This window comes from Pholis gunnellus (assembly GCF_910591455.1).
Source record: "Pholis gunnellus genome assembly, chromosome: 18".
NCBI lineage: Eukaryota > Metazoa > Chordata > Actinopteri > Perciformes > Pholidae > Pholis > Pholis gunnellus.
In genome coordinates this window covers 14,034,858-14,179,036 of record NC_136545.1, presented here as the reverse complement: position 1 = coordinate 14,179,036, position 144,179 = coordinate 14,034,858, and the positions used below count along the sequence as shown (strand labels likewise).

The 144,179-nt window shown below is 40.1% G+C and overlaps 1 protein-coding gene across 1 annotated transcript; it reads left to right on the top strand.

Annotated features, from left to right (window-relative positions):
* Positions 1-69,187: 69,187 nt before the first annotated feature.
* On the top strand, positions 69,188-143,689 carry brinp1 (bone morphogenetic protein/retinoic acid inducible neural-specific 1; the record flags this gene model as incomplete). Its single annotated transcript, XM_079179459.1, has 7 exons — positions 69,188-69,405; positions 92,728-92,918; positions 101,601-101,770; positions 117,542-117,647; positions 131,453-131,689; positions 135,767-135,989; positions 142,549-143,689. 7 exons carry the CDS (start codon positions 69,188-69,190, stop codon positions 143,687-143,689), a joined length of 2,286 nt encoding a protein of 761 aa, XP_079035585.1.
* Between the last annotated feature and the right edge of the window lie 490 nt (positions 143,690-144,179).

The following is a 144,179-nucleotide window of genomic DNA, read 5'->3' as shown; positions in this document are numbered from 1 at the left end:
CGAGGCCTCACAGTTTCTACTTGTGTCGACGTGGGTTTTCTCCGGGTGCTCCGGTTTCTTCCTACACTCCCAAATATGAACAACATGTTGAATTTAATTTTTTTATGTCTGAGAAACTTTTTGAATTAGAGTTATGAGGAAGACAATGTTGATTAGCTGACCTCGACACAGGACACAAGTCAGACCAGCCTACCTTCAGTAAAAAATTAAAATTAATATGCATATTGTAAAAAAATTGGTAAAATCTATTATAATATATATATATATATATATTTATATAATATATATTATGCAAGATAAGAATTTGTGTTGTTTTAGTAAATTGACATTTTGAATGAAAATATCTTCCTCGAGGGGACCAGCATGTATATATTTAACCTTTTGCTTTTTGTTATTTTATGATCTTGACTGAAAATGTTTTTGTTGCTAAAAATACATATATATCAAGTAATATACCTTATTATTAGTGCTGGGCAAGTTAACGCGTTCTTATCGCGTTAACACATTCATTAATTAACGCCGACAATCATTTTATCGCGCGTTAACGCAGGTTTTTTTAAATTATTATTTTGAAAGTCCGTTGCTCACTGTGGAGGAAGTCTTCGGCAGACTATGTTGGATGCAGCGTGTGGGAGACGTATAGATAAACAAACGCAAGACAAGCTAACAAATGGCATCGCAAAGTGGATAGCTACAAACTACAGATTAGTGTTGCGGAAGATGTCGGTCTGAGGAATGTTCTCAAGGTGCGTTCGCGTCGAGTTTGGTGTGAACGTACCTTTAGGATCAGAACGAATGACGCCACGTATGAGCCTCCCTCAAGACGCACCATCACAAGAAGAATACTTGAGTTGTATGAAAAGGAGAAAACTACAAAAGCGACGGCGTTACAACGTGCACCAGCTGTTGCTCTCACTGGAGACTACTGGACATCGCTGGGTAACCATCATCACCTCGGCGTTACAGTCTATTATATTGATGAACAGTAGAGCTGCATTCACATGCTCTGACTGTCAGGAAAACAGAAGACAGACATTTTGCTGAAACGTGGTGAAACATTTTATTCATGTTGCACAGCAGTGGAACGTTTCAAATAAAGTCAGCACACTGAGCACAGATAGTGAAGAGATAGAACTGCTACTGTGTAAAGGGAATACGGCTGTTACAAAGAACCTTATTTGTGTGTTTGCAAAACAAACATTATTGCACTTTTGTTCATATAGCAGTACTTTTAAAATATAAGTGCGCAATGCACTATCTTTGAATTCATTATTGAACTTTGCGCATAACAATGCGATTAATCGCAAAAAAATCATGCAATTAATAGCGAATACAAATTGTAATCGTTGCCCAGCACTACTTATTATATGTTATCATTTAGGATCATATTGGGTGCCCCAATCCAAATAAATCTTAATATGTCAATTTCACAATATAACAAAAAAATAATGGCTCGTTTCTATTAGTAGCAATGGTCACCATCACTCAAAAAACTTTTAATCTTTTATTTTATTTTTTATTTAATTCATTTGAGACAAGTAAACGCTTAACAGAAAGAAATAGATCCAGGTCTATCCTTCATATTTAAAGGGTGTCTACTGTCTAGTATCTGAGAAATGTCCTGCTGGTTTCCCAGAATGGAAATTCAGGCTACAGCCTGTCAGGAGCTTCAAACAGGAGCAAAGACAGAAACAGTACGGCTAGTGGCACCCATGATATCTCCTCTGAACACAGCAGAAGTACAACAAATTAGACACTCTTGGGCAAATGCTTTGCTCTTCAGTGGGGAGCTGGGGTGTTAGATAACACTTCACTTTTCACACAGGTACAAAACAGATGAGCCATTGTTAAGACCTGTCACTAACTTGTTTTTGTCAGCAGAAAAAAAGGCAATGTGGGAATAGCTAACACATTTGACTGTCTTAAAATATGAAGGGTGAATTTATTCATTCTCCTTTAAGCACTGCTTGGGGATTAGGCAATATTTGATAATGGCATAGCTGGAGTGCTTATCAAGATATGTAATCAATTCTGAGTTTTCATCCTAGGGTTATGTTGACCCATATTTGTGCATAATTGTTTGGCGTATAGCAAAATGCAGTTTTTCGAAAATTCCCCTCGGCAGGGAGGGAGAAGAAAAAGGAAAGGAGATGATAACGATTTAGAAAGAAACAAAAGCATGAACTCACACAATGAATTGTAGCTTCAACAATAAGGCTTTTTCTGCAGACAGTAATTATGCTTTTCCGGAACTGGAAAAAGTACTAACAGTCACCTTTAAAACCCATTGTAAAAAGAAGGCTTTGAAAGAAACACTGATTTCCTTCCTTGCCTTTAGCCTGCTTGGCCTCCTCACATGGTTGAGGGGGCATAAGGAGGAGGAGGAGAAGAGAGGGCATCTGACTGGGCGCTGTTGCAGTCCATCGACTGTTTTCTTCAGAGAGAAAGGTCAAAGGATACTGTACGGTGGGACACCTGCTGAAGGTAATCATTAATACGCCTGCTGTCCTGTCAGCAGCCCCCTGGCTTTACCAGATGTGTACTACTGAAAAGAGGCAAATGTGGCATGAGGGTCCGTCCACACCTCATTATGATGCTGGCTGTCTCAAGCATACATGTAGCAATGCTGATGTGTGATTTAGGACACAGGAAACAAGACTGACTGTGCTAACTGGAATATTCCGACTGCTGTTGGATACATGTGTGACCCGTTTGACTGAGAAACTGGATGCCACAGAGCTTCTTCTCCACCCAGTCATGCCTCTAAATTAAAGGTTACCAAGACAACCCTCTCTGATACAGTAGACGACTACCAAGGACAACGCTAATGGTTGAAACCAGCTTGTTGCTGTTCTAGCAGTATGGCAGGCAGCTGCAATTCTAAAGAAGTGATACTGTCATGCTGTGTGGGTTATTATATGTTCACAGTTTGTACCTTACAAACCTTGAAACTCAAATGAGGTTTTTTTCTGTTTGATGAATGCATGTGTGTGTGTGTGTGTGTGTGTATATAAAAATGGAGATTGTCAGGAAAAGATCCACGATCCTGTTTCTGGCTTTGGTGGTCCCGACCTCTTCTCCCTTGTCCTCCTGTCTCTACTCGCAAAACTTCAATTGCAACTTCATGCAAATAAGTCTCCTGTCCTGCAGAGGAGAAAAGGTGGGAAACCAAATTGGATCGAATGTAATTCAGTTCACCAAGCAGGGAATGAATCGATAATGCTGAGGAATGACTTTCGAAGGACTGAGTGCCCACCTTAGTGGTAAGAGGTTTCTTCTGTTTACAGCACAACCTGGGCCTGCATGCTTATGTATTTTACGACAGGTTAATCAAGAATCACAGTATCCACTGCTTCTTTCCTGGCGTCTCTTCTTGTGATGTTCACCGTGCAGCACTTCAGAGAATGTCCTGCCCGGTTACATTCTCAATGTGATAGGCCTGCTTGAATGGTTTTCCATTTTACTGTATGTTTGCATTCTCATCGTTCTGTAATGTATGGTATTCACAAAATATAGCTGAGCTGACAAATTGGTATAGTTTGTATTTGCTCTCTGGTCCATCAAGCTACTTACAAGGTACAGTGTTTGTATACACATACAGACATAGCTTATACAGTATCCTGCACATGCACTCAAAAGGAGCATTTCCTGAAGCAGTTGTTTCTTTCTTGCCAGTGTGACACACACGTACTTACAAATGGCATAGAGACCACAATACATACAAATTATTACACTCATACACTGAATGACTTTATCCTTTCTCTTTATTTGTTCGCAATTAAACACTGACAAATAACTGGGTAATGCTTCATTTTCATATTACCAGATAATTAGGAATACATATTTAAGCTGTTTTTTCAAACCATTACTAGTATTTTCAATTAATTTAGTTGCAATTATGCAGTATTTGTTAGTGCAAAAATGTAATTACCCATGTTGCAACAATGAAAGGCACTCTAGGACACCAGTGATCTGGAGGGGCCATGGAGTCAAGCGATTGCTGAGCCAGAAAAGGTTGTTTGGGTATACGATGCTGAGGAAAAAAATCAAGAATTTCAGGCTCTAGCAAGTGTAAGGACACTGCGGAAAAGCAACTGCTGGTATGACTAAGGGCACTTAGAGATTCCATTGAAGGGGTTGAAAAAGGAACATACAGAAAAAGCATGAAGTACCCAAGACTTTATTAAGGTGGTGTCCTAGTAAAGGGGTTTGCCGGCATCTTCGCCAGTAGAAACCCTGGGGAAACAGTGAAAATTGTCTGTCTTTTTATTTATTATCTCACCTGAAAGAATAAGCTAGAGGAATGCTAGTGAGAAGTAAAAAATGCCTGAAACAGCCATACCAAACTTGCTATAACTATTTTGCATATAATTGCCCCCAAAGGGATGGATAAAGTTGAAATGAACCGAAAATCTCTGTCTGTTTTCAGAAGTTTTGATTGGTATTCAAGATAATTTGCAGTGCTACCCCTCCACCAATGAAGTGCTGAACTCTGCTCTGCTCTGCAGCAAATGAGCAGAACAGTTTTTTTCATTTACTGCCATCAAACACTGGAATATTTTTCAAGATGAGCTTAAAACTTGCACAGACTTTCATTATTTTCCCATGGTGCAAGAACAAATATGACGGTGATTCAGGTTTTTAACGAATTGTTATTTTATAGTTGCACTACATTATTGTGCTGGTATTTCTATGCTGATGTGTACATGTAGTCGAGTCTGTATAGTTGTTAGTTTGATAGACTATGTAATGGGTGTTTGATGATTGTTCTGTGTAGCCTACCTTCCCGGGGACTGCAGATGAAAATTAGCTAATAGATAATCTTGCATAATTCATCTCTTCTCATCTGAGGTTGATGCTTTTTAGTGCATGGTGCTTGTTTAATAAACACCCTAGTAAGACACTGTATGTCTTATTTCTTTTTCTTTGCCTAGTGAAAAGAGAAATATGTGAAAATCCCCAAACCAACTGTTTCTGCCATATCCGTTACAACTATTCTAAGAGCACATGGCTTGTGTGATCTAATGTTTTGTTCAATAACGGCATCATTCACTCTGAATAAAGCATGTGTGCTTAGTTAGGTGGCTATGAGTGCTGGGTCTCATTGCATAGTGTAAACTTTTGTGCAGGCTCTTTAGTTTGCCATGCCAGCTACCAGGCAAAGCTTTGGAAAGCACGGATCCATTAGCAGTCCATTAGCATTTTGTTTGAACAGTTCCTGGCTGTGTCTCTCTCTGCTTGATTTATGAGGGCAGAGAGAGCAGAAGAGAGAAAGGCAGTCAAATAGACAGGGTGATGTACTGAGTGAGGGGAGAGAGAGAGAAAGAGGAGGGGGGGACACACAAAAATTAGCTTTTCATCTCATGACAGCCACATCTCAAAGAGAAAGAGGGGGGGCAAAGCCAAGGGAAAGGGAGAGCTGAAAGATGCAAAGTGAGGGTTACAAAGACGTGGAATATTGCTGAAGGGATCAAGAGAGAGAGGTAGTGGAAGGTGGGCTGCAAAAAAGTGAAGGGAAGCAGGGAAGGAGGCAGAAAGACAGAAAGACATCGAGGTACAGGAACAGAAGGAGAGGGAGGTAGCTACAACCTGATACAGATTAAGAATGATTGGTGGAGGAGAGGTGTAATTAAAGTTCCATTAAGCGATATTAACATTAAATAAATGTCTCTGTAATTAAACTTTCTCTAATGTGGAAAGGTTGCTTGTGGGCGACTGACAAACCCACAGAGTATCAACACATAGCACCTTGTAGCTAATTGTCTGGGTTCAGACTGCATTGGTTGTTCCCTATTGGCTTCTATCGACCCTCTATATACTGGCACCCATATCCAGCAAACAAGCTCAGACAAGCTGGGTTTATGCTACCTGCCCGTTATGAAATGAAAGAGAGATAAAGTAAAACACCCATACATTTTTTTTTCATGAGTTGGTGGACCAAACCAGAACTTAATTAAAGTTAAGTGGAAAAGACTACAGTGATGCCCATATTGCTGTTTATTTTGAATGTTTTATATTTTTTTTGTTCTGAGCCATATGACCTTGAAAAGCCTGAACTATACTGGGGCAAAGTTTGCTGTGACAGTAGTTTGAAGTCTTTCCCACCTCAAAAATAAATAGAAATACAATGAGCAGAAAAAAAGTCACACCCAAGATTCCTTTTTTTTTTGACTGCACCATTATATGAAATGAAAAATTCAAATGCTTGAGCATAATTCATATACAATTACCTTATAATTTTGCCCCAGGCTTGATTTTTTTTAGAACTACATGACCTTGACTGAATAAGTTATGTGGGTCTGAACAATGCTTGGCTACTCAATGTGCATTTGTAATGTTGAATTGAATGCCGTTTAAGACGTACACTTGATAAATCTGCCAATGTAGCCAAGGACAGCTCTATGCACTTGGACGCATTCATAACAGACGTAAAGACAGATGTACCAAGTGACTCATGTCACGACACCCAGGGACGGATGTGTTGCCCAGAGCTACACTGTCTGCTGTATCTTCTCTTCGTCCATTGAGAGGCATCCATGACAAACAAGCATGTCCTACTCCGCGGCTGGGACTGGCTAGTCGCCCTGCTTTCATGTATCCAAGCTCAAAGCTGAGGCGAAAAAGGGATGAAGAAGAAGTTGGACAGAAAGCAAGGGAGAGAAAGACACATAGGGTGAAGGGTAGAAAACAAACAACAATCAAGTTCACTGGGCTACAGTGCTCACAATACAATGGATTGGAAATTAATGGGTTGGTCATCCACTTAATCTGAAGCAATTGGCAGCGGCCACTAGAGAGTCTGAGCACAATTAGAACTGGTTTTGGGGCACTGGTTTTCTGATAGATGGATACTTAGAAGCCCTATACCTCCTGAATAAGAAACCCGGGGCAGTGTCTGGGGATGTTACATCAATGCTACTCACGTAACATGCAGAAAATAGAGGGGGTGACTGGCAGTAGGGGGGAGCCGAGCTATTTGGAGTAAATCCACTGATGTACAATGCACTGAGTGCACATAAGCAGCAGGGGCAAAAAGGAAGGCACACAAAGAATGCAGACACAATACAAATGCAGGTACATAGCTGTAGGAAGTGTATATATTTATTTTGAGAAAAGTTTGCTCACCTTGGACAATTGTTGATTTTGTAGATTTTCTTAGAGGAACAAAGTTAATTAACCTCTGCAGGAAACAGCACAACATCCCAGCAGCCTTGTAAGTTCCTGTAGATACCTATCCCTTTTTGCTTCAGGGTTTTTTCACCACATTTCCCTGCAGAACATATATTGTTCAGAAATATGCAGGTCATTTTTAAGCACTGCACCTTTGCGATATAACCACAGATATTCAGCAGCTAATATTCAAGTCTGGAGACTGTGAAGGCTAATGCAAGACCTCAATATCTTGCATCTGTAACTAGTTCATGGTTCATTCTTATGTGGATATTTAACTGTACAATTCAACCTTTTTTCACATAGTGATCTTCTTCACAGACTTTGGAACAACATGTTTGCTGGATCTGTTGATACATAAAGACTTTTTCCTTCCCTTTCTGTTGCTAGGGCAACAGATTTGCTCAAAGTTTACTTCCTGTCAGCTCCCAAACATTGCAACAAGAATCACAAAGGGCCCATTTAGAATATTTATGTCGTCAAGTTGGAACAGGTCTAGAGGTCGGTCTCCTCGTGACACAATTTCAGATGTTTGGTCACCTACACAAATCACAGAAGTGATGGATGGAACTGGAAAATGTTGGGCATTGTATTCAGCTACTCTTTTAAACACATACATTTACGGTATTACCAGTCATCAAGAAAGGTGCTTGGTTTCAAACTTAAGAACATAAAAAGAAAGAACTCAAACGTGTCTCCTCTTCCTTTGTCAGATAAAGCAGATGTAGTCAAAGGATGGATTTTTTTTTATGTTGTGGAGCTTTGGCCACAACAGCTGTCTCTCGCACTAAGATCAATGCTTTGCTGACCGCTGCGTGTCAGGATGTCTTAGAGTTTCAGTGTGTGATTGGTGACAGCTCGTAATTCAGGTCTGATAGAGGTGGCAGACTCATGACTTTGAAAGGGAAGCACATGACTGTTTTATTAGTTTTCAGGAACAAAAATCACAAACGCATGACTTGATTCTCGGATGTTCCCCAGAAGGTGATAAATACATTTCCTTAGATAATTATACCCAGTGTTGTTACAGTTTTATACGTGTGAAATTTGCCTACGCAGGCATATATTATAACTTTTTGCACCAGAGATCTGGCATATGTCTAGTGCATATTTTGCTGCCAAATGGCAGGAATTTCATAATTGCTACTGCCCACTACTGGGATAGGGAGTAAAATTAAATAAACTAAATAAAATGCTTGAATAGTATTGGTTGCTATCAATCCATCTGCATCTTGCACCATCAAGATAAAGATAAAGTTTTGCTTAAAAATGTAAAAAAACTAAAAAAAGGTTCCACATATCTTTCATGAAGCTAAGGAAGCTCCCTCCTACACTGTATACTCCCAATTATTTCCACACTCCAAATCTCTGTGGCCTACGAGTGGTGTGTACAAAAGCACCAAAGTGACCAGTCAAGTCAGTAAAGAATGGGTTTTGGATTATTGACACTGCTTGTGCCCTTCAGATTGGTGCAACAGAAGGCTGCATTTCTCAGCCAAAAGTGGAGCCTTTGGATAGCCTTGTTGACTCGTTACATATGATGTGTGATGTGCTCTAGAAATATAGACTTTGAAAGAGGCAGTCCCTGAATTAAGATACAACATTAAGTTGTCTTGTGAAATATTGCTTGGCCTCCCCTGTGAAGAGTATTCTTCAGTCAGTTCACCACACCGCATCATTGATTTAGCAGTTTCTCTAGGTGACATCTGGTGTTCAGTGTAGTCCAAGGCATGTTGGCAATCATAATAACTCAACATTCTTAGCATATTGGCTCTTGATTGCTTTCCCTGGTGTAAAAAAATGGTTGGTGAAAATGAATGTGTAGCACTGTCGCAACCTTGTTGAAGCGTTGTCTGTTGCATGCTCTTCCCTTTATCAAACTGATGATAATACATTAGGATGATTCATAGTTTTTATAATCTAATTACTAAAATAAACTGAATCTTATTTCTAAGCAACACATAATTGCTGAGCATGTTCTCCTTGATATGGGTATTGCTATGGTCCTTTATCTTTGTGCAGTTACTTTAAGACATGAAAAATATTACATTGGAACAATAAGTTTATTTTAGGCACCATTACCTGCTAGTAAAGAAAACGTGTTTAATGGTTTCATTTATAAGACATTCACATTCATTCAATGAGTGCTATGGTTGTGGATTCAAATTGCATTTCCCGTGGCCCCTTGTGTCACATAAGGACTTCCACGGCAAATGAGTAATTCAAACAACCGTGTCGTAAGCTGTCACCCTTTCAAAGAGCAGCCAGATGGTGAATATCTGAGCCAGGAAGTGTTTTCTTCTTTACCAAAATGACTCAAACGAGGACACAGCATGAACTGTAAGAACCAACAAAAAAAATCAGTCTCGTTTCAATTGAAATAACAAAGATCTAGGCCCCTCAATTTAATGAGAAATGCTGTAAAAACACTAGAATTATATAATTAGAATGACAACAGCGCAGGACAGTGTAAAAGAGAAGGCCAGGGTTGTGACCACTGGGGTTCACCATTAATAGAGGTTTGCAATCTCAAAAAGGTCATTCCATTGTGTCCTGGCAAGGCAGGGGCTCTTTGAAGGGAGCAATTATAGCATTCACTGCTGCCAGGGCCCTGACGTATTTCTCTTCAGAGAGTGCGCTATACACATAGTCCATTTTGCTTTTGCCCTATTTACCATCATTCTGTCTTCACATGCTGTTTTGAGCTTATGTTACGACTGCTGTGGCTTCAAAAAAGACATAATTACAGTAATGGCAAGGGATAAGCAGATAAACTACAAGCAGATGAACTGCTGGCCACGAAGAGAGTTTGATAAACCTCCCACGCTGCTTATATACAGTGAAATATATCTCAACCAGCCAGTTAGCTAGTCAGGAAGATCAACGAAAGGGTACACCACACCAGATAACAAGTAAGCATTGATATGTTACTTGCTCCGCATAATTATTCAGTAGATGTCCAGTAGTCTCATATAACATGCCATTGAAAGTAAATGAAATTACATGTCAAATATATTTTTGAATTAAAATGAACATCTGCTTGAGTGTGTATGTGAGGTGTGAATATATTCAAAGCATGTGCAGCGAGAGTACCTCCAGGGAAGATAGCAGAATAGGGAATGGGTGACTAATGAGAACTTCTTTCACCACCGTTGCCTCGACTCTCTGGGCCCAGCACTTAATCGTGACTATGCATCGTGTCTGTCGTTTAACCACGGGACCCCGTCTCCACCATGAAGGGCTTGATGCAGGTGGAGATCTAGGAATGTGTTGTTGTCCTTGATACTGCATAGTCCAGGATTATTGATTCAAGGAAAAGCACTCAATCATGACTGTGTGCCTTCAGCAGAGCCAGCAAAAAATTCCTTGCCTTAAAATGTCCCAAGGAGCAGCCCCCACCAGGTTTTCAAACGCGCGTTTCTTCAAAAATTACACATAGAAATGTGTGTTTGGTTGCATGAATTTATAGCAATACATTCATTTTAAACATAAAATAGATTGTTTGCATGTCATGTGTATGCATTTTCTCCTTGCAAATGTGAAAAGGTGAAAAGAGCTGCACCAGATACACATGAACATATTCATGAACTGTCTGAACAGATGATTTAAAAGATGTTTCAGCCCAACTGATGTTTCTTTATATACATCCACAGAACATTTAAGGGCACAATACAATAATGTGAATGTGAGCTGCATCTGTGTGAGCAACAGAGACGTAGTAGAAGTAAATGAGAACCGTGTGAATGTGTTGTCTATATGTCTTGGCCCTGTGATACACCGGTGACTTGTCCAGACCTGTCCAAAGCACCCAGGCATATAGAACAACAATTAAAGTGTAATAAGACATTTCTGGGCTACATACTTAAGTAACAGTATGGTTTGAAAATAGTCAGTCACGGAGTAAGAAATACTTGTGTAATTTTGTGTGCGCTCCCAAGTTAAATATGTCTGAGTCAAAGTTCTCCGTCTCAAGTGCAAAAGAAAGAGAATAAAGAACAAGGACGATAGTAAGAGGAGAGAGGCAATGAAGTGAATTATTGAAAAGCAGAAAAGTACAAAGAAAGATTCTGATCTGCAGAACGTGAATGATCAACGCCAAGTTAAGATAAATATGACCGAGCAACTGAACAGAGTACCTCCCGGTGTGGGTGAGATGAGGAGCGAGGGAAAGAAGAACGTGCCTGACTTGGGTTGACTGATGATATCAGTAGGGACAGGCTATGTGCCGGATCTAGCACAATGAACAAGCCACAACACTGGTAACCTTTTAAAATTAGACAGCTTTAAATATAAATAACAAAACAGGGTCTTGAAATTGTTATTGATTTGCAATAGTTTTCCAGTAAGATATCTTTTCTGTGACAGGCTACTGTGCCTATAATATATCGTTTCAATCAGAGTTATATCACCAATATATAAGCAAAGGTAACATTGATAAACAATTAATAAGACAATTGTAAGGGGCAATTGTTTTATTACTGACTCTGTCACCCAATGTCACATTTTGATTCTGCGTATTCAACAGCTGGAGTGAATCCGAGGAGTGCAATTTGGACTATATTTGGTTACATTTGCACGTACAGGTGAACATATGGAGAGAGTCCTTTCTTCATCCCTAAATTAATTAACTTAATGGACTGACATGAGCAGAATTTTGATAACATGACTAACAAATAAACTGTGTCCTTCACAGCAATAGAGCGAAAGAGGAAAATGCCGCGAAGATTTTTTTTGACTATATTCTTATAAAAATATGCATAAATGTTGAATTTTATTCAGCACAACCAGGAGTCCAGCCCAGTGGATGTTACTCGTGACGAGACCCTGACATGCTTCAATTCCTCATTTTGGGCAAAAACCTAAATCCATCTGGGCAAGCCTCCTTTCTCCTGGCAGAGTACTGTGCCATCAGACTTGACACTGCTGACTATAAACCACCCCGGGACGAAACGTAGAACACACACAACGTAGTACCAGGAATGTGGATATGACTCTTTCTTACCTTTGGTTCAACAAGAACAGCATGATAACAACAATAAAGTCAGTGAGTTTGAACAGAAAATTGTCTCTTTGCCAAATGCTGAAACTGATCAATTATTTAGTCTATAAAATGTGAGAATGCTGAGAAAAATCCTCGTCACAGAGCCGAGGTGACATCTTCAAATTGATTCTTTTGTCTCAACAGACTGAAACCCAAAGGATATTCAATGAACAACAATATGAAGCAGAGAAAAGCAGCAAATCCCCACATTTGGGAAATCGCAACCTAAAGATGGCCGACACGATGAATTAATTCATCAAACTTGGTGTCCATTCGCTGTCGACTAACCATCTGATTAATCGCCTAATCCTTTTAAGCACTAATTGAATTCAATGAATGCTAATTGTTCCTTCCTTCCCTCCTTTTATTCCTTTTTCATTTCCTTTGCAAAACTAAACACTATAGGACACAATCAGGGACAACTGCCATTGTCACTCTCATCACTAGCACGTAAGCCCTTGTCCGACCCCAAGGACGAGTGCACTCAATAACTGTCCCTGTCCAGACGCGGTAAGCCTGTGCCACAATCCCTTAAACCCCTGAACTCTGACATGCTTCAATAAGGTACATGAAGCCTCCTCCTTTGGGAGATTAAATTGAAACCGTTTCCCACTAAACTCACGATTAATTGGAATGTTTTTAAAACTCTGCTAATCTGCAGTGTTGTGTATTGTCCTCAAGCTGTGGGAAGTGATAACATCGGGGCATAATGATGAGACGTGACCATGCTCTAGATCAGGATTTCCCAGACAGAGAAATGATATGATGACAAAGGCCTTGGATATGTCTCTCAAGCAAACTGCTCTGCCTGATGAGATTTCTGCGTCACCTTCATTCCTCACATTAAAAACTAATCAGAGGTTTGAAAATGGAATGTTTGCCTCCGTTGTGCACAAAGTTGTGGACCCTTGTCTGAAACGTATTTCCTTTCAGCCACTACTTTTGTTTATTTATGAATTTGAGATAAATGTGTCAACTCGGTTGCTTTTGCAAGGCGATTATCTGTCATTTCTTCCTATCTGCCGCCTGTGTCCTACATACAGTTTTGTATTTACCCTTCACAATTTCTTTATTTTGTGTTCAGTTTCAGATATCAAATTGAAGTCTCAGACAGCCTGTTACGCATAGATTTATATAGGACTTTTATCATTTGTTTTAGTTGCTTACTCTGTCACATACAAACTCCAACATTAATCAATGTTATGACAGCGTAACTGGCTACAGAAATACGCGCAATGTTGTCCATCTACCTACCTACTGTCCTTCTTTCCTTTCTTCCTGTCTGTCTGTCTGTCTGTCTGTCAGGGATCTAAGATGCTACATTGCACTTGTTTACTTTAACTGCACACTATTGTAATCCCTGAGGTGAGCCGAGATGCTAGACACATTTCTCTCTGAAGTGGGGAACTAGAAATAAGAAAACTCTTGAGTACGTGTGTTTTTGTGTATATATTTGGAGCCTTTGCTCAGATCGTGCAGCTCTACAGTGAGCGGTGCAGTCACATACCGTGCTGAAGATTGGTTCCACTTTTGGGTTTCCAGCAGAGTAATTGAATCTCAGGCTCAGCTGACCTTTACCATCACTGCACTGACTATATATGTTACTTGTATCCTGAATTGATACTTTCCCTCATCTTTTTAAATGTTTATAATTGAACTTTAAAATGATATCTTAACAATTGCATCATCAGTCATCGGCTGTCATGGCTGAATATACTGTTTACCTTTTATGTTATAAAGACTTGCTGTACACCACAGTGGCAAATATTATACGTTGTCATTATATACACCTCCCTATGCAACAAAGCCTAGAGTTATAATGACGACTGTTACAGAGCGCACCTTTCGTATATGGTTCAGCACCCCAGTATTGGTCCTCAAGTGTCATTTAGCCACAACTGGGAACGGAGCTCAGATCACAAATCTCTGATTCCTCAGAGAACTTTGCTCAGTGTAATTTGGCTTCATAATCTAACCTCTTATCTTAGCCTCTTTGATACTCTTTGTATCTTTGTACCTTTGTGTATGTCTCTGAGAAAAGATATCTTTCGTGCCTCTTTTGCATAAAAATCCCATTAATTTCTCCAGCCTGTTATCACCGGATAAGTTTTGCAGGCATGGGATCTGAGCCACGTTCATCACATAATAAGCATATTTGCATTATCTGTCTATTGGTGTGCAGGGCAAATTGTGCCCGAAAGTGAGTGGGAAAAAAAGGTGAAATGGTAAATGATTTTTTTCAGAAATGTTCTGATTTCATTAAAATATGTAGAATTGGAGGATATTGCCTGCAGATATGTTGGTAGATCTTTCTAACCTCAGTTGCCAGTTAAGAGATTACAGCTACATCTAATACATAGGCATTCAATAAAGGCATGAAATCTTAGAAGATAATTAGACTCAATATATACCGTTGTTACAAGTATATACTACTGTGTAAAGTGTCTGGAAGGACAGCCGCAGTGTAGTCTAAAAACATTGATGTTTTAATTTTTTTAATAATGCGTCAAGTTATGTTTTAGAGGCCCCAATTGTTCATTTAATTGACCAAGATTAACAGGGAAAAAAACATCAATATGTTGATATGCAACAATATTAATGGATAATGAGCATTATCCTACAGTAAGACTAAGATAAGGTATTACTGACATTAAAGCAGTCACGTTGGAAGCACTGTCTGGGAGGCGTTCATTTTACAAAGGTGTCAGTATCAAGGAAGCATCAATGTTGAAAAGCCCCAAAGCTACTCAATATGGGGGAGAAGTCATTACCACAAGTTCTCACTTCACCTTCAGAAAGAAATAAAGTGCATTCCCATGGCAGGAAGACCCACTTCCTTAAATCCAACTTTAACAATCTATTTGTGTAAGAAACTATCACATTTGACGGTACAGTTGATTCGAAACTATTAGTTAATAATAAGACTATTGTCTCGTTAACGACACACTGGTATTCTACAGTCACCTGGTCACTGGATAGGTCTCAACCAATCACAACAACAGATTATCCACTTCCTTTAGTTACACATGTATGACACATTTATGCATAGTTCTGAAGTAAGCACGTGGCATATTGTTATTTTCAGGATATTTATTATTTTATTTTGGAAGATTTGAGTGTGGGTACTAGCCTACATTTTCCATCATGCTTTGGGGATACAAACAGGAAGTTATCTGTGGGCTACACATGTGGCTACACCATGCAAAGCCTCCCTTTAGAAGCCTATATTAATTCATTTTGATCCCCAAAAATGTCGATTTTGAAACAAGATTTTAAGTTGAAAGGAGTTATTTTTTAATTATAATTTTGAAGTGGATTTATGAATGGTTGCATCGGAGTAAGTTGTGCCAATTCCAGTAGTATGTGTATGGTGTGTGTACGTTCTGGTTTGACTGAGTTAGGACTCAGAAAATGTAATGTTTGATGCGAAATAGCTTACAATTGAGTGTGATGCAGTTAGCTCGCCACAGTCGTTTCAAAACAAAACCAAGCTCAATGCAGAAAGATTGTTTTGCGTTAGATTGTGTCCTTGACACGTTCATACAACTACACAGCCACATGTGCTGGTACTTTGTCCACAGGTACGGTGTGCTGGTGAGACTGATCGTAGTGAGGAGGCTGCGTGTCCATCATATTCTGCACACTTGTCTTCTCCCATCAGGTCGGATGACACAACCTGGCTACGCACCGACTGCTGCTAACAGATGTGCAGGTAAGAACAAAGCCAGCCGCAAAGATTCTTCTCGGTTAATTAAATAAAAGAAATCCTTTAATCATTTTTTGTTTATGGAAATCATGGAGTGTAGTGCTGGTTTGGTTTAGCATAAAACTCTTGTGTGGGTGAGCTGAGCAGACTCAAGTGCTGTGTGGAAATGATATTCCCTGTTTTCAGTTGTTTCATAGTTTAACTAACTGCTGTAAAATCTCATTTGTGTGATATGTTGTGGATTGCTGTGGTATGCAGTATATTGAATATTTGCAAGTTGTGTTGGTTGGATGAAATGTTGACTTCAAGATTGAAGTTTATGAATCCCTTGTATGGATTTGACTGTGCCGTTAACAGATGTGTCTCAGACCGACTTTGAATTCTGACTTTTCAAACGCTGAGCAGCTTGGCCTGAATGGCTTACTGACCCAGGCTTAGGCATATCTAGTGATACAGGTGAATGCTTGTATTGGCCAGCATAAAAGAGTGTGTCTCATTAGTGTTTTCAAAATGTTTTATTCATATCATGTTTCTGCACACCCAGACCAGCTTACCCAAGACAACATTGACGGTGAATGCTTTGCAGTAAAAAAAGAAAAGAAAAAGGAAAGCCAAAGCAAATTAGTTGTATATGTACATACATAGTTTTTAAAAGACAAGGTTGCCTCCATTTCAGGATGTCGTATTATGTCATAGAAGCCAAAAGGGACAAAAAGACAGGGAAATCAGACACTTTGACTAATTGGATAATCAAAGAAAGCAGGAACAAATGAAGGAGCTTGGGGGGAAGCTAGGAGGGAGTTGATAATAAAAGAGACGAAGATGAGTAAGAGCGTGCACACCGTTAGCTCCAAAGGAAATGAGAACATGTAATCCAGCCGGAGCACGTAAATTGGGGGAGGAATAAAGTCGATGAAAGGAACCCATTCCTCACCAAGGCATAATAAGTCTCCACTACTAGTCCAGAGTGTCACGGTGTGGGGGCCTCAGACCCCTGAATATGCCTGGCACGCTCGACATGTCAACAAAAAGTACGTGGTAATGACCAACATGGCCACGCAAGGACTTGCTTCAGAAGAAGTCAATATCTGTCAGCAGTAAGCATCAGCAGCCTGGAGTTCAGGTTTGGCCCCCTACAGCAGACCTGTCAGTACGCCTCAGGCATTGCATCATTAGTATAGCCCCATGGCAGCACTCCCTCATGTTGTAGCCCAATACCCGCTGTTTTGTTCACCGAAAGTACGAATGTGCAAATCCATATCTTTATGTACCTGCATGTGAAAGATTGGACTTGAAAGTCCAAACTCGCGTTGTGTAATATGCAAAAGAGGCAGACACGTCCAATGGCATCAATATGTTCTGATCAATTGGTCTGCGAGCAGGCTGTAGTCATGGTCCAGCTAAACTAGACTTGCGTGGGTATGTAAAAACTGGAAATCCACCAAAATGACAAAATTAGACACTAAAATATTCTAGCAATAATGTCTAAAGTTGCAGAAAAGGTTGTTGCTAGACATAAGAGTGATCTAAATACCAACATATGCATCATGTTGTGTCTTTATAGTAAACAATATATGTACTATCTACCAAAAATGGGGATGTTATTCAGATCTTAAATATTAATAATAGTACAAGTAACTGTTGGCTGACCGTTTGGTATTCTCAATACAATAAAATCCACTTTCAAAGCTCAATAAAGACAGATTTTCTGTGATCCAAATGTACAAATAACAACTATTTAAATCCCAAAAAATGGACAAACAATTATCAGAGTAATGGAGATAAGGTTGTATAACTGCATCTAATTAAAGTGTTGTTACAAAAAAATCTGTTCATATGTATTTAAATAGGATAAGGCTGGTTTGTTTTCTCCTGAATTAGCTTTGTAATCAGACTTTCACATGGAGGACCACACAGCAAACAGCAATAAGATTTTATTGATGCCTTGTCTTTATTTTGGCTTTGTAGATTTATCTTTCTTCCCCAAATCATACATCCTCCGCAGTCGCACTTTATGACTCATCTGGAACATATCCAATAAAATCCGTAGGGGCTGCAGCACTTTTAATGATGGGGACACTGATTTGACAGTTTTTGTCTTGGCAGTATTGAGGTTGTTGGGGCTGAGGTTCCCTAAATGAATCAAATGAAAACAAAAATCAAGATCTTGAATAAGCAAAGCAAAAGGACAAGCGCTGGGGAAGCTACAGGCCTTCTAAAAGCTCATGCATGGTGTCTGTCTACCTCCAGTATATTACAAACTCAGAATGGCTTGCATTGCATGAGTGTCAAGATGAGAGACTGAGGAACTCCAGTCATTTATTATCCATGATACATGCTCGGGCTGAAGCCTAGGATACAAATGTGTCCTCCGGGGAGTCTCTAAACTTCTTTCTCTATCATTACCGCGAGGGAGGATGTATGGCCATAGTCACTGATGTCAGATTCAATGCTTGTTAGAGCACAGTAATGAAAGAACACCAACCGTTCACGGCATACATTTATAGTTCAAACACTGAACAAGTCTCAGGATGCTAATACATTATCGACTGAGGACTGTGTTGTTTTTTCCCTCTGTATTGTTGTAATAGCAATTTAACATCTGATTTAACTTGTTCCTCCTGGTGGAAATGGTCAGCCCACAATAGTACAATAGTCAAGTTCAAACTTTGTTACAGTGACATAGATACAATTAGACTGGCTGACAGAAAGTAAGGTTTAAGTTGTGAAGAAGCGCTCTGCATCAGTTAAGCTGAAGGCTGTGTTGCTGGGCATTGAATCTATCTTCATCAAAATAGCCATTCATCTTTTAACTTGTGCTCGAGTGCCTTTTATTTTATTTTTTAAAGGCAGGCTGAAATAGATGGGCTCTGTGTTTCTGAGCAACATGTGATGCGGCGCCTGGAGCCAAATGCTTTTAAGAGTTTCAAATGAGTTCTCATGTGTTTCAGTGGAAGATGACGGTGAAAGCTGTGAGTGCAGTTGGTATGGCCTGAAGTGCACAGTGGTATATACACTGAGATAGTTGGCTGCAGTCAGTTTTCCATCTTAAAAGGGAAACTCTATCCATCATCGTTTTTTTCACTAAAATGTTAATGTAAAAACAACATCATCTTTAGATTTAAAGAGTTCATTGCCAGGCTGTCCTGGTAGAGAGATTGACTTTGATGGATCCTCAGTCTTTCTGCAGCCTCCGGGTTTGATGCAGCCGCCCGCTTCATCGATAATATAAAATACTTTCATGAGTTCCGATTTTTCAACTGTGACACCCTGTCTGCTTAATAAACTACAAATCCTGAAACAGATTTACCGTGCATGCATCTCCTGCCTTGACAGCAGCTTACACCTGCCTGGGCATCTGCAGGGGAATCTAGAGACGACCCAGAGTGGAGTCAGCTTCTCAATGCATTGCAACAACTCCAGTGAACAAATCCATATTTCTTGTTTTGTGGTTGTCTGTTGGACATGCTAAACCCTTATTCCTTGACGTGCTTTAGGGTGTTAGCCTATTAGTGGATAGCCTCAAATGTAGGGCCTGTTTTGTCATCTTGTAAGGCAAGTGTCTATAAAAACAGGTTTTAGGAGGCTGTTTTGTTTTATTTTTATAATGTTCAATGCACTCTAATACAAACCCTGAGTTACAAGCAGAGTATAAACTTGCAGTGCATTGTGAATGGATTTTTCTAGTGAAAAGCCGCAGTGGTAACCGTGGGGACTGTATCACCCACCAGCCTGACAATGAAGCCTGCCACCACTTATGTAAAGTCTTTATTCATCAGTTCGCAGACACTACTAAAACATTTTTCTCTGAATGACATTTGCAGTTAGGCAGGCAAATGACAAAGCCTTCTCCGCTGTGTGTCATGGAGTGTTTTAACTTGAAGGCAGACTGAATCATTATCTGTGCAATTATGCAACTTAATGACGACGGCTAGGGGCGAGCCCTGCGTCTCTACTGTCCATCTGTCAGACATCCTTGAACTCCTTCCATCTTTTTTTGTCCCTTTTCTTTGGTTTTATATCCAAGGATGAACTCAGGATTTGAAGACAGCTGGGGGCTGTCATCTGTCTGCCGTTTCTTTATCCTGATATTTCGGTGACATTGCTTGTCTTGTTTTTTTGAGCGAATGATGTTCACTTTGAGCAATAGCTGTTTTCAAAGTTGAGATATTGTTCTTTGCTAAGGACGTATGGAACCTCTGCCACTTTGAAATGCTTTCAATCTTTATCCGGGGCCCGGTGGTGACAGACGCCGGTGTTTGAAGGAAAAATAGGGAGTTCTTCCTCGGGTACTGCTGACATTTGACAAGCCATGTCTTGAATGAGTGCAGCGCTGTCTTTGGCTGGTGAAATAAAGTGGGACCTAACGGGTACAATGTTGAGAATCCTCCTCTGTAGCCATGAGTTGTTGCTAAAATCGCTTGTCTTTGGTAGGGCTGCACAATTAATGGAATATTAATCACCATCTTTCGGATTCCCACAATTTAATGAACATGATCGACTGTGATTTTGACGTTACGTAATATACTGTGGAAGAAGAACCTTTTAAGTCTTATTTTGATGCAAACGCAGGAATGTAGCACAACATGAAAGTGAAAGCAGCAGTCTGTTGATTTATTTTTGGGTAAAGAGTTCTGGTTTTATTTTGCCTCGGAGATGCACTGTGAATAAAGACCAATCTTATTTTGATGCAAAGATTTGTATGTTAGCAGGAATGTAGAACAACGTGGAAGTGAAAGCAGTGCTCTGTTTGATTAAATAGTAATAAACAATTGTGATCTCAATATTGCTAAAAATAATTTGGTTTATCAAATCATTTGATATCATTATGGCCGTTATCTTGCAGCCTTAGTCCTTGGTTATTAGGGCAAATGTGTCTATCAATGAAACATTGATCATGAGAGTATTAAAAAAATGAATGTGCCGCGAGACAACATTTTAAGCAAGCTGTCGGTGTATGTTGTCTTATTTAGCGCTAACACAGTGTTTGGAATCGTTCTCGCATTTTAAAGGCTAAATATTTATTTGATTGATTGAAAAAAAAATGTGACAAATTAATAAATAATGAAAATATTTCTTACTGGCAGCTCTAGTTTACATTAAAATAAATTACATTACATTTCTTTTAATGTAAACTACAAAAAATATTTTCAATAAGATGTCAGAAAATAGTGAAACCAGTTTCCTAAAGTGCCAGGTGACAAAAAAGATAAATGATCATACAACTTGTATGATCATTTATCTTTTTTGTCACCTGGCACCTGGCACAATAAATTTTCTGTCCGTCGACTAATCGAGCAAGTTGTTTCAGCTCTAGTACCAGCTTTGTTCTTTGTTGCCCTGGCAGGTCTTCTCATTTATGTGCTTGGCCCGTATTTAAGCTGGATCACAGGGATAATTCTATTCGACTAGATGTTATTTGATAAGCATTGTTTCCATCCAGTGAGAAACAGATATTTGCCAGTTGTATTATTAAGTTATTGTTGACTCCCAACTGTCCCAAAACGACTCAGACTCTTCAATTAAAATTCAATTCAAAATGCACATTTTTAGTAGTTTTACTGCCCCATTACTCTTACATGAGCATGAGTAAAGGCAATTCAAATTGTTGGCAGTCTCAGTGCTCAAGTGCACGCTTGATAATTTCGATATTAGTTTGATGCACAGTTTAACAAAATATACATGGCCTTTGGTGCAGTGAATTGATTCGGCTTAATTGATTAATTTTGATTTACAATGAACGGAGTTTGCCGAAGCTGCACTGCAGTCCAAGACTGTGGGACATCAAATAGATGCATACACGCTGACATTATTCATGAAGCTGAGAAATAAAACCATGATGAATGGCTGGACTGCTCATATATGCAAACACACACACACAAACACACACACACACACACCTACACACACTCACTCATACATAAAAAGAAACGCATTCGAGCACACACACACACACACCAGCAGAAGACACACACAGACACACACACACGCATACACCCTGCACACACAGGCTGCTTTGAAGCCAGTTCAGTGAGTCAGAGTCAGAGTGGCTCTGTCAGTCTAATCAGCAGTCAACACAAGCTCAAGACCCATCAAGAGTGAGACAAGAGATCAGTCATTTTTACCTACTTTTAATTTGCTGGGTTTATTCTCACTCTCCTTTGGGTGTTTTTGACTTATCCTTCACAACAGACAACATATTAATGTCATGAAATATTGCCACGGTAATAAAGTGAGAGAAAGCACTAAGAGGTTTATTATCAGTTCAGCTCTATTCTAGTCCTCGGCCCTTACTGCAGTGTGGCTCGCAGCGCTTTAGACAGAGCAGAAATAGAGGGAGGGTAAAATAAATTAAAGCGAGGATAAACAATAGGTTTGGGGCCACAGGATGGTAAGTTAATTTCGACTGTAATGATCCGGCCTAGGGCTGGATGGTGGTGGTGAAAATGTTCTTGTCCATTTGCTCAAGTCAGGCATCTTGCCAGCACACAAACTTGAACAAGGCGATATGTGTGTGCGTCTGTGCGAGCAAATGTGTGTGGGGTTTCATGTTGAAGGGCAGTTTGTGTCCCTGTGAGTGAGTGTGTGTGTGTGTGTGTGTGTGTGTGTGTGTGTGTGTATATAGGTGCATGAGCACTTGTGTGTGTCACTGCCATGTGTTTACCCAGTGTTATGAGCTACAACCTTGGCACTGTTTTCATACTCCAGACATGCTCTTCCACCCACACAGTTCTGCTAGTGAGGAGATCTGGAATGAACCACCCACCTAGCAGCCTTCTAACAAGTAGTTTGTGAGGAGAGTGTGTGTGTGTGTGTGTTGAAATGCAGCAATCAAAAATCTATTTGTCGATCTGCCCAAATTGTCGGCCCAGCACGTGAAGCAATAACATGTTTTTTTTCCCACTGTTGCAGCCCTCTACCCCAAAAAGTTAAAGCCCAGTTGGAATTGCTGCAGTTTTATTCAGTGTTTCTGTGTCTCAACTTTGCCCTCTGGCTTCACACTGTTGCAGCTGCTGACTGGCTCACCTTCTTTTTACAGCGCCTTTAACTAAAAGTCTATGTGGATTTCTTTTATTTTGGCCATTAGTACATGAAAAGTGCATGTAATATGTTAACACTACATCTAATATGCACATTATATGACAGGTATGTCAGAGAAATGAAAAAACTAGGTCTCAAAATGTAAAACGAACCCAAAAAATGCAGTAATAATGAAGCAGTACTTATATGTACTACATGTAGGTCCTTACTGTCATCAGTCTGGCACACATACAATTTAACTTTACTTTTGCAGTTTCACACCATTATATCCATTGTATCCATTCCTAACACCATGTGTGTTATATAGAGATATATAAAACATCAACCATATGTTCCGGATGTAGGTGAGGTCTTTAAAAAAAACGCATTTGCTTTGTTTTATGCACTCAAACTATTTCTGTTTCTGTCTCTCACTGTTGCTAGGTTGCCCCTCAGTCCTACTTAAAATGCATGAATTTAATTCCAGTCAAAAAAAAAAAAAGAAGAAAAATCCACGATGCTTTAGCGTATCATAGCTGTGACTGCAGTTAACATGGAAGCTGTCTAAATTGTCAAAATATATCAAGATTACCGGGACCTGTGTGACCTCCAGGCCTCAGAGCTATTGCTGACCATGTGGCTTCTGTATCTGCCACTGCTGATGATCAGCAAGAGCACATTTCAGCAACAGAATACTGACTGCTGTTTAAGGTTATGAGCATGTGTTGTTCATGCTCCTCTGTCAAATTATATGTTAAATGATGTGGGTTTTTTTGGCAGTTTGAAATTGCACTTTCCCAGACATGTAATAACCTGATGAAATATGACGAAAAGCATGAGCCTTCAGTCATCTGTGAATCTCAACATTAAATTTGTATTCATTTTTAATAAGAACAGGGTATTTCAAGACATGGTTGTCCTAATGGGTGTCAGGATATGAAGTGTATAGATTTTTCTTCAATTCCTTCCCATTTGCAAGTCCCTCGCTCACGTACCCGAAGGCACGGGTCCTCATGTTGAATACGAATTCAAAGGGTTTGCTACAATATTTGCTGATAAACAACTCGGTCTCTGTCTGTTCCCTACAAGGACTGAACTAGTGAGCTGCACATGGATAGATGAATGTTGTCCCTTAGCAAACAAATCAATAAAACTAATTTCCTTTTGGTCAATTGTTAAGTAAATGCCAGTTTTTCCTAAATTAAAAACTGACTGAAGTGCAGTGTATGGCGTATAATCATATTTTTCCTCTGCACCCCCGTGGGCAATCGCAAATACCTAGGGATGATTGCTAATGCAAAATCATTTTCTGATTTCTATCTGCAAATTGCTGCTGCCCTTGTGGTATCATCAAAGCTGGGTAAGCTTTATCAGCCCCCTCACCTGGTAAATGATTTTAATGTTGATGGGTAAGATTACCCACAGAGCAAGGCTTGCCAGTATGCTAAAGGTCATTCAGTATTATCTAAAGGTTATCCCTGACAATTATGCAGAATAGGAATGTGGTCTTAAACCCAAGCATAAGGTATATGTATTTAAAATACACCAGCCATGCTCCTCTATCACGAGTGTTTTCAATACTGTGCTATTTCTCAAAGGGGATAATGAAATGTCACGTAGGATCCACGACTTACAATTACTGTTCGGTTTCTAAAATCTTCTATCTTTCATGAAGTGCAAGGTCATCTTTTTAAGAAGCTGTTGTGCTGTTATGATGCTCTATATTACTTGAAACTGATGTCTGACCAACCAAAACCCCCTTGTCGCTGACCTTAAGAGTAATGCATTCGATACAGGCCTTGGTGCAGTCGCCATCAACCAGGATCATCCATGATTGGAGGGGCAGGTGTGGAGGGAAGGGGAGGGGGAAATGGACTGGGAGCAGAGAGGGGGGACGAATGACCGTGGATCAAGCCGCGGCGCAGAGATGTTGCTCAATGGGCCGCAGTAGCAGTGAGATATAAAGCTTATGACAGATGCTTCTCTTGAAAATGCATTACTGCGCCAAGCTTGGAATCATCCAGGTTTCTCTTGAGTGTTGAAGGGAATGCTTCATCAGAATACCCAAAGCTTTCACAATTGTCAACATGCATTCTTTCCTGCTGCCAGCACCCACATGTTGACACGTGCCTGTCTGACAGACGTGCTCTGACAGACGTGCTCCCGTATCCTCGTTGTCATGCATCCACCCACATTTGCACATGCAATGAAAACCAGGAGATCCCCCCCCCCCCCCCCCCCCCCCCCCCCCCCGCCCACACACACACACACCCTCCCCTGTAAGCATTCATATTCTCAAAAAAGTTGTAGTCACAAATATCACTGTTTCTCTGTTGCCAAGCACGCCTGAAGCAGAGTCTGCAGGACGGATTTGCTATGCACTGTCTAACACCCGGACTATTTGCATTTTTTTTTCCCGCTTTTCATTTGTTCCATTTTTACCCAGACAGCCGTGTATATTTATGTAGGTTCCAAATGTGCCCATAACAAAACACAGAACATGCATTTTAATGGAGCAGCTAAACACATTAATACTGGGCAGTGAAATGCACATGCTACCACTTAGTTATTGCAATTTTTAGAAAATGTAAGACCAGTATTGTGAAAGAAACAAATAATTTAGGCACCTAATGGGCTTATGGAACATATTTGAATAGTCTCTCAATATCAGGGTAATGCAGTGTCAGTAAGTGTTTCAGACATACTAATATGCTGAGGGGAAAGGCTTCATTGTCTTTTAATACAACAGGCAGTCTATCCTTAAGTCGTCCCAGCAAATTAATCTGTATGAGAGTGGAAGAATTAATCAGAGGCTGTAGTTAAACAGAGGTTAAGGTTAGCTTTGGGATTCTAGAACTGGTTCAGCCAAACCCCTGCACTCAGTGTTGCTTAGTTTAACGTGATTGATCAGTAAAAACACACGCAGTAAATGTGTGTCCGCCTGAGTGAGACTGTCCTCACCAGAAAGATAATAACATATATCTGGTTGTTCCTTCAAACACTTCAAACCGACTGTAAAGAAGAGTGTGACGTTGTTGCAGTGCAGTAAAACCTCTTTGTGGTCGTCCGGACTGACAACTGCCCTGTGTTAAAGCCCATTTTCCAATAATATTTAATACTAAATACGGAACTATAGAAGATTTAATTTGGGAGGAAAAAACATCCTTAGTTTTTTTTCAACTAAGGACTGTGTAGGTATGTTTTTTTCTCATAAATGGCTCATAAATGTCATCGCATTTGATTCAGATGTTGCTAAATCCGTGTTGCACAGTGCACACAGTGCAACGCATTATCTTTATTCCAGTGGAGCCCGAACTACTTCAAACCAGTGAGAAGAATAAAGAAACAGAACTCTGGCTTGCAAAACAAGGCAGACAACTTTGTGGTCATGAAGGATCACCCAATCACGCAAAAGCTGAACATAAAAAAACAACTAAAAATGATAAACATACAGCAAAACAATGCGGAGTGTTTTATGATATTAGGAACAAAGCTTGGACTGCTCTGGAAATCGTGGCGATTGCGTGGTAAACAGTAGAAATATGACAAATTATTACCTAGTGTCAAAGATGACGTCATTAAAGTTACCTGTAAATATCTCAATAAAGAGGTGAGTTTCATTATATTTACATCATCTTAATTCTATTAAATGTTATACTATACCTAAACACAACAATGTTATTAGTTGTTGTGTAAACTGTTGGTGTTAAAAAAAAATTCTGTGACTGTAAAGTTACCTAATTTACATGCAGTGTAGTTCTATCTGCACTACAATTGAAATTTTCATTTTACAAAGGAAATGATGGCTGAGCTACGGTCCTCTGTGAAAATTGTCAACCCCGGAAACATGATTTATTTTTTTTTTCCATCATCCAATCATCAGTCACACTGTCCTATCCCCCCCTGAAAAGGACAGCCTGAGTGTGGTCTTGTCAAACCCCGGAACCACCGCCGCAGTTCTGGAAATCGTAGACGGATGCCAGGGATTCATGCTGGTCGTCCATAATGTTCGGCAGCCTGTCCTCTGCTGTGGAGATGGCGAGAGCGTGGAGCACATGGTCCACTGTTTCCTTGCCAGATGCAACGGTGCAACTCCTGTTCTGCATTTGGAGCGGCTTGTGGGTGCTCTAGTTGTGTTCCAGGGGGAAATTATCCGCCACCAGGAAAACAGAGAAATGATTATTACCCCCAAACAGTGGCACTCATTGCTCGGGATAGATTGAGAAATCACTGGGAATTAGAGCCTTTGCAAGAACTCACACAGGATATTTCACGTAAAATTCAATCAACATTAACATTCAACAATATAGAACTTCATTCATAACCCCAAACCCTAACCCTACACAGGAATTACACCATGTTAAACTATGATAAATGATGTGGCTGTATGCTCTATCTAGTTTTGCATTATGATCAACGGGCCCGGAATTCATTTATCATTATTCGTCCCTCTCAAGTTTCTAACAGTAAGTTGAGTACCAAGTATAATGCTACACTGCACATTGAAACAGATGAATGAACAGCTGAATATCCTCTTGAGGATATATTGGAGGACATTAGACAAATAGCAGGGCTGTCGGCCATTAAAAAGTAGGGTAGGGGGGTATATGCTGCCAGACATGGAGGATATCAGAGCTACCGCTCTGAAAACTGGAGGACCAAGGAAGGTTTTTCAATTGAATGTGAGATGATTGAAATGGAGATTCAACATATAATTTAATTAATGGAGCAACAATTATGTTGTCTCATAAATCACCTCTGTAATTTTCCCATTTCAAATAGAGGAGCGTTCATGGTGCAGTGCTGCAGCAATTTCAACCGAGGTTGTCGGTTTTCATCTGTCACGCACAAACCCAGAACATGCATTTCTGGATGATGAAGACTGGTTCTGCTGCAAGGCATGGATCATACAAATCGATTGCTACTGCCACTAAAGTCAAGGGGAGGCAACGGGTCCTGTGTGCACTCCTCAGACAGCTGCAGATGATTTGAGGGGCACCGTGTTGAGTGAACGAGACAGCAGAAAAGGTCGCCATTAGACACCGCGAGCTGTTAAGTCTTTCACTGCATCTTAGATTATAACTTCAGCTTGGGAATTTGCCCCGTATAGATCAGTGATTCCCTTACTTAATTTCACATATATGTAAAAGAGAAGCAAGGAATGTGGATAAATAAATAAATAAAAATGTATATCAAATTGAAAGTAAAATGTGTGTGTTTACCACGGAACAGTACTGCTGCTTCTTGTTGCAGAAGATAAGGAACAGGGCCAAAATTGTCATTGGAGAACGATTCTGTCACCTGGCCAGACATCACGCTGTGTGGGAGGACGATGATGATGACAGAGTTCTCGGAAATGATCCTCAAGTGTTTTTGGGAAAAACGCAAACTCCTACACCATCAAATTTCGAGTGGTTAGATTTGTGAACCCAGCCTTCATTCATTGAAATCATCATTTAAAAGATGTCTCCCCTAAGTAACAGTAACACTTGTCTTGTAATTTATAATAGACGTATTTAACCATGAAAATGACAAATATAAAATGAATGTGCTCATGTATAGGAATTGGAAATTTCTGACTTTGGCAACTCCAAATGGTAGTATCAAGGAGCTCCAGCAGCAAAGCAAGTCGCCACCCCCTGCCAAATTGAATCAATCAAACAGGGAAGCTCCACTGACTGCGAATGGCCAAAATGTACATACGAAAGAACCAAGAAGTCGAAGCTAGAAGAAAAATTCACTTTGCATCTACATGCAGTTGGCTTATTATTTTGGAAGGGCGCTTCAAAACAAGCACCACGGATGTGTTGCTTCAGATCACATAGCCAACTGATAAGTTCATATTCAGTTCATATTACAGTCCATTTTTCAGAATCAAGATTTTATATTGCAAAATGGCAAACCGTAATATTTCAGTACTACCTATTTATTTACTTACTTACTGCCCTGTATGCCCACAGGCATGTAGTTCAGTAACAAAGGATCTCCACTGCTCTCCGTCTTTGGTGAACTTTTGGATGGCATCCCTGGTCTGCTTCAGGGCTTTAATGTTCTCTCTCCACTGATGTGTCCAGTCCATCTCCACTGCCTTCTCATGAGTTGAGTGTCTATGCAAAGTGATAGGCCAGGAGATACTCAGTTTTTACTCAGGCTCCTTGGGTAGAATGTTGACAGCTTGGAGAGGTTGCTCTCTGTCGTTCTGTAGCATTCTGAGCTGTAAAGCAGCGTAATACAGAGCAAAGCTCCGGTAATGTGAGCTCGGTGTTGCTGCTGTCTGTGGGGGACTTTGGCCTATTGTTCAGCATTCTGAAGGTTTTTCTGGTCAGGCTGGGTTGGCGCAGCGCACACATGGACAAACGCAGTAATTGTCTTAGTACCAGCCCTCGGTCCTGACAATAGTGCTCATATATTGGTGGTTTGGACTAATAAATAGCCAAATCATTTAGTTTGAAATATAAGTTCAGTCAAATCCTCTCGCGACAGCTTCGAGGGCTCGTTCTATTTTCGGAAATCATGTGAATATGGTGCACGCTGGTCGGTTTTGAGTCGTTGTCATAAGATATAAGATAATTAGGTTGAATAATTTACTGCAAATTGCTTTTTTAATTTATAATTAATTTAAGCTATAGGACAGTAGAGATTTAGTTTAGTTTTTTTTCACCCATTGACCAATCAATGGGTGAAAGAGTAGGTAGAATTTCAGTCGACAAAGATTTTCTTTGGTTGACTAAAGCCCGACTGCTGTCACTGCCTGCTCTTCCCTTTTATCTAACAGTGATTCCGTGACATACACTCTTCTGTTGTGGGGAGGTTTGCTCCATCTATCTGTATCGGTAGCGGGTTTTGTGCACTCAAGGTCATCACTTCCGTTTCCTTTAGGCTGATTTATAGTCCTATTTGCTGTGCAAAGGTGCTGAGATGGAATGTTTTCATTTCTATTTATTTTTTTCAGTTCAGCCCTAGTAAACTGTGAGTAGTCACTGACTTATATATTAAGCAGTTTATCAACCTTTGCATAGAATTCATACTCAAATATAATGATGAGCAAAGTCGCAGTCCTCAATATAGTCTTAACCCTTTATTGTTAAATATATATTCTAAAATTGCAGTCAGTTATTGCAATTTTTTTTTTTAAACTCGTCAATCAATAATACAATATATGGTCAATAGTCTCTCACACAGACAATCAAAGTGACCAACTTGCAGAGATTCCTAATGAATTTGGGAAAGACTTGCATGAAATATTTGCCAAGGCTTGAGCTGAGTATTTCCTGTCCCCAGCCTCATCGCACAGTTCCAATTCTGCACACGTTAAGGCAGTACTTGCAAAGTTTGTGAAACAGTATGGAAATGATGGGATGTTTGCCTTCCTACCAGACAGGTAGCACAAAGGCTTTGAGGGATTTAGATTTTTACTGCGGGGAGGATGAGGAATAAAGATAAAACACTGGTGGGATCTGAACATTGGATTAGAGAGGAATGACATTTAAACTAGACAAAATGTTAGTAAAGTAATGTTTTTTATATTCCAGAAATTGTACGTGGTTAATCGTCACAAATGTATGGAGTCAGAGATACCGTAATTGTATGTATATTTTATTATGATTGAGATTATATTTAAATTAGGATCAAGTCTCTTTCTCTGTCAACATAGAAAATCATGAAATTCTTAATGTGTGAGTTAAAAAAATGCCCTGACTTGTGGACGCACAACTTTCTAACTCTGTTATTATTACTGTTTTGTCCGGCTGCCTCCCCCTCTTTCATCCTCATGGCCCTGGATTGGTTAAGTGCTTGGGCTGACTAAGCGTCTTCCCATGAAATACTTCCAGAAGATGGAGAATTATCCACTTGTAATGGCACGCACATTATTTGTGCAGAATTGAAATGATTTGTCTCATATGTGACTATTCAACATTCACAATCTCAGTCTTTTGATGCCGACAGTGTTGGCATCCTTGAGTGTTACCTTTCAAAAACGCGAAATGGCTAAAGACATGCTTCTGCAATTTCCTCTTTTCAAAACTGCAAAAGCAGGAATTCATGGAGAGGCAAATGTTTTTCAGTCCCCAGTGTAATTTATGCTTGTTAGTGGTGTAAATTGTACGCAGTGCCCCGAGGAACGTCACAGAAAATAAAAAAGGTGTTTACTTCAAGAAAGGATCCAAATTGGATTTGAAGAAAAAATGTACAGACTCAATAACTCCAAAGTAAGAGATCGTGACACACTTTGACTCCTCTGCAGGATAATTTAAAGGGACAGTGTGTAACATTTAGGGGGGTTTATTGACAGATATTGAATATAATATTCATAACTATGTCTCAACCAGCTGAAAGCTTTTATTCTTAAACTTGTCTGCCGGCTGAGACAAAGCAACTATCTCTCAGAAATGTTATTTATTCTATTGACATTTTATTTTATTTGTTTCCAGTGAGATATTAAGGACTTTATATACTGTTTTTGTCATTGTAAACATAACTTTTGCTTCTCTAGAAACAATATTTAGCTTTATCTAAATTATAAATAACTTCTAATTCTGAATTTATTTGTTTTTAAAATCTTACACATCTTTTTAAAAACAATTATTCAGTCATGTAGAAGATCTGAGTATAGATAAGAGTAGTACTAAAATCCTAAAAATACCTATCGCTACCCGAAGGCCCCTGTAGTTCTCCGACACGCTTGTAAAAGGAGGGATGAGCTGAGGGGTAATTAGTTAGTTGCAGCCTGCCACAAGCCACTAGAGGCCACTAAAACATACAATTATACCAGACATGCCAGCTTCATTAGAGTAGAGACAAAGCAGTGCACACAGATCTTACATTTCAGTCATTCTTTCTTGACAGGTTTGCTTAAATTGCATCAGATCACGTTCAAAATCCCAATCCCAAAATCCTAATCCCAGCGTGAATATAGATAAGTAAATATCTAGCATCTATAGAAAATAAATGGTATTAATACAAAGATCACACAAATGCTAATCATGTATTGTTGCTTGCGTTAGATTGAAGGATAAACACTTTTACCAGCTTAATCCTGCATAGCATTATTTCTGAAGGGATATAATTGTGCTATCTTTCTTGGGGGATCATTTTGAGTTCATCCCTCACACACTGTTTACCCTCCAACGTTACTGCTGGCTATCTGTGCAACTGCACAGTCAGGTTTACCCACCCCAGTCAAATTAATCCTCAGGAACAGCTTTGAATTTACCGTATCACGGCTGGATTTGGCACGTGCACATAAGAAAAACGTCATTCAGAGGGAAATCGCACACTTCTGTTGGCAGTAGTTAGGAGACAACAGATACATCAGCTACCCATATGGTTTCCCTTTCATCCCCCAAAGTGCCTATCCTATTCATATGGTTTTACATGGTGTACACGACTGTGAAGTACAGACTTCTCAGTAGACTTGTCTGCCTAACAATACTGTATGAGGCCTGATTCATATTCAATACCTCTAATGCCACTTGATTTAGTTTTGAGTCAGTCTCCCATCCTTATGCGAGTGGTGCAAAGCTGAGCGAGTCTATTGTATGATCATTTACTTCATTATATACCTTCATATAACTTGCTTTGCTCATTGAATTAAACATCCCTTTACATTCCATCTCAATTCCACCATTACACCCAGGTAACTTACCAGCCTGTGTGTGTGTGTGTGTGTGTGTGTGTGTGTGTGTGTGTGTGTGGATGCATGCAATTTTAACCTCACTTCAATGGGAAGTGAGCTGAGCACATTTTCAGCCACTTTGTTAATGACAATGACTTTCTTGTCACATCGTTCAGACTACAGCGGCCTTAGCTTACTGATGCTCGTTCTATCTAATTACATTTATCAAACAACAAAAGGCCAGAGCAAGCAGAGGAGATCCACACTAATTACATTAGAGCTGGAGGAAGATTGGCACATGTGATGAAGTGATTTGGCCACTCGCAGCCCTGCCCACCGTGCTCAATAACTCCAAGCCCATCCGGGTTGTTTATGAGAGTGAGCTGTCACTCGGACATTACTCACTTACGATGCTGTCTAAGTCCCTATGTTAGAGACCCTTACCAACACGAGTGGTGCAATGGGCAGGCAGCAGGAGATGAGTAAGGATGTTATCGAGTGAGTCAATGAAAACGGACAACTAGTAAATACGTCATAAGGCCATACATGTCTGTGAATTGAAGTGAAATGTAATGTCTCAACACATTTTCACATAGCGAACGCGCAGTGTACAAAACCAATGACCATTTTGTCATTGCATTATGCAAATTAAACTCCCCCCCCCCCCCCATGCTATTTAAGGAGCCTTACAACATTCTCATCATCATGCACATACCGTTCCGTTTGTATTCTGCATTGTATTTTGCTCCAGATGCTTGGCACGGTGAGCTGCCGGAGTACTAGGCAGCTCAAACGGGCCCCAGAAAGCAAATCCAGCATCTCTTTGTGACAGTCAGTTTTCCCCCCAGAAGACAGAGTGTTGCTCTTACTACTGTACAAGCTTTCAACACAGCTCAGAATCTTCTGTTGACACAAAAGGGTGTTTGTGTGTCTGTGTGTGTGTGTCTGTGAGAGTCTGCGTGTTTGCTGAGGGGGGTACAGACAGGAACTTAGGAGTTTGCAGCTGTCACAATGAGATGTCAATATTTATGACACGTTGTTTGCTATCTGGTACGTCTGAACTCTTTCTCCTTCAGACATCTGTTTCAGATATTTGCACATTCGCACACTTGAGCATTATTACTACAAACTCAAAAGCCAGTAAAATCAAATTACAATTATTTTAATGTCAGCGTGCCCTGTACAGGGAAGCAATTTCCACCGTATTTTTTCTTCTTCTTTTATTCATGTAGGGAAGGTTCCCTGAGAGCTTTGGAAAACAGGTTCAACTCTCACTGTACACACATTCACATCTGGAAGCTTCCCAGTACAACCGCAGTAGCTGTTTGCCACTGGAGCGGTTGGAGATTAACTATTCAAGGTAAAGAAGGAAGGTCAACTGCTGGTCGGGATTTCCACCAGAGAATTTGTTAGAAGTATCTTTTGACAGCGGCCGGCGGCCAAGTGTCCTTTTTTGATGAGGCGCAGGCCAGTGACAGACTGATGGCTGCCTTAAGGCAGGGCCTAGGCTTATAGGCGGTATTACGGTATTACAGTATTAAGGTATACCATCTAGAAATCCAGACAGTATGATTTTCAGTGCCGTCATAAATATCGGTCTCGCGCTTTCCGTAGTTCTGTATTAAAGTTAAATATTTTACTGCACGGCAAGCGCCACATATCAGTGCAGCGTGTGTACAGTGTATGCTACTTGTCGGTCAATCACAGCTTCAGTACAACTCCTCTATCTCTCAGACGGACTCAAGGACTTGAGAATTTGAAAAAGCTATAACCAGCGTTGGGCAATTTACTTTACTTATCGCGAGGTATCAAAAGTAGTCCGTTACTTCACTCGCTATATTACGTTCGCTAAACCCAAACCCCCTTCCAACAGAAAATAAGCTTTAATCTGGTTAAAGCCGGAAAGTCAGTAAATCAGTCTGCATTGATCTATGAATGAATGTGGTATCTGTTGCTCACAGCTGCTTTATATTGTATGAAAAGCATCTCCTTAAGTTCATGAAATCCCTGCAGCATCTGAAGGTAGCAGGACGGATGAATCCGCAGCCTCCGAGTCAACTTGACGAGATGCAAAGATGCATATTCCTGCCACACGTTCACGTTATCGTAACGTAAACTTGGCACAAAAAACAAAAAGTTTTGGTATCACAGCATTAGTAAGATTACAAACTGTAATATACATACTGTATATATATTCTATTTGGGAAATTGTAATCCCTTACGCTCCCACTAGTTTAAAATACATCTTAAAAATACATTTTAAAAATCCCCAATGCTTAGGCCCACTTGGAACAACTTCGGCCCGTAAGGCCACCGGGCTTGCAATACAGTGCCGGAAACCCCGCTACTGTTTCACATTCCCCAGATCTTCCCTGGCGGTCGGTTGATTGAACCTTCCAGTTACAAGCTGCTCTTGCCATAAGCCAGAGGTCAAAACATTATGGATTGACTTGGGTTTTTTTTTTTTTTTCAAACGAGGGAGAGACTCAAAGATGTAGCAGTGTATCATGATTCGCTGCTGCAATAAAAGTTTACAGCTGCAGGTTTATTACAGGTTTATTAATGTCAGGGGTCAATTCCATCTCCAAGCCCCATTCAAATACCTCTATGCTCAACTGACAGACCCGTAGTCCACACAGTGAGCACACTACGATGCAAAGCATATGGCTCGTTTTGTTGTTGAACAGACCACGAGGGAGATGGCTTTGCCTTGATGCCTCACTAGAGCTTGTGTTGTATCCCTCTGCAGCCTTAACACTGCACCTGTTACAACCCGTCCATGTGGTTAGGCAGGCTTCCCGTGCTGCGGCGCACACCAGCGCCTTCTTCAATTAAACCCCCTCCTCCACCTGCCATAGATTCAATTAAAGTGTGCCAAAAGGCTTAATATAGGCTTACATTGTACAACTATGCCATGGAATGTTGTTTTGCCATTCATTTTATCTGTGCATGTATGCAATATGGCATAGAATCACATGCCCAATTCCATCTACAGTTTTGCCTTTATGTCCCCCTGTTGTTCAGGCACAATGCCACTAACAATGCTTTGGTTAATTGTAAAGAGTTCTTTCAACTTCCAAGCTTGCTTTGTGTTTTCCAGTCTGTATTTTGCAATCAGACGGTGTTGTCTTTATCTTGTTAAAAGTACACAACTTTGAACTTAAAGAATCCAAAGTCTCACTGACCGTCTGTCGTTCTGCAATTTATTTCATCAGAGATCCCAGAACTCAATCCTCCAAACAATATTGCTTTTCTTCTGCCTATTTCATTCACAGAGGTTTCAGCCTCCCATTCAGTAATGTGGTATTTCTTCTGTCTGCGCTGAAATTTTCATCTCAAAATTCTCAGTTCCACTGATTGTCTCCCTGCTGTGATTCGTAGTACCACACAGGTGTACGTGGTGTTTTGTAAATCTAGGAGTGTACACAGGTACACAGAGACAGGGAATTGAGAATGTATCTTCTACTTGCTAGTCTCCTAACACCTTAATATATGTGGGACCATATCCTAAACCTCTGCCAGGCTCAGGCATCTACAAGCTCTCCTTTTGCTCTGGGTGATTAAAATATCATCACAGCTTAAATTAGCACTTCATTAGCAAAAACAGTTCTTTCACAATGGAGCAACCAGAACAAGAGTATACAGGGTATTAGCAAATGAAAGAGCAGTGCATGAAATGAAATGTCGAAATGATTAAATGAATGTGAAAACAAAGTGGCACAAGTGTAATATGCTTCAGAAAGTGCCCAGAGCTGAGAAATACACAGTGCTATGTAGAATGATGAGTGGGTACACGCATGAAAAAGGCAGAGGAGCAAAATATATTCTGAAAAGGAATGAAAGAAAGACATGTAGATATATGGTTCGAGGGAGAAAGGGAATGCTAAGGACAGTAGGAGTAGCTGTCAAGTGGAAAATGGAAAGGTGGGAGGCATGATATTTCTTCACTGCTGTCTACAATAATGCGTATTTTGCCAATGGAGAGCTTTAGCCCAGTCCACAGCATGCCACTGAGCCCATCAGACAGCCTTTGGCCACATCCTAATCACTGCTTAATTATTTAGACTGAACAACTGCTCTCAAGGCTGCTTTGTTTTCTTTTCCATTGCAATCCTATTGCATACGTTTATTCTCTTCTTCTGTCTGGAGCGAGAAACAAACAAAGCCCCCATTTTTTGTTTAAATTACATTGTTTGTCAAGAGCAATAAGAGGGGAAGCGAACTCCCCGTGGTCAGCAGTCACACGAGTTCGATTCTTCCTTAATTTGGCACACATTTCTTCAGGAGATTCCATGGGATAATGGTTGTCTCACATTGTGTAGGCAAACGAATGATTAACAAAGCAACAGTAGGCAAGATAGAGTGCATGTTCTACATCTCTTAACCACACTGATTAGGGCCAGGAGTCTTCCGCGCTCGAACGTTTCAACCTACAGAGAGCAGTGTAGCAGCTGTTTTCTGTCGCCTGCGATTCATAGTTGAATTATTCTCAAACACTCTGCATAACGCTGCTCATAATAATGTATCTGTGCTGTCCAAACTGGCTTGGCTACAACAATGCACTACATTTACAATGGCTGCTTTCCCCCATTTTGTGATAGGCTTTACAGACGGGGTGCCTGAAACATTTTTTCTTCACGGCTTTAGAATGACTAAAACAATGGTGTTTTGCAGCTATGCATACATTTGTTAGAAATGATTTATAGACCGTTCACAATGGGTTCATAGGGGTGATTCGATTATATGTAGACATACATACTTAACTGTTTAAAAGATTTCTTTTGATTTTTACAAAGAATTACAGAAAAGATAAGTGTTTTACTGTATTAATCAGTTATGGGGGTTTTAAATATACATGAATATATACATTATACATTTTTTTGTTGTTGTATAAATAAGATTATTTAAAGAATTCCTTTGTGGATGACTCAATATATACATGCTATATACATAACTTCATCCAGTCAGTGTCTCTGGATGGAATGAGACACTGGAAATAGTTCTATTAACCAATGAATATGTTTTGTTCTGCTGAATGGTGACAATTCACTTTTATCACCTATTGCCAAACACAGGGTCATCCAGCAAAATAAGGTTAACCCGGTTCAGCTTCTGCCAGAACACATTCCTGGTAGAATCCTTTTAAATGGCACCACATACATACAACCTGGTCTTATGATTTATCATTTGTATTTCATATATACAGAAGACAAAGGGGATGTGATGATACAGCCAGACAATACTTTGATGGTGAAGTGTTAATGAAGCCTAAGAGGCAATATTCCAGCAGTCAAGTACTCTCCACAGTTAATTATTCAGCAAAGTCATTCAAAAACACAAAGCAGGTTGTTGAATCTTGCCCAGCACTCAAGAATGTTTTTAAACAAGGCCTCAAACTTAGTTTTTGTTAATGCTCTCCTTAGCTCTGTGACTCGGTGTACACCCTCTTACTGTATCATTTTTTGCTTTTGTGCCAGATGGGCAATTAGAGATATGGTTACTGCATGCTGAGCCGCCACCCACACACTGTCTGCAACATTGCCACATGTGGTGAGAATACCTGTAATACGAGTCATATTATATACCTCATTCAAGGTCCTTGTCACTACGCTTAAAACTTTCTGTACATTGCCGATAGAAAAAAAACAGCTGACATCTATGACTTTGTTACAGCAGGTTTAAACAGTTTAGTCACATCATTATGTCTTAAAAAGCTTCCACAAAGTCATGATGGACCCAGTTATTTCTAGTGTCCCTACGTCATTGTACTTTAACTGGTAATGTATTCCTCTTTGATATACATTTTGATACACATATTTGGTTAAAACCAATTCACAATAGTCTTTAAAGGAGCTGTATTTAACAATGAGAGTATTAATATAGCAGCAAACAACAATTTGCTATGCAAAGACTTAAGTCACTCTCTGTGTTGTTATCCAAGCTTTTCCTCGCTTTGTTGACACAGCCGGGCCGGCCACGTGTTCTTGTAGTGCATGTGAGCGTGCCCCACTGGTTAGCTCATGGCCGCCGCTCTCATACGGCGGTTACAGCTGGTAATGCCGTCCCGACAGAAAGCGGCATCGCAGACGTTTTGGGGCCACCCTCCTGTTCCCCATCAGGTAAACATTGTTTGCTCTGTCAGCACTACACCGTAGTTAGCGCTGTTAGCTAAGAGCCACCTGAACGCCGTCAACATGTTGACAGCTGTTGCGAGGCAATTGAAATACTCCCCATCTCGGGTTCTGCACATTTGAACATGGCTGCTTTTTGGCAGTTTTTCCGTCTCTCTGTAAAAAAAAACGCATCAACCTCTCCTCTGTTGCCTCTTTTTTTGTAGACACTGTCTGCCCAAGAAGAAATGACGGCATTCGTCGTTTCAGCAAGTTCCCCCGAAACGACAGAAGTTTATGTTTAAGGGAAAAGGTTCTCTAACTGGTGCAGCAATTATGACGGGAGCAAAGGTGGAAATAAGTGGCCTTATTAAATATATGTTTAGAGAAGATGTCAGGGTTGATAAATAACAAAATGTCTGTTTTTTTCATTAAAGCATCCCAGCAGAATTATGTCCCAATTATATGCATACTGCATGCAACGTATACTTTGTAAGGGGAACTGCAATACGGGATAAAAGTGACAAGAATTCGTCGGTGATTTGGAGCACAGCCATATAGAACAAGTGCCTATTTTAACCCAAACCATGCTCTTTTCTTAAAGCTAGTCGTCTTTGTGCTTGAAACCTAACCAAATGTTTACCATAATGTTGTCACATCATACCACTAGCTTATGTTTCAATTGTGATTTTGAACGTCACGGACAAATGATGCTGCTGTTAGGGCTGTCATATCAGCCTCGATGGTAAGGGAAAACTTTTAAAAGTTGTTGTTTCTATGTTAGGATCTGGTGGGCTGGCTGTCTTATTACCCGGAAAACTACCCGAGAATGAGTTTGTTTTTCATTAGAGTAGCAGACTAGAATGGTGTCATCTTCATTCATCTGTATTTCCCCCTCTTGACCCTCCTTCCCTCACCCTGCGAGAGAAAAAAAGCCTCATGACTGATGGACCTGCTGGCTATTTGGACATCTGTCTTCTCCTTCATAGCCCTGGCAGGGAGAGGTCTGGGTACAGTGTGACAGGCTTTTGCAACAGCGTGTAGTAACATCTCTGTGGCCTAAGCCTCAGAGATCAGCCATTAGTAGATTGTCAATCTAGCGAGCACTAACAGTCTTCTGGGCAGGTAGGAGGGAGATTCAGGCCATGGCTTCCAACATGGAGGTATATGTGAGATCATTACGGTCCAGATAAATTTAGCTCCTGTAAGGGCTCACGGTGCTGAATATGGCACAATTATTGTAGTTATGTGGATAATGGAGTCAAATCTGCACAGTGTAAAGTATATATTGGCTTGACAGCGGTATTCCCAGAAGGCTGTGAGTTATAAACTTGGGTCATATTTGACATTAACGAACACATGCTCACCAATAATGAGACGCTGAATGGCATGCATGTTAGAATATCGCTCTAGAATTCATCTGTACTAGAATTCATTAAGGAAGTTGATGCACACTCATTAGGTTCCTAGTTGCACAGTAGGCTTTGTGGCTAATAAGGTGTTAGTATCAGAAAACCTTACACTACCTCGGGAAGACTTTCTAAAATTAACATATGACTAAAAGTATGCAAAGAGCTGTTAGTTAAGCAAGGGTAACTCCAAATACAGTCACTGAGACTCTTCAGTATTTTTTCTCAAATATATTACACCATGTCACGCATGAGCAGTTATAGCTTATTGTTTTGGCTAAGTATTGTACCTCTTTGGGCTTAGCTCTGTTTTTTTTCCAAGTTCCCCTTTGACAAAGTAGTCCTTTAACATTTTATGTATTCTTTTTCAGTTTTCTAGAGTCCTAACACTTGATTGCAGATATCTAAGACAAACTTCCATGTGTTTGCATCTCTAATGGGTTCCACAAATAAAAAAGGAAGAAAAAAAGCAGTGTGAATAAGGACACACTATTAAGTATCTAAACAGACCCATGTTCACATTTGCAGTAATGTTTAAAGCTGATCATTATGCTACAGCTGGCTACCTTGTTGTCTAGCCATGTCAAAAGAATTTTGGCAGAGTGTAAAGAAGTCTGTCTTGGAAGCGTTCACATATTCCAAAATAATTAGCAGCTAAGTGTGCCATTTAAAGAGGAAGTATGTATGCTGTTGCATAAAATAATTACTTTAAGTTGGACTTTTAACAGTTTGATTTTAGTCTTAATCCTATTTCCTCAAAACAATTTTCACACGCCTGTAAAACTGCTGTGTTGTTGGCTCTGCCTTGTGCACACAGTCGCTGAACTTATTTGTCTAAGGGGTGATGTAGAATCACAGGAGAGCACCTCATTTTATCTCTAATACCCGATATGCCAAATGCCCAAGAAGACAGTTTGCTCACCAGTCTCCGTCATCACCAAAGACTGTATAAGTGGACGTAGTCAACGTGAGGTCACCATTTGATTGTGGACTATTGTTTTAAAACCTCGAGAATACGTTTTGGCCGTTTCCATCTTGTTCTTTTGCTGTCGCCATCTTGGTTTTTTCAGGGTGAAGCTAAATTCCCGGAAGGCTGAATAAGCTGTTTTTAGATGACTAAAATGTTACAATTAACCTTCATGAACTTAGAAAAAACTGTTAAAATGTTAAAGTTTTAACACAGACAACAAACAGACCCTGCTTTATGCTCTATTTTACTCTAAATGGGACCATCATTTACTAAAAGAACATCATGATGTATTTTCTTGAAACTAGGCATTGAGACCATAAACTTGTGTTTACAATGTTTGCTGAGGTAATAAAAAAACTAAAAAGTAGGGTAATTTTCTCATAAACTTAGATAAAATCAGACATCTTTTTGCAACCAGAGGAGGTTAAAGACCTCCCTTTCCTACCATTTTTTATTTCTTTCCAGTGTGTTTTTCTTGTCTTTTAATCCTTCTATTTTCTTTTCGTTTGCCAACAGTACCTTACCTGCACTTTCCCTCTGGAGATAGGACATTTAAAATATGCATTCCATCAAAAACTCAGCTTGTCATCACCCAACCGTGCTCATACACACTGCTGCACATGTCATCAGGCAGGTGTACACAGCGAAACAGTGGTATTGATGGTCGCCTGTGGCATTCTTGACCAGCATGCTCATAACACACAGTTTCTCTTCTTTTTTTTTAATCTCCAGTTCTTCTGATCCAGCCTCAGCAACACACTCAAAGTACTTAGCTCGCTTTGGTGTTCTTGATGAAGCCTTGACTGACATGCATATGCAAATAAGTTTAAAATTTCAGTCTGAATGGCAATCCAGTCTTACTCTATATGATTGTATCATAGATAGGCTGACAACGACTCTGTTTTAAGGGACAATTAAGCTTCTATTAAAGGTGCGAATAAGTCAGAATATTCTGATGAACGAAGTTGAAGGGAAGTTTCTAATTAAAAGCTACGACCAATAGAGTTATAGAAAGTAACGACTTCAATGATCCCTGGAGTATTTTATTCCTCCTATTGCAAAGGCAACTTGTCACGTGTCACCACCACTTCCAGGCTAATGACCCTGTAATGGCCCCATTTATCCATTTAGCCTCATTGAGTTCTATGCAATGCTGGTCCTGCCAGGTTCTTTGCCTGTTGGTGGATGCTTTAAACACTTGACAGAAAGTGGACCATTGGAGAGCTAGTGGAGTTGCAAAGCTGTCTGAGACTGCAGTTAATGTAGGGGTGTCAAAATCAGTTCAAAAGTTATTTTTTCTACATGCTTGGGCTTTGAGCTACAATGAAGATTTTAAATGAACGTACAACTGTTGGATGCTGTCAAACATACACTTCCAATGTGGCATTTATAGATGGGAAATGGGGAACTTACAAGGAATTACATTAAGTTCCCTTAACTTTCGTTGGGACGTTAATTAATATGTTGGATTGCATTGAAATGTATAATCATATATGCAGAATGTCTTTTTCATCATATCGTGTTGTATCATGTCAGTGCAGCAGTGTGTCTCTGCATTGCATTTCTGAAACATATTACTGTGAATTTAAGGAGGAAGAGAAACAATTAATGTAACAAAGGCATTAGTGGGTTTGATTAAGCTAAACTGACATCGTGCTACCCATCCATTGCTCATCAGGTTATACTGTGTTGTGTCACTTAATCAGCATGAGGCTTCCAAACTAGCACAACTTTTAAACGTATCAGCATGTTAAATGAAGGAACAGATGGTACTAAGATTAGACTTGAAGGAATAAAATCAAGTTGTCAAGTTTTACTGTAACACTGAAATATATATGTAATGCCAAGTGACAGTGTGCACTCTTATTCGTCATTTTTACATACTAAGGGGGCTACAAATATGGTACATACATACAGACATCCTCTCAAACACAGTCTCTGCAAAAACAATCCAAACCACAATTTTAAGGTGGTTTGAAATGTTTGTGTCCGTTTGGCCGATCTAATCGAATTCAAAGTCCAAATCATCATCAACGGTCCTTAGGACTACATGTTCCCACCAGTCAGTACTTTAGCCCCACACCTTAAGCAGGGAAACCTGCCATGACTGCAGCATGGAACATCGTAATGTACAGTATAATAGCCTCCTGCACCACGACTTGGCAGCATGATTGTTTGGAAGGCAACATGATGGACCTTCATCTTTCATGCTTTTGGGTTGCTGGTGATGCGGCTATGTGGTTACTGACGCCTATTTCAATACCACAGCCACCCATACATATAGATTGGTGATGTCTCGACACACAAATACGATTTGATTACTTGCAAATAACAGTGCTGACAGTCAGTCTTAAAGATCAGATTTGTAAAAAGAATAATGTGGATTTCCCTGCAGTCTAAACATATAGCCTAACTTACCACAGCGGTGTTATTGTTACTTTAATTATTATTACTGTTAGTATAATTAGTAGTGGTAGGGTCACTGGTATTAGAACTAGTTGAAATACTAATATATTGTGAATTACCCCCCCCCCCCCCCCCCCAAAAAAAGCATCCTTTTAAGAACTTTGGATGGCCCACATATTGAAATCAGGCTGTCAATGTTAATAATTGTTCACTGCATTGTAGTGCTTTTACTAAAGGTGAAGTGTAGAAACTTAAGAACGGTAATAATCACACAGCATGTCGGCTTTCCCTAGATGTCACTTTAGAATGATTACAGTAATTTTACTCCCACCAGAACTGAAATTACTGGGTCTAGTTTAGTTTAGTTTTATATGGATTTCAATTTCTTTGAACTCGAGAAATAAAATCTTTCTTCTAACATTGTCACCTTGCAAGCTGAACATCCTGTAAAGCAAGTGGTTTGTAATAAATAAGCTGGTAACAAGCTAGGACCATGCATATATTTGAGCACCACATGAATAATGGTTGCATGATTCATAAATTGCTTTAGTTATGACAGATGATCACAAAACATATATAAGATCAAAGACAGAAAAGCAATGTGTACAATGCTGTATCCTGATCAAGGTAGATATGCAAGTTGATATATTTGTGGATTAATGTCTGACGGAGTATTCAAATGATTACCCAAAATGATGCCTGAATTTCTCAGTATGTTTCCACAGTTTTGTATTATTGTCAGGCCATTGTTGTTTTGTTGTCAGCGCCGTAGCTAGCTTTTTGGAAAATCTGATATCAGTGTTCTTGTGTTCTTGTTCAGTCTATTTTCTGTAGACTTTGTCTAAATGCGTTTTCCAAGCCTTCCTTTCAATGCCCAACACATAATTATGGTGAAGAAATTCCGAATACCATCTTTTCCAAATCTATGCACAATTGCTATTATGAACTTAACTTCGGTTCTGTTTCAGAACCACAGACAGGAACGGCCAGAATGTTACCCTATGGTTGTGTTTCAGCAGCATGGACAGCAACCAAACAGCACCTACATTTAAATTGTGTTTCAGCACCATGGACAGCAACGACCAGAAATTCACACTTTTAGTTGTTTCAGAAACCAGCATTTGTTCCATTCACTTTTAGGTAGAGTTAAAGAGTCCACAGAGCCTAGGCTATGGAGGATTTTTAGAAGAGAGTTTCACAGCGAGTCATTCCAAGTTTATATTAACACATTGATACAGTCACGTTGTATTTTATGCAAAGTACACAGCATACACGTGGCATATGTGTGGCACGTTCTGCGCCGTTCACCACCTTCACTTTGTTGCAGTTTCGATTTCCTCAAAATCTCTAAATCATGAAGCGTATTATATATATTTTTGGCCCCCTCAATAAATCACGGTCAAGCCGTTTATGTCGGTCAACCTGCAGCCTTGGTGTAAATGTTTGCCCATCATCAAAGAAAAGTCACGACACGGCTTTCTTATCCTCATCCACCCTCGGCTCCCTCGCCTTCCGCCTCATCCAGTCCAGACCCACCCCTTACTGTCTGCCATGACCGTCCTCTACAATACGAGACTGTATTCTTTGTACCTCCCCTTTCTCGCCCTCAGTCTGTGCATCCCAGCCTCCCTTCCTAGATATCCACCCCACACCTCTCCACCCGCAAACGGCTCCTACAGGGAGAGGGGAAAAAAAAGAAAAAGAGAGAACAGAACAGTTTGAAACACGTCGGCATAAATCTCACATCCAGAGCTCCCTTTTCTCCTTCCCCTCCTCACGGACTTCATTACTTTATTCCTCTGCGCGCCAATGCCCGAGACCACGCCGAACCGAAGGATTTTTTTCCCTTGAGCATGAAAAGGATTGCCAAATCATCCGCAATCCAACATCACCGACTGAGCCACCAGCATGAGCACTGGATACATATGCTCCAGCAGAAGTTGTTGGCTAGAGAACTAACAAATCTTGGATCACAAATACAGCTAAGAGGGGAGAGTCAGTTTTAGGTAAGTACTGTTATCCCGTTTTGGACCTCTAACATAATACGAGGGTATCTAATATATATATATATTTAATATTATTTTTTAATTTATTTTTTCTGTTCATCAGTGACCACGAGGTAGTGGTCGGGTAGGCAGGGCTAGATTGTGGCACAATTATGGCGATGTTGCGTGGTCAGCATGTTACTGATGTTGGCCGGTGGTGTCCTTTTCCGGATGGAGGAAATTTGTTCTTCTCCCCGTGAAGATATACCTTTTAAAACAGTCGGTGTGCAAGTCCTCTCAAGCTCCGCCCGGACTAAATGTCGACGGAGCGTTCAGAGGCTATTACAAATAATACCGTGACTCTCATAATCTTATAAACCCATCATCTCCGAACATTATGCAAATTAGTTGTTCCTCCCGATCATGTGCACTCGACTGCGTTGTGAGACCGCGTCTTCCCGCGGTGGTGGTGCAGAAGTGCGGATGAAAAGGAGCGTATACGACCACTAGGAGAAACGATGATCCCCAGAATTTGGGGTTCGCATTTTGCACAGACCTGCCGCGGCTGCAGTGAGTGGCATTACAGGGGCAACATGTAAAGTGAAGGTGCATTAGCAGGCCTTCAGATCCCAGTGCAGCCCGCATCAATATTTGTATTCAAGCTAATTCCGTTTGCAGTCCGGCCGTGGCTTTTTACATCAATGTTGATCAATTCATCCCGGAAACTGCATGATCCGTGAACTAAAAGTGAGTGTCCTCCCGGCATGGGATATCGGATATGGAATGAGTTGCGGTCATGCTTCCCGTTATTATTTGTATTATTTCTGTAGAATCCGTGTTTTTATTGTTGAATCACTGTCTGTAATGAATTATGTGAAAGCAGATAGTCAGCTGTATCAGTGTTTCTGTGTACGTGCTCATCTGTGTCGTACGTGGCTCTGAGCGCGCGTGGAAGAAAGCAAGCACGTCTACATGCTCGTTTTTCTTGCTTGTGTGTGCGTGCGCACGCGCGTGCGTGTGTCACCAGTGAGGCAAAGTTGCCGTTCCGTGTTCCCTCAAGTTGTTTTGATTGCTGTTCCACTGACTAACTGCGAGGGGAGCTCATGCTCTTTTACACTGGGTGTCATAATGTGGCTGAAGGCAAGATATCTGTGTGTGATGCTGATACCAACTCTATGAAATTAGAGAAGCGGCTTCTGTTTGAAATTAGTCCGGAAGCATTTATCTGCACTTCCATGACTGCCACTGCAGTTTTGGTTTTGTTTGTCATTGTTTCTCTTTGGAAGTTCTTAATTAGCTTCATTCATGTACTATTAATAAATATATGCAGACAAATTGTACTTTATGCATTTATGATTGCAAGGTTCAGAGCACAAGATATCATTCTCATTTTCAAAATTATAAATAAGCCAACTGACACACTATATAGCTTTGCCTTTAAAGAGGTAGTTGAAAATTGTCTGTGTGGCACTCAACTCTGAAAAATCCTGCATACGGAATGTAAACGTACAGTTAAGCTTTCATGGCTTTGTATTGACAGCATGTCAGTATACTGTAGTGTTGTTTGGCCTTCGTCTCCATGTGCAGCACAGAAAATTGCATTAGCAGCGGAAATAGCAGAAGAAAAGCTGCCTTTTTCACTATGCTTCATTCAATCTGGTGGCCTTTTCAGTGGCAAAAACCCTGGCAACATGTAATCATTTTCAGTGGGAAGGCATTCCACATCACATTGCCAAAATAAAAATGCCAGTAGTAGCTTGAAGCCATATTTGTGTCATGGCTTTAGATGACCCAATGTTGATGATGCTTTCAAGGACCGAAAAGACAGCATTCAGCAGCAGAGGTCTTTTTACGGACCTTGGCATTGCAACTTACTGACGAATTATCTGTAAAGCTTGTGGCAGTGATTCTTGAAAGGCGAGGAAATACGCACCTATAAACATAATCAGATGGAATGGTTGATACAATAAATGCATTCACCCTTTGCACAGAGAGCCGCTGCTCGCAGTGTAGATAAGGACATTATTTACAAACTGTCTTTGTGGTGGACAGAGAGCAGTATCAGTCTTGTATTGGCAGCACCCACCAGCTCTCTCTGTCACTGTCTTTGTATTCTTGTTTTGGCATAGCATTGTTTTTTATGTGGGAGCTGGCTGCAGCTGTTGCGGCCAGAAGGCTGCCTCCCAAGAGGTTTGAGAAAGAAAAGAAAAAAAATCTGTTTTTTATCGGAAACAAACAACAGGGTCAAATAATGACATGAGGCAAAATCTCACAGAAATGCTGGCGTGCTTACAATATTTTGGAGTGGCAGCTGATCATTTGAACTCCGCGAGGGGCTGTCTGACCTATGTGCTGCTGCTATCAGTCCCGCAAGACCACATGGAGCCGAACTACGCTTGTTAAGTGCGATGTTCAAAACAAATTCTCCAACGGCAGGCTCACAATTATAGTGCCGGTAGCTGATCACAAGTGGTTACGTCCTTGTATGCCATGACATTCAAACCATGTTAAGCCTTGATTAACAATTCCAGAAGCAAATTTTGTCTTCATTTTTTATTTTTTTTACAATTGCCTTTAACAAACAACAACCTTCATCTGAATAACAGCCCTGTCACCCCCATGCAAATATCATAAACTGCATGAAAACACTGACTGAAGGCAACTATAGTTTTGAAATTCATAGTGGCATCTACTGCTCTACGCCATCTTAGTCAGTTACTGGAACCACACATTGTGGGCTCTGTGTGAAGCCTCGGGAAGCTGAAAGCAGGCTCAGAGAAGCATCACAACAGTGTTAATTGTTTTGTTCTAAACTATTTTGGCATTCAACACACACAATTCGTCATCTGAATGCAGTGGCTTCAGTCCAGTCTCTCTGCGTCTCCCTCTTTCTCTTCCTTCCCAGCAGGGGACCACCGTCTGATTGTGTGAGCGAACATAAGCACAATTTTGTCACACAATCAAGAAATGAATTCAAAGTTAACTAGCAAACAAAAATCAATTGTCTATCAGACAAATATGTATGCACTTTCAGTTCCTGAAATTGAAGCCTATGCCTTCCTCTGACTGCTGATGAACCTGAATATGATGTTACATAAATATCATTAATTATTAAGTTAATTTGCAGGAGCTGCGTTTATAGAGTTATGCACTGGAGTTATCATTTTTGCAACCTTTTTCTTTGTGTTTTGAGTTGAGCATTGGCCATGAAAAAGAAGATCAGGTGATTACCTTGACGTTATTATGTACTGGAATAATTTGACTGGTATCTATCAGCAGTGGTTGCTGAATGTTTGAGTAAAACCAACTAAAGAAAAAAAGAAATCCTCCTTACATACTCGTTCCTTAGATTTCTGCTTTCAAGTGTGAATACGCAGACCTTGAATATTTGGTTAACACCCACAGTCCTCTGCAAATTATTCATCTTGACCTAACATTTGGTCGGGTAGGAGACACTGGGGAGAAAAGTGATGCTAAATTCAGCCTCAACAAACCTGACCCCTGTGGCATCAAGCACTGCCAGAGAGCTCCGTTATTACTTCTTACAAATATTCCAACTCTGACAACACAGTAATAACTTCAGTAATTCGTCTTAATTGACACAGCGTCCGTCTTCGCTGGCTTGGTGATAGCTGTGGTTGCACATCCATTTGAGCATTCTGCCCAGTGCTACTGTGAGCAGGAGAGGGAGATAGATGTTTTGATTTGCTGTGGTCTTTCACATCACCGAAGAGTAGAAGATTGCACTGGCCGGCGATTACACTTAGAGCCTTTTAACTTCATTTGCTTCACTGTTGCCTCCCGTATTCCCTCCAGCAATGTAATCTGATCTGCCCCAGTCTGGAAGTTGTGTCTGAGGTAACTCAAAATACATCTTCCTCAGTCGTCAAATATCGTACGCCCCCAATTTGTATGGAGATGAAATGCAGCTGCGATTTTTTTTTTTTGGGTATGACGGAGGAAAACATAATAAAGTATGGATTATGTCATTTATCATACATGCAAACTGTATGTTGAATATATCTACAAAACTCCTACACTTTCAACATATGTTACTGTTCACTGTAAACGTTTTTCAGCGTTATATTCTACGATATCCACTTGTGGTAATTAAAGCACGAGGAAGATATTGTTAAAGCTGCTGCAATCATTAGTTCTATATTAACAATGGAACTAATGACTGCGCATCATGTGAAAGGGGTTGCTAGTTGTGATGAACCCACAGAGACTTACCACCCATCTCTTTGCCCTCAGCTTTATGGGGGCTCATTGTTTTGGTTTTAAGGCCGGCAGCTTTACTGTTCCCGTCCAGTGTTGCCGCTGACAGATGCGGCAGGCTGTTTTTTAGAAGAAAAAGAAAAAAAAACACAAGCACTAAATAACACTGTATGATAACTGCACCACTTAAGACCAACTGGTAAACAAAGCATTCAGCTGCTAAAGAGCCGGATATGTCTGCTCATTGCAAAAATAAGCACAAGAGGATTTTTCAAATCAACCTCATATAGCCTCATAATCCCTCTCAGTCGTCACTTATGACCCACTAGAAGTGTGTGTGGCGTCTTTGAGGCATATGTGGAAAACAAACTACAGGCAAGCAAACAAAACAATGCTAGTGCTGTAACTGTACTGTATGAGTCTTTGTCTTTCATAATAGGTTCGGGTCACTTTGGACGGACAAGGCTGAGATGGGGATTTCACATCTTAAGAAAATTGAGCCTCTGCAGGGTTGGATGTCTCTGGAGTCGGTGTGTTGTAGCAGGGAACACACTTTCAAGCATTTAAAGGGGTTAAAAGGATCAGATTCAATTGGAAATAAAAATGAGCAAAAATCTGGTAATTTTGATGTTCATGTTCAAGTACACTTGTGCTTTGTTTCATGAATAACGAACATTAAAGTTTAACTCTCAGTCAGTCTGTGCATTGATTTAAAGAAATGTGTCTAATCCTGGACTTCCACATTGACTGCGAACGTTTATAAACAAATCTAAAACACGACTTATTTCTATGAGTCAGCTAAGTGTCTGCCGGTGTAAAAAGCCTCAATTTAAGATGTGAACAATCATGGGACGATAATCTTTCTGAGGAATTTTAATTAGGCCTCTCACAGAGCAGGTTTAATCTTTTCCAATCATCCTAGTGCTGACTAGCAAGCGAGAAGCACTCCCTGCTGAAACATTGTAGGTACCACCAATTATTCCTTAAGAATAGAGAAACATTTGCTAAAACATTCCAAATAGTCTGGGATTCATAATAATTAGCCTGGATGGAGATGAGAGGCTTCTATTTTCACTACAAACAGTGTGTCCCAATTTTGAAAACTTTCAACAGCTGAGCAGTCATTTGGGAGAGAGGGTAGATTCATAGACTAACCCATGGCCAATGTGATGCTGGTGACTCAATGTGCTGTTGACTAATGCCAGTGGCTCTCAGCATCAGTGACCTATATTGGAGCTCAGGGCAGCAGCAGCCTACAATGCGGCAAATTACTGATCAGATTTGAATATTCAAATTGGAGTGAAATTATATGTTGTGAGCGTGATCGTCGAAGCTTTCTTATCCGGCTAAGCTGCTGGGGACAGATACATTAACCCCACAATTTAAGCTTTCTTTTATAATATTATTGGAGATTTGGTGACCTCACTTGTAATCCAATTTTAGATCAGTATGTACCCTGACGCTCTGCTCTTCCGACAAAGATCAACCAAAACGATGATCTTTTCAAGTTCAAACATGATCACTGTCTTTTCATAACTTTAAAGTGGTTTGAGTTGACCATACATTACTTCTCAACCACACAATAACCATTCTTCATTTGCGTGATAATGTAGCATCAATCTTGTAAAATCACTGCTAGTGAATGCTGTGCATGTGTACAGCACAATACAGTGCTACACATTTTGTCTCATGCGTGTTGAGGAAAACACAATCCAAGCAGCAATATGTCTCCTAAAATGTAATTGCGGAAGCAAAATGGACATCATTTGTAGGAGTCACAGCTGATTGGGAGCTGCACTCTTTGTCTGCGACAACCTACCGCTGTAGAAGGCTATACCGACTCCAGAAGTGGCACATGAATGGCCTGACACAGCACTTTCACAGAAGTACCAACCTATAGATTTTTTCCATGTCCCTGACCTTGCCTGTGCCTGTATACTATATATATATATATGTGTGTGTGGGTGTGTCTGTCTCTTGCACTTTGAGCATATTTTGAGTGGCTGAGATTGAACATCTGCCACGGCAGCAGACATGTATATTAATAAGTATTTAAACATAGATCCGTCATGTTCACTAATGTCAATGCTGCACGTCCCAACGGATGAACCGTTAGCACATTTGCATTCCTCGTATGCGAGCTTTACTGCCTGAGCACGGCATCCTGTCACAACTTAGCCCGCGGGACGCCGACGAGAGATCCGCGCATATTTGTGATCATTTGGCATTGCCTTCAGGTGTGTTGCTATGGTAACTCTTATAACCTTGCGCCACGTCTTCAACTGGTGCTTGTGTGTTTGATCAGCTTAATTTCCACTTACCATTCATGCAATAATTATTCTGTGTTCCGCCAATGAATGGATGATAAGAAGAAAAGAAAGGAGTTAACTGGGTTCCATAATGACCTGTCGAAGGATGTGGATCTACGGCTGTAGTTGGGTTTTCAGGCCTATTTTTCTCTTCAAGGCACATTCACACCTGAGGGCTTGAATATTGTTTTGTACAATTTTGAATATAAATTGTATTTGCCTCAGGATAAGGAATATAATTAAAAGACAATCAATAATATATTCCATCACCTCCAGGCCTGCACATGTTACTGATATGGCTTGGCCTCTAGATATTCTTTATGTTTTAGCAAATATTTGAAGTACTGTGTTTACAACTGTGGTTAACCTAAAACATACAATGTGTATTCATAGCAGACATATCGGTGGCATTAATATTCTTAAGTTTGATGGCAACAACTAAAGTCTGTATGTTTTTTTAATGTACATTTTGGAATGTGTAAAAAGGGGGAGAGAATTACATGGCTTGAGGTTATTACAGCCATCAAACACATCTAAAAGAAGCAGGAACTAAAACTGAAACCTGGCAAATCCAACGTGTTATGTCTGCCGAAGATGAAACAAGTGGGCAGATGTTGACTGAAAGACACTGAAGCAGATGGAACTCCGAGAAATCTATTGAAAATCTACCGTTTACAGAATTAACGATCATACTGTAAAATATATAAATGTAACCATTACTTTGATTCCCCAATAACATAAAATAATCTTGGGAGAGAAATAAAGAAAAGCAACCCAGTCTCATTTTAGGGCACTTAACAGCATAATGCATTATTTAAATCCTGGATGAAAAAGGTCAATCTACAAATGCACTCATAGTTTGGAGGAAAGAGGGTTAGGTCAGCTGTCAGCATGGTTTCTAACCAGATCAAGCGTTGCATATTTAAAAGAAGGAAGGGAACTGTGGCCAGAGAACTAGAAAAAATATTTAAAAAAGACTCTACAAACTTAGTAGGACAGGTTTCTGGGACAGATTGATGACTTAATGCCAGATTTCAGAAAAACACATTTTTTCAGTGTATTTAAATAATATTCAAAATGTTAATATACATTTTAATTATTAATCACATTGCTTAATGTGTTTATAAGTGTCAATATGCTTTGAGATGGCGGCTGCTCTTTTCAGTGTCAGACAGGCATCTTCACATTGAATTGAATTTGAAAAATGGCACCAATTTGCATTTAGCATATTACTAACTTACATTTTATTTTTTTGCTGCAAAACGATTGAGGATAGTTAACTATGGTTTCCTTACACAAAATAACAAACAATTTAAATGTCATAGAGACACACAGCACGGGCCTGGTTTCAGATCTCTCAACCACCGCCCACGTCCCTTATTATCAGGCCAATACAGTACAAACACATGGCCCATTTGTTAGCCTGGTGGAGCTTATTTACACCATCCAAGATAAAGCTCTCTGGCACACAGTATTACGTACTGTATTTGCTTCATAGGTAGACTGCTTGTGATGGTAATGCCCAGAGCCTCATCACCACCTGGTTGCCTCCCGGCTCAATCAAACGTTCAGATTCTCCAATTTGACAGGATGGAACAAAATAGCCTCACTGCAGCAGAGGCTTTCATGCCCTGTTGGACTCCATTTGCCTCTACTTTGGTTTGCCATGAAGGATGTTGGGATTACTAATATACAATGGCAGGGGGTTGCCACCTGGCAACCCGTTGCGATTGCCTGCTGGAGGGAGGAGACCCGACCAGCTGGCCGTTCTTTACCACTGGTGTCAGCCGCTGTCCCTTACACTTGCACGTGTGTAGTGTTCAGTAGGGAGGAATGCTTGCTCTGTTGTGCATCCATCTTCCTCTGTAGGTTATAACCCTGTCAAGAGACTGCAGGCAAGACTTGTACTGTATGTTTGTAATAGCAGCTCACCTGTGTTAGGTGGAGAGCGTTGTATGGTATAGTTCTGTGTAAGCCGGTGCCGTTGTGCTACGGCTGCAGCTGCCTGTAGTGTGTGTAGTCCCGGTTCCCACTTCAAAGAGGGGATGATTGGAGGGCGAATAATAGCTCCAAGTCAGTCAATTGGCCCTGAATTGCCCCGAACTTAACTGCAATATCAGCAGTGCAAAAAAAAAAAAAAGTGGCTTGCGTGGTCAACTTTTTTTCCCCCAGCTTAACTTGCTCAGCCCCTCACATTGACATCGGGGCCAGGTGGATAGGGAGGAAGTGGAAGGAGAAGTGGAAGGAGAAGCGGCAGTGCGCTCGATTTATCAGTAATTATGGAGCTCTTTTTTCTCTCTGTCTCCTATCTATGTCTGCCCCGGGAAGCAGTAGCCATTCTTTAATCTTGACACCTGGTGATCATGTAACACAAGGACGTGGCTATTAGAGGTGGAGCGGGGGCCTCTCTCCTGGTCCTCTTTTAGAGGAGTCGGGTTGACAGAGATGGCGGGGTGTATGGGGACGCATGAGCAGGGGGGAGAGGTAGAAAAGGGGGTTGACATGAGGTGGTGGCGGAGGTAACGAGGACAATTTGGCCCTGGTTTTCAAATCTCAGGAGGTTTTGTGAGGGTGTGGGGTTAAGGGGAACATCTAGGAAATCTTCAGCAGGGTTTTGTCTTCTAGCAGCAATAACGGAAGACTTGCCAAAAGACACGTGAACTTATTTGATTTTGTAGATGAACTAAAATAACTGTAATAATGTGAAATTCAGTTGTAAAGCAGTGCAGGTCTTTATGCTGCTCCCTCCGGGCTCTGCTTTGCACTGAGTCAAACGCAATCAAGGAAATGTCAGGGGTAATTATATTATGCTTTGGGATGATTGTGTATCAGATAACATAAATCAGCTTGTGGAGATGCAAGCGAGGCCAAATGTTGTGTTTTAATACCCCTTTTGATTTAAGTTTAATATTATAACTGGCAGATGAAAAACTGACTTAACACCTCATTAAAAAAAAGCACTTTTCTTCGTCTCCGGCATTTTTTACTGCAGTCTTTTCACTTACATGCAACATCCAGAGCCAAACAGACACAGTTCATTATTTCTTTATTGATTTCATCTTAATTGGGTGAAACTGGAAGTCGATCCATATTGCAGGACATAATTCATCAAAATATTCCCGGTTTGATTAATTCTGAAACACTTCGGTGGGTGACACATGTGTTGCCTTGAATCAAAACGGCAGAGGCCGTGGAAATACACATTGATTGCGTCTCAAAACATGAATAATTTATTTTCTCACCCGAGTGCAGTGCCACCAGCGCTGTGCCAACCTGGCACCTCATCCCATTAACGGTCCTCTTCTAATTTTGGAGAAACATGAAATCGCCAAGTGGCTGGCTTATTATCATCAGTCTTATACTGTATGTTGTCATTCACACAAATAAGACAGACACAGACAGATCCTAGGTGTTTGAACTATGAATACAGAATCACAAATCAGCACACAGAGGGCCTATTTGTTAAACTGAGATGCTGTTTTAGCACGAAAGCGCCGCAAAATCTGACAAGCATGCCTGAGCCAGACAGAGAAATGATTTGTGTTCCAGTCAGATTTGTGTTTGAATCAAACTGCTGACATTGTGCTGACTGGGAGAGGATGCACGGCGTGCACTGTAAATACAGAGGCTTCTCATATATGATTTAATCAGCCACTGTATACTGTGATTCACGGAGCGTGTTAGACTGCATTTAATTCCCAGCAAATGAATTATGGATGTTCCCACAATGGAGTGTGGGTATTCTGCGTACTGTGATGTTAAAGTTACATCATCGCTTAATATGTTTTTTGCTAGACATTTACCGTGCGTGGTAAAAAAAAAGAAATACGCTTTGCTGCATGGCTGCCTTCAAATGCTCTTTTAACCTCCTGATTCTGAATTGGTATTATGAAAGCTGTTGACAATGCCCTCAAAACTAGGGCTGGGAACTGAGTGTCGGAAAATAGATGGTTCAACTAAAAGGATAAAAGGATCATTATTCTTATGTAATTACCGTAGTTACATTTAGGAATATTGGGTTCAATTAAAATGGTCATACTGTTACCTAATCATGTTGTTGGTGACCTATGTGGTTACGTTTTGTCTTCTGTAAAATATGACACATTACCAATGTGTGCTTCATTGATCCTGTTCATTGATCTTGTATCACCCAATCACATAAATACATTTACAGCATGCGGTATGTTTTGCAAACAGGAAAAAAAAACATTGATTGAATCTTAGAGGACAAGGCTCAGCACACATTTACATATGCATGCACATTTTCACAAAGTGCACACACACACACACACATATGTGTACCGTCCCCAAAGACCTCTGCGCCGCCTTGCTAATGGAGCTGGCGTTGTTAGTTTTAATGATGGAGAGGCCGGTCCAGGTGAAGCTAGCCCGAGCAGTATCCTCTCTGGTGTTTCTGCCGACTCAGCACACCAACATGACACCAATGTAGGGCAGAGAAGAGGCAACGCGGCAGATCCAAGTCACAGTGGTAAGCAGGGGAGAAAAAAAAAAGTGCAATGGTGGTAGCTTTTGGCTGGATGACAAGCCGACTACATTGCCGGAACAGGAGTTGGAAGCCGATCACATTTAAAAGAGACGCATATCAGATTATGTTCTGCCAATGGACTATAAACTCAGGACCGATGCCATAAAATGTGTTCATTCTTTGGTGCTCTGTTCCAATGATTTTTTTTTGTTTGATTGGTTCATCAGTCAAGTCTTTTAATCCTTGCAATTGAGCTTAGCGAAAGTTTAATAAGGAAGTCTACTTCATTTTTAATTATTTTACCTCTAGGCTACACTTTCATTCATTACTCTTTAAAAGCCACACCTCTGGGCTGCATTCCTTTCATTCGCACCGCCCTTCATCATCATATCACTTTCAAATTCAAGAGGCAACCTCCTCTTTGTTCATCATCCAATCAAGTGTGCCTAAAATTCACTCCTCCTCTCTTACCCACACGGGAGCTAATCGCTAATCAGTGCGCTCTTGTTATTAACCCATCCAACTGCTTCCGGGACTCACTGCTTCCCAGTGCCTTGAGACGTCTTTTTGGCACTTAAATGAACACACTCTTGCCACCGCCTTTCAAAAAGTTGTGCCAGACGCACAAACGCACACAGACATCATTCCACCAAGCCAGAGCCCTTTTGTCACAAAAGAGGAAATGGATTACCACAGCTTATTTCCAGACCAGACAAAGATGGTTCTCTCGGTGGGAGCCACACTTAAGCGTAATTTTTTCTAAACAGCCTAACATTACTGGGAGCACATTTTCTCCACATTTGCTCTCTCAGAAAGCCAAGTGTTTGATCTTTGAGGACCACCCTGAGCTTATGCTCGAGAGAATGCAGACACACCAACTGATGCCTAATACTGTATTAACAGAAAATTAGGCAATAGACGCACGCCCACACGCTAGCTTGCCAGCTTAAAGAAAATATCGACATCTAAATGCTCACAGTAATTAGATCTGATTTAATGTTAAAACAACCAGCTATTTGGAGAGAAAATGTGGTGGTTTCCTCATCTGGACATGGCAGCAAGAAAAGTCTTCACAACAACAACAACAGGCTAAAAAGTTAAACCAATTCGTACACGCTGCCATGGCTGTACAATTAGAAAACCAGACAGGAGATTTGCCTTCTCCGTGGAAGTACAGATATACGTACGGGCAGAATCCCATTTCTGTTATTCTCATGATGTCGTGCTCAGATGTTTTAAGCCTTTTGAAAAATGTAGATGCATCTTGTTCTCCTTCTATCCAAACCTGCCTTCAGAACTCTTCTCTGCCAACAAAGTGTGGCTGATGGCAGCATCAGAAAGCTGTGATATAGAGCTGTGATATCGTCCACTTATAGCTTACAATACTTTTGGATGCCCCACTAAAATGTATCACTTGAATATCAAACTCTCACTGCCTGTATGCTTGAAAGGTATAAAACAACATCTTGGAATTTGACATTGTTAACAATCAATCTAGTTTCTGATATTTCTTTATACATTTTGATCTAAGAGTTCAGTGAACTGTGTAATATTGAGAGCTGATTGATTGTACTGTAGATGTTGTGAAAGCCCGTCTTTTTTTACATTACCTCAAATTCAGACATTTTCTAAATCTACATACATGTACAGTGGCTTAACTGTGAATGACATTTAAATACAGTAAGTGTTTCATACACTAGAGAAAAGAAGGTTCATCCTTTAGCTATAAAACCCTAATTTTAAAATCAATTGTGAAGAGGTGTTTGCTGTCTTTATTGGAACATAAACTTTTGAAGGAGACCTTATAAAATACTACGTTTTACTGTGGCTCAGCAAAACTTTTGAAAAATGGTCTGTGAATTATTAAGCAGCTGTGGGCATATTGTTATTGGCTATCATATACATTAGGGTTTTACTTAATGCTTATAACCACAGCTGACTTAACTTCTAACACATCTGACTATATAAGGACGTGCATTTTACATAGCTAATGACTACGTTTACTTCTGTCTAAGGAGGGAGGCCACAGAAATGCTGGAACATGGGTACTGGGAATGTTAGCCTTGTGGCAAAAGCCTCTAAGCTCCTGGATGAAAAGAGGACAGCTTAGAGGAGGAATACAGCGACTGTAGACTTCCAAAGGCAAGAGGTCAAGTGCACTCTATTTTCAATCTTAACGTGGGGAATGGGTACAAGTTGGCTGCTATAACCCATATCAAGGGCACATTTTTGCAAACGATAACCTCCCAAGTAGAGGAGACGAAATATGCTGCAGAAAAGAAAGAGCTTTTCTCAGCAAAAATTCACAATCCTTTTAGTCATATCAGGCCTGAAAATGTCTGCTCAGGATGCCTATGCGCATGTGGATCTATATACTGGACCATGTGAGCGAGCTTGTGTATATATGACAGAGCATCCCCCCCAAGAGCAGTACCCCATTTCAATATGTCTCTCCTTTTAGATACGGTGAGGCACTTCTTATTCGAAACACTCAAATCACTGAAAGTCATGACAGGAACATATTAACCATAAAAAAAGACGAACGAAAAAAGCTGTGACCCCCATTAGCTTACCATACATTTTACAGAGATGTTTATTTCAGTTATTGGCTAAATCGTATTTGCATCTGCAATTAGACAGTAACAAACTCATAAATGCATCCAAATGAACTATTTCCATTCATTCTGTGACTTAATTGTCATTGTCCTTGGCACTGCAGAGTAATCACAAAAAATGCTCCCAGGGCTAAACGGCAGACGCATCCCATTCATCTGGAGACTGCAAGCAAATAAAACAGCCCATCTTTCAAAGTCTCCTCCTTCTATACGTTTTATTACATATGTAGTGCACTTTGAATATAAAAAGCCAAATGTAGAGGCATTTCAGGCCATCGTGGTACAGAAGCTACATTGCAACACTAAATTGCAAATGACACACTGTAGGTTAATAGATGACACTAAATTGAGGTTGACAGAGTAAGTTCATTCCAACTGTGAGGGAGAAACACCCTTAGAATATTGATATTTATGCACAGCACTGACACGAGGCATACGTAATACAGAGCAGTTCAGCTTTGCGATGCTTAATCCGTAGGAATTGAGATGGGAGCACTTCTTTTTTTTTTATTTCCACCATCTGCTCTGCGTCTCTGCAGATTTTGCTGATTTATGGAACCCACAGAGTCTGTGCGTGCTCCTCTGCTTTCCTTCCATTTCACAAATTTATGGCTGTGAATTAGGAACAATAGGAGCAGTGACCATCAGCTTAACACCCCCATTCCTTCTGTTGCTGGAGAGCAAGACGGTGGGTCAGATAGGGAACTCTTCTTTGCCAAAGTCTCCTGATTAGCAATCCGTCTACGGGTGAATTGTAAAGTAAGCATCACATTGGTGGATGGGGTCGTTAAATACAGGTATGGCATTGCATCAGAGTGCCATGCAATCGGGGGTAGCAAAGGCGAACAAAAATAACCCACTGCAGCTGGACAAAATCTCTCTCTACGCAATGCCAGTGGTCCAGTCTCCTGAGAGGGCAGCAGCTGTTATGTTTCTTTCAGAGAACCCTCCCGAAAAAAGAAGTAGAAGGTTGTTGTGAAAAGGTCAGGTGAGGCAGCATTAACACTCAGAAATGTGCTGGCAAAACATTTTCCTTTATCTTTCCTTTTTTTTTTTGTTGTCACCGACTTTTTTCCTGTGATATATAAACATCTGGCAGCAGAAATTGCTCAAGTATGACGGTCGTTAGGAGTGCAAGTAGGGAAGGACGAGTTTTAGTAAAACACATTGTTCTGTTCAAGCTTAATCTTGTGCACACGCTGATACAATCCAGGATGAGAAAAACGAGAAACATTTGTTTTCCCTACCGGAGTCCTGTACGTCAGTTACTGAAATAGGATGAGCAAATCATGCCCTCATCCTGATAAGGCGATACTTCCCTCACATATGTCTGCAAAATTAAATGCAGCCCTGCAATCCAATTGCAGTCTCACAGTTGCCTCGCAACAACACTTCATCACACCCTGCCCCCTGGCACTGATAGTGCGATGTGAATAAAATGTTACAGACACAAGCAATTATGACAGATCAGTCACAGGAGGAAGAAGAGAGGAAGGAGTATCTGTGTTTTAAATTCTGCTGGTAATTACAGTAAAAAAAAAAAAAAAAAAGATATATTACTGGGGCCTGAGGTGAGCTTCACAGCAGCTTCATTAAATGCCTGTTATATTGTTGTTGTTGTTGTTGTTTGAGCTGAATGCACAGTTGCAAATGCGACAAAGACAAACAAATATGTACATGCACTCAGACACCTTGGTGAAAAGCAGCACCTTGGGTGCATTAATGTTAGGCCTATACTTATCTTACATGTGCTCTCTTGGATATAAACGCATTTAAATGCCCTCTGAGACATTCTTTTTCTCCATTCAGTAGAAAGCATACAGTGGACAACATCACCTGACATTTACATGCATGAGCAAAGTAGAACTGCCGTGCGAACAGTGTCATTTACATCCCTGACTCCTATTCAGGCTCTCAGGGGTTCCTCTGGGTGCATTTTGAGTGTGACCAGCCAAGGGAATGGAATTCGATCTGGCATGTTTTGCCTTTAATCTCACGTTTGTTTCAGTGGAAAATTAGTAAAAAAGTAGCATGCAAAATCTGTAAAGCTTGGAGCATTTTGCCCAGTTTTATTTGCCCTATTATTAATGCCTCCGGAGAGGAAGGTAAGAAACAACATATTCAAAAGACGGTGCCCTCTGAGGTAAATCGAAGGAAAGCAGTCAGTTGTTTCTCATCAATAAAACCACAGAGTAATTAGAGAAACCACTTGAAAGCCAATTTGCAAGTTGACAAATGATCAATCTTCATCTCTAACGCAGCCACAGTAGCATACAGCAGCAGTGGTAGATGCGGTGACAGATGGCTTGCCTGTTCCAGCGAGCATCTCATTCTCTTTGGTGAGAGACTCTGATGCTGGCTAAAGCGGTAGAATCCTTCTGCTTCTCCTATCAGTGCAAACCACCTTCCCCTGGAATGAGATGAACATAGCAGCAAATCACCACTGTTATGCTCTTTTTAGCTCAAACGGATAGGTCAAATTTCTTTTTTTATATCAGGCCCTGTGAGGTACTTATTCATAGCCAGTGTATCGCCTACAGTAGATGGCAGAAGCAGAAAGGAGTTACCACACTGGAGCAAAGCCATGTGCTGCTGTAACCTGGGGCAGCCAGCAAAACATTGTGTAGCCACCTAAAAGAAAGGCCCACCTAAAAAAGTTTAAGTGTACACTATAGTTTCACTTCTTTACCTTGCTGTCAGACAGCCCTCTCCGAAAAGTCACCAGACTCCTTTGACAAAAACAGGAATTTTACCTCGAAGAACACAGGATTTGCTTCCTCAATCGGTGAGTTTGTTATTGTGGGACTTGTTTCACAGGCTTAGTTTGGAATCACCAAAGTCACACAATAACACTAACTAAGTTACCGATCTTGGCAGCTTGGTGGGTTTGAAGAGAACATAGATAACCGCTTAAGCTCCCTGTCGGAAAGGCCCATTTGATTGCAAGATAAAGTCGTGAAAATTAACATAATATAGCCTACGCTGATATAGATTTTGTGCTTCTCCAAACTGGGGAGATGCTGTATACAACCTAGTGTTACCCGACTCCATAAAAATCTGAAAATATCCCTTTAATGTATTAAAGAGACGTATGCTACTGATAATCGGTACAGCTGTCCCATTCAAAGCGGGAATGAAAAGGTGAGCTCTGTGTATTAAAATAACATATTGAAGGGAAAAACCTGCCTGGGGAAAAAAATGTATTCAGGTGTCACATGGTTTTTATTTCCATTGCTGCAGAATTCTTCATGAAGCAAATCAATTTAATTTGTATTTCATGCTAAATTGAATTGCCCGTCGGCGAGCCAATGTGCTTAATTTATCTGAGTCACCAACCCGAAATCCTTCTACCTTTACCATCCACAGTGTTTGCACTTGTGCTTACTCTGAGACCTTATTAATTAGTTTGCTTTATGACAGAGACAGTCCCTGTTTAAAACCGTGTCATAAACCTCCCCCGCATCGCTGCTGTTCAACTAGGCAGCTATCAAATAAACCTCGCAGCACACTCCTTGCACTGCTTCACATGACAGATGCACCCAGCTCCCCTCTGCCGCTCCTCGCCCCGGCTTGCATTGATCCTCCCTGAATAGATTTGGACACAATAATTCAGCAGCCAGGTAAATTGGAATAACTCTGACCATTAGTGAATTAGTTTGCTCTTCAAAATCAGCCATTGATCTCCGAGCTGAGCTGATTGGTTGCAACTGACCAACCATAGAATTTAATTATCAAACACAGTGTTGCTTGCTCAGCCCTGTCTTCTGAAGGTCAGGGTGCCACTGCAGTCCTTTTTTAAAAGAAACGACAGCAGCAAGGCGAGAGATTCGTGGGGGGGGAAATGAATCCACTACAAACGAAGTTAGCCACGGCCAACCTTCCCAATTGCTCTGTTGCTTCCCAGAAATTGCAACTGGCAGACCATTACCACGCCTCTCCAGACATGGCTGTGAGCTGTGCAAAAATAATTCTCAGAATTCAGATGACACTGGTTTGGCATATTCAGATGCAACTCTGCTCGCTCCCTCCTCATTCTGTTATTTGCGGGCTTCAGTCTCACATAACCCTCGAGGTCAGGTTAATGTAAGTTAAAATAACCCAGAGGAGTATAACAAAATAATTTTTAGGCTGCCAACCATCCATAACCTTACGTCAAAAGTTTTGCTTCACTTCCTGCATTCTACCTGTATCACTGGAAATGAAGACGCTGGGAGGCAGTCATGCTGATAACTCCGTCTGCTTGTATCCATTCAGTTCAAATAACTATTACATATTGGTGACTAGGTGTCACGCAGGAGCATAGGATAGATGGATTGTGCAGAAATACATTATATCTACTTTAATTCCCTGGAGTCTACCTGCCTTCCTGCAAAAAGGCTTCATTCTCCCATGATCTCTTCCCTCCCTGGGATTTAGAATACAAATAAGCAGAACAAGCCTCCTCATTCTTATGAACTTTATAGAATAAAGAGGGACACTTAGGGCCCCACACAGGGGAGGGAGGAATTGATTGGCAAAGCTAGTGATGGGACCAGAATGGAGATTGAATCTCCCTGAATGAACCAGAATGGAGGAGGAGTTGCGGCATGAATGAGGCTGTTTAAACAGGGGATGGAGAAAACAAGCCTCCCTTGTCCTGTCTTGTGATTTCCTGAAGCAGACATCCTCCCCTTTTTACCCTGCTTATTCAAGGGTAAATGTGATCCACTCTGTCTCTCCCGTTCTCTGTTCCACTAATCCACTCTTCAAATAACAGTAATCTGCAAATAACACAAGATAAAGAATGTTTCTGACAGACCGACAAACAAACAAATGTGTGGAACGCATTTGAGAATTGGGATCTGTGTGGGTTATGATTTCATGCAGCAACAGGACACAAATACCTCAGATTGGAGAATGGAGAGTTTGAAAAATACTATTTTGCCATCAAATTGGTGGATCTGAGTGGAGTGCATAACATTTGGTGCATTATTTTGTTTTTTAATAAATAACGAAACAAGCGCTGTTGAAACGTGAAAAAAAAGTCATTTGTTAGCCCTTAGACACATTAGAAAACACATTAGAATGGATCGATTGGACCAGCACTGCAAATTAAGGCCCTTGACATCAGGGTGGATTTGTCAATGCATTTAATTTATGCATACGGTTTTGGTTTTATGACAAAATGCTAAATTTGTATGCATAAAATAATATATAATTTGCATGGCATAGGATGGTGGGGTATGGCATCAGAACTTATGGCAACTTTTTAAAATATATTATTAATAGTTTTTAATATGTAATAAATGCTCCTTTTCGTCCGATGTCAGTGTGTGAATGACAGCAGTTGGCAGGCTGCCAGAGTGCCGAAGTTACACCGAAGGGAAGGAGAGACAAAGTTAACAAACTTGCCGTGTAGCTTACTTGTCGTGGGCGGACAATTGTGAGTGGTATTGAAGAGTAAGGACCACATCAGCATCTAACTGGACCCGAGTGACATTTGCGGGTATGTTAATTGGCTATCTAGCCGGCAAACAGCAGTGCAATTTTTCCCTGGTGAATGTTTGTTTAGCGGCTCGTTCAACTACCTACGGTGCAGGACTAAGGAGTGTGTTCATGTCCTCGATTTAGATAGGAAAGAGACTATAGCAGGAAAGCTAATGTGGTGTTGACTCAGTGTAACCGTCTTCCCTGCATATGCCAGAACACTGACGTTACTGCTTTATGCAACATTTAATTCCTTGCATCAAAGCGAGGTCTTTATCTACGTAGATGAATACCGTAATGGCATTCTGTCGAATTCATGCAAAACAAGGGAGCGCCAACATGAAACCAAAGAATGGAAAGTATCAATTTTGGTTTCTGAAAAAGAAAAAAGAGAACACAGGATGACTATTTTAGAGAACAGATATGTATGCTGTAGCAGATGGAAAAATATGCAATTTAGTTTTAATTGGACCTTAAGCATCACTATCAAGGAAGCAATGTCCTTTTTGAACAAACCAAATCCACTTTGTTGGAGATCAGGGAAGAGCACTGCACCGTCATCCTTTCAACGCAGCACTGCTCAATTTGTCCAACGTCAGTACAATTTGATAAAATCTCATTAAATCCAGGAAGTTTTTATCACCTGAAAGATACAGTCTCTGATTTTGTTAATAGCACTCACAGGTCCCCAGATGTCATCCCAAGACATTTGAGCTCTGTGTGCTTCACAGGATTCATATCCTCAGTACCAGTGAGGGAATGGCTGTAGTGGATGGCCCCATACAGTTGTTAAACTGTCCCCATGGTTCTCCACCAAATGATTTGGCTCTCCTTGCGATGGCATTGAACTGGTTTCTACCGCGGACCACAGTTCTCGTAGGACCTGGGCAGCAATTATTAACCAAATGTGTTATCTCCTCCCATTTAACATCATCTGCCCTCAGTTGCTTATTTACAGTGCTGCATATTTGATTTTGGTGAGTCAGCACTTCTTGCAAGTAAACATCCGTTAATTCCTGAGCTAATTTTTTTTTTTGTGTAAAGGCTCCCGACTGTTCTCTGTGGCTTCCATATTTACACTGAAAGAGCAGCGTGGCGTAGAGTCTGCATATTTTGAAGGGAAGTATACTGTAAGAGTGATTCTGATTCCCGCTGTGCAGCTGGTGCACTGCACCACATGGCTCCAACCCCCAAAATATCAAAAGTTAATCACAACACCCCGGTGTTTTTCCCCAGAGTGAATTGATTCAGTGGGGCCTTTAGATTGCGATGGGGGCATGCAGTACATTCATTTTGATCAAGCCTATCTTCTAGTAATGTGTTTTTAATTGCATTACAAAAAAACTCACAATTTTCACCATTTCCTTTTGTCCTCATAGGATCGTTTCTTTATCACGATGCCCCTTCTCACAATACTTATTTTCATCATGACAAATGGGATCTTTTAATACTGAGAAAATATATGACATAACGTAAAGATTACGACATCGTATTGACAGCTTAGTTGTCACGATGACTCATATTTGTCCACTGTTCCTTTTTTTTTATCACTCAGCGCTGTTTGTTGAACCAGAAACCCTTTTATCTAGCAATAACATTTGGTTTAAGGTGTGATCATGTTCAGATGCAAAACCCACAAAGCAAACAAGCTAAAATAATCTGGCAGGAGATAAATACTATTTCATGGCAGTAGAAGAATGGCCAATCTTAGTGTAACAATAGAATCAGGCTTACAGAAAAGAGCCCAGAGAATGTACTTTCATCATGTTGCCTATATGAATGTAAATGTACTCACTGCAGGAGGTTTCAGGGATTCAGACAGGAAAGACACCTCAGGTGGTCGAAATGACTAAACCTCTGGTTCAACAGCAGAACTGATTTTTATGGTGATGGGGCAATCAAGAGAACACAGGAACTTGAGGGTCTATATGTAATGTAAAAGTGAAGATCAGAGTTTGTGGTATAGAAATGACTTGCTCAAGGGCAAGCAAAACAAAGAAAATGTGTGTCTATACTGTGACCTAATTTGTTTGGCGCTGCCTCAGAGTATAAAATAAAATCACTCTTCACTGTGCAACGAACACTTTTAGTTAGTAGCCAATTCTTGCACAAAGCCATAGCTGTAGGATTTAGTCATCCAATCAGCTTTCCTTACCAAATTGAGAAGTTTAGCAGTGGTTTATCAGTACATAATGTTATGATCATGTGCAGTAGTTACTTTTAAAACAATGAAAATGAATAATTATTTTGCTGAAAAACACGTCTTGGTGCCAGATCTATTTTGTTCCTTCCATTTGAAAATGTGTCCAAAATTTCCTTAAACCTGTTTATTGCAGTCTTTACCAAATTGAATACATCTAGCCTGGGCCAACAGAATGAATTATCCTTTTGCTTTTGTCAGTATTGAATACCATTTTTTTTTACGATATGCTACTAAAGTCCTGTTGGTGAGGCCTAATATTAACTAGCAAAATTCGGGTTGCTAGCGTAAGTGAATTTGGTAATTTCTTTAATATTTTACCTCTTAAAGCCGCAATAAAGTCTAAAGATACAAATCTTATAATGCTTTTTTATACAGTATTATCTACATGGTCAAGGGTACATGGTTTAAGTTATTATAGTAGTTGTATTTAGAAAATGCTGAAAATAAATTAATATTATAAAAAATAATGTCTCTTACTTACTGATACTTTCCAATTCAACCCTCTCGTAGTAGTACTCGTTACAACATGTCCACAAAAGATTTTAAAAAGATTTCATAGTGAACTTCATAGTCAATAGGTATATGAAAAATGTATTTACATACTGACACATTTTCTCATACACGTTTTGTTTTCCTATCAAAATTCACACTCACACCCCGTCTTTGCACAAAGGCATATTATTATAAATTCCCTGCTCAGCATCGCCCCTCCCTATCAGATTATGTATTGTTTCATTTTGACAGCCAAGCTCAAATTAGTGTTACGTAATTAGCCTAAAATGGGCCTGTTCAGTACACTGTCATATTTTGTCATTGCCACTGAGTATCTGGTTGATAGGGTGAAAAAGAGGCTTGTTTTCCTTCTGTCAAATGTGCAATTATAGCTGGAATGCAGAATTATTAGTTGATAGCTGAGATTTCATTACAATATTCAAATTATCCAAGATTGTTCCTGGTGATTTGGCAAGTAGGTGAATAATGAAATACTGAATCAAATGAAGGCGTCGTAAGATACTGACACACTTATTTTAACCGTGATATGACACAATTTCCCTTTAAGTATGCCACTGTGATTTCTATAACTTTTGCAATCAAGTAGTTCATCATCTATTTAACAGAAAAAGATTAGGTCCATTAAATTTGCTCTGCTTTTTTATGATGCGTTATTGTCTAATAAACCATGAAAGGGGGAGGATTTTTTTGCACACAGTTGCACTTGATAGAACACTGTTGGGTGCTTCACGGCCAGGGGCCAAAGTTCTTTAACGCAATTACTGATGAAGATCGTTTCTTTATCAGTAAGTAAGAGACGTCATTTCACTTCCAAGTGGATAATAATGTTCACAGTCAATGCAACGTGCGGATATGGATCATTTTTATGTTCTTTCTGAAATTGTAAAATGTTTTCAAGATTATTTTTTATAATTTCTTCCATTAAGCAGGATGTAATGGAGCCGTGACATTTTACTTTAAGATCGATGCAACATGAAATAAATGGGAGATGATTCGGTGCTGTACAGTATATGCCAGAATAGTATTTATACTGCTACTGCTTCTTAGCATGAGTTGCCCAACCCAGGCGGTGTTAGGTGTAGCCTGTATTGTCTGCTGCCTCTAGGATTTACACCATAAATCATGCCTTGTTTGAATCTGTTTTTAGACGACCCGTCCATGCTACTTTGCTGATCTGTGTGCTCACTTTTAAAAAAAAAATGCATCGTCTCAAAATATATTTATAGAACCGTGAGTCAAATGTTGTATTATAGTGCCATTTTGTAAAGCTAGGGCAATAATACAATTGTATTAACCACCCCTAGTAGCTTTGGTGGAATTAGGTTCTTATTTTGTATTTGACAAAAAAGGCAATATTGTGTATCACATTAGTTTTAACAATTCATGAAGTCACAAGTCAATAGTGGAACGTTTCCTCTAGCAGTAATTGACACCACTGGGTAAAGGGAGGTGGTGTTCTTCCACATTAGTGGGTGGGTGTCATAACATATCGTAAAGCAGTCTTCTAACCTTGTCAGAACTTATCATGACACCAATTATCTGTAAAAAAAAAAAAAAAGACAGCCACACAGCTGTGAGGATGTACTCCATGCTCATCTGCAAAAGGGTAACAGTCCTTGTATGGAGAGGCACACTCTGTTTGGCTTCCTGAAAAACTCCAGGGAGGCATGAAGGGTGAGCAATCGGAGAAAGAGCAGAAAATAAATACACATCATGTCACAGTAAAGTGACAATGACAAGGGCACTTTCTTATTTGTTCAGTACAACACAATTAACCTAACTCTATGACATCTTCTTGCACTGCGAAAATAGACGTTGTCATGTAACAGCTCTCTATTTCTGTGTCTCCCTCCCTCTCTCTCCCCCTCTCCCTCCTCTTTTTCTCTCCCATCAGGTCTCCACATAATGGAGCGAGAATGAACAGAGAGCGGCTTAAAAAAAAGCATGAACTGGAGGTTTATTGAGGTCATCTGCTTCCTGTTTATATGGGACCATATAACAGTTCAGTCTTCCCGCCAGGACCCGTTGGCCACTGAACAACATGTCACCAAGCAATATGACTGGCTCATCTCTGACCGTGGACCTTTCCACCACTCTCGGAGTTATCTGTCCTTTGTGGAAAGATTCCGCCAAGGATTTACGACCAGATATAAAATTTATAGGTGAGTTCACTTTCAGCCTGTGTACTGATGCCAGTCAGGTTGTTTTAAGAATCTGTCTGTTTTAATGGTTTTTCTATTTTCTTTCTATTTTGGTTGCAAAAAGCTGCACTGTGTACATTTTTATCCTATTATGTGTGCATCTTTTATACTGACTTGCAACCACTCTCAGCACTGTGAACTTCTTTTTCTTATATTAATAAGGTACTCTGCTAGGACTTTCTCTCCACTCTTAGTCCTAGATCACAATCCCAAAATACTGGATTCATGGTCCAGTTTAAAAGTGTCACACGCATAACAGAGACTTTAGTTATATATGTTTTGTCCTCAAGCCCAATCCAAGACTCCACTGATGACATCACCAGAGTTATTTTTCCACCTTTAGAAAGACACAAAACAACTGGTTTTACAGGTTAACTAATCATAATGTGTAATATTACATCACGTTAGCTTTTATTTGTCAAATAATTGGTTTCACATTAGAACATTTTAACTAGCTATTGATAAACCAAATATTCTTTGGACACATAAACACATTAAAACATGCATACATTATTCACTACCAACAAAGGTAAAAATAAAAGGGTTCAGTGTCCAAAAAGTATCAAAGTAAGTTAAATCGTATTTAATGGGGATTCTGATTCATCCATTCTTCTACTTGCAAATTTCACACATACCGGAACAAATAGTAAGAACTTAATATACTATTAGTTCTTAAGTGTTTATGCTAACCCTAGCCCTAAACTGTATTAGGACCATTAGAAATAATTTATCTTCAAACCATCGATCACTGATTTCTATGAGTGCTCTACTATTATATTTTTTAGCGTATATTTTGCTTTGCATTACACATCGTATCATCTGTTACATACAGAGGAAGTGGTAGAGAAATTAGAGAGAATCCCTCTTTCTCACAAAGACATGCTTTGATTTCCTTGCATCCTCAATCCCTAGCCTTCTAACTCAGGAGTATAGAAAGAAAGCGAAAGAGTAAGAGACTCATTTGCTACATTCCTTTGGCAGTTCTTTCACAGAGTTTGTTCACTGTCTCACTGCTCCGTCTCTCTTGGTAACTTGCCACAGCCCCGGGTCCCCACTGGCTTCCTTGCCTTGATATTGTCACATGAACAGTAAACAATGTATTTGCATAATGTGTAACTTGACAGAGCGGGATGTTGCACAGAGACATGAATCTCAGAGGCAAAAACTTCTGAGGCCGCCTTCCACAGACGCTGTACAGCCGTCGAGCGCTGACTGTGATGCTGCAGTGATTTATGAAAATAGAGTGTGTGTTTGCACGTCGGGGGCTGACGGGAACGTTGCCGGGCCCAGGTGGCTCCTGTTGTTTCTACCTCTTAACAAACCATTAGTGGCATCAAATTCAGCCACCATTGCTAGAAATCCCTTTCCTCATGACAAGACAATTCAATTTCCCATTAAGAGTGCGAAGAATTTGATGTTAACAATCAACAATCCACATTCCCATCTGGCCGACATCTGCAAAAGTGAAAATTCTAAAGTTTGATCGATTCCCTTTGTTGCTATGTTCCGATTGATTTTCCATATATAAAGCCTTTGAACACATCTATTACACTGTAGTGTACTCTACTATTAGTGGAGTAAATGAAAGGTGATTTTGTGCATGGATTGCATACTTAGTAAATAATCGTATACAGTATTTGAGTCAAGGGTGTGCAAAGTTCTTCCAGGATTTTAATCCCAACCTGGATCACAAGTTCATTTCAATGATTAGTACATCTTCAACCAGAGGGACGGGGGGGACGGGGGGGACGGGGGTAAATCAGTGACATCAGCTGTTGCTAGTGTTTGGTTGGAATGAAATCATACATACTCTCGGTCCTCCTTGGCACATGATTGCCCAGCCGTGCTCCACTCTAACCAGCAATGAGAACTGAATCGCTTTGTAAATTTCCCCGGGGACCTTCTCTGCCTCGACGATTTAGTGGTGGAAAGTGGTTGAATCAGATTTGCAGAGAGACAAAGCATCCATTCCTTTCGGGTTCCTCTTATCAAGAGAGAGTACCCCGGAGGCACGCTGCATGGACAATGCCAACCTGATCGGCAACAAATAAATCTGCCCCATCTTTAATGACGTGGGCATTGCGCCTAATTTGAAGGATAAACAGAGATTTCGGAAGTGCCAGTGCTCTGAAAAGGTCACAGTCGCTTGAAGGGAAAAGACACACCACAAGGCACCAATTATCCTCTCCCTCTTGACTTATGTCTCTTAAAGAAATGATTGGAGTAATCTTCACTATTGTGTCACTGCTGATTGTGATCTTCAAACTGAATTGCTTCCTTCCCCCCCCCCCCCCCACCCCTCCCCTGTTATCATATGCATAAGTGTACATTTCCTATATGTTATTTATCAGTCACAAGAAAGCCACTTTCACTGCTGGCTGCATTCTGCTCCTGTATCAGACATGAGGCCGAATTATGTGTATCAATGTGTGCTTCAGTTAGAAACTGGATGGCCTGTTTTGCTCACACTAGCATCTCTCATTCTGTTGCTTGTACTCTATTATGGGGTCGAATGTGTTTCAGATAATGCGTGTTCTCTCTTTGGTCTTTGTTCGCAGAGCTCTATCTCAGGTTCTTGTGTGCCTGAGCGAAAAACCAATATAAATGCAAATCTGGTGGCCATTAATGCATTTTAAAGGCCTCAAATCAGCATTGCTCTGTAATCAAAGAAGCGAGATGGGGGTTGTTATTTGGAATAGAAATATTTACGAAAATGAATAGTTCTGATTGATCACACTTTGAAAAGACATGGTGGAGTGAATGAACAGAGAAGGTTGATAGAGCCCCTCTTCTCATTGGCGGCTCATGAAGACCTCAAACATTTAAAAATCTATCCACAGTTTTGAACAAAACCTTGTAATATCCTGTGGAAGAGCAATGCTTGAAAATGAAATGAAAACATGTCCATGGTAATAAGAAAATATCCATTTTGGTAATTTTTTCATGTTTGGATTGACTTAATGCTTGCAAAGCACTGACAGAATCAGTTAAAATGTATACGCTCTGTACATATGATAAGATAAACCAAGTGTCACACACAGACGAAATTGAGCCATTGTACATTTTACTACACTGATTAAGATAATTGCAAAGCCAGTATCATATCTATTATCACTATACTCAATTACTGACTCATTAAAACCTTTGGAGACTGCTTGCACATAAAATGTTACCGAAATGGTTTTAGCTCTTCTCAAAGAGATACCAGAACTCAATGAGTTTCATGTTGATAATTCTCTTCAAACGCCTTCCTCTCCTCATGTGACAGAGAGCCTGATACACCAACACTGGGAATGCTATCTTAGCTTCTGTAATATAGTTTATTTCTGTTGGTACTTCCGTCTCACTTTATTTAATTTAGCTCTATTATGACACAGCAGTAAAAGCTGCTTTTATGCGAGTTCTGCTGCATCAACTGATTTTCAGACACAAAAGTAAACATTTCACAGATACTCAAGGTAATGAATAGCTAGTTAAGAAGCCAAGACAAACACTCTCTTAGCGCCTGTCGTAGAAAGCTTCTGTGCTTGAAAAGACAATGACACAATTGATACACTACATGGCAAAAAAGCATGGCCATCTTGAGTTTTAATATTTCAGAATATTTAAGTATCATATCGCTTCAATAAAGTATTATATAAAGTAGATACTTATTTTTATTTATAAATTGTAAATATTCTGGCTTTTCCAACATGTGAAAATCAAGAGATTAATTGATGTTGATTTTTATTCTTTTTGACTTTATTGGTCTATTTGGTGTGTTTGCTCAATAATATATTTCAAGCTTTGTTGCTGGGTGGAAATAATAAGAAATAGTCAGACATTTTGGGACACTTCTTATGTCAATATAATGAATATAAAGCTACTGTAGCGTGAAGTTTGCATACAGGGGAAAATAGCAAACCCGTCAGTGTCCAAATGTATAAAAATCTACTTTACCAGCACCTCTAAAACTCAATAAATTATTTCTATTGTTACGGTGGTGAATGTAGATGGAGCTACCGGTAGCTCCCATGAACTTTGCTATATTTATGTATTTAATTTGTTGTCTTTTCGTGCTTATTACTGGAACACGTATGGCATATGGCAGAGATACATTTATCAACGTCGGAGAAGGAAGCATAGGGATTGGATAAAATGCAGTGGACCTTGAGACAACCATTGCCGACGGCATCTTCCAGCCAGCCAGACCAGCCGGACCGAACAAAAGCAGAGTCAACCGCCCCAGGATGAGAGGGAGGAGAGCCGAGATGGAAGCTAAGCCAACCCAGCAAGGACTAGAGGCAATTTCACTAGCCAGCTTACTCCTGGCTAATGGCCAGTTGCATTAATATAAAATGGATGTTGTGCCCACATCTTTACATCGACCTGGCTCCATTGTGGCATCTCAGATCAAGCTGCTCTTGCTGGACACGGTGGGATGAAAGTTGATGGGCAATGTTTCCCTGATGTTGATGTTTTTTTTAATATTAAGAAGCTGGCCATATTATCTACTCAGAGATTGGGACAAGTGATGTGACAAAAAAGGAAGTGGTCAAATGTTGTAAATGTTAACCTCTAAGCAAACGAGGGAAACATTTGCCTGGAAAAGATCAAGATTACAATTATGAACAAAAATAAGTAGTACTTGGCACTAGGTTGGCCCTGTTAATACACCCACGATGTTGAGGAAGAAGTGGCAGAAGATTAGGCAACCACCAGTTGGTCTCCACCATGAGCACATATCCATTCATATAAGTGTCCTTAACACTCAGCTTTAATACCAGGTTTGATAAAGAGCGTGGTTATATTCAATGCAAGCACATTATGCATATCTGTCACTTAACATTTCCTTCATGATATTAATTATTCCTAACTATAATCCGTCCACAGACAACCACTTGATCAGCACTAAACCTTGAATTAATAATCTGCAGCTCTAATTTGCAAGTCCAAATAACTTCTTTTATTCAGTCTCTAATTTAAACTGTCCCTGCAACTTGAGACTCACTCAAATTTCTTTTTTTATCCTAATTTTTCTTTTAATTTGTTATTAGCATAGCATTGTCTGTTGCCTAATTTGTTAAAATTCTCTGATGAGCAATTACAAAAAAACACATTTCATGAGGTTCCTCATGTGTTCTGCGTGGATGCATTTGTCAGTGTTGATCTGGGCCCCATTTGTTTTAAACAGAAACAAGGTGTAACATTTGTCCGACTCAGGTCTTGAATTAGTTTGGATGAGCCATCTGTAATTGGATAGAGCGAGAGAAGGCGGATTTGATGTAGTCGGCAGATTTGCCGAGAGAGGCTGCAGCAATGTTTAATTCAGCAGGCTGTAGCCAAAGGAAGAGAAGGACAGAGGCAGTCAGGAAGTCAGGAGAGATGAAACAGACTGTAGAAAGCGGACAGAGACATCGTAGGGTCTGAGATGCCATTAGGCAGTGAGACAGGAAGGTGCTAAAAGTGTGTGATAACGAGAATGTATATAAGTGCTAGAGACAATAAAAGGGGTCCGCTGAGTTCAGTATCAAAACAAGGATTTGGAGAGTGGACAGGTATGCTGGCAGTAAGGTCATAGTCAAGGTGAGGAAGAACCGCCTCACAGAAGCATTAAAGTGGCTCAGATGACTCACAAAAAAACATGTACTCGGGTGCACCTCTCTCTCTCTCAAACAAAAAACAACAAAGATTATATTAATGCCTTCTCTGCATGTCATCATAGCTGTGATTAAATCACAGGTTTATCGTCTGTCAAAATGCTTTCATCAATATCCAGGACTTAGACAGGGATGCTGGGCAACACAAGACAATTGCATACTTTTTTCGCTATTTTTATTCATCCATGCACTTGTTTACCAATGCTCAGTGGGTGACACAACATTAATTTATTATTTGTTCAGCAGTGGGAGGGTGACAGAAACAGTTTGTTAAAGACGTTGGTGGAGTGGAACAATAATAGAGATGATGACAAATGCGATGTATAGCAGTACCACTGTTCTATATTAATTCAGGCAAAAAAATCCCCATAAAATATACTTAAAAAAAAAAGTAATTTCCAAAAATAAAATTATAATATTGTTAATGAAAGTGTAAGTTATTTCAGTTCATAGTTAACAAAGTCTTTCTTTTTTTATAACGCTTTTCAGCATTTCAACTTCCAGGATGTTAGGTCTTCCCACCAGTCCTTGAACGCCACACACAAGACATTTTGCTGTGAAATTAAGACCATTTTTTTTCAGTTCGTAAGTGACAATGTTACGAGGTGATCATGCATATTTAGCTGAGATGACTCATGAAGATGCTGTCACCAAAGAGAATGTTGGCTGTCACCTCACACTTTGGCAGCAGACGTGAGTTCCCATTCGCTGACTTAAGCAGTAACCGCTTCCAACCACCGCTAGGCTCAGCCAATCAGACAGCTTGTCACTGTTGTGCACCAATAGAGTATTTTTTTTACTTTCAAAAATATGAGATCTCAAGAGTGTGAGTATTGTTTGCACAGAGACTGTCACAGACATGGTGACTAGGACACATACGGATCAACTCAAACTACATTATTGTAAGACCAATTGTGCAAGACGACGAATTTACTTCACATAGAAATAAATATATATTTTTTCTCCGTCTCTTACTCTATTACGCACATTCAAAACAGACAAACCTACAAAACACACAAATGCTATCCTCGGGCTACACTGCAATTACAAACACTTGAGCAGTGCCTTTCTCAGCTCTATAAGTTTGGGAGATTCAACAAAGGCTGATCAGGGGAGGAACTCCGTGCCACTTCCCTTCTCATACCTAGTGGTAAAAAGCCCCCGCTGTGGGACGACTTAATTACTGGCAAGAAAGGGATTGTAATTAGAGGAGAAACAGGAGGCTAGAAGAAACTGTCAGGGTTAAGCACTGACTAATTCACTGCGTGGGACGCTTCTGCAACTCTCCCTTGAGAATGGCAATGCAACATCACCAACTGCAACAAGCTCTGAAGAGATGGGACTGGAGCAGCCATGTCTCATATTACAATTTCTGTGATGTGGTTATCCAAGCTGCCAAATTATACCACATTTTCGAGTACAATATAAAATATATATATATATGTATATATATATACATATATATATAATATTCAGAAAAAATATCAGGAAGGTGCTAATTTATGATAATAAAAAAAGGAGTATGATCTCTTCAGTGACTGTAGTAGTTAATCCACAAGAGTAAAGCCCAAGGATTCACCCTATTCGTTGGTTCATTTTTGACAGTTTGGTTTCCACTATTATGGAAAAAGAGCTGGTCATTGTGGCAGGATTAGCAACAATATATTAGCCAACAGTCCAGTCCATCAAATAGCTTGTACTTTAAATGCCGTCTAACTTTAAGACTACCACTTACAAAATATCTCCCATATTGCTTTCACTTTGGCACATTAAACCATTGTGGGTTAATGGTGCTACAATTAAAATTCAGAGCAATAATATAGCAGAAAACAACTATTTGTAATGTGAATGTATCTGGAGTAATGTCTACCTTAGCTGAGAAGGAAGTCGCTCTCTGCGTTCTGTCATCAAAGCTTGTCTGTGCTTTCTTTATATAGCACAACATCTCTCTGTTGTGCCCTACCGGCTGGATAATGGCTGCCGCTCTCCACTGTGCTTATTCGGCTATAACTGCTGATAACGACGTCCCAACCGGTGTAGCTCCCACCCTTCAGAGTTAACACTGTTAACTCTGTCAGAACTGTTGTCATTGATTGCAGCGTTAGCGCTGTTAGTGTCTAGCTGCCAGTTCAGGGATCTCCATGTTGAGAGCCATGTGAAGGCACTAGATATGCTATGGTCAGGTGGAGATCCCCAAGCTCCATATATTCAACATAATCAAAAGTGTTGGTGTTGACCTAAGAGGTATAACACAACTAACATTGAAAGGTCAGGGAGATGTCAGTCCAACATCATGTGTACAAACACTTCGAAGTCCTATGAAATGGTCAAATTAACTGAAAACACTATAGGTGTACTATGCAGAGGCTTTAGGGAAATTGAACGTCACCTCTCTGGCCAGGAAGGAACTGAGCTTGTGCAGGAGGTGGAGAGGCATCAAGTCACTTACAACAATAGCACTCATTTTGGAACCAAACTGAGGGGGTTGGACTATCCATTTCCAAAGTTGCCCAAGGTGAGAGGCCCCGGGCGAGTGTGGGGATATTTACGAGCCTCCAGCTGAGTGCCGCTGTGTTGGATTTTCCCCAGAGGGTAGCCTCTGTGACTGCGAGTTGCTGGGAGGACGTCTCTGTCTGTTTTTTGTGCTGATGCAGCAAACAGCAGCTCGGAGTACCCGTTTTTCTCTGAGTCCCTGGGTTGTGTCCTGGAAGGGGCGCCAACCGGTGACTCTATTGTACTGCTGGAGGATTTCAACGCTCTGATGGGCAGTGATGGAGAAACATGAAGGGGGTTGATAGGGAGGAATGGCCTGCCTGATCTGAACCTGGTGCTTTTTTCTGTGCTAATCATGGATTGTCCATAACAAACACTATGTTTGAGCATAGGGCAGTTCAAAGTGTAATGAGGTTGAACTGGGTAAGTCTGGCTGAGGCCCCTGTCACCGAGGTCTTCAACTCTAAACTCCGGAAGATTTATGTGCCACCTGGGCCAGGCTGGGGAGCCCATGTTAAACGCCTCCATTGTGGCAGCGGCTGCTAGGCGTTATGGTTCAAGAGTCATCTGTGCCTGTTGTGACGGCAAGCTAAGGACCCACTGGTGGACACCAGCTGTGAAGGAGACCTTTTGGGCTTGGCTGGCACAGGGGTCACCGAAAACAGCACACAGGTACCAGTTGGCCAGAAGAGTTGTGGCTGTGCCCATTGCCAATGCAAAAACCTGGGTCTGGGAGGATTATGAGATACTATGAAGAAGGACTTTTGGTTGGCCTAAAGGAAGTTCTGGGAAACCTACTCAAAGGGAAAGACCCATCCATATCCCTGGAAGAGGACGCTGAGGAAGTCAAAAATGAGTGGATGAGATTTGCTCTGAGATGCTGAAGGCTCTGGACATTGTCTGGCTGTCCGACAAACCTCTTATGTGTTGCGTAGTGGTTGGGGACAGTGCCTGTTGAGTGGCAGACGATCTTGGTTGTTTTAAAAAGGGAATACCTTGAGGTTCCCCAGAAAGAGCTCGAAAATCTGCTGGGGAGAGGGACGTCTGGAATTCCCTTGTAAGTTTGCTGTCCCCGCAACCCACCCCCGGATAAGGAGAAAAGATGATGGATGGATGGATGGACAATAAGAGGTTGGTCATTATGAACATTTTTGTTTTAGTCAGAGACACTTACAACAAAGAATTGTCAATACATAGAAATGGTCATACAGTTAGATTTGAAAATGGCTATGCTCTTAATATTCTGCTGGGAGAGCTAATTTCCCTTGATCAACATGTACATAGATTTTAATTAAGTCAACAATATGAAATGCCACTTGAGGAGTTTGGTGTGGTGGAGGGATACAGCACCAAACAGCTTCAGCATGATCACATTCATCAGAGCAATGTGCCAGGTTATAATATCTACACTATACCCCTGGAAATATGATGTTTTTTATTGCACCAATAATTAAAGGATGAATTACTTTCATAAGAAAATCAGAGAAATAAAATCCAATCACAAATGTGGTTTGAGATATTTACAAATTCCCAAATATTCTTTACAGGTCTAAAAATATATTAGCTCAGATGTGTTCAGTCCCAGCGTCAGTGTGCACACACAGCATCTCTGCTGAACACCTCAGCAGAGGTGTCTTTACTCTTTTACCTCTCTGTCCTGCAGTCAGTGCACAGCTTTGGTGGTTTGTGTGACCTGCACAAACACGGAGAGGTTTATTCTCGGCTTCCTGCCGAACATCCGAGTCAGTTCACTTCCACTGAAACACTGAACATGTTGGGCATATTATCCTGACTGTCTAAAAACGTTTATGACACATTCTCCTGTACTGTCGAAATCCAGAAAAGTTACTTCTCCAAAATCTATTTAAATAGGGGTTTTATGTGATATCTCCCTTGACATGTTGGCCATTTGAGATTGTTGGATGAGTTGAGATTGAATGGAAAGCCCAAAGATCTGAAATCCTTGTCTTTCATGTATCTCTATTGAATGTGCATACATCATATATCTCAAACAGGGAAGTGGCATCCTTGTTTTTCTGAGAAGCGTTTTCCAGTACAGCTTGGAAAGAACGTTCCCATGAATAACAGTTGTATTGGCTGTCATGCATTTGACCTGCATCCAAAGGTAACTTTTTTGTCCAAGGTACTGAAATCTATCGTATTTGCCTCAGCACTCTTCACAGTTTGTGCCGCAATTATTAGCAACATGACAAAACATTTTGTTTCATATTTTTTTTTTATGAATTGATGTTAACACCATACAAAGTACCAGTCATATATGACAATACAGAAGTCATTTAGATATCCTTGAATTAAAGACAATGAAGTTAATTGTAAGAAGCTTTGTTTCTTATTGAAAGAGCTGTCATTTATTGTAAGTATTACACAAACAACAAATACAGTTCATCGGAATCATCAACACAATGCAGTTTTATTTGGGGTATGGCTGACTGTTATTACTGGGCAAATTGAGTTCAGCGGAAAATAGATGGGATACAATAAGCGGCATCTAGGGCACTGACAATAGCAGTTGTTTCTCTTTATTGCATGAGTGCCTTGACCTTGGTAGGGTTTGTATTATATGTAGATTGGAAAGCATTGTTAGAGATTTCATTACAGGATGCAGAAGGTGATGAAGTGTTTCATCAGCTATAAACCGTATACAGGAGGTCTGAGATGGAATCATCTGGAAAAAAACGAAATAATTTCCTAAACTGCACTGCCTTTTCTAAATGCTATTCAGACAAATGTGTTTTCAGATTCTTATGATTCTGGGTTTCAAATGAATGGATATTTGTTGTGTGTGGCCTGGGCTCATAATATCTATTCAGTCTTTGCCCACACAGTCGGACTAGTTCATCAGCAGAACTTCTCACATTACACAGTTCATTAGATTCAAACACATGCTCATGTCACTCACCCGTGCATTCGCTTCCGGCACCATGTCCCATCAAATTCTTGAGATCAAAGTGAATTAAGAGATTGTTTTTGATTAGATCCATTCTCGTTTCATTGCCTCCTCACAATTACAGAGTGCACTAACAAAGCTATTATGCCGGCAATCATATTCTATTTAGGCAATCACGTTCCATTTCCTGATATGCTCCATAATGGGTAATAACTAAGAAACGTACATGTAGTAAGAAGGAGGAAGTAGGAATATGGAGAAAGTGTAATTTTCAGTATCGAGATAATCTCTTGAATATTTCAGGATGTAGTACAGAAGTTATTTTGGTCGGCACTTTGACTGTTTTAATATGAATTTCAAACATATAACAACATTGATAACAACTCAGTTGTAAGCCTTTGCTATGTTACCAGAAAGCATATTTATTACATTAACTATGTCAGTGTTGTGGTAAGTAAAATAGATGCATGCTGTTTATTTCCCCTTTGCCTACACTTGAGCCTATTGGAGATTTCTTGTGGGGTCAGTCAACGTTTTGCTGACACAAAATTAAATGTGATGATGACCCAGCCAAAATACTTTTAAGACAACGTAATACAAATACCAGTGCAGTTAATGGAAAGACAATTCAATTACAGATTCACTTCTTTGGACAGGCGTCTCTATTTCATTCTCTTCAGCTCTCTCTATCTCTGTTTAGACCTCACAACTAGCTTCACTGAATAAATGCAACCTTTCAAAAGAGATACTGAAATTGAAATTTGCCAGCTCACCCAAAGGTTGGCCGAAGAAATCATAAATCTACCCAAACCCAGCCCGCACACTGTAAGATTGACGGCAGCCTGTTTATTTCTGTGTTGATTTTGTACATCCCAGTGACCTTGACATAATCCTGGATACGCAACTGATTCTCTCTCTCTCTTTCTCTCTCTCTCTCTCTCCGCCTTCCTTCCCTTCATCCGGAATGAAAACAGTATCGGCCTAATGCCACCATTTTACACAGATGGACTCTGCAGGCATCATGTTACATGACCTCATGACTTTGAAAGATATTGCAATTTGCAAATTAAACAACGGTTAGGGGGGGAAAAAACTGTTTTTGCTATGTTCTTGACAGTTTGCTTTCCACTATTATGGAAAAATAACTGGTCATTCTGGCAGGATTAGCAACAATATAATAGCCAACAGTACAGTCCATCAAATAGCTTGTACTTTAAATGCCTTTTAACCATAAGACTATAACTTACAAAATATCTCATAGAAAATATCTCATAGGAATTCATTCTGTACTACACCATTTTTTTAATTAAGTGCATGGAAGGACACATGTCAAGAATGTCTGTTGCCTGACTGAATGTTTCTATATTTGATGAAAGATATGCAGCTATCTCTGTTAGACACTATACTGTATGATCACTTAGTTGACAGACATGTGGGAACATTGACAGTGAGTCTGAAGCATTTTACTGTTGACACGCACCTAATTCTATCGAAACCCATTAGCTTGGAACAGTCACTTGGATATTTTTACATAGCCTCTCTGCTGATGGTATCGACTTTTTTTTTAGCAGCACTATAACAGAATTTCAAAATAGCCCCTCGGATTTCCTGCAGTATTTACAGCGCTGTGTTTAGAAATCGGGACCATGCCAGTGTTGAAGTGAAAATAAATAAAACAAGCACAAGCAAACAAACAGCTCAGGCCATCCAAGATAACATCCCACCTCTTTCTGCGTGGTTCTTCAGTGTGCACTGGTGCAAAGGATTAAGATTCATTCTATAATATCTTGAATGGTTCTTGGTGGTTGAAATTCATACAGGATTTCAATTGTATCTCTGTCTGTTTGATTTATTACTGGGCCTTGCCTCCTTATTACCATGAAAGGCTAGGCATTTTCCTTCTCTCTTTCACTCCTTCAAGCTGCTGCATAATACTGAGACAGTACAGGATACAAGGCTTCTATGATCTCAGATTGAGTGGGCCTTCCCCAAAGAAATAATTGTTGATACGGTTATACTATTAATACTGCCCATTGATGGCTATAGAATGATGATATACCGCATAGCCGGCTTGCTACGTAGCTAATTCCATGAAAATTTGTGACAGAAAAATTTATACAAAAATGGCGACAAGCATTGATGACATACAGACATAACAACTCTCAATTGAACATATTTCTTTAACCTTTGTGTAAAAATATAACTGCTTTAAGCAACTCCCGCTACAACTTCCGTGTTAAAAATGAGGCTCGGCAGGGAAACATAAATCCCTCGCTACTGATTGGTTGGGGCAAAATACAATAGAATACTCCTCGCCATCCCATTAACAAACTAGTTTACAAGAAAGTAAATGTCAGACTGAATAAGTGAAATGAAATGTCAATTCTGTTTGATGATCAGGCGCGGAAAATGTTGCATATAATATGAATTTAATCTGACTTTCAGTTTTCTGTTGGTGTGCTTTGTGTAGCTATAGCTAGCAAGAGACCAAATCATATACTGTTGCAAACCGTGTGAATGGCACGCTCGCTATATTTTGTATGTAGACCTAAATGTCATCCACATATAAACATTATTAGAATAATAAGACATACACAAATTGATGAATATAATAAAGTAAACATTAAATCAATGAAGTCCACCAGAGGCTGTGTCCCATTTTAAGGGACTGCCTCCTACAAAATCTGCATTCAAGAACTAATATGTTGACAAATGGGTCAACAAAACGTACCCTTTCCAATGACTTGTAATGCAGTTTCTAAATACGACTTTCAGGCCTGATTTTCTGAGACACAATCAGTGTATTCTCAGCAGTTCTTACAGTAGTAGGCAAGGATCAATAGTATGCCATTTGTTAATCATGCAGTATACCCCTGTAAGGTAAAGGGCAGCCTTAATGAATTTTTTTTTTTTTACCAGGTGTTTGGCCTCAGGTGGTCATCTATCACTGGCAAATCACATGAACTGGACAAATGAAAAAGCTTCTCCGACATGTTAATCATGAAAGCCCCCTCGCTGGTAGCCACGACAAGTTGTTCTTCACAAGAGGCAGTTTCCGAAATGCGACGCATATGGGCATTTATAAACCCTGTTAGGCCACGTGGTGATGTACATGTAATAACATTTACTTACATCAGTAGAAAATATATCATATCCTAGTAGATGAGATCATGCAGCACTGTTTCTGTGTGGGAACACCATGTACAGAATGAAAGGGAATAAGTCAATACTGTGTGGGAAGACAAAATCGCTTCACAAAGTCATTCATGGGGGAATTTCCATTATTGGATCAAAGTCTCCCCCAGTCCTTGCAGCTTGCCAGCATTTTCTGTTGAGGCCCTCGTGGTGCAACACTATCAGTCAGCTAAGCATGGCGCTATAAAGACAAGTGTGGCAAAGATTCAATCAATGATGTCTCAGAAAGGTTTCGTGGTCTTTTGTAAATAATGAAGGATGCTATAATGCAAAATCTCCATGTGTAGGATCATTTGCTAATTAATTTTAACAAGATAGTATAATGGCCGGAGACAAATGAGATCATCATGGTGAGGATGATCCCCCCCCCCCACACTCCCAGTAATTTGGCTCATTATGTATTCCTCAACCCTTATTGTTTTGCAATAATCATTATTTTAGACTTTGTATGATTTCATTACGTCCGAATGCACTGTGTTTTCAGTTTGTCCGTTCATTTTTAGGTACGTACCATTCTCGTGAGTGATATATCTGGAATGCCATGCAGGGGGGGGATTCTTTTTAAAATTTGGCACAAACGTCCACTTCGACAAGGATCAAATAAATAGACTTTAGTGGTCAGTGGTCATTGTGACCACACATCTGTCCCATTCTCGAGAACAAGATATTTCAGGAATGGCTGGAGATCATTTCTTCAAATTTGGCACAGACATCCACTGAATTGATAAGATTTTGGTAGTGAAAGTTCAAGGTCACTGTGAATTCATAAAACTATTTATTTGGCCATAACTAGGAATTCATATGCTAATTATGAAATATTTTCACAAATGTGTAATAAGATAAAAAAGATGAAGTGATTACATTTTGGACAGTTGTAAACTTCAACTTTTGGTGGAGGCATACAACCGTAAAGCGTTAATTGCTAATTTTCAATCTGTCCACAACACATAATTTTTTTCCTGCATGCAGATTTCTGACTTCCTCACCTGTCTTTCACACAACACATGTAAGAAAGGGGAGTGAACATGTAAATACAACCCAAGAGCTAATAAGATGCATTTGCACCACTCTAAACTACTCTCTTGCTGTGATCAGGTATCCATTCTCGGTTTAGCAAAACAAATAAAAAATGTTAGAGAGCTCACTGCTACTTCCTTTGCTGTTCTTCTATTTTAATGGTTGTTTTGATGGATCATTATGTTAATGCTTATCATAGTAATAGACCATTAGCATAAGCACTGCTTCTGTGTCACAATGTTATGTTCAAATTTAGCTTTACAAGTAAATATTTAAATTCAGATATTTGGGATTGGTAAATGACCTTGCAGGACTGTCAGCATGCCTTTTCTGCAATTTGTTTTCCCCGTGTAAAATTTCGGTCATGTTAGCATGAGGCTGCCTTGCGTACAATCTTTAGCTCAGCTGAAGCTGATTTACAGTTTTAGGGCAGGGGCTGGAGTGACAGCGGTTAATGTATCCACTCCTTTGATTTGTTGTTTGAAATGGACTGTTACCCACCAGAGTATTTTGTTTTCTGACAAAAAATGTGACAAAAGTAGAACAAAATGATGTTGTTGTTTTGTATCCTTTTCAACCAGCAATTGAAGTATTAGTCAAGTCATCCCTAACAAACAAGTAGTGGAACAAATGACTAAAAATGAAAGGTTCATTCTTCATGAAAGCATTCAAATCGATGCTGTCTTCTCACAGGGCCATCAAATGCGTGCAGCTTATTCCTTGAAGTTTTGTATTTCACAGGCACCATGAAAACAACTGGAATCTTGAGGGAAAAACACAAATTCTGAAGTTTAATTTGACAAAGAAATGTTAATTTAAGTCTTTGTTTTAGGTAAAGCTTTTGTAATGTCTGCTCCGCTCCAACATTAAACTGTTTGTATCACTAATAAACTTGTCACAGAGAGCATCCTGTCCATGCTTCCAATTCTGGTTTCATGAGCTAGCTTATGTTATTAGGTTTCAGATACAGGCAAAGCCAAGTGGATATACTACCGTTTTCTCTCTCATTTAGAGATATGATAATATGCGCAAGAATAGGAGAACAAACTGATAACTAGATCTGAAACATGTACTGAGTGAAATGTGACACACACAACTTGATACTGCAGAGTGAATGTGAAGGAGGTTAAGGGAACTGTAGTACTGTATGGTAAGCCCCATGGCTGCTAAAACTTGCAGTGGACACTATAGCAGAAGCAACGGAATATTAATTAAGATTAAATAATAATGATAAAAAACAATGTAACTAAAAATTTTACATTTGGTATGACTTATGCATATATTCTATCCCTGAATAAAGTGAGACTTCTAGTATGATGAATATTGTATCTTTATCTATAAATGAACACCTGGAAGCTGAAAAGAGAAAAAAGCTTCTTTTCGGGTATTTTTTGCACAAGAAGGATTTAAGATATTTTTTATTTTAGAACTTTTAACACAGCTCAGCTTTCATGAGTCACACTAACCTATGAATAATCATAAACCAACAGACCCTCAGTCTCACACCTTTTCATTTCACAATATGTAGTATGCTCGGGATTACGCCTTCGATAATAATACGTCATATCTAAACAATCATAAGCCAAACATATGCTTCAATCCTTCCTCACTCTTTGAAAATGTAAACAGATTGGTGTGACTTTGTTGCCCTCATAAGGTATTTTAGATGTGGTTATACTTTATGCAACCATTATTGCATCATAGCATCAAAGCAGTTTTATTACACTTTTAAAAATTTGCAATTAGCTGAGTTCCGTTATTTGTCTTTTACAAGTTGAAGCACCATGGATGAAAATATAAATATATAAGTGCATATTAATATGCAATATCCTGTAATATTTTGCACTTTTGCATAGAATGAAGTGACACTGCTGTATGTTTAAAAATTGCCCCAAAACACTGCTTTATTAACACTGTCCATATTTGTTATTAAAGACTGCACAGCTAATGTTTATATATATATGTACATATATATATATATATATACATTTATAAAATATTTGTTTTGCCCTGTTTTTATTCTTGCATTATTTATTTTTCTACAGCAGGTGCATCTTTTCAATGTTCCTTGTAAAGTGCTCTGTGCCACACTGTTGCCCTTTATGACAGCATCTTGTCTGCTTCAAATAAAGTCAGCGTGTTTTGATAACACTGACATTTTTATAGCGAGGTGTAACAATTTGATTTAGTTTGTTTCATCATAAAGGGTTGTTTGTGTGCCTCAAGTTAAGAGAAAATGGCACAGGCTTTTTGTCAGGCATTCATGATTCTTACCACAAGCTGACAAAGGTCAAGCTGTAACTGAACAACACCGCCTTCTGAATATGTATTTTATTTCACTGTAACGACTTTGATTCAGTATGAAAGGAGGACAGAGGTGAACAAGAAGCCAAGGATGACAAGTTCTATAATTTACCAAATTTACTGACACTCCTGCTTTTATTGTTTTGTGGTGTCATTTATGAGGCGTCCAAGAACATGTTGTCTCTGGGTCCTGCTGAGCCAGTTTCCCACTCAAATAATTAGAGCTTGCCTTTCAGCAAAGCTGTGCTGCTCTTTCCTCTGGGCTGCCACACTTCCACTTTGAATGTCTGTCATGCCCTCTCAAGGTTTTTAATCTGGGCTTTAGTGCCAGGATCAACAAAGTGCCTGTGGTGACACAGTATGATGGTCGTTTCCTGCCCCTGTCAGAGCTTCAGGGAATATTCACTCAAAGTCAATACAACCCAATTCTTATTGAAGCAGACAACATGCTGCCTGGAAGGTGTGATGACATGCCATAGCAACATGTTCCAGCCAATATGGTTACAGAGAGCACCGTGATGCCCATAACACCTTATAGGATGAGTAGAATACTTGCTGTCTAAGCAATCATGCTCAACATAGAAAAGCATTTTGATCATAGTTGCAATATCTTGCAACGGTTGTTATGAGACATATTGTCAGATTCATAGTGATGTATTCAGTACAACGCTTTATGTATGAAAATGCACTTTGAAGGGGTACATTTCGGCTTCATATAAGGCTTTCCATGCCTGCCAGGACTGTTTGTATGTGGGAGTGGATATGTTGCTGAGTGACTAAGAATGATAAAAGGTCATGTAGCATTTAAATGTACGCCTTCAAGCTTTTTTCACACAGTAACACTTGAAAATATTACCTGAAGGTTATGCGATTGGGCAGACATGGATACTCGTAGCTGATTGGTCAAAAATGAAACAGAAGAACAACCGCGCCACCACAGTGGACGCATCGGTGCAGCCAAACAAACTGACCACTATCTGATTTTCAACACAACAGCATGCAGGCTTGGCTACCATGCTGAGAGGTTGGAGTTTCTTCACGTAACAGCTTACTGTTTGCTTGGTCCCTCTTCTTCCGTTGCTCCCTGCAATATTTCAAACTGCATTGGATTTGAATAGATTACAAAAAAACACCTTGTGTTGCAAGACACAGCGGTGTGTTACAGTGTTAGGAGTCCGGGCAGTAACGCTGGACATGCAATCTGAATCCAGTGCAGGAATGGAAGACTCTACCACTAAGAATGAAAGCTACTATACAGAGATTACTGAATTTAAATTAGAATGGCTATTCTTCTGAAATACCAACCAAATACTATTTAAAACATGGTCTGATCAGATGGAATACAACATCAATGTTGTCATTTCCATCTCCTGGTTACCAGCATGATCAACATCATCATTTTAATTGGCAAATAGTTTGGTTCAAAGCATTTCAGGTCAATTACTGATGTCAGATTAGTTCATCCTGTTTACTTCTTTCAGCATCGTGGTGCAGTTGAATTGGCATAATCTACAGTTGATGGATAGATGCAAAAATATGAATTGTTGCACCAATAAATTTGCTTTCATTCTGCCATCCTACATTCCATTTTACATCCAGTTCATCCTCAAAAGATGACTTTCAAGTATTTTGGCTAGGACAGACAGTCAGTTAGTTCATATCAGTCCTTCATGCAAGAGATCCAAAGCAAACCAAAGCTACTTTTACTGGCTTCATTGCTCAGGTGTTGACTTTGAGACTTCAGTCTGCTTGCCTTGATTTGTTCTCTCTTTTCACATGTATCTTGGATTTCCTCTGAAACAAGTGAGCCGGATGTAGAGTAAAATTATTCATCGTGAAAAACCCAAAACAGGACATTTCATCACAATCAATGTGCTCCAAACAATACTTTGCATCAGGCTTTTTCCTGATTAGGCTGGAAAATAGAAGCAGACATGTTAGAGCCACCAGTACATTTATTAGAGCAAACATTCTCATTGTGATTCATTCTGATCTATTTTAGAAGAGAAGGTTGGCTGTTTGATGACAATCATTTATTTCCTTGCAACCACTGTCCGTGTTTATTGGACTAAACTGTGCTGAGATGAACATTGGAAATGAACCAGATAAAATGGTGGTCTAAGTGAGCGCACAGGGAGAAAAACAAACTCCTGTGTCATCGAGAAAACTCTTTGTTCAAAATGCCAACATTTTACCTACATACATTTAACTAAATACTTGAATGTCTTTATGTGGGATCAATGAGTCCAAAGTACCTATGCATAAGGAGTGTGTGTCGTCTGGTCCTCCACCCCCATGAAATGCTTCAGCAGATGTAAAAGGATGTCAGTGCCATTTATAGTAAGTATTTATGAACTAATTAAATATTTGTTATGGCCCTCCATGTCCCTATCATGTATTTTCTGTAGCTCACGGAGACTTCCACATAAGGAAATGTAATGTACCCACCCTCCCACACAAGTTACTTGAACACCATAAAGCAATGATCATCTAGGTTCTCATTTTGCTCCTATGCAGCTGCAATGCCATTTATCTCCTCTTAACTTCTTTTGAAAGGTCATTAAACCGGTCTTGGAGCTGTGAAGTAAAGCACTGAATCATGTTGCAGGTTCCATCTGCTGGCATGCCTAATCTGGGCCAGAAGGGCTCAAGTACATATGGCTGCCATATGAAGTTTTATATTTAAATTGGCATTGACGAAGCCATGAGGAGGATTGAAAAGGAATAGATATCTAAGAGAGGGAGATGGCAGCATAGAGGGACACAGCGAGACAGCTGTGCAAAGAATGAAAAGGGAGACATTTCCCGTACATCTGCTGCAAATCTAAAAGTCTCTCATGAATGTTTGCTCCAGATTTCAGAAATACCTGCCAACGTGTAGTTCTCATGAAGCTAGATAATGAAAGCCGAATCAGCATCTAGTAGTATTAGTGGTGAGCAAACCCCGCCGCCGGATGCAAACTTATTTCTTTACAATGTTAAGGAATCGCAAACCTCCCAATGGAAGGCCTCTGCAAATCTGCCAGAAAGCGTTTACAGAATATCCGGTTGAAATTACTCAATGATGTTTGTGATCGGACGGAATAAAGTCTGTAAAATCTGTCATAATATAGGCATTCGTTCACTCATTCTTACGCTCTATGCTCACTCGTTTGATAGTATAAATGGCCGACTGGCAGAAAGGAGTTCTACTCGAAATGCTAATAAAGAGTGCTGAACAGAGCATTAAAAAGTGCTGCCGTCAAGCATTACTCAGGCAGACTGACACACTGCTGACTGTGTGTCAGAGAATTCAAATGAAGTAACCGATGATCAATTTTAGGGGACCCATATTCACGGCTAAATCATTCATTAGGAGCCCCTGAGGGCTGAGAGGGAAACGACTTGAAGGATGAGAAGGATAAAGCTGTTATAAAGATGTAGCTTTTATCCACATTACTTACTTTTTAAATCAAAAATAAACATTTTATAGGGTGATAGTAGCACTTATGGGTCATAAAGCAAAGTGTTAAACAACCCTTTATAATGTTTAGCTGCAGTAAACCATATAACACAAAAGCTTGTCATGCATGTTGCTGTTTGTGGCTGAACCAGCTTCTACAACTCATCTTTTTTGTTGCTCTCTTGTGTGTTTCTTGGTTTGTGTTGATTGATGATTTGTGCAGATGTTTCTTCTCACCGGTTCAGGGAGAGTAGAGGACATTATATTCTTCCACAGAAATCTATCGCTCTGTACAGCGCATAGAAATATGGCAACAAAACTAAATGAATTATGCGGACATTGAATCTGTGACAAAACACTGTTTTGCGACAGAAATGTACTGATTCAAGGAGTTAATCTCATTCGACTTGACGTTGTAAACTTACTTTTTACTATTTTTTTTCGCAAGTGATGATGTCAGAGCTTTGGAAGGGGATGCAGGATTTGTTACCTTGAGTGTCGATCTCAAAAAGGTATTCTCTTCTATTTGCATACTGATAACAAAGACAAGTAAAATCCCTCTTTCTCTTATTGTATTGTTACGGTTCATTTTTTTTCAAAAAGTAAAGTGGACAGCAAGCAAAACCCCATTTGATTTCTACAAGATTTAAATGTTCTCTTATAAAATGAACTATCCAAAAAGCAGAAAGAATACCGAACATCTTCTAAACATGGTTGGTTTGTATTGCAGACTTGTGTGTGTGTGTGTGTGTGTGTGTGTGTGTTGTATCTATTTTGTTGGCTGATTTTTACGTAGAATTTACTGTATATGCATTCATTGAACAAAAATGAGATTTCAATAAGAGCCGGCTTTTAGGGTGAAACTATCGAGATGATAAAGGTTTTTACTTGTGCTTGATCAGATGGATCTTTTACTGCACTTTAAATCACACACTTACTGTAATTGGGCTCATCGTTCATACAAAGTCTGCATCATTAAACATATCTAAATTCAATCTAAATCCAATTTTGTGGAAATGCTTTTCAAACTAAGTTTGTAATCAGGAAATTACATTTACCCCTCTCAAAACCTAAGCAGTCTCAGCAGTGTGGAGAGTGTGATGAGAGTGAGAGTGATATGTGTGCCATCCCAATGTTTGCATCACACCTTTCATATGTATCACACACATCCAATCCCAATGAAAGAGCCGCATGCAAATACACATGTTTGATAGTGCTGTGTGAGAATGTGCACAGTCCATATAGAAATAGAAACATTTCTGGGATTGGCAAAAAGAACAGATGGTGATAAAAATTAATGTTTCCAAATCAATTTGCATTAAAATGATGCCTCTTTGGACTGAACCAATACATCATAAATCCTCTGTTGCTGTGTCTCACCCAGATAAATATGATATACTGAATTAAGAATGGCTTTTTCTTTTTTGTAATAACACAATTTGTATGCAACTCTCTCACACAAACAAACCTACTTGCATGATTGCCTAATCGCTGGCTTTCAGCACCTGGGTATGCCAGGCATTAGCCACTGACTCAATAACAGAGTGCCATCTTTTTGCATTTCAGACAGCCCAAAGAACACCCTCAGGATAGTGATATTTGTTTCATTTTGTAACCCTCAGTGAAACAGTGATGCCTGTAATGTCTGTCTGTGGGAATGTTTTCTTGATCTGTGTCTCAGCGGGAACAGAAGCACACATCGTGAACGTCAACGCAAATATTTTCAGGATATCTTTTTATGTTGGCGATGCAAAGTACATCTTTAGCCTCAGCCGTCAACGATGAGGCTGGAATGATGTGCAGTTTAGCAGGTTGTACTGTTGGTTCAAATCAGAGTGTCATACAGAGCAAAGGACCTTGAGAATATTAAATGAAAACAGATGAACATCACAGGACAATGGTCAAAGCATAATCCAAAAAGCTGATTTATTTTTTATCAGAGCTTAGTGAACATTAGAGCAAAGTTTCTGCATCACCAGACTCATTACAGATGTGTGTTATTTTGCTTTAAAGTAACTTTAATGTGAATTTTCAGATATGGGAGCTCTGAACTTCTACATATAAAATTGAAATACTCCAGTTAATATCATTTTATTACATAATTGTATTAATTAATTGTTGGATTAGACAGTTTCCACAACCAGATGTGTATTGTTTCCCAACAAATGCATTCGGGGAGATGGGGGTCGAGCGAATTAATGTGTGACCACTCTACTGTCATTGTTGTCGATAGTGCGGTATTACTTCATTTTGGTGTGAGCAGTTGTTTTTCTTGTGATCGTCAGGGAATTTGCACGTTGGAAGGTGAGGAACACCGCAATCGAGAGAAGGGACCTGATCCGGAACCCCGTGCCACTCATGCCTGAGTTCCAGCGCAGCGTACGCTTGCTGGGCCGCAGACCCACTACTCAGCAGTTCATCGACACCATCATCAAGAAATATGGAACCCACATTCTCATCTCAGCCACCCTTGGAGGTAAGAGAGGTTTCATTTGCAATTCTATGTTTGATTAACGTTTTTTTTTTTCCCCGCACATGATTATACTTTGAGACTGCATCACCGTGGTGTTCTGGATTTTTCATCTGCCTGTTTGCAACAAAGTCAGAACAACTCTGTGAAGCAGCTCGGGGCACATGTTTTTCTCCAGGGTGATGGGAAAAACTCTCCCACAGCAAATATGCAGCTAGTTCACAAGAGGGCGAAACAAAGGATACTCGAGACATTTTAACGGACCAAATAACGTTTTATTCAAAGCAAGATTAGGGCAACTTAAAGTCACCACAGTTTAAAGATTAGTTGAATCGTTTCACGAGACATATTTGCACCAGTGCAGCACTTGCATCCGTAAAGCGGAGCCAAATGAACAGCATTGATGAATGAGTAGCAGTTTCCAATCCATTTACTTGATGATAAAGTGAGCCTGAATACAGACTGAAAACAACCCCAAGATTTAAGAGTCAAAATTTGAATCAGGTTCGCATTTGTAACGCTGATTGCAATTGGATAGTTGATATGATGAGTCTGCTTTATGAGAAATTAATGCAACAGCATATAAGACCTGCATTTAAATATGTAGTGACGGCTACATAACTGGTATCTGGATTTGTCAGCTGTTCAAGGTCGGTGACTTGCACAGGATCGACTCCATTCTGACCAAAGTGAAGCACAACTCTATTCTGAACAGGTACTCCGTCTCATCTGGTTTAAGTGGATTTTTCCAGCAGGACAGTAACCCAAAACTTTCATCAAATCTATGATAGGACTATCTGAAATCCACAGTCACCAAACTCCATCCCCACTGAACACGTGGCAACATTTGATAAGTAAAAAAGCAAGACAAACTAAATCGTCCTAGATATAATGTGAATTCTCATAACCCCAAATATATGAATAGCTTTCCTTTTATGAGAAATGATCAGTATGTATCTCAGACAATACGTGTACCTTATTCACAGCCTTATTTACGGCCCAAAGCAACATTACATGCAGATAAGAGCATAATGAAATTAGTAGTTTTACTTTTCACATTTACATGTTTTGCATAATGGATAAAGAGACCAAATGTGATAACAAGATGCTGACTCCAGGATGCTTTAGAAATTCATTTTCTGAATCAGCTCCCTGAATGCACAAGTGTCTAACAACACAGCTCTAATTTCATTTGCAACACACCAAGACCATTATAGTCATACATATTATAATTGCATTTTCATGTACATGCCAAATTTAACCGGAAGATAATCTACTTCATGAGTACTTACAGAGCTTTCAGGTAGATGGGAGAGGATGATTTTCATATGTATTGCTCTGATTAATCTACAAGCACTGACTTATTTTGAGAAGAAAAACAGAGCACATTTCATATTAGAGAAGAAGCACTTTCATAAGTACAGACATACTATTTTTTATCAGAGCAACATTGCTATTTCATTTTATGAAGCCTTTTGTTTATGTGCTTCTATTCCACCAGACGGGTGACAGCCGTGGCCGCCGGTGACATTATGTTTTCCGTCCGTCTATCCCATTCTCGTGAAAGCGATGTCTAAGATATACAAATTTGGCACTAATATCCGTTTGGACTCGTTGAACTGATTAGAATTGGGTGGTCAATGGTCACTGTGACCTCCCTAAACTCTGCCATAACTGCAAAAGTTCATGACAATTTCACACAAATGTGTGAAATTGGGTGAAACGCTGAAGTGATGACATTTTGGACAGACATGGATTTAAGCTACAACTTGACTGGTTGGCCAAGGCATACAACCACAAGGCGACTAATAAAGGATTATCTTATCTTATCTTATCTTATCTTAACTAGTTTTATTTTTGGGGGAATTAATAAACCACCACCACCACCAAAAACCCTGCAATTGTTACTTGGGAAATATATTTTTAGAGTCAAATTAAATGACTAATTACAAAAACCCACAGTGGAAAGAGAAATAAAGGCCTCTCATGGAGGATTTCAGTATTTTGGATGTGCTTCCTAAAATAAAAGTTAAGCACGCCTGCTGTCGAAGTCTAAAAATAAATGGCTTCTCCCTCGAATCTCTTATCTTATCTCAAGCTCTGAGGGACACATGAAGGCAACTAACTGTGATTACTTTGCCAATTGCATTTCAAAGACATAATTAATACGATTATTTCCTCTTTTAGTCAAACTCTGTATGTATTATATAACTGTATGCATGACACATAGCCAAGTCGTCAGTCCAGTTGTGTGGTAGGAAAGTTGTAAAGTCACATTGCACTCTCACAATCAAATGCCTTTGAGAAATATTCATGATGCTTTTATCATGTTTTTCTTCTCCTTACTGTACAACTGTACAAGACATAATTGGAACTTAACACATGCAAACAACGTTTAATTGGGATATAATTTTGCAGACCTTTTTAAACCTATAGATATGGATATCCTTTATATTAAGAAAAGAGCCAATCCTTATTGTCCTGTTCTCTTTATTCATAATTACAGCTATTCTATGATAGAATACCTAGATACCCAGAACCGTTGATGCCAAAGCTGTTGGCAGAGAAAATAAATCCAGTAGGAGACTTCCTTTATTTTATAATCTTGCGGTGTACTTAATGCCAAACGAGGCGTTAATAATTTAGCTAAACGGTGCCGAGGAATATCAGGTATGAAGGGTTAGAGTTTCAATATCGTATACCCTACTCTGTAAGGGGATTCATTCTGAGACTCATTTTGGAAATTGGAAATGCAATATTGGTCTGAAACATTATATGAAGGTAAAATGTAATTAAGTGTGTCTAAGCTAGGGAGGATGCCACTGCCACAGATGCACCAAGTTGCTAAAATTGGGCAAGTGAGCCACACAAATAATCCCAGGATCGTTTTCAACCACAGCATCCTTCTAGATCTCATCATATTGCATCACCTTATATTTGTCCTCTTTTTCTGTACATTCCTTGCCTTTCATTCATTTTTAAACTGTGCCTCCTCTTCTCTGCCTCGGAGTTATCACCATATTATCTATAACCTTGAGGCCATCTTGTTTCAAGTTATGGGTCAGTACACTCTTATCTCAATCTTGGGATTGCCCATTAAAGAACACAGTTATATGAAGCAATAAATGTGCACACCCGTCGAGTGATAAAGGAAGAAGAAGAGGCTAATTCTCTCTTTAGCGACCTATATGTTGTAGCCTCCCGATCCATTATACACTTGAGAGGAAAGAATTGAATGCTCCCTTTCACATCCAACATAGAGTTGAGTGGTCAAGTGTGAAGAGCCCCATTAAAGGTGTCCTCCTCTGAACTGAGTGGAAATGGTTCTTCAGAAATGTTGTTGTTTTTGTTGTTGTTTTTTAGCCTAAAGTGTTTGCAAGGCAGCTAATGTGCATTATTGTGGTGGTGCTTTTATACCTGTGAAATACTACCGACTGAGCCAATAAGCTTTGCAAAATGAGAATATTTATGGATATATTTGGGAAGCATCATATCAAGATAAAAGCCACCTTTTTATCTTAGTCTCTAGCTTGCTTTTTTTTAATTTTTTTTATTGTATTTTATACTGCCATAGTTTGCTGTTGATAACTGATTGGTATTGAAAGGACAAATACACAGCGTCACAAGCATATTTCATTCCGACAAGTCCACATACAATTCAGTTGTCAGGGCGTTCCAAAATGACCCATATAACCCTTTCAAAAGAGTCTTATTCCAATGTTTTAGGATCTGACGCCCCTACATTTAAAGGTATTGTGAGGAGTGTTTGACCAGTAGTAGTGGTACGGAGCAATGTTTGAGAGTGAGTTTCTGATTTATTTGCATTGTGCACATGTAAAAGGACACACAAAACACACCCGAGATCACACAGGGGACGCGAGTACACAGTCCTGCTGCAGGTTTTGTTGTTCCTTTGACCAACGTCAGGTGGTGGTAACACGCACAAAATGGACCACATTTTCTGTGTCGATGTCATGCTTTTTATGTCCAACCACTGGCCTCTTCCTTTTCCATAAGACTTTGTGCGACAGTAAAACTTCCCTCTTCCTCTGCAATTGCCATTGACTAACACTGTTTAAACAGCTGACCAGTGCTGTGGTTTTTGCGTGAGGACACTCTCGTTTAATCCTTTCCACCGATTATGTAACCCCGTCCCTGATTCCATTTTTAAAACTAAAGCCCTAATTTTAGTGGAGTATTACTTTGGGACTTGACAACTAGAGTGTGACCTTTTTCAATGAATCTTTTTGTTTGTATTTTAATGTCCGTTGGCTTCTTTTCAAGTAAAAAACAATGCTTCATGTGGTGCTTGGAAGCTCTGGGCACCATCACACTCAGAGAACAAAAAAAACTGTTTCTGACAATACCCTTTGTTTACATCTGGATTTATGGAGACACTTTACTGAATATAAATGTTTGTATATTTGCCGTCTACATTGAATGCTGAACATCTGATTTATTTCCAATTAAAATCATAATAACAAGAAAAACTATCTCTCGGTGTTAGTAATTGTGTGGAAAAACAATACTGTTGTAATGTCAAGAAAAGCTTATGCTAACAAGCATTAGGAGAGGAAGATTTTTCCGTTACTTTCACTTGACATTACTGACTGACAGCGTCTGCTGAAGATGTTTGAGGAAATAATTATAAATCGCCTGCTGCCTTTCTGCCGTCTGAACATTTGAACTACCTCATAGTCAAGTCTCTGGCATATGTGGTGTCTTTGGGCATTAAGGGATGTGCAACATAGGAACTCTTTGTACCCTGGGTTCACGCTGTGCGTGGAAAACGTGAAGCTGTACTGTCTATAAATACTGGAGGAAGGTACCGCATAGGAAAAAAAAGTGTGAAGGACAGATTTGCATTTTTTGCTAAAGCAGTGAGAGACTTATTTCACCACATCTGTCATTCCCTCTCCTTCATATGTTTGACATTTTTTCAGTGTTACACTTGGAGTGAGACTGCTGCTGTTTCTCTGTGAATCCTGTTGATATTTGTTCAGAGGAGCCAGAGCATTTGAGTTGAGAGAGAGAGAGAGAGAGAGAGAGAGAGGAGATGCAAATGTTCACGAAAGTGTTGGAAGAAAAATAAGCTATTACATCCACTACAACTACAATTTTGAAAAGGCCTTTGTCCTATACAGTATACAGTAGTTACAGCTGATACCGTTGTCCGCTGTCCCAATCAACTGCGTTGTCGTGGAAGCAAAGCGCCCCCCCCTCTGGTTCCCCCTCTGGTTGACACTGTTAGCTCTGTCAGCACAGTTGCCTTTTATTTGCACTGTGAGCGTTGTTAGCTGCGATCCTCAGCCCAGCCGTCTCCATGTTGAGAGCCCTGTGGAGGCACTAGATATGCTCTCAATTCAGAATTTAGCGCCTTTAGGTGCAGGCAGACCTGGCAGAAAGAACCACGACTGACCGATTAGATTGAGATTTCACATGCTGGAGGGACTGTGTGTCTCAGCTGTGAGGACTGGTTCGCCCTCCCTCCTCTGTAGTGAATACACATTTCTCTGTGACTGGATCGGAGGCCTTTTCCCTGAAACAGTCTTAAGCGTTCAGCACTGAAGTGGAAGAAGTAGTTTATTTAAATGACTTGTGGTCACTGAAGCCTGAGGCTAGGGTTCATGCAGAACTCTGGCTGGGCCTCGGGTTGTGGTGGAAGGCTGCCCTGTGTAAGCTGTCGACGATACCTCTTTGCCACGAAACTTTAGTGGTCCCTGTTGTTCTGCGGCCAACATAAAAAGCACAAGGCACAATTGGGCATTGAGAGCGTGGCTATCTCAAAGCGACAGCCCCACTTTTAGAATATCTCTTGCATAAAGCGGGGACAATCTTGTTATAGTTGAGTAGAAAATCGGTCGAAATAATTCCTCTACTTATTTGAATGTGTGTTTGCAGTTATTATGTTTTATTTTAGAAAGTATATCCACCTCCAAGGATATATTATTACAACAATCAGTGGTTATTCATCTGTGATGTTTATCACACGTTTTCTTGATTAAGGTAAGAAGACTAAGTTTATAGTTTCTATATATTGCCCTCCTTGGGTTCTACTGCCTTCTGTTGGGTCTGTTCTGAAATACACATGTTTGTCATGTCTAAAACATACACAGTTTAACTGCATAACATATTTAAAGCAGGATATGTTGTAACACATTCAACTGGATCTGTGTATTCATTCTATGAATCTATATGGCTTATAAAGGTATTTTGAAAAAAAACAATAACAACAAATCAATTAGCGTCTTTCCCCTGCCCAGAATGAAACGTATGGTTTAACATTGTCCATAAAGTGACCCACACACGTACCATTAACACCAAATTGAGCTCTCCCAGCCATGCCATTACTTTAAAACCCTACTTGCACTCCTAACCCTCGTTGACATCCACCTGCACACGCACACTAAAAAGGAACCAAATAAGAAGTACATGCGTAGGAGATGCCTTTTCACGCATCCTCCTTTTTTGGTGAAACAGTACATTGTTTTTGAATACCTCTCAGCTTCAAACACAGAAGCTCTGCGTGAGCTGATTCATTCTGGCAGAGCGCCAGCAAGGCGCCCCGTAATAATGTAACACAATGTATTACTTACAGAGAGGTGCACACAGATGATTTTCTTTTTTAAAGCCACGGAGGTTATGATTTTGCCTGTCTTGCAGCAATAACCACAAATTATTTATGTACAGAGGACCTCCTTTATGCCACACTAAGTCTCAATAGAGATTTAAAAAAAAGGGGGGCAGATCAAGGGCTTAATGTAGGACTGTTATTCTTGTGCAGTAGTGTAAGTCAAGTGTGTGTAAGTAACTTTGCTAACCCCCGAGGGGGAGAGAGCATGGTACCATCAGAGAATGGGGGACTCGTCCCCTCAGTGCTTGTACTCTAACCAGGCATGAGACATTGGCCCTAACTGCCACCCACCCCCCTAGTCACGGTCACCACAAGTTAAGTGACCAATTCCAATGCAACGCTGGGGGCCAAATAACCATTCACATCACTAGAAACCTGAACATATGTGACATGCTCTTGAATGAGTTCCAAGCATATGGTTTGCAATTTGAACAGTAATCTTCAAAGGCAACTTTGTGTGAGCTCTCGGGAGCAAATTGCTGTTTGCTTGTTTGCTTTTTATGCGTCAGTTTCTGCTCGTAGGAACGCGAGATGCGAAAAATGTGATGTGTAAAGAATGAGCAGCTCACGCCTTTATAACGCGTCAACAAACAAACGCGTGACATGCAAATCAGAGGGATTGTCTGGTGCTCTGTAAATATTTGTCCCTTTTACCGACTCAAGTGTTCTTTCGTGGTAGACGCTTACAGAAAGGTTCACGCTAATACAATCTCCCCCACACTGCTTTCCTGTGGACATTCAAACTTGACACACAGTGCACAAATACAGTGAGGGAGCGTGTTGTGGACTTTAATTTCTCACCCCTCAAATGTTAATGCTGGGCATAGGACTGAATTCATAAATTTAGAGAGAGGGATTAGAGACATGCTGATTTCTTTTGTGTGCATTCACAGCAGTTGTGACCTTTTGACAGGGGATGGGGATTGTTCGAATCACGTCACACTAGAGGTGGGAGCACTACCTCTTTACTTCAGCAAATGAGTACGAATTTCACTTCACTCAAAATCTACAGAGTTATCTCAGAAACCACAGCAACAACAGCAACAACAACAAACAACAGTAATGGCTTATTCGTTGGCTTAATTCTGGCAGATAGTTATGCCAGCAGGACACCAAACAGATGGTTGTTGATTTAAGAAACAACAGCTTTGCTATGTGGCGTTTTCGTCTGTGGTTTGAAAGCAGCGTGGGAGAAAATAGAAATAGAAAGTATTCAGTATTCCAAAAAAGTGGGAAATAGAAAAGAAAAAAGTGTTCTGACACCTCTCCAGGCAGTGTTAGTATCACCGGACAGGGTCAGTAACTCCATTAAACCATGCCCGAGTAATTATTATTTTATCATTCAGAAGACAAACAGTTGGACTATGGTAATCAGGGAACATGCCACAAAATGCCACAGGACAAATAAACAGGTACAATCCTCCTAAAGTGGCTCCACACCAGCCTCCTGTACTCATTCAGATTTTAGTAATTTCCTCTGCACTAATTGAATCTCTGTAATCGGTAATGTTATTTTGTATTTGTCTTTTAATTTTCAATTTCCCTGCCTGGGGTAGCTGAAACAAACAAAAAAAGATACCGGATGTGATATATTTGTTCTCCACGGGATAAAATTCCTGTGGTATCGAGGTAAAAGTTCTATATCACGAGACCTGTCCCGGAAATAATGCCGTCCCAATAGGGGTAAATCCGGGGACATTTCTGGGGATGGTGCCAGCTGGGGATGAAGCAGTGAATACAGACACTGTTCCTGGAAAACTGGGGCATCTGGTTTCTCAAGCTGAAACTGCTTGCCTTGGTATTTAGACCTCTGACTTATCCCTCCTGTTAAGACCTCCATTGGCTGCTGAGATAACGGACAATTCGCAGATATGTATGGTCCACTCGCATTATTTATTCACTGCACCTTAAATCAAGTTAATTTCTTCAATTGAGTCCTTAAGGGACTTATTTTATATTTCATGTGTATATATATAATATTTTTTCCCAACACTTTCAAGGCTGTAAGTATGTATAATCCTAAATATATTTCCATTTCCTTGTGCTACCTGTAGGAGAGGAGGCACTGACTATGTACCTGGCCAAAAACAAGCTGGACAGGAAGCTTGCCAACGCTACTCAGAACGTGGAAGCCCTTCATCAGCTGGCCTCGTCCTACTTCATCGACCGTGACGGGACGATGAGGAAGCTGCATGAGATCCAAATTTCCACCAATGCCATCAAGGTCAGTGCGTCTTGAACATGCACACGTAATCACATATTCAGTGAGTCATTTTGTACGATGAAACGCAAATGCACTACCTGAGAAATGATATTCCTCGTCATATGCAGGGTATTCACAATACAAATTGTATTCAGTAAATGAATGAAATAGAAATAGAAATCCATCATGCTTTTTCTTGGATAAAGATATAGATAGATAATAGATAATAGATATATTATTATCATAGATTACCTTTTTCTGTATTCTTTGCTATTTCACCTCAGTTAGAGAAAACAGCACAGCAGGTATTTGTGAGTGCCCTACAAAACAAGCTGTGTTAAAAATGAGTGTTACAAAAAATATTGTATTTTCTGCTCTGCCACCTTTGTGGTAAGGCTATAGGCAACTCAAAATGCATGGTTATGGTTTAAGAAAAAAACACTTTCACATTGTGTCTCAGAAACTCTCTGTATGCCTAATCTTCCTCTTAAAGCTTTCTTGCTGCAGTATAGTGCGACATCCACTTCTACTAATGAGAGACAACGGATATTAGCATAAGTTGTTGAGTAGCATCATACAGATAAGCTCGTACACACACTCATAGAATTAACATATTTCACAGATGTACTCGTAAAAAGGAGTAGGTGTGATGAAAATAAACCGATGCTTCCACAGGCCGCAGGATGTGAGCAGATGGATCGCAATACATTGATTTGCATGTGCCTGAATGGCAGTCTCCATGATTCTAAACACATCCTTCCTTGTGCATATTCATTAGCCACATGCCAGGGTCATATGAGCGCCGGTTTTAAATAAAAAAAAATGTTTGCAATGTGGCAAGTTTCTGAAAATAAGTATACCGTGAACATAGACAACAGCAACAGAGGGCACATAGATGTTGGCATTTAAACAAATAACCCTTCTAGTTGTACAGTCTCCTCCTTCTGTTCTGGCTGTCAGACGACTTGGAAACAATAGCTAAGCTGCGTGAGTCTACTGCCTGTGACTGCTTGCCAGTTGTGGTCATTCACATGCTCATTCACCCAGGGACACTGAGGTGATGCGGCTAGGGAAAGCAATTGTAAAGTATAAATAACATCAAGAGATACCCCACAGGTCAGAGTTTTGGAAGACCCCTCTCTCGTGACCATGCTCCAGTAATTAGCCAAATCTTAATTATTGTCTCAGGTGAAGAGGGAGGTGGTATCAGCTTGGAATAAGGTTTAGCTTTAAAACTCGTGCAAATACAGAACTGAACACAAAACAAGTCTCGATATTGATTCACTATTTATAATAATGATCATGCAACTTGTAATAATAATATTGCATCGAGCAGGGCTTGACGTTCTGCCTCCTGCCAACTGGACTTGCCCTTGGCATCACATTATGGAATGTCATGTAAACACACAAAAGCATAGCTGTCATCGGATTATTACAGTCACTCTCATAATGTCGGAAGGTAATTACTTTTTTTATCACCTCTACCATACATTTTGCCAAATGCTTGCTGAAATAAAAGCATTTGAGATAGTAGTATTATCGCAAGAAATCCAAGTATTAAAACAAAGCATGGCCACAACAACCAAGGCCCCACGTAGCTCCTGAGAGTGAATCACTCCTTTACCAAACTGGCAGGGATAAGCATTACAATTCCATGTGTGTACCTGTATGACAAATAAATAATACTGCCCAGGACAACATCCTGTGTCTGCTTTGACCTTGCTCATATGCACCTAGTTCGCAAGGCAAAACATGTGCTGGAATAAAAGTTGGAGTGAACCTTGTTGTGCAGCTCTGCTTCTGGGATGTTTTGTTGTGTGAAGATGTCAACTTGATTAACAAGTCAGCAGTTCAGCAGCAGGAACTGTTTGCTTCTGTTATGCTTCCAGTATAGCTGTAGGAACCTGGATAACCCAGAGGAGCCATGCGTTGATTACTGACTGTGAAATGTATCTATTTCTGGTGTTATTCGACCCACGTATGTTAACTTATAAGTCAAAATGTCAAATATATCACAACACAAATACACACAACTGATGCGTATACAGGTGACAAAAAGAACATCCCTATGCAAATGTCATTCTCTCCAATTCTTCTCTTTTAATATTTGCCTATCTGACTACAGCACGTTGGTGTGCACTTCTGCTACAATGAAACAGTTGAAAGCGTACCACTTTATTAATTTCACAATACCTATAATACAAAACTCAAGTCAGTTGTGCAGTAAAAAATATTTTTAAACAAGTAAGTGGGAGAGAATACACTGTGGAAACCTCAGTACCAGAGAAGCCTTTTGTTGATATGGAAGCAGAGTCAGAGAAGCCCAGCAAACAATGCTCCAGGTAGAATTGTGTTATTTGCCACATTCACATTTTAAGTGAGTTAGCTGGTGTTGATTTCAAGCTCTGGTGAGCATGATTATTTAGTGATTTTCTTCTCTTGAGTCTCCAATCACACAGTTCTTAGCAGAAAGCAGATTGCAGGAGCAGAATAGGCTGCACCACAGAGAAATTGGAATGCCACAGGATTGTAAAGACTTACATCCTGCAACAGTGCATCACCTTCTGTACTGTATATATAGCAGTAACAGTGCATCACTTCCTGTGCCGTAAATATCGCAGAAAAGAAAGATAATTTTAATTTTTACGATTTGAGATTACTTCAGATTGAGATTTTCCAATTTGGGCTCTGGAGCACTCAATTGATGTCCAGTATTCTTAATAATACTGAATTGAGTAATGAATGACTTGGTGTCAACCTCATACCTCCCTTTCTCATACTTTTTTAGCAGTTACATGTTCCCTGTTGTATTGCTATCAAATGCTGTTCAAACATTTAGGCAATGGTTTGATTCTTTAACATCTTTTTTTTCACTCTAATTTAAAATGCATTTTATCAATGCTACTTTGCCAGGCCTGCTGGCAATAAGGGCACCAGGCGCGAAGCTGTTGCCCTGGATGAAGACATGGAATGAGGATTGGCAGAATGGGCAGTCCGGAGGATGTTTGGTGATGTAGAGAGTAGAGATAAGTTTAAATTAGTTTTCATGAATCATTGTAGTGCTCCAGGAAGCCCACACCACCGCTGATGTGCACTACAAAGAAAAAGTAGCAGTTTGGGTGGAATACCTAGAATAACTACGCGGTTTGGATTGTTATTGTGCAACAGTATTATGCTGATTGTGCATGATTTGATTCTGTATCTGCACTTTGCTTTCAATGTGCTTCTTTAGTGAAACTTATAGAATTTCTGATTTCCCCAGACAGCTGAATTCAATCGAATGAAAAATAAAAACTTCACACGGACAGAATGCTACAAACCATTAATCTTTAGCTCAGCTGAGATTTGAATGGCATTATAGCACATTCAAATGGTATTTGGATGCTAATGCTAACAGTGTAAAACGTGTGAAAAATACTTTCTTGTCCTGCACCATATCAATTATATGAAACTCCCAGGATTCAGATCAGATGTGTCAAATTACATCAACAGACATTTAAACATATGTGAAAATGTCATTGAGCCAAACTTTCCATTGTTTCTTTCTTTTGGTCAAATTACTTTAAACTTGTTGCTCACATTGTAAGATTATGCATTTTATTTCTTTGGAAGGATTTACTGGCTTCCTCTTGGTGTAGTTTTTGAATAGTGTTGATATTTTCCATAAGTTTGAAACTCCCACGGCTGCTGCCATGCACCTGTGCATGCCCACACATCCGCACAGAAAAACCTCCAGTCCAACTCTCCAACACACCCGCCAATGCGCTACCTCCCTTTCTTCATTCGAGGAGCACCTTCCTAGCTTTTAGTTGTTGTGAGTGACAAGTGGATTAAGGGGCTGTGGCAGATGAGACTCCGGGTAGCAGGAAGTCAACCATGACAAAATTAGGCAGACCTGACAGCGGTTGCTGAGTCAGTTTCTGAGGAAAAGGAAGGCGATAGGTGTTGAGAGGAGAGTGTATCCACACACACACACACACATAAAGTTACTGCAAAGCTGAGTGGACTGCATGTCTGCTGATCAAGGCCGTTGGACCTGAAGCATATGTCAAGAGGTGAGGCTTTGTCTGAGTTTGGAAAACGAGCTGGAAATGGATTGGTGGTTGAGTCAATTTGGGATTTAGTTAATGGGAATTCAGGCATGCAAGACAGCTTTCACCTATCAGGTATAGCATCCTCTGAGAGTTAGTAATGACTTGTTTGAAACTCACAATTAGTCTGTTACTCTTCTAACAGGAAGAAATAGCAATTTAACAGGCTTGCTCTATCAAGCAAAACAAACATGGCTGTGTACACATATGGCATACAGTAGGTGTACAGTAGAAATGGTTGCACACATGATTACTTAGCTCAGTTGCTTTTCCTATGGTTTCTTCAAAGGTTTCCCCTGTTAGAGGGGAGGATGTGATGTTGGGCTATAAACAAACATAATTGACTTCAGCTAACATACCTTGGAATGAGTGTGATTAAGGTACATAATACATAATACATAATTATACCGGTATAAATGTTGATGATGTCTCGTACATTGAATTCAAGTTTTTCCACATTTTCTCCTTAATGGTGCACACTTTCAGTCTCAATTACTGACTAAGCATAGTGGCCAACTGGCCCAAGGTCCCTGAAAGCTCCAGGTTCAGTGCGTGTAATTGCTCTGTTGTCATTTTGTATTTTATTTTTTTTAAAGATAAGCGCTTTAAAGGTGAAATGTGTATTGTCTGACTTTTAGTTCAAAACATTAAAAAAAATGAACTTTATCAACAGAATGTGAAGAGGTTACAGTGTTGACGTTATGTCAAAGTAGTCTGCAGCCTTTGCCCAGCCTTTCTTTATTACAGTCATAAACATATGAGGGATTGTCGATACAGTATTTTATCCAAGTTATATGCGGCTGATGTTTGTGCAGGTTGACAGGGGCAATAGTTGAGTTGCGATGGTGCTTATGGGGTAGGGCCTTGAAAAACGAATAGCCTCGGGGCCAATGGTTCTTTAATGCGACCTTGATTGCAATGCAGAGTTATCTACTGAATTGAGAATGCTAACCAGCTAGCCCCAACCCGGCCTGTCCTTTAAATATCACTTATACATCGAGAGGTGATAGTGAGCCACTGTAGCGCCAGGATACTATATATCCTTGTATATAAGGGTGCAAACATACTTTAGTGACTACAGGCTGAATACTAATGTGGGAAATAGAGGAAAGGGTGAAATAGGGATAAAAACATTGTTCAGGAATAAATTATCCAAGGATAGAGTTGGCGCAACCTTCAGTAATGGCCAATCACATTAACTCTTCTCATCTCATTTAAAAGCAGCAGACAATTTTCTAATGCGCTGGGATTATTAGAGTCCAGGGCAACTTCTCTCCAAAGAAAACTCTCCCCTATTCTCTCTGCTAGAATTTGCATTGCCTAAAACTTGAGAGCCATTTGCATGGCGAAAAGTGATAATTTTGATGTGCACAAAGGACGTTTTTGGCAAGGCTGGTACAAGTTGTGTACGATGATGTTAATGCAACGCACATAATCGACATCATTTAATAATTACATAATTGTGCAACATTTTACATAAATATCACAACCTTCAAACTACCGCCACTGTACATACCGTGTAATCATTATGTCTTCAGAAAGCATCATCATGAGAATTGAAATAACATTAAATATAGATGAAATGAGAGGTGATGGAATAAAAAAGTAGCAGCAGATCATGTGCAACATGTTTTATGCATAAAGATATCTTCAATTTGCTCTCTAAAAATGTGCAAAATTGTCAGATAGATCACCAAAAAGTCGTCTAAGGCTGAACTTGCATTCTCGTATCTGTCGACTAAAGGCAGTAATAAATTACAGTTCTGCAGTCACGTCTCCAGCAGACAGACAGTGATCAGAATGTGCAGAGGAGGCAAAGTCCAGCAGAAGGCATGGATCTATAAACAGAGAACAAGGGCTTTGCTCCTCCAATATTGATTCAGTATGGCTGTGAGACCTGCTTTGGAGTGCAAACTTACAATCAGAATGAAAAACACATGTCAATACGGCAGAAATGTTTCATACATTTAGATGTTGAAAGTCAGCTCTACTTCGTTCACTGAAATATTTTGTGAGGCAAGTGTAACTTTGGCCTCATGATTAGCTCTTTTACCAGCTTTGCTTATTCACTTGATTTGTAGCATTTTGCATACAGAGAGTTAACACACAAAACAATGTTTCTGTGGAATTTTGGAATAGCTTTTTGTTCTTCTGAAGAATGAACATTTTAAATGTAGAAGTATTACATTCAGTAAGTTTACTGTAGTAGTACTACTAGTAATTATAATAACAATGCTAGAAAATATACTAATGATGATAATAATGATAGAGAAGACTAGTGGTTAAAGAAGAATAATGTTAAAACAAGCCAGTATTCTTTTACTTGAAGCCCTAAGGGTCAATGAGAGACAAGACTTCTCTCTTCTTATTCACTATTTATGTATGCCCAGAAATTAATAAGCAAATGTATGCAGATGACATATTGCAAACCTACCGATGCAATGAATAGAATTGCTGATTATCAGATTTTTTTTACTTGACACTGAATACAATGAAATATGTATGTTCTCTTCATCAAAGATAGATTTCCAGCAAGGATAATTATCAGCCTGAGGCAAACATCAGGGAATAAATTCCAGAACCTGTATCATATATTAAGAACGATTAATATTATTAATATTAACTGTATTTTAACTTTAATATTAAATTATTATAAGCCCCCCAAATTACTTTTGAACTTGAGATCAAATACAATTTCTGATCGAGCAGGATTTATGCTTTTAGTCATGTGGTCTTACTTCCAACACACAACAAACTATACAAAAGAAACCACCTTCACAGCTTCATATGAAAACCTAAAATGTAATGGACAAAAAAGATACCAAATCAAAGTAGTTGTCGACCAAATTTAATCTTTAAACTTTTATTTGCCTCGTTATCGAATATAACAGAACTGTTTCCTATGATGGATAGCAGTTGTCCTAAAACCAAAACCAAATGTAGCATTGCGTTTGGCTGCTTGTAGGATGTGGCCAGTTCACATACAGTATGGCAAATATATAACCAGCACAGTATGTTGTTAGTGATAGCATGTAACTGGACCAAAGTGTCATTTGCAGGTATGTTAACATGCTGTTTAACATGCAGCTAAATAACCATCTAGCCTGCAAACTCAAGTTAGCACTTTTCCCTGGTGAATGATTGTCCAGTCGTTTGTTCAACAAGTGCAAGTACAAGTACACAATGTGTTTTCATGTTTGTGAGTTTGCTATGGAGGCAAGAGGGAAGCTAATGTGGTTGTAGTTAAGCTGGCTGCTGTCTGGATCAGTGTGACTTCTGCTGTGTCTATTATAGGATGCTGGTGTTATTGCTTAATGCAAGGTTTGATTGACTGAATCTAAACAACGTATCCATCTATGTAGACGGACACCAGAACATTATTCCATTTAAGTAATGCATTTCTGGGGGGAGGACATCATGAAACCAAACAATATACGTAAAATTCACATTGAGAAAATAAACATGCCTGACTCCTGAATGGATGGGACGGAGAGGGCTTTGTGCTTCTGGGCCTGCAATTGATGGGCTTCTAATGATTATTTAACATTCATAAAATTACACTACAGTCATGAGTGATGGGCGATTTTAGTTTTGTATTCAAATTAAGCACGGCTTATGTTCTGGTTGGATGGGGCAATAGTTGAGTTGTGATGGTGCCTGGGGGAGTGTGGTAGGGTAGGGGAAGAAAAAGTCATAACTTCGTGGCCCATGGCTCTAAAATGCAGCCTTGCTTGTGTTGCAGCGATATCCACTGAAATAAGAACGCTAACCCCATCCCGTCCTATCCTGTAATACCACTTGCTTGTACCTCAAGATGTCAGGTCCTTTAATTAACTGATGAGTGTATATATATTTAGATTGTATGTAATAGAGGTGAAATACTGCCCCCTATTTGTTCAGATCATGTGGTTAGATCATACACATTGCACCGTTAAAAGAAGATTTACATTAACTGTGTATCTGCGGTTTATCAAAACCTTTATGCTTTGTAACATTTTTTTGCAAGCATCATTTGATTAACTGTGTCATTATCAGACTACTAATGAAGCAGCCGAACATTACGTGAACATCAGGGCAGCCAGCAGGACTTATAACAATCAGTCTTTGATGACATCAGACATCTGTGCAGGCAGTAATGCCAAGTGTTCTCATTATAAACTCGGTCGTCTTTTCATCAGTGAGAAATACAAACAATTGTTTGATTGTTATTGGACTCCTACAGGTTTCGCATGCTGTGCGAGCTGCAACGGTTGGAATACTGAAAACACATTTGTAGAGTGCTACATGTAAAATTGGTCCCTAAGGAGCACTGATTTTATTGCTAAATAAAATGCACTAGTAATCAAAATCAGTAATAACCAAAATATCAAAAAAAAAGAGATGCTTGAACAGCGAAGAATAGCTTTCTCTATGTGTGCATGTCCTTTGTGTGGGCTATGTCCAATTGCTTGCCACTAAATGTGTGGGCTGATAGACTACGTGCATAGTGGCTGTCTGAATTTATCAAACCTTTCATCCTTGATACTCCGTTCTGTCTCCCTGAGCCTTTGCACGACTTAAGAGGTCTTAGCTACATGTGAACGTTAATCAAAAACCAAGACATATCCCCACTGTGCTGCTGGCGCCTTCAGCAGGATCTTAGCCTTGTTATTTACCTGAGACCCACCTACCCAGAAAAAAACATTGGCTGAAACAAATGCTTCCTGTTCCCCTTGTGGATTAAAAAATATGAACTTAAACTGCTGCTGTGCAATGAAGACATAAAAGTCAAAAGTAAATATACATTTTACCGAAAGGTAATTAACACATACATCACTCTGTACATCATTTATTTATGAATGTATTGCAGCTCTTTTATTAAATAGCACAAAAAAAAATCACAGAAGCCATTCAACATAGGGGTATTATTCTTTTTTACTGATTCATAAATCACTCCTCAGTTACCCTTTATGCCAAAATCTGTGTACATCATTATTGTCAATTCTTACCCAGCTACACCTAACCACTGGGCTGCACAGCTCTGATGACTTTCCCACTATTGTACCAATTTGTCCTTATGCCTTCTCTTAGTAGTTCTTTAGTGGGCACAAATAAATCATTTTATAATGCGGACATGTCCACTTTTCTTCAGTGGGGTTCTCAGCATAAAAAGAAGGAAAATAGTCAATGAGAGGTCCCTTCCCACTGAGAACAAAATCATACCTTGCTGATAGAAATAAATGGCATGTGGTTGTTTCACTTTGTGTGGCTGAACATGATTGCTGAAAGCTAGGACTCCAGTGGGGAGGGGAGGGTCATTTAGAAATGAAAATAAGATGCCCAATGGGGTGTTTTAATGGAAAAAAACCCCAACTTTTTTATGAGTGAGTGCCTTCCTTTCGATGAAGTACGATTAGGAATTGTGTATACAGCCTTGCATGCTATCACGGATGCACATGAGTGTGCATGTGGCGTGTGAACTCAGTCACACGTGCAAGTGGGCATTCCTACTGGAGAGTGTGCTTACTGCATCCATCGCAAGGTCACCTGTCCGTACAGTTACTCTGATTTACACCAGCGCTCAATATATGCGTTTTCTTTCCCTGATGATGCTGCAGTGCTGTGGGTGCTGGTAGTGTAGCAGCCACAGCCACACTATCCTATTTCTTATTTCACTGTCCAGTCATGTGAGCCTTATGTGAAAGGTGAAAGGGAAATCTAACATTTCTACAACATGACCCCGATTGTTGTCGACTGCTGTAGTCAGGTTTGGAGCAGTTTATGTCTAGTTTTCATTTGCCACAAGCAAGCAGAATTACACGCAGTGTTGCTTCAGTTGTGCATTTCAGGGTGCCACAGTTATTAGAAATGCCCCAAAGTTGCTCATTTTCTCCGTGTCATTCAAAACAAATGAGTTACATAAGAAATGGCTTTTACAGACACATTTAGTGTTTTCCAAAGAATGCTAAATTACAAGGACGGCGATAGAAATATCAGAGCAATGAGCTATTACACGTGTTCCTCAAACATTGTTGCCTTGTCCCTCTGTGACTTACAGTAACACTGTAGCCATATATATGATATGAACAAGGCAGAAAAAAATGTCCTCAGAGATCTTCCACTGTCAGGCTTTGAGAATTACCGAGGACCAGGTCTATGTATCCAGAAATAGTAAGTCATTAACAGAATGGCAGGTGATGGGCGTATTAGGAGGGCTCAGCAGAGGCAATGTGTAATGAAGACAGTTCAACCTTACAGTATTCTTCCCCGTACCACTCACGCATCGTATTGCCTTCATCCATTGTTTTCCTTATCTCACATAGCTTCAAACCACCTTTTTATTTTTCTCGGCCTTTCAAGTTGTAATGCAACTTGGGGACAGAGTGTGATGGGAGGTTTGCTTGCTGAGAAATACAGTATATATACTCCTCTCAGTATGGTTTGAAAATCACAAGTGAACGAGAGACTGCTCCCATCACAAGTTGCGGGAATTATGGAATTAACGAGAGCTCCATATGGTGTGATATTTTTAATGAAGTTGGTGAAAAGAGGTTTTATTGTACAACTGAGACATATACCACACACATCCAAGCGTGATTTCTAATGCATACGATTTCTCCTCCTCCATTCTCACAGTGCTGCAGTGCTAATATGAAGCTAATACTTTAGTTTATAGAAACGTAGAGCCCTTTGATTTTACATTATAGTGCAGTGTTATTTAGTTTAGTGTCTATTACTGAGTTTTGTATTCATACACGGGGATACAGATATATGCAAATGTACAAAGCTTGCATAAAACTTCCATGAAACATGTAGTGATTTGGAAATTGTTGTGAAGAAACTGATAATTTGATTGATTAATTTAAATTAGGCATAATGAAGTCCTGTGACATTTGTCTCACAGTTTATGAGTGGCCTGCGAATATCCCTGATGATTCACAGCGCTCCAAGATAATGTAAGTCAATTACTCTGTTAGAATATTTGCAGCGCTTGTGTGTAACAACAGCATGTTTTCTCTGTCATAAGTCGACCTTTGCCTCCCATGTTGACTGTTGACGGTTCCAAACTCTGCATTTAAGGAGCTATAAATAGTCAAACTCCAGGATCCTAATGAGATTTTTAATTGCTAAAGGCAGGTGCATCGTAAAGGTCAACCGTACAAGTCAATAGGCCCGTGTGCTTAAACACATGGACAGGGCTGGCATCAATTGAAAGTATATAAATACAGTATACGGTGCATTCAATGGCTTGCTTGCTAGGGGTTCCTAACGAGCCTGGATCAACGGAGCCACTTTGAATCCATTGAAGTGATAAACATTTCTACTCTAATTATAGGATATGTATAATGAGAATATTGCTTGAGAAAAGTGTATAATATGCTTGAGGTCTCAATACCTAGCTGGTGTGCTTCTACTACAGTACTACTGATGATGTCTGTAACTGACAGAGACAAGCTCATATATGATTCATTTTAATATGAAAAGAAAGAAGTGATGTAATTGAGCCTCAACACACACAAACACATATTCCACCCACACACCACCGATACACTGCAGCTGCATTGCATGAATGTCACCAGGGTGAATTTTTAGCATTTTGGAAAACAAAGAATTTATCCCAGAAGAGGAGAAACTTAGTTTTCCAACATTTGGCGGTTGGGGAATAGTAAATGTACATTTGGTTGCCAACAGAAAATATAGAACCAGAAGAAAAGTAGGCTCTCATGTGCATCATTTCTTATTTACTTCCTAAGATGATTTTCTTGATGACAGATGACAATTAGAGAGGATGTTCCAGAACCGTGGTTTCTGACTGTGGGCTGTGATTCAGTCTGGGCCCACTGGGATTCCACTGTTATGTTCTGCTTAATAATCCAAATCCTCTAAGTCCCCCTCGGCCCACTTCAGTCCTTTGATTGCTCCTTGTATTTTTATTGCGTTATACTCCATTTTCATAATCTGGTGCACAGCACTCTTATGGTGTGTGCTGGAGAGAATGAAAAGAGAGAGCCGAACAAGCCCAGCATACTGCCCTCCTAAAGTCATTCAGATTACAAGGGTCAGTCTCTAATCCACAAAGCTGGGGATGTCTGCTCCCAACTTGGAATAATCATTCTTGGAGAAAAATTACTGTATGGTAAACTGGCGCTGGCAAGCTGCACTCATGTTTATGCACATCCATTTGAGTGTGTGATTTGTGTGCAACTGGCAAATGTAGTTTGTGAGTATGCCTGCTTTGCCACCTGAGAAAATGTCCGATGGCGACGGAGGACAGATAGTCACTTGTCTCAGTCCCCATGGATCATGCAACACAATCTTTGGGAGGAAGTAATTCATTTGGCGATAAGCACAACAAAAATGGAGGAAAAAGAGCACCGTCAGCAGCCGTCACGATGGCAGAGTGTGATAGGCAAGTCTAGCTCCGTAATCAATCTGCACATACACTTTATGCAAGGCCATGCAATGCATTTCAAAGTCCACTGCTTGGCTGGGAAGAAATAAAGACGGGAAAATGCAAAGTGTGGACCAGTTGTTCCAGTAAAAAATGCAATAATATAATCATTAATGTCTCATATACAGTTTTCAGTTAAATGCAATAAACTTTTATTCGAGTAAAATTGCCCTTATATAGGCCTTATAGTAAACTTAAATGTGTATCAGCAATAAAAGTGAATTTTTACAGCCAAGTTGAATTGCTGTTAACAAGCAGCATTTTTATAGATATAAAAATGAACAGGCTGAACTTCACAGCATTATAGTCTATTAGTATAGTGGGTGTGTTTAAAGGGAAGCATGTTGCATTCGGGGAAACGTTGTTAAAGAGCACTGGTTGCATTAAGACATTACACTGACTTTAACATACAGTATTTGTTTTATAGTTTCTAACATTACAATAGTATTGAGAAATATTTCTATAACTCCGTATTGACTTTATTATTGTCATTAAAATGTGCACACTCCAATGCAACAGTACCACTGTCATATTGATAGTACCACTTTACCACCCAGAGATTAAAATGTTTATTGTGATAAAACGACGCAGTACATACAAAGCAATCATGTTACAGCATTGGGATGTGAATACTATGTGTCTGCGGTTGATGGAAATTAGCTGAATTTATTCTTGAAACTAAGATTGTAACGTTCTCCTCTGAGTTTGTCTCCCCATGATTTTGCACCCCCCCCCCCCAACAGCCTGATGCCAAGGGTAAGATATACATCTGTCTAATTTCTTGCTTGTCAGCCCACCATCTGGTGCAGTATCAACATTAAAGACAGGAGTAATGGTTCCACACTGTCATTCAAACACACTCTCACACACACACACTAGTGTAGAATGCTCAAGTTGCTGAGACCATAGGAGGTGGACATCTTACTCACAATAGTGATTTTTGTTTACCTAACAAAGCGATGTTTTTTGTCAGGTGAAGCCTGAGGCCTGAAGCCTTTTCTCAAGACCCCAATTTAGTCTTAATTAAGTAGATTTCAGTAATTAGTTTCAAGTAGAAGTAGCTGGTCACTTGTTGGTTTTGGTGTAAATGGGTGCTTCTGACAGCTGATGTACTGAGAGCACAATGGCTTACATTAATCGTCAGTGTCCCGAATTGGCCCCCACTCCCCTCCTTTGTATCTGTTTGGAATACCCTCCATCTGCACCCAAGCCCTCTAAGTCTACGGTAATTTCCTAGACAAAGCTAAAAACAGTTTTTAAAACATATTGAGGAACATTAGTACAGTTCTAAGGTGCGATTTTAATTTAGTATTTACTTCTGCAGTTATCTTTGTTATCCTTTCTATTTTCTTTCCCATTTCTGGGATTTCCTGTTCAAATTCAAAGCAGCTATATTCAATGTTTTTATATTCACAGTGAATCACATGAATATTTGATCTGAAGTGGGTCGCACGTGCACAGAAGATGAACACCTGTCGCTACAGTTCTGTACGGCGGAACATAGCGCCTTTCAGCTCATTGTTTTGGTTTGCTCTTTTGTTTTCAGTGAGAAAGTTGTGATAAAACCACTGTGCACTACCTACCAGCACCGAATGGCTGACAAACAAAACTAGCTGGTAAACATAGTGAAGCATCTGGTGGCTAAAGGAGTTAGTGGAGACCAGAAACCACTAAAATGAGAGCTAATATTAGACTTGCATTCACCAAGAAACAAAACTCTTAATGGATGGTAATGCTGCTAACAAATTCACCATATCAACCTAAAAGGTGATAATGTCAATAATGTGATAACAGCTTGTTTCCGCTGCCCCCAAGTGGCCGAGAAAATCCCTTTCAACACCTGCGACAGACACATGCTGATCACACATTCTTTAGCTCATCAGCCACTGGTGAAGCAGAAAGCCCCCACTCTGTCGACAGTACTAAACACACTGCAGTATAATGCTGAAGAAACTTCTCCTTACCATTATAGACACAACATGTATTTCTGTACTTAAACATAAAGACAACAGCAGTCAAAAAATGTCTTCTGGCATGTTCAAATCATCGGTCTGTGACCTGTGCACATTGACATTTTTTTTGTTCATGTTTGTGCTCAACTAAGACCTGCAAGAAACACTGAAGGCTTTTTGTAAAATTAATTTTGTATATCCCTTAATCTCCTTTGCTGATCTCTTTAAGCTTTTTGGAACCTTGTAAAAGTACTATTAGGAGCTACCATGAAGAACCTAATGAGCAGAGGCAACCGAAAAGAGGAGAGATTTCTCTCCTTCCTTTCTTTTCAAGCGCAGCAATCCCTTCAAGGTCTCAGATGTGTGAGCTGTATCTATTAAAGCAGCCTCTTCACAACTGAATAGCGTCGTTACTTCTTTAGACATAGGTCTGTGGATGGGGAACAAGAACCGCTGCCATAGTCTCAGGGCTGTTGTATGGAACAGAACAAGGGCGTAGTCAAAGAAATAACATCTTTGCAACAAGTTGGAAATTTCACCAGCTGCTACATTAAAGGTGTAGTCGTGTATGTAGAATCTGCAGATTCCAACCACTTGAAACTTATCCCGTGCGACAAGAGTGTAGGAGAACTACGGTGGCCGATTCAAATACACTACCACGGTCGGTTCGCCCGTTCTGGGTTTACTGTAGAAACATGTCGGCCAGCTCTGTGAAGAGGACACGCTCCGTATGTAGATATAAACGGCTCATTCTGAAATCACGAAAACACGTTGCTTTTTATTTTCAGGGGATTATACACTATATAATATTATCTTCTATTTGTGCCAATAGATCCCCCTAAATGCTACACACTGTACCTTTTTAAAGGTGCGTCGTGTAACAGTTAGTAGTGTTAGGAAAAATTGTGTGTTCCATGTGTGAAAACCTGTAGCCAGACAACAGCCCTGTGTCTGTGGGCCACAGGACTGTTGTGTTAACTCAGTGCAATTAGCACGTGTGGAAATCTAAGTCTGTGCTAATACTGTTACATTATCCACTGACAGCAGTGATGAGCAGATGTTAACATCTTACTACCGCCTGACATTGTTAATGGCTGGGGGGGGAGGGGGGGGGTCTTGCATTATGTTGTCTTAAAGTGTAGAGTGTAGCAGAGTACCGCACACTGTGAAGACCAAGAAGTGAAAATGTGTCCACTTCTATATGCACATCATGTTCCTGCAGGTGTTTGCACTCTCAAACACACATTGGAACAAATGGCGCAAGTGCATTTGTTTGCTTCAAATGGTCATTTCATTTTTAGTCTGTATTCTTTTGCAGGTGACAGAGACGAGGACGGGGCCCCTGGGATGCAGTAGCTATGACAATCTGGACTCAGTCAGCTCGATCCTTCTGCAGAGCCCTGAGAGCAAGCTTCATCTGCAAGGTAAACAATCCCGGCATATCAATATTTCCCACATGCTGCAGAGTGGTGTTTGACACAACAGGGCAGCAGGGTCAACTCCATTTTATCCTCTAAAAGTAAAGGACATCTATAGTCATAAATAAAATACTCTTAGTTGCACAAGGGAAACGTGTGCATTCTCAAGAATGAATGTCAGTGCATTTTTTTTAATTGGGCCTGGGATAGATTTGTTCCCCAATCCTCTGGGGACGGCAGTGCGATTCTCTGAGGTTATAGATATTTGCTGTCTTAATCGTTTTCTTCAGTCTCTCTTAAAGCTTTGTTCAAAGCCCAGCCTAAATACAAAACAGCTGCATGAACTGTGCAAACCATTCAGACATGAGCGAGAAAGCCATGCACTCTCCATGAAGGTAAAATATAGTATCGCTATATCAAACTCTGATATTTTTAGTCCATCAGAATGTATCTCAAGAATGTTTTCAACGCATTAAAGACTTTTAAAATGAATCCTCTGGCGCTTTACTCACAGATCATATGTCAGCGGATGCAAATAGCAACTTTTACCCATTAGTGGTAATGTTCTTTTAAGTGAAAAGAGTTATGTCTTAAACATTGATACAACTAATAATTAGCATACTGGAAGCATGCTTGCAGTGACAGTCACCCTAGGGAAAAAAGAAGTATGAAAGCCTGTGTAACTGAGGTCAAGTGTTTGAATAGCGTGATTGTTTCTTTGATTTAGTCGAGTTTACGCAGGTTATTAAAACCAGTCTGAGAATCACAGAGGCTTATTTTATCACCCCCCCCCCCCCGCCTCTATTTCCTCTCTCTGAAGGAATCATTACTCGTCCTCTAAAATCAGAGAACTAAGTGGTTTGTCAAAGAAACACTTTTAAGTCTTCCGCTGCCACTTACTCAAAGGACTCTATAGGTTTTGGGAAAAGCTTTATTGTCACGCACCAAACGTATTAGCCTTGTGCTTTGAAGACTGCTTTGACACCCAATTGATAGATGACAGGCCTGGAAAAGATTCTTTCTTTTGGCTTGATAATAACTCCAATAGAGTGGAAAAGCTTTTCCGATTGGTTTCTGGCTTAAAGTTTTGCATTGGGCCAAAGTATATATATATATATATATATATAGTGTGTTTATGCATTTTGTGTGTGGGCAAAGTGTGACAGGAGGTGTTGAGAGTTCTCCTGAAAATACGTTCTTTCAAGAGCAATTATCGTTTCTGCATTTAATTAGACAACTGATGGCGTAACTTCTTCAACAATCACAGTGCTCTTCATCGTGCTCTTTAAAGCGATAGCACTTCACACAGACGTGTAGTTAATAGAGATATGTTAGTTTAGTTTAATGCTGTTGAAATACATTCATAATAAGAGCCAATCATTTCATTCACCTCACAGCTCTCCTTTTGACATGAACGCTAGTTGAAGTGTAACATTTAGTCTTATTTCATCCCCTGGTGAACAATACATTCCTCTCAGATCAAACCAGTCATGTGCATGTATAAAGAATTTGTCCTCCTACGCACATAAAATTTGTTAAGGTTAAACGTTTTGATTCAGTTAGGTCACTGGCTGTGGTCTGCATTGAGTCCCATGTTGGTCGGATTTATGCTGATTTTCTCTATTGTTCGTAGTTAATTCAGTCAGCTTCAAAATAATGTTGTTTTTTCTTCTACTGGGAAGTGCAATATATAACCATCGCATCTGGTTCTAGATATTCCAACAAACACGAGCAGATGACCCACTGAGACGGTCTTTAGATTATTCTCTATACTTAGAAAAGGATGCAATTCTTGCAGTAACTTTTAATTGTTGTAGCTATATATGCAAAATACCTTAGCATCACCCTTTAAGCCGTGCATGGCTAAATGTGTGGCTGGTAGGGCATAGCTTGAAGCGGCTGCTAGGTTGTTGCAGGTATGTTCTATAGCTGTTCAGGTTAGTTGCAAGGTTGGCATCTGGTTGCTGTGGTGGTATGAACATTTTGTCGGGCATGGCTTGATGGTTGCTCAGGTGTTTGATGCGGGTGTTGGGACATCTTCAGATAGTTGTTATTAGCTGCTTTTCTTTGGCAACTAGAGTGGCACTACGTGATTGATAGAGTGTCTCTGACCACTTAAGTAAATTGTTAAGTGGTTGCTACCGTCTAATCTGTAATTGCGAGGGTATTTAGAGTTATAACTGTGGTAATTGTGATTAGTGTGATTAGAAGAAGAAAATATATACTCTACAGAAGAAAAGGTATACAGCACCATTATAGCAGCATGTGTTTAAATGTTGTATTTCTTTTATCTGGGTGCACTTAGAATAATTGGATGTGTAGAAAAACGAATAGTTGAGCCATTTGGAACAACTTGTGAACTCCATAGTGGTTCCAAAAGCAGCTTTATCGCCTTTTCTTCATACAAAATCATTGTATTCCCTGACAGATTTACTGAATCCCTTGACTGGTCTTTACAGTCAATGCCCAAAAAATAACAGCTCTGACAGCATTGTCCACGTCTTTGACAACACGCCATAAATGGACTTCACAAGCTATCCCTTGAGGAGGAAGACATTGGCTTGGCCTGGGACTGCTCTTTTAAGCACTAGCAGCTTCCAGCACATTTAATAAACACCCACCATGTGTCTCATTTTGAAATGCCTATTGACCTTTAACCAGACAATTAGCTTAAATGCTAACTTTTGGCATTTAAACTGTGGGGAGGAGTCAAATCTGGCCAATGTAGAAGATCACAGATCGCTGGCAGCAGTATCTAATCGCAAAATATGCACATCATGCAACATTTCAGTTAAAATGTAATTTTAGCCTGAAAAAAAAAAATCATTCACCCGAATGTAGATGTACTTTAAAAAGTAAGAATTAGACATCTAGGACATGTAACTCTTGCTGATTCTTCTGTATGGTGTCTTCTATCTTTTTAACTTCTTACAAAGGTTTATATAAACCGACACTGAACTTGTGTGGCACGACTCCACACTGCTCAACCAACTCATTATTTTGAATGTTTCGTGGGTTCAATCAATAGAGAACTGAAGGCAAGCGCACACCTATTCCTGTGAGGTAATGGTTCACAGGTAGACATCAAAGAAAGGAGAAGAGAGATGAACCCCTTTTAATGCTGATGCAATTTTATCTTTTAACTCTGCTGCGCATATGTTTCTTTATGATGTACATATGAGTATGTAGTGCGTAGGAGGGGTGCATAAAATCAGTGAGCTCACAGGGCACTCAGCATGACAGTCGAGATGGAATCCTCAGAAAGGTTATTCAGGCTTCCAACATCCATATGTCCGCATAATAGTAATCAGATGATAAAATCACAATGTGGAAAAGAAGAGCCATGCCTGCCTTTACAATTTAGATTCATGTATGTCTTTCTTTTATTGTGAATCACTGCTTAATTTGAATGTTTTTCTTCTTTGTCTATTCTATTTTTATTATCTAGTACTTGATTTTTTTTCTACAATGTGCACATCTAGATGCCTCACCTGAATTAATGACTTCTTTGTGAACACTATATCTGTGTTGATTTTGATTGCTAGACAATATACTTATATCTCCGCTGTCCAGTTGAAAACCATGCATCCCCACATTTGGCAATCAAACCAAAAGTAAGTAGTCCTTGATGATTTGTGGAAACCCCCCCTACTTCTTAAGTTGAATGAACAATTTTACAACCGCACCCGGTTACCCGAACAGTGTATTGTCTGAAAACAAGGCTGTTCTTCCATCGCTCGTGAAATGTTGACGTCTTGGAATTACATGGTTTCCACAGGACAGCGACAATATGTCACCCGGATGATTTGTAGTTTTCTTCCTGAGAATGAAAAATGCCGATTCATAGAACCCGAAAAAACAAGATTGCACCTAAGCTATGAAAATGCATCTCTGCCCTCTTTGCTCTGATGTGTTTAACCAAACCGTTTGATACATAAAGTAGAAACGGTTTGTTCTCATAAACTTGGTCGGGAGGTTTTGAACTCTTGGTTTCCTCATTCATCAGCACAGGAAAAATAATGCAGCACAAATGCTCCAGCTTTCAGCCAGAGGCTTCTTCAGTGTGCACGTAAACTGAAGAAAGCCTCTGGCCACTTAATCAAGTTAATCCTAAACTAAAATATGCACCGGTTTACAAAAACTAGAGATTAGCCAATGTAGTTGTAACACAACACTGGCTGAGTGAGAATAACCAAGAATGAAGAGTCATCTGTCTGAAGATACTTGATACTTAAATGTGGGTCCTGATCAATTAATTCTGGTCCAAAAGGGGATAATAACACAAAAATGACTTTAACAATTTTTCTGTTTTTTACGGCAGTCTCATGTTTTTTCTGCACTGCATGACGGTGGGACTGTCCTTTTCAGACGGTTTAAATCACTACCAGTGAGTGAACAAAGAGATTGTGATTAAAAAAAATGTTGAATTCTACTTTTCATGGGTGTAATTGCAGACAGTGTTATGCACATCTCGTTTTCTGTCAGTTGAAATTTTCAGAATGGTGTGTGTGTGTGATCTCCCACCCTACTTGGGAGTCATTTCTGATGAGCCGTGTCGAGTACTTTTTTATCTTGTCGGCTTATTCTTCAGTTTTCCTATATTTCTAAAATTGTTCTTTTTTTAAACATATCCACCACTTTGCTTTATCTATCCCTTCCGCCGCCCATTTGTCTTTTCCTAATTTTTTCAGCTGTTCTTTCTTTTTCCACTCTGCTCTTAACTGAACTAAATCCACCCAGTCTGTACGTCCAGTCTGTACGGTGTAGACTGGCCCATATTATGATCACATCATAATTTGGCCACTCTAACCATGTATTTTCTGATTGTCTTTCACCAACTGGTAAATGTTGATCAAAAATCTTTGTCTCCTATGTATAAACGTATAAAAACCTTAATCTAGCTAATTCATGAATTAAATAAGAGGATCATATTAGTATGCAGTGCCATGTGAGTTACAACAAGGATGCAGTAATAGAAAACCCACTCCATTTCGTTCTTCTAATTAAACTTTTAATCATGTCTTTCTCATTCCCATTTGTATATCTTTCGCTCCAAACCTCAGCAGTTTATCTACCTTGAGGCACAAGTGTAACTGCAAAACTTTGTTTGAAAATATATACAAGACAATTATATAAAACCTGTAACCAAACACTTTAATAACTGCTTTTCGAGAAAATAACTTTGGTGGAATTGGTTTTAGAACAGTCTGAGACAGCATTCTGTTTTATATTATCGAACTAGTGAATTAAGATGTGGTCAAATTTTTACACTTTTAGACTGACTCCCCAAAATAACAGAATTCTCAACAAAAGGGAATTTGTTTCCTCTCCTTCCGCCCCCTGTGGTCTGCTCTTTGTGTGAGCTGGCGGGACTGTGAGCCACAGATAACACAATGCGGATATGACACTCCCCGGATAATTCCTCCGCTTTCTCTTAGATTGAGATTAAAATGCTGTAGTAGAATATCATCTCGAGGGAGCTACCTATCAAAGCATAAACTCTCTCCCACAGTTTTGCTTTGGGAAATGTTTTGGCAATTTAACCCCCCACACCCCCCTTTTTCTTCCTTATCCCCCGACAATCCTCAGAATTAGAGATGGCACTGGAACCTTTTTTTTTTTTAGATCAAAGCTTTGATCTAGACACAGAACTTTGCAAACTAAGGAAGTTTCAGTTATATATGTTGGCATGTTTAGCGCCAGAGTGCATTCTATTTATTCACTTTAGCTAAAACCGTAAAAGAGGGCATCACGATGCAGTATGTTGCTTGCAGAGACTATCTGTGGGCATGCATGAGGAAATCCTTGTTTCTGGCCCAGTCAACACAAATTACGTTATAACCTTGCACACATTTATGTCTCTGAACATGATGTAATCAACCTGTTTTGCATTACAAATTATCGACTGGGTCAAAGGCATATTATGCATAAGAAGCAAAAGCCACCAACTCTTAGATCCTTTTGTGGATTTTGTGATTTTGACATTTTTAAAATAACTCTTTTTTTCTTTATTCTCTTAAATTAAATCGCAATGAAAGATCCACACTATTTAGCTTCATTACAATTGGGATTTAAATACACTTCTGTTCTCCCACATTCATTTGTTGGTTGTTTGTCCTCTCTCCAGGCTAAAGCTTAGAAATCCGATGCTATTGGTTTTGTCTGGATTCTCACTTTCTGTCTCCACTGGGACCTGCAAGTAGAAATAGCTTATTGAGTTGTGAGAATAAAATGAAAGAGGATATTAGCATGTGGTCGACAAATTGTGTGGATTGTCATTGTTTAAATTAACTCTTATTATACAGTATGTTTCAGGTGGCAGGGAGAAAATAGTCGCCTTTTTATTTTCTGTTATTGCCCCAATTCCTTCCATCTGTTAGTATTCATCATTGATTATCTTAATTGAATTTCTGGTATTTAAATCGCAAAACAGCAGGGCCTTTCAGGGTATTGGGCAGAGAACTGGAATATTATTATTCTGACACACACTGGAAATAAAAAAAGAATTGTTACATATATTAACTGGGCCAAACAAAGGCCCTGGAACCTCCACAAGCCATTACCTAAGGACCCAATCACCTCCAATATGGCTGTCATAAATTAGCACCGAAACAAAAGCAAACTAATTAGTTTCTTTCCATCACCAGCACATGTTGTCTCTCTTTTCTTTTTCTCCAGTTTCCTCAACAGCCTATCTTTGAAGAGCCACGAGCCTATCTTGGAAGATTTATGAATATGTTAGAATAGCCTGAGCCAACAGTTTTCAAAGGGGTGAAGTGAAAATAAATTAAACCGGCCCTGTAGGCAAGTCGTGCGGAGAGTGATGAATTAGATACTCATTGCTCTGTCGCTCGATGCCTGTCCCTCCTTTTCAAGTGAAAGCGCTGCAAACATCATGGGGAAGACAAACAAACATACAAATCAATTAAGTTGTTCTTGATGGCAGACTTGTTAAAAAAATTGATTCGGAGACTAAAGTATATTAGTAAACACAATGTCCTTGGTTACCAGAGAATAATTTGCTGAATAACAGTCTTGCGAAACACAGGGAGCAAATAAACACACGGAGGCATTTTCATCATCTTCTCTTTTGCTCAGTTTCTCTCGCCCTTACTCTGCATCTTTGTCCATACACAGACACAAAACACAGTCTGGTCTTTGCTATTCATCTTTTTTCTTTCTGAATCCTCTTAACGTGGGGATACTAACCACATCAAGTTAAGCCGTGCTATACCTCATGTCACAGCGGTGGTCTGAGGTATCGACCCAGCGCTTGGACAGGCCCATGTATGGGACCGAGGCAGCCATTTCCTTGATGAAAGCGCGCCTCCTTTTGCCCAGAGAACTGATAGCACTGGATCATTTCCATCAAGATGGATAGCTGGACATATTTTTTCACTTCTCTCTAACATTCTGAAAACCCAGTACCTGATGAAATCTTCCCATGTTGACCTCGAGGTCAGCTTTCAATTGGAAGTGGTCAATCAAGAGTGAGTTTCCATTTGAGCCAGCGTAACCATAAATCTCCCTCTCCGCTCACTCTTGCCAGCTTTAGGCTGCCATTTCAGCATTTCAGGTTTTCCACTCACTCTTTTTTCTCTCTCTGACAGATTCTGTTTCATCAATTGATTGGGGGTTTCTTTACTTTATTCTTCTTTTTGTGTTCAAAAGGACCCTTAGAGTGTTGAACTGTTTTTAAGTTCTGTGTGCTACTGTGTGTAGCACATTACTTCAGTTGTTGGTAAGAACGTGTGGACAAAAGATGATTATATTTCACTTTTTTTTTTTATAACAAATGGTACTTCCAGGTATTAGGAGGACATTATTATCTCCGCCAGGTGTAAGCCTGGGGAGAGGTTATGTGTTTGGTTGTGTTTGGATGCGTTTGCCCGTGACTGAGTGAGCGTGCACCTCTCCGTTTGTCCGCGGCTAATCCCGCATTCTGCTACCGCTAACTGCATCATATTTCTGGTGCCCAGTTATGGCTGCATGCTCAAGGACCTCTTCCTGTGTGCGGTGACTCGCGCTTTCTCAAAAACACCTTTTATTACCTGTTTTATACTGCCATCAACCGCCTGCTTAATCCTCACGCACCGCTCTTAACCGGCCCTCGCCGAGTAGGGGCCGCTAGTGATAACACAGCTCAGTGCATCCACGGCCCCCAGCCGCTACTCTGCAACCAGAGAAACAGTTTGCACATTGTTTTGTGTTTTGGACAGTGAGTTTGGCTAACAGCTAACAGAACTACCAGCACAAGCACTGCTGAGTACCTCTCGACGGCTACTTTGCGGTCACTTTTTTTGAAGGTTTGTGTGGCTAACAGCTAACTAATTGAGTGCAGTTTTCTAGTTACAGATATATTTATCACTAATGAAATGATTTACAGTAGATACACACACTATAATACATTTGCATTATAGTGGAATCAGATTTTCAGAGGTAGTTGACATGATGATGTGTACAATAACTTTAAAAATGTTGAATATTCAAATAACATAATAGATAACCCACAAAACTGTACAACAGTTTCTGCAAAGTGTAGGGCAAGTATGTGCCTCCCAACACAAATTGATTAACATTTCTGTATTTAGGGATGCTTGATTTCTGTGATGCATCTGGGCTTTTGATGTGAGACGTTTATACAGCACATCTTGACACTTTGAGGACAGTTGTATCTTTTATAGCCGAAATGGAAATGTCAGAGCTTGTCATACGCCTCTCCTCCCCCTCTCCAGGGTTCTTGTAAAACATGTGATTTTTTGCAAAAGCCTGCAAAGAGTGTGTACGTGTGCTCATGCGTGCATCTCTTTCTGTGCGTGCGTGCGTGCATTCGAAAGTGTGACACTAGTACATCTCACCAGCCGAGGCCCTACTGATACTGCTGTGCGGGGACACATGATAGCACACGACGGAACAGCTTGAACTGTGCAACTGTAGTGCACAAGCAGCCAACAGCAACCACAACATGCATATTTTTGAAACACAGCTAATATTTATTTATTGTGTTGCTTCAAAACTAAATTATATTACCTACATTTACATTATTATAGTTAAATTGCAATATTTTGAGGGCATAATTCCTACCAAAATTAAAATACAAAATTGCATTTGCCCAACTGTGATCCTGCACACAGCAAAAGGAGAAAAACTAATCATCACCAACTTACTTATACTCTGACTCGTCTTGTGTCCAGTGTGCAGCACAGCTAGCAATAACTCAGCACCATGGAGAGCGCATCTACCTCTCCAGACTGCCCTCGTCAATCCAGCAATTGCTGTAACGTGCAATTTCAGCAATTTCCTATTTTCAAGAGGCAGGAGCAGCAAGCCCTGAATACCAAGGCCATTTTTATATGTAATTTATGCTTTTACAGTGATTACTGAACCTCCATCCTTGCTGCTCTTTGTGTTAACAATGTGACTAAGTGAGCTTCAGAGCCAACGTCATATAGAGGTATTGTGTGGAAAGCACTGTGTTCTGCAAGTCTTTCTGTTCCACAAAGATACAGCGGCATGTATCACATATGCATATGCAGGCACTTGTATGTTAATATGTCCAGAAAATAGGATTTGACACTTCTTTGTTGTTTTTGTCGTTTCATATATATGCATGCCTAAATATTAATGTACCATAAAAACTCCACAAACCTCGGCGAAGCACTCAGGTTTGAAAAACAAAAAAAACATTCTTTGTTCTGCACTTTGGACATATTTGAGATGGAAATATTGATTAAATTGTCCCGAGCAATCATTCCCACACACAAATACTTTAGTAGGATTGTGCAACAAACTCGTCAACAGTCCTGTTCGAAAACACAGCCTGCTGGCTTCTAGGGTGCTGGGAACACTTATGGTAATCTACGATAATCTACTCAGTGCAGACACAGCAACACATTATCCATTTGAATGCTAAGTACACCTCATTCAGAACTTTAAAAAATGCTAACATATTCTGAGAGCTGAGAATAGCTCCAGTGGAACATGTTATCCCTGTCAGGGCCAACACACACACACGCACACTGTCAGAGACCTAAAGCGCTTTATGTAAAGAAATGAGAAGTGGATAATAGCTGCTTTAGCTGCACCTGTACCGTATAGTTGTGGAAGAACAGCTCTCTTGTGAAATGGGCCAACACAGCAAATCTTAAGGCTATATGCCCCTTCTGTTTTAAGCATCTAGGGATCAGCAGGGCGGACTGGGCAGGCCATGGACTGAAGAGAAACAGGCAATCATCCAGTTCAGAGGTCTTTGCTTTTGTATCATGGCTGCAACGATAACCTCCGATGGTAATTTAATGCCGCCATTCAAGTAATGCACTTTATTGCACCAGTGGATTAAGTAATGATTATTTTGCGAAATTGCGGCCACACGATGGTCAATTAATCTTTAATGAAACTGAAACTTATGAGGCGGAGCGTGGCATTGCAATAAGCAGGCAACTGCTTGCCAAGGCAGTTACAAGCCTCAGTTGTGGCCTACACTCCCCATCTATCACTGTGCAAAAATAGAGCACTCTCGAAAGAGACACGATGAAAAGGCAAAGTCGCAGTCGCAGAGTCTCAATTTTTTAGCATTCATGGAATGTTTGGAGGCCCATATCCTCCGACGTACGTGAAGGAAATATATCAGCCTCTGATGTATGCAGTGAGATTAACTGCCATTTTGAGGTGCTATTTATTTAGAGTGAGCCAGGCATGCTGGTTGCAGGGAATTATGTGCACTGCCAGAGCATGAAGTTGGAGGTTATCAAATGGCTGCACGGGAATTCCAATATGCACCTATTCATTTCATCAGTAACTCTTTAATGATGGTAAGTGTAACTCTTTGCTCCAGAATCCAGTGTTTTTCCCAACAAATACCTGCATCAGAGCTATACAAACTGAAGCTTTATAGCCCAATCATTCTCAATATGCCCACATGCTACTGCACCAACACAGCAAAGTCAGGAAAGTCACAAAGATAAATGTTTTTCTCTGATTAGTTTCTCATTTCATTTTTGGCCCGAGGGCTCCAATTCTCTTACTCATTCCCCACTGCACTAACAAATGTTGATTGATTTGCTTTTATTGCATGACATCACTTCTACACTGGAGTGGGAGGACAAGACATCAAATTTCCAATTCTTGAATACGGGCTCGGTGGGAGAACGTAGAGGAGAGCAGGAGAGGTGAAGAAACAGGAATGCAGAGAGTGATTGATGGAGTGAATGGGAGCCAAAGGATGACGGTGGGGACGAGTCAAGGGGCATGTGCACGAGTGTGGCGGGAGGAGAAGTGAGTGTAATGAAGTAAGACAGAGGAGATGTGTACAGAGACAGAGTACGAGGTAGAGAGAAAGAGGCATGGAAAGAGGAGGGACAGAAACATTGAGAGGAAAAGAAGGTGGAAAACAATAGATTGCAAAACTGATACTGCTGCACTGAATGTCAGCATCCCAAACGATTCCCTCTGCAATCTGCCGGTACCAACACAATAATATGAGAAGAAATGTGTGTAGGTGTGTGTGTGTGTGTGCGTGCGTGTGTGTGTGGGATGGGGGTATGGGGTACGGTCGAACAGCAGCAGTAAAGAGGGAGGGCTGAAGCACTCGGTGTTATTGTGCACCCGGCCGCTGGCACCAGCACTGTCAGTAAGCAGCGTTGATCCGTGAACTTGCCATCTGGATTCTCCCACAAATCACATTAAAGTTTCAAGCCCAGGAATACATCAAGCTAAATGAATATTGGATCCAGGGGCCGCAGACAGGCCTGATGGAGAAAAAGCCCCGTGCAACCCAACTCTTTGTGGTCAGACATGATCCATCCATCCCCTTTACGCCCTCCATCCCTCCCTCCTTCTGTTCTCTTCATCACTGATGGGCTGTGGTTCTGATGAGGTTCTGTAGAGGAGAAGGGAACCTACTGGTATCGAAAAAGAGGTACACAAGAACAGATTAAATATATGTTGAACGTGGGTTTTTTTTCGGTTCGTATTTCAACTGAGATCATGATTGTATGAACATCTAAATAACCATCTGACCATGAACTCACACCAGCCACGACACCAAATCGGTCCAGGGGCTTAAAGTTTAGGGGGGGGGGCTTCCTCATTTGATATCCTCCTACTTCTGAACTCAGCCTTCATTTTAATCTGACCTACGCACCTGTAATCTTTCATGAATGTCTCCGACGCTATCCTGGTGTCAAGATCTGCCCACCAACAGGCATATAAACACTCACACGCAGACTCACGAGGTGAAAACAATCCCAGAATCAGTGGCGCGCCTGGTAAATAGGACTGAACTATTAGCATCAATAACTGGCATGTAGAATTGACACACACAGTATGTGTTTGGATCATTTACCCAGCAATGTTTTTCAAAGGGTGTCACCATGACAATCTATTTGGAAGTTGTCCTAGATGTCACACACAAAACTTGGCATGTATTAAGATCTTCATTTGCTTCTAAATCAAACACAGTTTGACAGTTTAGCGTGTGTTGTGGGTGGAAATCGGGAACGTTAATTGCCACATGCACATGCACAATACGAAATACCATTCAACTCTATGACAATACCCCCCAAAATGATTCATGTGTACAGTATGAAATTGTAGCCTTTATTCTCCCTTTCATTTCAGATAGATTATGTTGATTCTGCATAAATGGATTCCTTTTTTCACCCAAAGGTGAAAATAATACGTGAGCGGAAAAAATAATGCAATCGTTCATCATTCAATAACGTGTTATGTTCTGGTTCCTGGTTGCCTATTTTCTGCTGAAGCACTGTTTGTGCTCAAGTAAAACCTATTAAGAAAATATTGCCTCACTATAATGCCGTGTCCTGGAAGAAGGAAAAAGATCTATTTAGTTATTTTCCAATCGAGTGATTCGTGGAGCTGGGGGTTTATTTTCCCCGGGCCTGGACTGAAGAGAAAGGCTTTACTGTTCGCTGATCAAGCTTCAGTTCTGTGAGATACCCAGGGTGAGATAGGTATTGTCTCAGACTCTAACAATTATAAATATCATGTCCATGGTGAGAGTGAAGTGGTACTTTCAGCTTCAGCCCTAAATTGGCCTCTAGAATATGAATTATATTATTCCCATTAGGCATTAGCATACAATAAGCCGAATGCAAACCACTTATGTGAACCAGAAACAAATACAAATGGAAACACGAAGTAAAATAAATTCTGTGCTAAATAATCCAACACAGCGCAAGCAGGCATCAATCATTGTTGCACATTGTCACATCATGAGTGACTAGCCACAGAACAGGCAGCTCAAGTTGAACATAGTCGAGCTTTGAAGCACATCCTTTCAAAAATTACACGAGCGCTTATGACACAAAGCAATCCCGGAAGGGCAGCCTTCCATTTAGCTACGGCTTTTCCTTTTCCACTCTGGTAACTTTTTTTCTCACATATGTGTTTACTTTGTCTGCGTATTGAACAGTATGGGTATCATGCGTTGACAGTATTACCGGCTCTCATTTTTCCATTTCAGTTCTTACTCTGAGCACAAGTAGACATTTGCTTACAAAATGATGAAAACAAAATGATTCATGTCACTTTTCAAATTCATTTTGTAAGATTTGGTATTAAGCTCTTGTCATTATTTAGTTTGGGCCACTTCTGTGATGTGAAAAGCATGAAGACTGCACATTTCAGATTTATTTTTGCCCAAACGCTTCACCGATTTACAACACAAGGAAAATTGAACAAGGACTGGAATGTATTTTCGTTTATTTTTTCTTGAATTGTACTTTGTCATTTCTTTTCTTTTTTTTCCCCACATTCTGTTTAACTCAATCCACTCATTTATCTCGTTTCAGGTCTTCAGGTCATTTTCCCAGATTACCTGCAGGAGAAGTTTGTCCAGTCGGCCCTGAGCTACATCATGTGCAATGGAGAGGGGGAGTACGTGTGCAGTAACAACCATTGCATCTGTCAGTGTGCCGACGATTATCCCCAATGCAACTGTCCCATCACCGACATCCAGATCATGGAGAACACCCTGTTGGGGATGTCTGAGTCCTGGGTATCCTCTTATAAAGACTTTGAGAACTCTGGTAAGATGTCAATTCCACCAACTTTCATTCATCATGACAGTTAGGAAAATATTGTATTATTTTAAAGCATACTTTACTATTTTGCAAGGGAATAAATCCTGAGCAAATGTAGCCATCTTAAATCTGAAGAGCATATTAATGGTCACACATGCAGAGCTCAGATAAATTAAGGTCATCTCATAATCTCTCAATTTTCTTGTTGCTCGAAGATAATTTAAAAACACATTTCATACTTTGGCAGCCTAGTCCTTCCTTGTTCACTGCCAACTCTACATGATTAATGGAAAATTATGTTTTCTTATGTTCACTGCAGAAAGTAGTGTGAAACTTTCATAGTGCTATAGAAAGGTTGTAGTTCATGGAAGGGCAGACTATACAACGTTGTTTCTTCTGACACCAAAGACTGTTTGTTCGCTTCCTGTCTCCAACCAATGGTAAACAAAAATGTCCTATTACCACCACAATGGTCTTTCCTTAACTGTAAGCGTTTTGTATATGGGTAACAGATGAGGAAACACTTACATGGGCCTTCTTTGAAACAAAATTACAAATAATTTAGGCATTTAGTCTATTTTTACTTGAATACACATGTGAACGGGAGGTTGATGCCCAATGAAAAAGGCACAGAATAACTCTCTCTGGCCGCAGAGCAGCAGCTGAGCGGCGGCGATGCAGTCAGCTGTGTGTTTAGATCTGCTGGCTGTTAGCTGATAGCCAGATACATTGTCCAAAACAATAAAAGTGAGCAAGCTGTTTTCCCTATAGACATACAGTCTATGGTTTTCCCCCACACTGTGTCACTTGCCGCAGAGTAGCAGCTGGGGTTTGGTGATGCACTCGGCTGTGTGATCGCTTGCGGCCCCTACCGGCCCGGGGCCAGCTAAAAGAAGTGAGTGAGGAGTCAGCAGGCTGTCAATAGCAGTATAAAACAGGTTTTTGAGAAAGTCACCGCCGACACAAGAGGTCCTTGAACATGCAGACATAACTGGCCTCCCAAAATATTTGCCGCAGCAGAATGCGAGATTAGCCGTGAACAACAACGAGGTGCACAGTCACGTCGCACGGACGCACGCACACATGCGAGCGACGCATGATTCTTTTGGCGGATATAATAATCACAATTTTGTTACTTTATTTGTTATTTATCAGGAATAAATTACAACAAAAAGACAACTTTTGAAAGTAAGATTCTCTCCCATACAAATTGCAAAAGGCAGACCTAAAAGTGGGCGCTAAAATATTGGTCACAGTGGGGGAAAAAAAGCACAGCTAGTTCCCAGCTGTTACATTGCAAGTCACCATGTTTATCTATTATTGATATGATATAAAAGTGTCCCAATAAAACCTGCCAGCAACAGATAAATATATTTATGTACCATAGAGGAAAGTTAATGTGAGTCATGGAGGTCACTGAGTGCAGTAAGTCTGGGAAGAGGTGGAGGAAAGTACACACAAAGAGGGCACAAATGTTTATATAAATGTATTACTGTCACAAAAAAAAACAATTGCATTTCACACACTCACCAAAAGAAGACATTAAGGAATCAATACACTTAAGCAGGGTGTGTAACGTGTCAAAAATGATCACTTTGTTTTAAAAACATGGGTCCAGTAAATGGAAGATCCTGACAAAATGGTAAAAAATTAATAAAAAATAATATACGCTAGTTTAGTTGCATAGCCTTTTTAAATACAGCATTAAAAAATGACATTATTGTATAGATTAAATTAAATTTGTGATTTATATATTCTGGACCCAACAAATTGAGATGTAAAGGCACAAGAGGTAAAGTGGGGTTACATTCTGAGAGCTGTAATCTCCAGATAAGGTGCTGGGTGACTTGAGATAAGAGTCATTCGAGGGACTAGGACTCTTTGGAAGCTGGATCAAGAAAGAGATCCTTGATGGCTTTGAAGCCTGTGTAGAAGGTACTTGGCAACTGTTACACTGTCATGAAGGGATGACATGATAATGATTGTTTTTGGTGAGGAAATCACACAATTTTGAATATTGGATGCTGAAGACACCCAGCTTTTCCAGGAAAAAGGACGAGGTATCTGCCTGACATCTGTGAAGACTGGGTGGGGGAATATGGCAAGTTCAAAACAGGGGTGGTGAAGTCATCTTGTGTCTTTGAAGAAAAAGGGAGAAGGGAGCTGTGACATGCCTGGGAGGAGAGTGGAGGAAGTTCTGACATTTCTCGACTGTGTCTCGAAAAGAGCTCTCAACTCTAATGCTCTTAAACTATCTTGGAAAGGTCTGCTGGAGGTGGCTTACTGCGCAGGTCTTGAATATGGGGATCTTTTCCTTTTTAGAGTTGAGTGTGGAGAAGCTTTGCATTCTGTGTGACTTCTATTCTCCACAAAAGTATTGTTTAGTGCTGCAGATTTAGGCTATATTATTAGATTGTGTGTAGCTTCTTGACTGTTGATTTCGCTAAGGAAACATTTTAGCCATTAAATCGTTAACTTTATTATTTATAATGATGTGCTTGAATTTATCTTCAGAGACAATAATAAGCTATACTCTGACTTGTTTGACTCAATATTTTCTTAATTAGCACTCCAAATAAAAGATTCCCTGCCCTTGTGTATTTGCTGCTGGAGTCTGAGTAACATCATCATGCCCCTTGTTGCTAAAAAATGGAGTTAGTGTTGAAAACAAGGGTCAGAGAGCTGGGCTCACGGTTGTCTAGGGAGGAGAAAAGCAATATTTATCAGAAGCAGCAGCAGGAACATAAGGGCAATAATCAACACTGGTGGGCACAAACTTGTTTGGGCAGTGCTCTTCAGTGAAAGTGTGGGAGCACAGAGTAAAAGGGTGTTTACTGAACTGAGGGTTTCAATTCTCTGTAAATGCTCAAAACAGAAGCAATCAAAAAGTAGACCCAATACATCCAACCACATATATAAAACAGATTGGTCAGGATTCTGGGTGCTCACTGAGCACACCCCACCTCACCACGATTGTCCTCAATAGGCACAATGAATTGGATTTTCCTTTAAAAAACAATGTATAGACTGTGTTCAAGACGTTTCGGGGGCGTCCACTTATAAAAAGCGTAGTGACCAGATGTCGGATCGTAAGCACACGCTATAAAATGCCGTACGCAGCACCGAAAAAACAAAACAAATATAGCAAGTGAATCATCAATCAATTCTAAATGATCCCGTTGCAGTCTGCCAAACGTAAAAAAAAGAATTAATTGGGATGAATGGGATTAATTGGTTAATATTGAGTTTTGTTAATGACAATAGTTTTATGCCCTTGCCTTATGAACTGAACTCTCATGAAAGCAACAACTGTATGCAAAAAAGTGTTACACTCTTCTGATGACACAACCAACTTTTACTTAATTTCACTTTTACCCTAACAGTTCATTTAGTTGCACGTCAGATCAAAACATTAGTCAGCAGAGTAATAGCATACATGGAAGCGACAGTACAAAAAAGCACTCCTTTGTTTCCTCCCTCATCAGTTACTAAAAGTTTATTCTGACGGAGTGAGAGCATGTTTTGTTCTGTTTTGCGGATTCAAGAGTTTTGTCACTCTCCAGCATGAATCCTCCAAGCAGTCGGCCGCTCGCTGTTGCTTTGTTTGTAATTCTACCCGGGATGCTTGCTGGATTAGGGTTGAACAAATAAGTGTTTTGTAAAACAAACCCATTCGCCAATGTTGATAGCATTCTTATCATTTGTATGAAAACACGCCGGTTTGGTTCACTGATAAGATTGTGAATAAATATTTTCTTTTATTTCAACAAAGTTGAACAAATGCCAGAAATGTTTAGACTCGCTATGAAAATGTCAGCTCGTCTTAGTCAGAGTCGTTTACCTGCTTTTACCTTATCTGCATAAAAGTTTGAGGATAAATGTAAAGTGCTCTCCTTTAATTCAAATAATCTGATTATTATAACTATTTTTAAAATATCTAACTCAGCAAATTCGAAGCATTCAGGTCAGAAAATGCATTACACACGTTAATTCCTCTTTTTTCACTTTTTCACATTCTCTCCCCACTCCTTATCTCTCTGCTTTGCAATCTGCTCTCTCACTCCATCCCTCTCTGTCATCCAGATGAGTTCAAGTCCTTCCTGAAGAGGCTACCCTCCACTCACTTTCTGCCCATCAGCAGTGTGCATCTCCTGTGGGGCAGCGACTGGGACCTCCAGGCCCGCTACAGGCTCCTGCAGAGTTCCCTGGAGATCCAGCGCCTCAAGATCCAGCGCACCGCCCGCAAGCTCTTTGGCCTCAGCATCCGTTGTCACCACAACCCCAACCACCAGATGCCTAGGGAGAGGTGGGTAGATACACGACCTCCACGATCATAGTGGAAATGAGGTGTGGATTTACTCAGCAACATGCAGCAAAGGTGCCATTTTTGGCGCTGATATTTTTTTTATTTTCCAAGTGCAAGAAAAGCAAGAGGATGTGGCAGTGTAATGACATCTTTCAGGGAAATGTCTCCTCTGGGATGATGTAGAGGTTTTATTTAGATTGTTGCTTCTCGAAGCATGCAGAGTAAGGATGTCATCCATTTTACATTTCAACTTATGGCTCTGTTGTTTCTGTCCATCAAGCCAACTTAGTGCTGAGGCTTGCACATGCCCAAAGCACTCTTGCTCACGCTTTTATTTCACATTGCAGTTCTGAAAAGAAAATGTAGCTGTGGGAGTTCTTGATAGGTCATTGCACACATCTGTCACCGCCTACTGCAGTCGCAGCTTAAGAGCCTTGCTGCAGATGTGCCACGGTGTTAGCACTGCCTGAGACGCTAGGAATCTCCCCCTCCGCCGCAGCAAATATTAGAAAACACTACGCAAAATATGCAAAGTTCCCAGGTGCCACATGAAACATCCTGAAAACTGTTCCGTGTAGGGGATGTCGCTATACAAATGGAAACAGAAATCGTGAAATATTCATTTAAGTGGTCTGAAAATGAGCGGTTGTCAACTGTCACTGACAGAAAAGGCACACACCTACGTGTGTGTGTGTGTGTGAGTGTGAGAGTTGGCAAAGGTTTGTTCTGAAGTGTTATCAAAGAGCCACCTCCTCTTCCACTGCGTATGCATCAAGGGTGCCTTATGGCGCTGGAAAAAAGAGCAGCGTGTTTTATTTGCTTGCTTGTGTGAGACAGGTTTGCATCAGATGGAAGACTTATTTGTTTTCATTACGTCTGTTTGTGTGTGTGTGCGTGTGTGTGTGCGTGTGCATGCTTTGCATATATGCAAGAGCATATATGCAAATGATCTATAGCTTACCCAGGGGTTCTAAACTATGTTGTGTTTTCATTTGAGTGTTAACGGTTGTTTTATTTCCACCCATCAACTTCTTATTTTGTCTGCTGTTAACGTCTAATGAAAAGTATTAATTGTTTTACTAATATTTAACTGTATTGTAAGAATTATTATGTTAAAAGGCCATTTGTCAGTTTGCCCCATGCATGTGTATAGTCAGTATAGTGCCATCAATCTATCTTCTTTTGTCCCCAATTGAAGAAAAAGTTCCACCATCACATCACCAACAGGGACTCCAACCTTCACCTCTCCTCTGGGCAGCTTATAACAGTTGATCAGGGGATGAGGTAATTGATGCAAAGCTGAAGGCCCATAAACCATCAGCCCAAGTGTTTTCAAGGTGTGTGCCAACCACCTCAGGGAGGCCTTCCAGCACATCCTCAACCTGTCAGTAAAGCTGCAGAGGGTGCTGATGATGATGTGAAAAACATCCTGCCTGGCCCCAGTGGCCAAGAATGGGCAAACCGGGGCTCTAAATGACAGCAGGCCAGATCCGTTGTGAGGGGCCGTTTAGATTCCCTCCAGATCATACATAAGGCCCACAATGGGGAGGATGATCGTGTCAACCACCTGCTACTCTGTGCATACTTGGACAGGCACTGTAAGAATCATGTTCATTGATGTCTCGTGTGGTTTAAACGCCAGCCAATTTCCTCTTCTGGGAGAATTTCCCCAAGTGATCACCTGGAACAGAGATTACCCCAGTGGTTAGGGATGTCAGCTTTGGTTGGTTTTGCTTTGGATAGCCCGAAACCTATGAACAGGTAACTGGTTGATTTAAAAAAAAATAATAATAATAATAAAAGCGAAATTAAATGGGATACAAAAGGGAATGTCTCTTGTACTTCAAGTAATTTCGCTCAGTGAGCTTTAGAGCGCATTTCAAAGCACTATCCAATTAGAGGTGCTGAAATTTTAATATTTTTTGTCGTAAAAGTCCTGCCGTTTATTTTATTATTACTATCAGGTCATGAGGGTGCTCCGATTCATCGGCCACTGGACGCTATCGCCTCCTATTATTGTGAAATAGTTTGATCAGAGGTCTTTAAAAAGACCCATTAGTTGACGTTCTAAATTGAAACGTTTTAAATATTTGTCAATATTATTCTCATTTGTCCGCTTTCCTGCCTGCTCTTTAATTCGCTCTGAGAGCCACACAGCTGCACACACACACACACGCTCCGTTGGGCCGCTAAATTACAAGTCCTGCTTTAATGAAGGCATGACTTGCCCTACTCTGCCTCTGATTGGCTAGTACTCATTGCCTCTGTTGATTGGGTTGGTTAGGTTAAGGCATGAGGAGTAAGATTGGTTAGAGTTAGTTTAAGAATATCAAGGTAAGCCAGTCAGGGGCAGAGTAGGTTGGATCAGAGGAGTAAAGGCTATCAAACCACCCATGACTCAAAGTAACCAGGATGAAAGCGATGGTGGAGCACTATTATTGGTTGGTGAAATCATCCCCCAGATTGATTAATGCCGTATAAGCAAACTGGACCGCATACTGATATATGCAAGACAAAGAGAGGACATAAGAACTTGATACTTTCTGAGAAGGCTGTGGTTGAACCATGGTGCTGCAGGTGGCTCACAGTATTTTGCAATGAGCTGGAAAGGTAAGAAAAGAGAACGATTGTGATGCTTTGTTGCCTTTGCGACCTAGCTAACAAAGATGGTTCATTCATGGAGGTGAGCTTGGACTCGCTAATGTTTTTTTTGCATAATGGACTTTTGTATAATGGAAGGTGACCTTCGTACTATAGCTGCTCGATAAAGCATGTACGTATATCATAAATGTGATTGTGAGTAAATGTATATTCAAATGTATATTCAAAGCGAAGTTAAAAATAGAGGTATGCATTATCCAATAATGTATTGACTGACACTACATCACAGTGGAGTGATGCATTCTTAATGAACCAGCTCCTCGTTTCATTTGATTTCATAATTCTTACATGCTGCCTCAGAGCATTCATAATGCCAGTCGTACGCTTTTAGTTTGATTAAATTATGGATGGCAAAATAAGGGCGAGTTACTTGTTATTAATTGCAATTAATATAATGCAAAACTTAAACTTATCCAAAAAAGATTTTAAGATTTAAATCATGCTGCCCCTTCACCATTTCATAATGCAAAAGTTCAGTAAATAAACGCATTTACTTCAGCTAATCAAAGACCTGGCCATAATTACAATTGCATATCACCAACTTGTCATTTTTCCAGGTTTACCTCATCGCAAGGCATCCATTCATTACAAGCATCGTAAATTCCTGTTGTGAACACACACACACAAACCTATAGCTGAGCTACTGTATATTGGATTTGCTATTGCATTTCCTGTAATGAATATAGCAGCTCGCTTCAAGTAGAATGAGCATAGCCGTTTGTCTTTGGTATAAATGATTAATAGTGACAGATATGAAGTAGCTTCACTCCAGCCAAATCATTTGCATCCAGGCTTTGCATTAGTTTTAATTATTCATATCAAGTTCAGCATATTTACAAATATGAATGTGCCCTCCATGTGATGAATTACTTTGCCCAAATTTCTATTGATTTTGACATGGCACCGGTTTTTAAGATTTTCTTAAACATGTTTAAATCAAATTTTGCATTTAGTTTGATACAACATATGTCCTGTCAAATCTTCAAGGCTCCTTCTCATACAGAGCTTGCTCCCCCCCCCCCCCCAATCCCTCCTGACCCATAGCAACAGGAAGTATGTTATGATACACTGCCAGTTCAGGATAACACCCTGCAGATAATCCAGTAAGGAGAGATGATGTGACACTTTACATTAAGCATTTATTGCTCATTACTTCTTTCGCAAGGCCGAGCTCTGAGAATACACAGTGTACAGCTGCTGCTGTGGTGGATGAAGCTGTAGCTGAGGATGCTGTGATTGCCCAGACTGCGGCTGCATGTGTGGTTGTTACTGTGCATGGTGCTATGTTATATGACTGCTCCTTACTGCCCCTATTAACATTCACCAAGAAAGCATAGTTAAGCCACATGGGATCGGAACCCGTGGTGCTTATATTAGATATGGCAGATGTGTTACACACCACAGGAGTTCAGGAATCCAGTAGCTTCAAAGCTCAGCCAGCACAACCATTTCAATTCACTGCACACACACACAACCCCTGCATTAGTGCTACATCCATTAAAGACTGTGTCCGAGTCATAATCATAACAAGCACAGTCATGGCTACAGCCACAATCACACTTCGTAATACATGATACTACATCATAATAGAACTCAACCTATATCGTAACACAGCTCTCTTTTGATCAGAGGGTGTGCAAAATGTAATTCTGCGTTCCTCATCTGTGGGAATTTTTCTGTTTCCATTATCCTGCTCTGATGTTCTCTTCCTCTCTTTTCGTTTCCTTATTCTAACGTATGCCATTTGACTTATACAACAGCAAGGCTGTTTAAGGCTTGAATTCATGAAAACAAACAACGTCCATTCCAATGTATTTTCATTTAACTTTCTCTGGCGAATCTAACCAAGCTGTTGCTCTTGAAACAAATAAGGCAAAAATAAAACTAGCTGCATGATTTGTTGCTCAGTAAGAGGGTTGTGCTGGTATCATATATATATCACATATTGTGATTATTGTGGCCAAATAATCACTGTAAATGGCAGCATCATGATAATCATCAACTTTCCTGAAACACAACTATCACAGCTAAAATATAGAAAACAAATATTTTACATTTTACATTACAAAGGTCACCTGTGAGGAAGAACAGAATGAGCACACATTTGAAACAGTACATTTCTTTTGTGAATGCCAAAAAGCATACACCAACACATCAGTCTGCAACGCTGTAGATGGGTGCGTCGCATGCACACGCTAAATGACGCGTCGTTGTCAGACACTGAGTTGCACTGACCAAGCTGCGTTATTGGACGGGTTGCATGAACACATAAACTTGCAGTGCTTCAGTAGGTTGACTAGCTAATGTAAACATAGCAAGTTATGGCCAAAGTAGCTTAAGCTCAGAGTTAGACAGATGAGGAGCAAAGTTATTAGCCCTTAGAGCTAATCAAAATGTAACGGCTAACAAAGACAGGAACGCCATGGTGTGTTTGTGGTCCACTCTGAAAATAGAGATTATCGCAGTATTGATAGTAATATAAATTGTTGATTGACCATCAGAATGTTTCCCTTCAATATTGTCAAACCAGTATACTTGCACCATCTCTGCTTGCTGACTCTTTAGTATTCATACTGCGATGGACAGGAAAAACAAGCTATGAGGCAACTAACATGATACACTCATCTCTCTGGACACTCCAGGCCAAACTGCATAACTACAGAGAGGCAAAGGAAAATGATAAAAACAAAAATCACAAATACTTGCACCAGGAGATTCGGACGTCTTATTTTTAGGGTAAAAGGCAAAAGCAGAAATCAGCCGACTAGTGCACACAACAGGCTCAAGAAATAGCTGCTCCACACAAGGCACAAGTTTGCAATCGAACAAACAAGCTGGAAGACAATATTGAAATATCCTTTTTATTGCAAGCAGTGATAAAAATCAAAAGCCCAACCATTTACAGAATTGCACTGAGTTGAATTCCAGCCATTCAATGACCACTCAATGTCTAAACATTTGTGTGTGGGAGAATAAAGGACACATTGCTATTGAGATACTTTTCAAGATTTTTACATTTCCTGAAATGCAGGGGATAATTTATAGCATAACTTCACTTTATCACATCTTCAGTTTGAAGTCAAAGTTAGTGGAATCAAGCATTGTGCTTCCGTTGTCCTCTATAGATGATTTGTTCCAGGCTCATTTGGGGTATTGCTTGGGGGCTTTATGGCCTGGTGAGAATGCATCGTCATCCATCATAGTTAAGCCTTAGCTTCATTAACATGTCAAGCTAACCTTGATCAGCCCTCCTCTGAAAAATCAGGATTCAGAATTCACCTCCTACACTCAGAAAGGAAGTTCCAGTACTGTCAAGATGACAGGGAAAGATGCCTGAGGGGAAAAGAAGAGCCACGATTAGAATAGCAAGTAATGCCTTCCGCCTGAGGGGAATAAAGCAACTCCTCCCCTTTGAAGGGAAGAAATTATCCTATTCCCAGACCATCCTGAATAGATGATTTTCATGTGTATAATGCTGCCAACCCTTTAACAATTTGATTATTTTATGTGTTTTATATCGTCGAGCTATTGGTGTCCATTCATTTTAGTAAGCTAAGTCAACTGACTACAAGGTACAAGCTTACTCTAGATACAGTAATGCACCCCAGTTAACTTAATGATGGGTTTTATTCTTAAATCTTTCAAGTGCATTACCACCCAATTAAAATATAATGAAAAACAATTAAAACCAAACATCATGTCCACGGTAATAGATGTGAGATCAAGTTTTTTTGATATGTATAAATGAATGGTCTTCTGGACATTTTGTCAGCAGTCATGTATTGCATAGATATTTTGTGGTAAATGGGATAACAAATAGTGCTGATATGATAGGCCTTTGAACTTTCCATCTGACCACTGTTCTTCTTTCTTGATTTTCTTTCTCCTTTCTCTGTAGGTCTGTGATGCAGTGGCTCAACAGGGTTCAGTCCTTCCTCTACTGCAATGAGAACGGGTTCTGGGGGACCTTCCTGGAGAGCCAAAGGACATGCGTGTGCCACACAGGTGTCACGCTGTGCCAGCGACCCATCCCGTGTGTCATAGGTGGCAACAACAGCTGTGCCATGTGCAGCCTGGCAAACATCTCCCAGTGTGGCTCCTGCAACAAGGGCTATAAGTTGTACCGTGGTCGCTGTGAGCCCCAGAATGTGGACTCAGAACGTAGTGAGCAGTTCATCAGCTTTGAAACTGATCTGGACTTTCAGGACCTGGAACTCAAATACCTGTTACAGAAAATGGATTCGCGACTGTACATTCACACTACTTTCATCAGTAATGAGATCCGACTAGAGACCTTCTTTGACCCTCGATGGCGTAAGCGCATGTCCCTGACTCTCAAGAGTAACAAAAACCGGATGGACTACCTCCACATGATAATCGGTCTATCGATGAAGATCTGCCAGATGCGAAATAGCAGCATTGACCCCATGTTCTTTGTTTATGTCAACCCATTCAGTGGTAGTCACTCAGAAGGCTGGAGCATGCCCTTTGGAGAACATGGTTACCCACGCTGGGAAAAAGTACGACTGCAGAACTCCCAGTGCTTCAACTGGACTCTCCTGCTGGGCAACCGGTGGAAGACCTTCTTTGAGACGGTGCACATCTACCTGCGTAGCCGTGCTAAGATCCCAACTGGCCTACGCAATGACACAGGACAGGGTCCAGTGGATCTCGGAGACCCTAACAAGCGCCAGATCTACATCAAAATATCTGATATTCAAGTGTTTGGCTACAGCCTGCGCTTTAATGCCGACCTGCTCCGCAGTGCTGTACAGCAGGTTAACCAGTCGTACACACAAGGAAATCAGTTCTACTCATCCTCATCTGTTATGCTCCTGTTACTGGACATTCGGGATCGAATTAACCGCCTTGCACCTCCGTCTGCACCTGGCAAACCCCAGCTGGACCTCTTCTCTTGTATGCTAAAGCATAGGCTCAAGCTCAACAACAGTGAGATGATTCGAGTAAATCATGCCTTGGACATGTACAGCACAGAGATTCTAAAACAATCAGATCACCTGACTGCTAAACTCTGTTGAACATAATAACACAAACACAAGGACGGCAAACTGAAACACCCAACAAATGAACTATGAGGGGAAATTAATCCTAATTTTTCTTTCTCTTTTTCATTTTTGGACCTTTTCTGCCTTTTGATGTAATATTAACTTTGTAAGCATAATTCTTAAAGAGATAAAGGAAAAAGGCATTGATGAAAAGCATTTCAGATAAGATAACAAAGATCAATGGAACCACTATAAAGACTGTATCATATTTGTCCCAGCATGTCTGTCATTCCCTAAAAGAACTTAAAAGAGAGAGAAAAAAACGAAATATAAAATCTATGTACTGGTGAAAAAGAGGCCTTGATTTTACTCTGAGGGATCAAAGGTTATATCTGAAACTGCCATTGTTTACTGAGAAAAACATTTTTAAAGTAATAATGATATAACACAAGGGCAGGCCAGATATCCTTTTATTTCAGCTAATGTGCAAAATATTTCAGACATAATGGACAGTTTAATATAA